This window comes from Culex quinquefasciatus, chromosome 3, assembly GCF_015732765.1.
Source record: "Culex quinquefasciatus strain JHB chromosome 3, VPISU_Cqui_1.0_pri_paternal, whole genome shotgun sequence".
Classification (NCBI taxonomy): domain Eukaryota; kingdom Metazoa; phylum Arthropoda; class Insecta; order Diptera; family Culicidae; genus Culex; species Culex quinquefasciatus.
In genome coordinates, this window is record NC_051863.1 from 29,529,388 (window position 1) to 29,647,684 (window position 118,297).

The 118,297-nt window shown below is 35.9% G+C and overlaps 6 protein-coding genes across 9 annotated transcripts; 2 read left to right on the plus strand and 4 right to left on the minus strand.

The window, feature by feature from the left end:
• Nucleotides 1-489: 489 nt before the first annotated feature.
• LOC6050287 (phospholipase A1) lies at nt 490-1,830 on the minus strand. The gene is made up of 3 exons (XM_038263326.1): nt 1,725-1,830; nt 948-1,670; nt 490-885 (listed from the first exon to the last, which is right to left on the minus strand). Exons 1-3 carry the CDS (start codon nt 1,777-1,779, stop codon nt 584-586), a joined length of 1,080 nt encoding a protein of 359 aa, XP_038119254.1. The 5' UTR covers nt 1,780-1,830; the 3' UTR covers nt 490-583.
• Nucleotides 1,831-9,098: 7,268 nt separating this feature from the next.
• On the plus strand, nt 9,099-94,599 carry LOC6051464 (NADPH-dependent 1-acyldihydroxyacetone phosphate reductase). Of its 4 annotated transcripts, none has more exons than XM_038262682.1 (5): nt 9,099-9,279; nt 9,869-10,125; nt 93,013-93,236; nt 93,298-93,865; nt 93,928-94,599. In XM_038262682.1, the coding sequence occupies exons 3-5, from the start codon at nt 93,057-93,059 to the stop codon at nt 94,167-94,169; spliced, it is 990 nt and encodes a 329-aa protein (XP_038118610.1). In that variant the 5' UTR covers nt 9,099-9,279; nt 9,869-10,125; nt 93,013-93,056; the 3' UTR covers nt 94,170-94,599. The 4 variants fall into 4 exon arrangements, with proteins under 4 accessions (XP_038118610.1, XP_038118609.1, XP_038118612.1 ...); XM_038262681.1 differs by having other exon boundaries at nt 9,099-9,260; XM_038262684.1 differs by having other exon boundaries at nt 9,099-9,246.
• On the minus strand, nt 74,976-76,795 carry LOC119769600 (transcription factor btd-like). Its single transcript, XM_038262685.1, has 3 exons — nt 76,514-76,795; nt 75,943-76,344; nt 74,976-75,746 (listed from the first exon to the last, which is right to left on the minus strand). Exons 1-3 carry the CDS (start codon nt 76,694-76,696, stop codon nt 75,633-75,635), a joined length of 699 nt encoding a protein of 232 aa, XP_038118613.1. The 5' UTR covers nt 76,697-76,795; the 3' UTR covers nt 74,976-75,632.
• A 312-nt stretch (nt 94,600-94,911) lies between the features above and the next one.
• Nucleotides 94,912-95,512, plus strand: LOC6051463 (N-alpha-acetyltransferase 38, NatC auxiliary subunit). Its single transcript, XM_001867866.2, has 2 exons — nt 94,912-95,051; nt 95,119-95,512. The coding sequence occupies exons 1-2, from the start codon at nt 95,001-95,003 to the stop codon at nt 95,401-95,403; spliced, it is 336 nt and encodes a 111-aa protein (XP_001867901.1). The 5' UTR covers nt 94,912-95,000; the 3' UTR covers nt 95,404-95,512.
• Nucleotides 95,425-95,913, minus strand: LOC6051462 (cytochrome c oxidase assembly factor 6 homolog). The gene has a single exon (XM_001867865.2). It carries the CDS (start codon nt 95,779-95,781, stop codon nt 95,515-95,517), a length of 267 nt encoding a protein of 88 aa, XP_001867900.2. The 5' UTR covers nt 95,782-95,913; the 3' UTR covers nt 95,425-95,514.
• A 4,101-nt stretch (nt 95,914-100,014) lies between these two features.
• LOC6048031 lies at nt 100,015-101,386 on the minus strand. Its single transcript, XM_038265889.1, has 2 exons — nt 100,808-101,386; nt 100,015-100,748 (listed from the first exon to the last, which is right to left on the minus strand). Exons 1-2 carry the CDS (start codon nt 101,045-101,047, stop codon nt 100,641-100,643), a joined length of 348 nt encoding a protein of 115 aa, XP_038121817.1. The 5' UTR covers nt 101,048-101,386; the 3' UTR covers nt 100,015-100,640.
• Nucleotides 101,387-118,297: the final 16,911 nt, after the last annotated feature.

Consider the following 118,297-nt stretch of genomic DNA (forward strand, 5'->3'; position numbering starts at 1 on the left):
ACAAATTGCTTTTAAATCATAGTATCCACGTTAAATTATGCAATAACTAAAATTACTTCAAATACAGTGGATTAAATTACATGAAAATAATCAAAATGTTTTTAACATATAGGTAAGAAGCTTAACTTGATAAACCATTTGAGAAAATATATATAATTGGTGATTTTGAACATTATTCAAACATTTTAGTTTTTTTATTTCCAACAAAACTTTTCTTCTTTCAACCCACTTTAATTCTAATTTAATTATGTTTTATTCATCGTGTTACCGAAAACACATCGTCATTTTATTTTTCAACTAACGTTCTGTTCATGTTAAAGAATATTATCATTTTCAACTTATTTTCAAATTATTTTGCATTTGCCAGAACAATTACATCTAAGGAATACATATTTCGGTAAACAATACACTTAATAGCAAAATCCCTATCTAAAAATCATATTTTTTTTCTTGATATTTTGCAAACTATCTGGAAATAGGATGGTTTTATTATTTAAAAAATTCACTGGAAAAATACATTGGAATTGAGATTCCCAATGCTGACCACAGTCAAGTAGATGAAAATAAATTGATGATTTTTTCATCAATACCTTTTTTTCCCCTTCCACACCTTCTTCTTTCCCTTACCCATTCCCTCCCATTTCTTCCGCCTCAAATCCTCAAGCTTTCCCTCCGCGAACGGTGACTCACTTCGCGTCCGAACCGTCAGGATACCACGCGACTGCTGCACGATCGGTTCGCCACCCATCCGAAGCTTGGCCCGTGGACTTCGGCATCCAGCCGGACTGACCTGGCTTAGCGACTGGCACAGCGTTGACCAGAAGCCCACCTTTGAGACGACCGATTCGGCGTAAAGCGCCCAGGCTCGACCGTGCGAGCAGGAAGCTGTTTAGAGAATAAGGTTAGGTTAGTGTTTTGTGTTAGTTATTGATTGCTGTGAGCGTCACCTCCGAAGATCCACCAGTTACAACCGGGTTGACTGACTCCACCGTTGGGATAGAAGTCGGTGTGACCAATGGGATCGAAGATCCCCAGCCATCCACCGTTGGTGTGGATCACCTCAACGTACTCGGCATCGGTATCCGCCAAGCGTTCTGCTGGTCTGTCAAGATCGAATAAGGGTTTTGCCGGGTCTAGCCCAACGATTGTGTTGACCTTTCCACTGGTGATCGCTTTGGCTGCCAGACCGGACAGATGAGCACCCAGACTGTGGCCCACCAGGTAGAGATCCTTTACGTTCAGACCTCCTTTCGCGTGCAGGAAGTCGATGAACTTTGCGAGATCTTTGGATGCTGGAATGATTCGCTTTCTGGCAGTCCAGTAGTCGGTCAGCTGCGTACCACTCTGCCAGTTGAGCGTGATCACGTTGTACTCTTGACGGTGCAGGAGCATCTGACGGGTTTCCAGACAGAAATCCGAGTGTCGACAGTTGCAAAAGCCATGCACGACGATCCTCGTCGGATTGGAGCTGTTGAACTTGGAGGCCTCCAGCAGCTGGACATTTCCGATGGTCAGGATTTCACTCTCCGTTGGATTCTGTCTGGTGTTTAGGTGGAAGGTCACGTTCAGCGGGTCAATCGAGACATCGTTGTGTTCACTGTAATCGGGAGCTTCTTGCACATGCCGCTCCATCAGCGCATGGTAATGGTTGTCACAGCCAAACTGGTAATCTACAACGAATTCAAAATTATTTCTATACCAATTAATTAATCTAATCAACAAACCCTCAGCCTTGACAACACCAAAAACTACAATCAAAGTTACGACCAATTTCAGCATGATAGAAATACGGCTGAGTCGGTTTCGCGCGAAAGATCGACTGAGCGTCCAGTTTGTTAGTCGCAAGCGTTACAAAGAATCGCACACATTTTATTCTTCCTTGCCGGTTGAGCCGAAGAAGGCAAAAGAAAGGTCCCGACTGGCTGAGGGGGATCCCCGTTTTGGCGGGCGAAAAATGAACCGGTTTCGCGGGGAACTTCACGGCACAAGCAGTGGAGCTGAATGAATGAATTCATTCAGATAAGAAAAAAAAAATGGCGGAGTTTGAATCATACTTTTGAGGCAGGGTGGTGATTTAGGGGAGAGCTTGGTGAGAACACTTTTTTCTCATTAGTTTGACTTGTGGGAATTTTTGAAGGAAGTAATGTTTGCTGTCAGTATATGACAAATGTCTTTCAAATACTAAATTGCCGATTGTCCGATTGTCGACAGTTGCAGAGGCCATGCACGATGATCCTCGTTGGATTGCAGCTGTTGACCTTGGAGGCCTCCAGTAGCTGGTGAGGATCCCATAATTGACCAACTACCGCATAAGCATGAAAAGGAGTTGGATGAGTCACTCTGATTCGTATAAAAAATAGAACAGCTGGATCAAGGGACGGGATGATGAGAACATTTTTTTTAACGTTAACTTATGAACAGATTTTGGTCATTCGATTTTTTTGTGTTTTTTTATCCGACTGAAACTTCCCAAGTAACAAAGAGAATGCTTGTTTGTCTTAACAAGTTTTATAAAAGCTTTGAAAATTACTTCTCAGTGTTATGCAAGCATTAAACAAAACATTCTGGATTTATGATACGAATATTTTAACAATATCTTCAAACAATCTTCAAGAGTGTTTTAGAAATATGAAACATAGTTTTATGCCACACCTAGGTTTTTTACTTAAAGTTATCCCAAAGAGGTTAATTTCAAGACAACTTATCTTCCCAAAACTGCATTAAAACTCAATTGAAACTACTTCGCTTTATGAAAGCATATTTCCAGATTGTTTGAATTTGATCTGTCAAATCACTCACATTCGCAAATCATTCGTACAAGATGTCGCTGTCGTTCGGTTTAGTGTCTAAGTGCTAATTCAGAGAATTACGTTTTTTCGTAATCCGAATCACGCGTGGACGTTACGATTTTCACCTTCGGAAAAGTGTACGAGGTCGGGTGCAAGCCGAATTCGTTGGCATGCGTGTCCAGCAATACATTTCACTCCGGCACGTCGTGATCGAGCAGCACGCAAATCGCCACTATGGCCGCCACTCCCGTGGCCACAGTTCAGGTTCGCTGGTCAACTGGTTGAAGATCGTGTCGATCCGGATTTTTTTTTGCAGAAGTCACCGACGCCCGGCTTAGTGGGACCTCTCTTCTATCCGTTTGCCCTGGTACGGAAATTTTTTGGCGTTTCCTCATCAACGTCTCGACGGAAGCAGCGATTCAACATTCGAGGACCAGTCGGATAAAACCTTTTGAGAAGATAATAATCTCGTCCCTCGGATTGGTGGTGTTGTGTTCGTTATCAAAAATAATAAAAAAAAACGCTGTTTTGGCTAAATTATTTTATGATGGATGACAAATTCTTCCATGTAAGAAAAACATGTGTGCTAAACGATGATTTGGCCCACTTACAAAAATAAATAAATTGAATGGAAAAATCTCAATCTTTGTTTTTATTTAGCTAGGGAAAAGAAATTCAGAGATTTATTGTCGGATCTACCTTCTGCGAACCTCTTTTTACACCTTAGCATGCACTACGGTCGCAGTACTACGCCTTTTGCTCTGGATCAAAACCCCTTTAAAGCTTACATCAGCCTTTGACTTCTTACTCAATCTTGAACAAGAGCTTTTCAAGAAACATTACTCTTAAGGAGGCTAGGACAAGAGCTTCTCAAGAAAAAATAGTTTCACAAGAGCTTTAAGTAAGAAATAATAGTTTTAATAAGATCAGCCATATTAACATGAAAAATAATAGCAAAAAATGGTAGCCATGTTGGTATCGGCAAACAAAATTCCTCAAAAAAATTAAAGTCAATGTTTTTTTTAATGATTTACTCCTACGGTCCATATTTTTTCGAGGTATCTCAGAAAATCAATCAGTAAAATTTTCATGGCATGAATTTTACCATTAGATCGGCTGCATTAAGTCGCAGTAATATTAATTTTGTTTGTATAATATAATTATCATTTTAAGCTAAAGTTCTTTTGTCAATTGTGTTTTTTATTCATATAGAATGAATGGAATTTACGAAATAAAATGAAGAACCTGTTTCACTTCGACAAATCTATTTTATCTCCAACAAGAGCTTACAAGTTTAAGAATACTTTATTACAGTCATGAAGAGCTCTTCTAATAGTTAATAAATTAAAGAAGCTTGCAAACAAGTTTTATAACGGTAACTAAGACCATTTACAGAGTGCTGTAAAAATCATCTTTAAAGTTGCTTAGTTTTAGATAACTCCTGATAAAAGCTCTTGATAACCTCCTAAAATGGTCCACTTTGCACTTAACTCAGGTTTAATGCTGATTTATTGTTGTTCTGGAGATAAGTTAGCTTTATGATCATTTTTTGCTAAGATAACTTGAATATCTCTTCAGGAAAGGAACAAAACTTAAATTGTTACTTGGGAATTATTTGGTGCCTTCGGTATGCCCAAAGAAAGACATAAAATGCCGACTTTTCAGAAATTTCCAGGTTGTGCAAAAAATCTTTGACTGAGTTATGATTTTTTAATCATTACTGATTTTTTTCAAAAAAATCAAAATATTGGTCGCAAAATTTTCTCAACTTCATTTTTCGATGTGCACCGTTTTCAAGTTAAAGCCAATTTTAGGTAACTTTTTTGAAAATAGTCGCAGTTTTTTATTTTTTTAAATTAGTGCACAAGTTTGCCCACTTTTGAAAAAAATATTTTTGAAGAGCTGAGAAAATTCTCTATATTTTGCATTTTAGAACTTTGTTGATACGACCCTTAGTTCCCGAGATATTGCTATGCAAAGGTTAAAAAACAGGAAAATTGATGTTTTCAAAGACTCACCCAAACAAAAAATCAGTATTGATTAAAAAAAATCATAACTCGGTCAAAGATTTTTTTCCCATTCTCGAAATTTCTAAAAAAATTGGCATTTCATGTCCTCTCAAACATATAAAAAAATAGTGTTTTCTTGCAAATTCACTTTAAGTAACAAAAAGTTAAATAAAAAATCACCAAAAATTTTTTGCCGTGTATCAGTTTTTTCAGTGTTGTCCGTATCCATACCTACAACTTTGCCGAAGACTCAAAAAATTCCTTCAAAAGATACAGTCATCCCACATTTTCGGAACGGTTTCCAGATTGTCCGATGTTCAAAAAATCATAGCGAATCGATAATTGAACTTAATGATTCGTTTTTACCTTCATTTGAAAGCTTTTCTTGCGATCTTTCGAATGCTGTATCGAACATCTGCAAATTTTAACTTTTATATGAAGTTTTTGAAGAATTACTTTGACCCTTGAAATCCACAAATTCGGAACACTTTTTTCTTGCGAATGTAAACAAACTTTGGATTTCTTCAGGAGTACGTATTTATTACCAAATAATGACTTCACACACTGAAACCAATGAAACTCTAGCTTAGTGATGTTTTATACATGGTTTGATAACTTTTTTCGTGTAATTATCAGTAAAATTCAGGTGTTTCACAATTGTGGGAGGCACAATAACATCCCACAATTATGAAACAGGCCATTTGGAGGCAGTGTTTTCCTGCTCTGGACAAAATAGTCTTGTTCAAAAAGTACTACTTTTCACTAGTAATAGCAAGATAATGTCCAAATAAAGGTTCTAAAAATAGTAAGGTTGACAGAAAAGCTACTTTTGGCATCCTACTGACAAATTATCATAAAAGTGTTCCGAATTTGTGGGTGTTCCGAATAAGTGGGATGACTGTACAGATTTTTGAATTTTCATACATCATTTTTGTATGGAAAGCTGCCAAATTTGTATGGAAAATTATATGGACAAACTAATGATGCAAAATGGCTTCTTTGGGCATACCGAAGGCTTCAACATAGTTTTAGTCGGATTAAAAAAAATACAGAAATTAAAATTCTTTAAAAAAGACCGATTTTGTAGAGAATTGCTCTTATGTCATGGGGTTTTTTTATTGAGCAAATTTTTGATAGTATTGGTTTCAAATTTATGTTATGGCGAAGAACAAAATGCGTATTTGCTTTGTGTAATTTGAACAGTGATGAAGTCTGTAAGTAGTAGTCGAAAAAGTTATCTGCCAAGAAGTTAATAAAAAGGTAAAAAAACAATATTGCAGCCAACAGCTTCTTAAATTTGGAGAGCTGTTTTGGACTCCAAAAGGTGTCATTCCCGGTAAAAGAAACCCCTTAAACCATTGGACCGTATTGACCCATAGTTACCTTAAGAGAAAAAAAAAACACATAAAAAACCTTCCAGCCCACATTTCATGCTCGTCAGCCAGTTTCTTCATTTGTTTATCAATTCGTTTCAGTTTTTATGCTTTCCGGCTTCAAATGTTACCCTAACCGCGTGGTGCGACTTTCTTTGGGTTACTTGACGTCGATCTTCCAGACCCTATGCAGAGCGATCACCATGCTGCACCAAGAGTTGTTGTTCCCGACCGTCACTCCGAGAATTCAGTTTATTTAGTTCAATTCACACCGCGCAGCCGCTCGACTGAAAATGTGGAACAAATCAAACCGCGTAACGGTTTGTTCTGAACTTCTTTGGTCGATTGTGACAAATTTGCACCGATGTGCAAAGTGGTTTTTGCGGAAGATTTGCGGTTTAAAGATTTTTCATCATTTTCGAGATTAACCAAATTAGTTCAAACTGATCATTAAAAAAAAAAACTCGTAGGATGAGTCTCTCCACAAACCAAACCGAAACTGTTACAAGATTCACTCGAAATGGAATGTGCGCAAGCGCTGACCGTTCAGATTGGCTTAGCTTAGCCTACCTGCCGTCTGTCCGCGGTTGCGGTTGTTGATAGACCCGACCATTTAGAGACGTTACTATTAAATACTGTGTGTGGGTTGACGATCTGCGTGCAATGTTGGAGGCGACACAACTGGTTTCAGGGTGGAAATGGGCCAACGTTCTACTAATTGCTGCTGCAGCAGCAGCCCGTGAAGGTAGGTCAAGGAACCGGAAAGTGAATGTTCTGTGGAATTCCTGACGCGGAGATTGGATGGACGGGGGGTAATGAACTGTTGTTTATTAGAGGAACAGGTTTTCACTTGACGATTTCAGGAAAACAGACTTGGACAACATTTCATACAATATGGGTTTTAGGTTGTGTTTTGAAAGTGAATCTTCTGAACTATTTAATTTAGACTTGGAAAATATCTGTTTTTTTGTATTTTTGTATTTTTGTATTTTTGTATTTTTGTATTTTTGTATTTTTGTATTTTTGTATTTTTGTATTTTTGTATTTTTGTATTTTTGTATTTTTGTATTTTTGTATTTTTGTATTTTTTTATTTTTGTATTTTTGTATTTTTGTATTTTTGTATTTTTGTATTTTTGTATTTTTGTATTTTTGTATTTTGTATTTTTGTATTTTGTATTTTTGTATTTTTGTATTTTTGTATTTTTGTATTTTTGTATTTTTGTATTTTTGTATTTTTGTATTTTTGTATTTTTGTATTTTTGTATTTTGTATTTTTGTATTTTTGTATTTTTGTATTTTTGTATTTTTATTTTGTATTTTTGTATTTTTGTATTTTGTATTTTTGTATTTTTATTTTTGTATTTTTGTATTTTGTATTTTTGTATTTTTGTATTTTTGTATTTTTGTATTTTTGTATTTTTGTATTTTTGTATTTTTGTATTTTTGTATTTTTGTATTTTTGTATTTTTGTATTTTTGTATTTTTGTATTTTTGTATTTTTGTATTTTTGTATTTTTGTATTTTGTATTTTTGTATTTTTGTATTTTTGTATTTTTGTATTTTTGTATTTTTGTATTTTTGTATTTTTGTATTTTTGTATTTTTGTATTTTTGTATTTTTGTATTTTTGTATTTTTGTATTTTTGTATTTTTGTATTTTTGTATTTTTGTATTTTTGTATTTTTGTATTTTTGTATTTTTGTATTTTTGTTTTTTTGTGTACCTCTTGATTTCTTTTTGCCTTCCTCACCTCAATGAGGAAAGGCTTTAAAATCACTCGAAAAATGAACTTCTTTATTTGACCTCGTAGACCTACCTTCACGTATACCTATCGACTCAGAATCAAATTCTGAACAAATGTCTGTGCGTGTGTCTGGATGTGAGTCCGTGCACCGAAAAATATGCACTCGATTATCTCCGGACTGGCTGAACCGATTTGGACCGTTTTGGTCTCATTCGATCCGTCTTGGGGTCCTACAAGACCCTAGTTAATATTATGAAGTTTAGAAAAGTACTTCAAAAGTTATGCTAAAAAAACCATTTTAGCTAAACTTCGGAAGATTGTAAAAAGGGTGGTTTTTGTAAGAAAACCGGTCATGCTATATATTATTAGAAAGGAATTTGAAAGACCTTTCCAACGCGTTAAAAAGATTGAAGATCTGACAACCCCATCAAAAGTTATGAGCACTTAAGTGTTATTTATAGACTTTTTTGAAGCCGGATCACAAATATTTTAATGAAAAAGTTGTCCGGATCTATCATGCAACCCATCGTTGGATAGGTAATCAAAAGACCTTTCCAACAAGCCCAAAAGATTGAAGATCTGACTATCCTATCAAAAGTTATAGGTACTTTAGTATTTTTGATACACTTTTTTGTGCCAAATCTCAGATAATTTGATAAAAAAATAAGTGTTATTTATACAATTTTTTGAGGATGTGTAGTGTCTTTACTTTATGAATGTGAGGAAGGCACCAACCACCTAAAGGTGGATTAAGTAACGTTTTTTTTCTAAAGAGGATTTTTTTATGTTGCAATGGTCTCATTCAAGCAAAACAAAAATGCAAATTCCACACTCCACTGCATTTATCGTCCAACCAGCCCCAGTAATCTCCTCAATTAATTCCAAACCACTCTAATCAAGCTCAAAACTACGCCATTCCCGGTCCCGCGTTCTACAAAACCTAGAACGTCCACTTAGTTCCAACAAAGCTTGTCGTCGTCGTCGCTCGCTCATAAAAAATGCATCCAGTCCGCTCCACCTCCAACACCTCCCTCACGATGCGCTCGATCAGGCCACAAAACAGCAAAACTCCGAACGGACGATCGCCTTAACTCCGAAGCACACGAGCCTCTTTTCGCAGTTCCTTTTCCTCCTGTGCTTCACCGAACGTGATCGCGCGAACCAGTTCGGTCGGTCGCGATCGGCGTGCTCGCGTCGTCAGTAGACCTTCAGCGGTCGTCACGATCGGTCGTTTTACGTTTTGCGCGCGTGTGTGTTCGTGTCAAGTTGAGCGGGAAGCCGCGACCTTACTCCGGCTTGGGGACCCCTGGAAAGAGCTGTACGTGTGATCGTGTGTATTTGTGGGTCTGTTGGGGTCTTCCTGGTGGGTCCGTCGGGCGGATTTCAGGTTTTGGACCCCGGTCGGGGTCTCTCGGGCTTTTAAGGGACGACCTTTCTTCGGAGGAAACTGGTTTTGGGCGACCCGAAGTTTGGGGTCTGACTCGTGGAGAGAAAGCATTGGCGACTTTTTTTTTGGGAACCTTCGGCTAATCTCGATGGCGTGTTCACCAAGGTGTTCACTGAGACCTTAGAGGACCCCTAACGCTGCTAAACGAGCTTGGCGTGAAAAAAGTGATGGAATTTGCGCGAAATGATCATGCTGGTTTGCTCGTTTTGATCATGCTTGTTTGCTCGCGTTGAGCGTGCATCAGTGCAGAACGGAAGAGATGGAAAAGTTCGTTTATTTTTCGCACGAGGAAAGTGGAAAAATTCCCGACTCTGTTTTCAGCTTTGATAAAGATGTATTCGTTTCTTTTGAGCAAACGCTTTGAGAAGCGCGTGATTTATGAGGAGTAATAACAACTATTAGCATTTTTTATACTTTATGTAAAGAAAACCTTCCAAGTGTTTGTTACATTTGCTAAAAAGTGCACGTAATCGAGTTTTTATCTATTTTTTTCAAATATTTCTAGTGAAATTAAAAAGCCTTGCGTTGTGTGTGGGCGGTTTTTGGAAATTTCAAGAAGTGCCAGTGTGTGATTATTTTAAATCAAGATAACAGAAGAGCAGTGAGCGGAAAAAGCATTGAGGATTTGAGGGTCCCACCGCAGTCATCAGAGAGAGAGAGAGAGAGAGAGAGAGAGAGAGAGAGAGAGAGAGAGAGAGAGAGAGAGAGGCGAGAGAGCAATATAAACCGACCAAGGATTACGGTGAATTGCTAAGTAAGAAGGTAAGTTTTGGGGGCGAGGGAGCGGTTTTAAGCTATTTTGAAAAGTTATGATTATGGAGGTGTTGATAGGGCTGTATGATAAAGTTGAGGAATTTAACACGGTTGCTAGTTTTTACGACTATGACCAAAACAGTTGGAGAAATTCTTGATTTTGTATGGTATTCTTCACAGATTTTTAATTTCTTTCACCTGTTGAGAGAATAATTTTTTGATATGTTTCGCTTTGAAAATCAAATTGAATGTAAATTGGGCCAAATCGTTTACCCACCAAACATTTCACCATCTTGTCGCACGTGTATTTTGGGTATAATTGAGTTAAGAACGTCATTTTGTTTAGCTCTCGATGCCTCACCTTTTGACCATAACTGATCCTCAAAATTAGATTTCAATCCTGAGATATCCTATTAAACTCGGACAACCTGCGTGCAGTGTTGTCACTTTTCATAACAAAGTAGTTTCAATCTTGTCGCGCCATCTTGACACAACCTGAAAATTGATGTATGTGCGACAACTGACAAAAGGGATTTCAGTTCAGAACGCGTTTGACACACGTACAAGCCCAACTACCGTAAACATTTGTAATTATAACTCGGGACTTTGGCAACCAAATTCAACCAAACTTCAGGACAATGCACAGAATGGTCAACCATACAAAACATGTTAAAATTAAATTGCAAACTATTTTTTTCCAATCTTGCCCCAATAGTATTGTCCTTCTTTTTATTGAGAAAGTAACTTTCAAACTATGCAATTCTATGGCCCCCAAATGGTCTAATGGTTTCCACACCACTGCCCACGAAATCCTTCCCCTTTAGTTCCACTCGAAGATCACAGCTCATAAAACAATTAAAATCTGCATCGATCACCGCGAAGCATCCTCCATAAATTGGCCATTATCGGACCTTTTCATTAGGCAACAGTAGCAGAAGATCTCTTTCACTTCGCTACCAGACCGTATAATCCGCAAATTGGCTCGATTATTTGAGTATTAAAGCCCACTTCGTTCTCCTCAGATGGTTTCGGACGAGATAAGTTTGAGTTTGGGAGAGATCGAAAGTGGAAATTGATCATAGCTGTGAGATGCGATGGGATGCTAAATGATAACGTTTTGATCTGAGAAGTTAGTATCAGTTTAGTTAAAGGAGATAGCTCGTTTGAAACTATCCTACGCATTTTTATTAATTTTTATCTTTTGTTGATATTTACATTTTAAATGTTTGGAATTTTTTTTGGAATAACGTAAACTGGGGTCAATTGGGATACATGGGGCGAATTGGGACAGCCGTTTAAACCATGTTGGAGCACAATATTTTGATTTTTCTGGTTGGTTTCGGTTATAACAGACTCAGACCATGTAAAAAAACCCAAACCACAAATGAATTAATAAAAAAGCATCAAAAAACAACTTCGTATCATATGAAAGGTGCCCAAAGAATGCAAACATATTTCAACATTTTTAAAGTAAATTCAACGATTATCTTTTTATTCACTATCTGAAACCAGTAAGACTTGTTCTGAAAAAAGTTATTTGGTTTGAAAAACATGTTTTCTGAATGATTATTTTTTCATTTCAACTTTATCTGTCAATATTGTTTTTGAACAAACTCTCTCGAATTGGCCACAGAGATACATTTAAAAGCAATTTAAGGGTTGTGGAGCGTGGATTTTACGAATTGTCCAAACAATTTGATTTAAAAAATAATATTTCTCTATAGCAAAAAAGAACAATTTTTTTTTCATTTTGTAAGATTTAAGTTAAGTTAATTTTGTCAAAATTGCCAACAAAAACATTGTAAATTTGTTATACATAAATCGTTCAAATTTGACTCAAGTACACAGTAAAAAAATGTGAAAATTTGGTAGTTGTAATTTTGGTAAGTTGAATATTTCCTCTTTTATGATATAATTTTATCACAATTTAGACTGAAAAAGTGACATTGCAACAGAAAAGAGGTAAAATTACAACGTGTTTAAATCGTTTAAATCGCTGCAATTCAAATAGCTTGCAAGTTCAGTCATACTTTTTCCTCGGTTTTCGTACCACTTTGATTGTTATTTTACTCACAGAGATTTTTTAATGTTTTTTACGTTTTGATTATCTTAAGCAATTCGAAAAAAACGCATGTTGTTATTTAGCGGGGGCTAAGGGACTATCCATAAACCACGTGGACACATTTTTTAAATCTCAAAACTCTTCCCCCCCCCCATTTCCATACGAAACAAATCTTTTTGATATGGAGCGTGGACAATCGCTAACCCTCCCCCCCCCTTCCAAAGTGTTCACGTGGTTTATGAATGGTCCCTTACTAGAATTAAGGATTGATTAATGAATAGAGAAAACTAAAAATTTTGAAGCATTTTTTGATGGATGTAACACATATTTTTATGAAAAAAGTTCGGAAATATCTTCCACAACTTATTTTAATGCAAATTTTCCAAACAAATTCATCCAAATGCAGCCACTTTTCTAAAATTTTCTCTGATATTCTTTTTTTATAAATCAATATTAACTTAAGCCCTCGCCAAATAAAAATATGCGATTTCCGAATTGCTAAACACATTGTTAAAACATAATCAGAACGTGAACAAACATTAACCATAAAGAGTTTTGTTAGTAAAATAACAACCAAAGTGGTACGAAAACCGAGGAAAAAGTATGACCGAACTTGCAAGCTATTTAAATTGCAGCGATTTAAACACGCAAATAACATTGCAAAGGGGTGTAGCTCCAAAACCTCACTGTTTACACGAAATTTGATTTCAGATTCGGATTCAGTGGCCAAAATTACTATAAGAAAGCATACCCTGACCTTTGCGACACATGCTTGCAACATTGTGTAATTAGTAGGCCTTGCTTCTGAATTCTTAGAAATTTTGAAAATTTGCGCTTTTTTTTCTCACTAAAACTCAAATATTTCGGCTCTGGAGTGTTGAAATTGCATTTTCTCAGAAGGAAAAATATTCGCCATGAAATTTCCTACAAATTGCATGTATTGGTTTTACTGGGAAAAATAAGCTACCCCAGCTTAAGGCTTGAGGTCAGGCCGGCGGGACGGTTTTTTCGCTTTTTTTGTTTACCTTAGTGTTGCTCTCCGCGCGAGCGGCGAATGCGACGAAAACTCTATCGTTGCTGTGCCGTGCTGCCAGCAAGTGTGTTTTGCACTAAAGTCAAGACACGAATTCAAAAAAGGTGCTTATTTTTGGTATCAAGAAGCTAATTATTATAATTTGGGGTCGCTGAACTCAAATATGACCTCAAAAATACTCCAAAGTACACAGGGAATGTGTAATCCAAGATGGCGTCCAACATGGCGGTAGTAGAATATTGGAAATTTTCATACAGAAATTTAGCAAGCAATCAGCATCTCAAATTTGACTAATTTGGGGTCGCTAAACTAGAATATGACATAAAAAATACTCCAAGTACACAGGGAATGTGTAATCCAAGATGGCGTCCAACATGGCGGTAGTAGAATATTGGAAATTTTCATACAGAAATTTAGCAAGCAATCAGCATCTCAAATTTGACTAATTTGGGGTCGCTAAACTAGAATATGACATAAAAAATACTCCAAGTACACAGGGAATGTGTAATCCAAGATGGCGTCCAACATGGCGGTAGTAGAATATTGGAAATTTTCATACAGAAATTTAGCAAGCAATCAGCATCTCAAATTTGACTAATTTGGGGTCGCTAAACTAGAATATGACCTCAAAAAAATTCCAAGTACACAGGGAATGTGTAATCCAAGATGGCGTCCAACATGGCGGTAGTAGAATATTGGAAATTTTCATACAGAAATTTAGCAAGCAATCAGCATCTCAAATTTGACTAATTTGGGGTCGCTAAACTAGAATATGACCTCAAAAAAATTCCAAGTACACAGGGAATGTGTAATCCAAGATGGCGTCCAATATGGCGGTAGTAGAATATTGGAAATTTTCATACAGAAATTTAGCAAGCAATCAGCATCTCAAATTTGACTAATTTGGGGTCGCTAAACTAGAATATGACATAAAAAATACTCCAAGTACACAGGGAATGTGTAATCCAAGATGACGTCCAACATGGCGGTAGTAGAATATTGGAAATTTTCATACAGAAATTTAGCAAGCAATCAGCATCTCAAATTTGACTAATTTGGGGTCGCTAAACTAGAATATGACATAAAAAATACTTCAAGTACACAGGGAATGTGTAATCCAAGATGGCGTCCAACATGGCGGTAGTAGAATATTGGAAATTTTCATACAGAAATTTAGCAAGCAATCAGCATCTCAAATTAGACTAATTTGGGGTCGCTAAACTCAAAAATGACCTCAAAAAAACTCCAAAGTGCACAGGGAATGTGTAATCCAAGATGGCGTCCAATATGGCGGTAGTAGAATATTGGAAATTTTCATACAGAAATTTAGCAAGCAATCAGCATCTCAAATTTGACTTATTTGGGGTCGCTAAACTCGAATATGACCTCAAAAATACTCCAAAGTACACAGGGAATGTGAAATCCAAGATGGCGTCCAATATGGCGGTAGTAGAATATTGGAAATTTTCATACAGAAATTTTGCAAGCAATCAGCATCTCAAATTTGACTAATTTGGGGTCGCTAAACTAGAATATGACATAAAAAATACTCCAAGTACACAGGGAATGTGTAATCCAAGATGGCGTCCAACATGGCGGTAGTAGAATATTGGAAATTTTCATACAGAAATTTAGCAAGCAATCAGCATCTCAAATTTGACTAATTTGGGGTCGCTAAACTAGAATATGACATAAAAAATACTCCAAGTACACAGGGAATGTGTAATCCAAGATGGCGTCCAACATGGCGGTAGTAGAATATTGGAAATTTTCATACAGAAATTTAGCAAGCAATCAGCATCTCAAATTAGACTAATTTGGGGTCGCTAAACTCAAAAATGACCTCAAAAAAACTCCAAAGTGCACAGGGAATGTGTAATCCAAGATGGCGTCCAATATGGCGGTAGTAGAATATTGGAAATTTTCATACAGAAATTTAGCAAGCAATCAGCATCTCAAATTTGACTAACTTGGGGTCGCTAAACTCAAATATGACATCAAAAATACTCCAAGTACACAGGGAATGTGTAATCCAAGATGGCGTCCAACATGGCGGTAGTAGAATATTGGAAATTTTCATACAGAAATTTAATAAATTTTTATATTTTAATATTTTAATATTTTTATTGTTTTATATTTTTATATTTTTTATATTTTTATATTTTTATATTTTTATATTTTTATATTTTTATATTTTTATATTTTTATATTTTTATATTTTTATATTTTTATATTTTTATATTTTTATATTTTTATATTTTTATATTTTTATATTTTTATATTTTTATATTTTTATATTTTTATATTTTATATTTTTATATTTTTATATTTTTATATTTTTATATTTTTATATTTTTATATTTTTATATTTTTATATTTTTATATTTTTATATTTTTATATTTTTATATTTTTATATTTTTATATTTTTATATTTTTATATTTTTATATTTTTATATTTTTATATTTTTATATTTTTATATTTTATATTTTTATATTTTTATATTTTTATATTTTTATATTTTTATATTTTTATATTTTTATATTTTTATATTTTTATATTTTATATTTTTATATTTTTATATTTTATATTTTTATATTTTTATATTTTTATATTTTTATATTTTTATATTTTTATATTTTTATATTTTATATTTTTATATTTTATATTTTTATATTTTTATATTTTATATTTTTATATTTTTATATTTTATATTTTTATATTTTTATATTTTTATATTTTTATATTTTTATATTTTCATATTTTTATATTTTATATTTTTATATTTTTATATTTTTATATTTTAATATTTTTATATTTTATATTTTATATTTTTATATTTTTATATTTTTATATTTTTATATTTTTATATTTTTATATTTTTATATTTTTATATTTTTATATTTTTATATTTTTATATTTTTATATTTTTATATTTTTATATTTTTATATTTATATATTTTTATATTTTTATATTTTTATATTTTTATATTTTTATATTTTTATATTTTTATATTTTTATATTTTTATATTTTTATATTTTTATATTTTTATATTTTATATTTTTATATTTTTATATTTTTATATTTTTATATTTTTATATTTTTATATTTTTATATTTTATATTTTTATATTTTTATATTTTTATATTTTTATATTTTTATATTTTTATATTTTTATATTTTATATTTTTATATTTTTATATTTTTATATTTTTATATTTTTATATTTTATATTTTTATATTTTTATATTTTTATATTTTTATATTTTTATATTTTTATATTTTTATATTTTTATATTTTTATATTTTTATATTTTTATATTTTTATATTTTTATATTTTAATATTTTAATATTTTAATATTTTATATTTTTATATTTTTATATTTTTATATTTTTATATTTTTATATTTTTATATTTTTATATTTTTATATTTTATATTTTTATATTTTTATATTTTTATATTTTTATATTTTTATATTTTTATATTTTTATATTTTTATATTTTTATATTTTTATATTTTTATATTTTTATATTTTTATATTTTTATATTTTATATTTTTATATTTTTATATTTTTATATTTTTATATTTTTATATTTTATATTTTTTTATATTTTATATTTTATATTTTTATATTTTTATATTTTTATATTTTTATATTTTTATATTTTTATATTTTTATATTTTTATATTTTTATATTTTTATATTTTTATATTTTTATATTTTTATATTTTTATATTTTTATATTTTTATATTTTTATATTTTTATATTTTTATATTTTTATATTTTTATATTTTTATATTTTTATTTTTTTAGATTTTTATATTTTTATATTTTTATATTTTTATATTTTTATATTTTTATATTTTTATATTTTTATATTTTAATATTTTTATATTTTCATATTTTTATATTTTTATATTTTTATATTTTTAAATTTTATATTTTTATATTTTTATATTTTTGTATTTTTGTATTTTTGTATTTTTGTATTAGGATAATCTCTGAGGAAAAAAAAACTACCGACCTCTACTTTGTTACGACGGTAGACTCATGGACCATAACTTCCGGGACTCCACAGAGGACCCAGATCATCATCACGTATCAGTAGACAAGTCCCTAAACCTCCATGAGGCTATCCGGATATGACGTGAGGTCAAAAACTAACGACCTCTGTCTTGTTACGACGGTAGACCCATGGGCCGTAACTCCCGGGACTCTACAGAGGACCCAGAACATCACCTCGTATCGGTAGACAAGTCCGTGAACCTCCCTGAAGATATCCGGATATGATCTGAGGTCAACAACCACCGATCTCTGCCTTGCCTTACGACAGTAGATCCATGGGCCGTAATTCCCGGGGCTCTACAGAAGACCCAGAACATCACCTCGTATCGGAGACAAGTCCCTGAACCTCCCTGAAGATATCCGGGTATGATCTGAGGTCAAAAACTACCCACCTCTGCCTTGTTACGACGGTAGATCCATGGGCCGTAACTCCCGGGACTCTACAGAAGACCCAGAACATCTTTACGTATCGGTAGACATGTCCCTGAACCTCCCTGAAGATATCCGGATATGATCTGAGGTCAAAAACCACCGACCTCTGCCTTGTTGCGACGGTAGATCCATGGGCCGTAACTCCCGGGACTCTACAGAAGACCCAGAACATCACTACGTATCGGTAGACAAGTCCCTGAACCTCCCTGAAGATATCCGGATATGATCTGAGGTCAAAAACTACCCACCTCTGCCTTGTTACGATGGTAGATCCATGGGCCGTAATTCCCGGGACTCTACAGAAGACCCAGAACATCACCTCGTATCGGTAGACAAGTCCGTGAACCTCCCTGAAGATATCCGGATATGATCTGAGGTCAAAAACCACCGACCTCTGCCTTGTTACGACGGTAGACCCATGGGCCGTAACTCCCGGGACTCTACAGAGGACCCAGAACATCACCACGTATCGGTAGACCGTGAGTCCGTGAACCTCCCTGAAGATATCCGGATATGATCTGAGGTCAAAAACCACCGACCTCTGCCTTGTTGCGACAGTAGATCCATGGGCCGTAATTCCCGGGACTCTACAGAAGACCCAGAACATCACTACGTATCGGTAGACAAGTCCCTGAACCTCCTTGAAGATATCCGGATATGATCTGAGGTCAAAAACTACCCACCTCTGCCTTGTTACGACGGTAGATCCATGGGCCGTAATTTCCGGGACTCTACAGAAGACCCAGAACATCACCTCGTATCGGTAGACAAGTCCGTGAACCTCCCTGAAGATATCCGGATATGATCTGAGGTCAAAAACCACCGACCTCTGCCTTGTTACGACGGTAGACCCATGGGCCGTAACTCCCGGGACTCTACAGAGGACCCAGAACATCACTACGTATCGGTAGACCGTGATTCCGTGAACCTCCCTGAAGATATCCGGATATGATCTGAGGTCAAAAACTACCGACCTCTGCCTTGTTACGACGGTAGACCCATTGGCCGTAACTCCCGGGACTCTACAGAGGACCCAGAACATCACCACGTATCGGTAGACAAGTCCGTGAACCTCCCTGAAGATATCCGGATATGATCTGAGGTCAAAAACCACCGATCTCTGCCTTGCCTTACGACAGTAGATTCATGGGCCGTAATTCCCGGGACTCTACAGAAGACCCAGAACATCACCACGTATCGGTAGACAAGTCCCTGAACCTCCCTGAAGATATCCGGATATGATCTGAGGTCAAAAACTACCCACCTCTGCCTTGTTACGACGGTAGATCCATGGGCCGTAACTCCCGGGACTCTACAGAAGACCCAGAACATCACCTCGTATCGGTAGACAAGTCCGTGAACCTCCCTGAAGATATCCGGATATGATCTGAGGTCAACAACCACCGATCTCTGCCTTGCCTTACGACAGTAGATTCATGGGCCGTAATTCCCGGGACTCTACAGAAGACCCAGAACATCACCACGTATCGGTAGACAAGTCCCTGAACCTCCCTGAAGATATCCGGATATGATCTGAGGTCAAAAACTACCCACCTCTGCCTTGTTACGACGGTAGATCCATGGGCCGTAACTCCCGGGACTCTACAGAAGACCCAGAACATCACCTCGTATCGGTAGACAAGTCCGTGAACCTCCCTGAAGATATCCGGATATGATCTGAGGTCAAAAACCACCGACCTCTGCCTTGTTGCGACGGTAGATCCATGGGCCGTAACTCCCGGGACTCTACAGAAGACCCAGAACATCACCACGTATCGGTAGACATGTCCCTGAACCTCCCTGAAGATATCCGGATATGATCTGAGGTCAAAAACCACCGACCTCTGCCTTGTTACGACGGTAGACCCATGGGCCGTAACTCCCGGGACTATACAGAGGACCCAGAACATCACCTCGTATCGGTAGACAAGTCCGTGAACCTCCCTGAAGATATCCGGATATGATCTGAGGTCAAAAACCACCGACCTCTGCCTTGTTACGACGGTAGACCCATGGGCCGTAACTCCCGGGACTCTACAGAGGACCCAGAACATCACCACGTATCGGTAGACCGTGAGTCCGTGAACCTCCCTGAAGATATCCGGATATGATCTGAGGTCAAAAACCACCGACCTCTGCCTTGTTGCGACGGTAGATCCATGGGCCGTAACTCCCGGGACTCTACAGAAGACCCAGAACATCACTACGTATCGGTAGACATGTCCCTGAACCTCCCTGAAGATATCCGGATATGATCTGAGGTCAAAAACCACCGACCTCTGCCTTGTTGTGACGGTAGATCCATGGGCCGTAACTCCCGGGACTCTACAGAAGACCCAGAACATCACCACGTATCGGTAGACCGTGAGTCCGTGAACCTCCCTGAAGACATAACTGACCACCGACATGCTATTTTGTCGACTTTCCCCAAAAAATAGTTTCACCAAATATTATGTTCAAAATCAAAAATATTGTACTATAAACTTTTACGAAGAAATACAAGAAATTATTCTGGCATCACTGTAACCGGACCCAACAGCAGAAAAGCGGGAGAGAGCGTGAGAGTGCAAAAAAACACGTGGTAATATTTGCTTTCAAATTTTTGTTCGGAAATAGCCAAATATGCAAATATTTGTTAGGCAAACTATGACTTTCTATACACCAAATTGTAGGGAATTGTCTCGACTACAACCTAATAAAATATCATGCCTAAGTTTGTGTTTTATTAGTACAAAATATTCATGCGAATTCGACATACTACCAAAAAATGCCACTAAATAGCCAATATTTTACGTAAAACTCAATGAATCATGTTCAAATTTTACCCAGAGACACTTTGGGATGTTGTCCACATATGTTAAAGACGGTTTTTTGAAAAACATCTTAGAATTCTAGATATAAATATTTTCCCAAAAAATTTGGATTTGCTGCCCGATAGCCTTAAATGAGCAATTCTGAATTTTTTTTTTCGAAAAATGCGATTTTTTTTACATAAACCCGCCTGGAAGAATCCAAAAACTTAAGTTTTGGTCCAATATTGATAGTGCATCTTAATCTATGGACAAAAACCTATCCTTTGAAGATAATACACACCTAATCGAAACAGTTTTTGTATTGATTCCAAGCGATTTTATAAAATTTGTTCAAAAAAGTGACTTTTTCAGAATCGACTAGGGGGTGCGTTAAGCAGTTAAGGTGACCCATTTCAAAATATTTTTTTTTCAAAAAATTAAAAAAAATGCGATGAAATCATATGGGCACTGCCCCTGATCGCATAAATGTCCCATATACATTTTTATCCTTTTTGAGTTATTAATGCAGTTTTGTTCAAAATCGTGTGATCTTTCAGAAAACCACATAACATCCAGTATTTTGTTTTAGAAATCCAGTTTTTTCGTGAAAACTTAACACGTAGCCTTATGTGTGGGACAACTTCCCTTGCGGTTTTCTCAGCTTGCTGTTTTTGTGTACGGGACATTAATGTGAACATGGGCAGTGCATTTATTTAATTACCATTTATTACTTATTTACATAAACTTCAAAATAAACAAAACTGTTGGAAAATAGTTATTTCAATTTATCAACTCAAGCTGATATAAAAAACGTTACTTAATCCACCCTTTGGTAGTTGGTGCCTTCCTCACATTTAGAGGGTAATGCTATCCAAAATTGATACAGAAGGGCGGACCTTTCAGTGTTCTATCAACATGATTCATTATTCATACCATCAAATTGGGTAGTCAGATCTTCATAATTCAGGCCACTTATGTGCTTATAACTTTTGATAGGGTTATCAAATCTTGAATCTTTTGATTACCTATTCAACGACAGGTCGCATTATAGATCCGGACAACGTTTTCATCAAAATATCTGAGATCCGGCCTCCAAAAAGTGTGTAAATAACACTTAAGTGCTAATTACATTGGATAGGGTTGTTCGATCTTCGATGTTTTAGGCTCATTTGAAAGGTCTTTTGATTATCTAACTAACGACGGGTCGTACGATGGACCCGGACAACTTTTTCATCAAAATATTTTAGATCCGTCCTCTGAAATGTGTACAAATGACACTTAAGTGCTCATAACTTTCGATAGGGCTATCAGATCTTCAATGTTTTGAGCTCATTAGAAAGATCTTTGAAATACCTTTCTAAAAATGTATGATCAGACGGGTTTTCTTACAAAAACCACCCTTTTTACAATCTTTCAAACTTTATCCAGAATCGTTTTTTAGCATAACTTTTGAAGTGTTTTCCCGCCCGTGTGGATCAATCGGACCGCGCACTGGACTCACAATCCAGAGGTCGCCGGTTCGAATCCCGCGGCGGGCGCTCTAAAATTCTTTGTGTAAATATGGGTATTCGGCGCCGTCGCTCCGTGCCATACTTTCATACACTTAGGAGCCCAGGGCGGCGAAGTCCTTGTAGATAAAAGGAAGACACTAGTGGTTGGTACTAGCAATGGTGGCCGACAGCTATAAAGTCAACTTCGTTTTTTTTTGAAGTGTTTTACTAAACGTTATGATATTAACTAGGGTCTTATGGGACCCCAAGACATATCGAATGAGACCAAAACGGTCCAAATCGGTTCAGCCAGTCCGGAGATAATCGAGTGCATATTTTTCGGTGCACGGACTCACATCCAGACACACGCACAGACATTTGTTCAGAATTTGATTCTGAGTCGATAGGTATACATGAAGGTGGGTCTACGAGGTCGAATGGAGAAGTTCATTTTTCGAGTGATTTTAAAGCCTTGACTCATTAAGGTAAGGAAGGCAAAAATCGGATTAAAACATTTTTCATGATAGTTAAAGTAAGTAATTAAAAAGGGTTAAATTCACAGGTAAAAATAAAAAAACGCAAAAGCTCTATATAGAAATTCGCGTTAAAAGTTGATTAAGGTATCATAAATTTTTCAACTAGAATTCAATATCTCCCTCTCCTCCTCTCAACTGTTCACGCATGGTTTGCCAATCTTCTTTTCGTTTTCGCGTTTATGCTCTCCTCCAAGCTTTCCTTCCACCTCCTCAGGCGGTGGAATTTTTTGTTGGCGGGGGTGTGGTGGCACCGAGAAATGGCTACTTTTGCTTTCGAAACAATTCGCGCTGCTGCATGCCGGAATTGGATCGGTTCTGGTTTTCTACACACGGCTCTGCCTCACACAGGGGAGTGGTGAGTGAGTGATGATCGGTTTGCAGGCACTCCTCTGCACTAGCTCTGCGAAGACAACTGCAGAAGGGAAAAGTGGAAAATCTGTTCAATCAGCGAAACCGCGTTTTTCTTCTACTTCTTTCAACTGGAAAGAAGAGAAAAATCAGCGAACGTTCATGTAATTTTGCATACTTTTTAGTTGTCTTGCCGCTCTTCTTTGAGGTTATGTGTGGGGCATTTTCCTCGGCAAAACGTTTTGGGTTTCGTTTATGCAAATAAAGCAGATGCAACTCTCTTTGCCGCGGCACAACAGTACACAAAACAACATCAACTTTGGGATTGCGATCACGTCAAAACACAACCAAACAGAAAAAAAGTGGAGCTTCGATTCGATTCGACTGCAATTTGATTACGACGACGAAAGAGCGCCACCAGCCATGGGGCGTGCAAAGTTCGATACACCGCAAATTGTTTCGTCACACACCGGCCAAAGAGAGCATAGAAAAGCTCATCACCCTCTTCCCCCTCCTGGGAGGGGGGCTTGATGTGGGTCAGTTCGATGAATGTGTGAGTGTGGCTGCGGTCAACATGCGGCGATAATGGATGTTTTTCGAAGTAATTGAGATTCGATTTCGGTATTGTTGGTGTTTTTTGTGTGTGTGGAATTGATCAGATCTTTGTTTTGATGATCATGGGGGAGTATTTAATTGCTGATTTTCTTATGCAATATATAATTATTAATAAAGCTTTTAATGATCATCAGTTGTTTTTGTAAATTTTTAGGCATTCGCATTTCTTAAAGAATACACAAATTTCTATAAAATACTTGTAATCAAAGAGCAATATTTTATTTTGAACAAATTCTCAATATTTTTTTATTTAAACCTTTTTAACAAGGTTTCAGAAAATAAGTATGGGAGCAGAATATTTATTAATTGTCTATATTAGTTCAAACGGAATGCTTATGAAATTCACATATTGCTGAAATTATTGAGGCTAAAATCATTCCAGGAGACAACAATTAAATTCAGATTCCATTTTCCGTCTTGTCAACAAAACCAGCTGAAAACAATAAAACCTCACAAAAAATTGTCTCCACCGCGTTGCTTCCTCTCACTCTCGGCAAACTGTCTGGAAACCAGATCAACACTTGGAACAACATCAACCTGACAACAACTTGACAAGTTACGACCTGTATGTGTGCCTTTGTGTGTGTGTGTGTTGCTGCTGACAAGGACGTTCCACATTTTGCTACCGCGTGAACGTCGTCGCCACCGCCCCTCGAACAAGGCACTTAAACGCAAGAATGTTTGTGAACGTATGTAAACGAGACATTTGAAACTTGAAACAACAATTTATGGCAGACATTCCTTTCCGACTGAGTTGATATAAGTAAAAAAAAAAAAACAAAACAAAACGAGTCAAAAAAGTGCTTAGTGATGCAGGTTAAGTAAAAGTACGTGATATAGTTTAGTATTTCAAAATTGTTGTCTAAATTTGTTCAAATTAAGCAAGCGTCAACTCTTCTCAGGATCGTTAATCAACGAATTTGGCAACCCCCTGTTTGGCCATCGTTAATACTGATTGGTAAATTGTAACCGTCCGACCAGAGCTAGCCATCCAACCGGGCAGGTAGTTCCAAAAAAGGAAATCGATTTTTAATTACGCGGCGTCGTCCGTTTTACGGTGAAAACGTCGAACCAAAACACCAGAGCGTACAACCACACTAACTGGCTGGCTGGTACTGGCAGACCGCACGTGGTCTAATTAAGGTGCAACTTACCGCCCTCCTAAGCGTGACTAAGCCGTCCTAGGTTAGGGCTCGGTACTTTTGAATGATTGCTTATTTGACGTTTTGGTCAAATTAATTTTTTTTCATTTTAAGTAGAAATATTATAAATATGTCTTGAGTTGTTTTAAATAGGTCCTATAAACATATCAAACCTTAAAAACAAACAAACAAACTCTAGATTTTTCTAATCAAAAGTATTATTCAGATTGTTGGTAAATAGAATGAAAATGATGACAAATTTTCCCAATTGACAATTTATTTTTTTACTGTCAACTTACAAACAATAATTCAAACACCCGTTTCTTCATAGCGGATCGCTTCGGTGTCTGCGGCAAAGTTGTAAATATTTGACTTCCTGATTATCTAAATTTATTTTTTAAACTAATAGTAAAATTCCCAATTTTTTAAGTTTATCCCCCCCTTAAAAGTCGGTCTGAAAAATCAGGGGGCAAAATTCTTTTTTTTCAAAAACTTCGTTCAAATTTTTTTAATTATTGTGAAATTCCCAGGTACAGCACCGCAGAAAGTTTTTTTTTTTTCTGGCGAAAAAACAAAATTCTTCAATGGGTAATTCTCCGCCAACTCACACAGCAGTTGCCCCGACCCCTATTCGATTTGCGTGAAACTTTGTCCTAAGGGGTAACTTTTGTCCCTGATCACGAATCCGAGGTCCGTTTTTTGATATCTCGTGACGGAGGGGCGGTACGACCCCTTCCATTTTTGAACATGTGAAAAAAGAGGTGTTTTTCAATAATTTGCAGCCTGAAACGGTGATGAGATAGAAATTTGGTGTCAAAGGGACTTTTATGTAAAATTAGACGCTCGATTTGATGGCGTACTCAGAATTCCGAAAAAAAAACGTTTTTTTCATCGAAAAAAAAAACACTAAGAAAGTTTTAAAAATTCTCTAATTTTCCGTTACTCGACTGTAAAATTTTTTGGAGCATGTCATTTTATGGGAAATTTAATGTACTTTTCGAATCTACATTGACCTAGAAGGGTCATTTTTTCATTTAAAATAAAAAATTTCATTTTAAAATTTCGTGTTTTTTCTAACTTTGCAGGGTTATTTTTTAGAGTATAACAATATTCTGCAAAGTTGTAGAAAACAATTACAAAAATTTTAATGTAAAGACATAAGGGGTTTGCTTGTAAACATCACGAGTTATCGCGATTTTACGAAAAAAAAGTTTTGACAGTCGAGTAACGGAAAATGGGAGAATTTTTAAAACTTTTTTAGTGTTTTTTTTTTTTTTTTGATGAAAAATACTATTTTTTCGAAATTCTGAGTACGCCTTCAAATCGGGTGTCTAATTTTACATAAAATTCCTTTTGACACCAAATTTCTATCTCATCACTGTTTCAGGCTGCAAATTATTGAAAAATACCTCTTTTTTCGCATGTTCAAAAATGGAAGGGGTCGTACCGCCCCTCCGTCACGAGATATCAAAAAATGGACCTCGGATTCGTGATCAGGGACAAAAGTAACCCCTTAGGACAAAGTTTCACGCAAATCGAAAAGGGGTCGGGGCAACTTTTGCCGATTTCGTGTGAGTTGGTAGAGAATTACCCCAATACTTTGATACTTTGAAAACTATGATTGTAAAACAAGTGAGCAGGTGTAAAATGAATTTAAAACACTTGTTTCATTCAAATGGTAATAACATGGCTTGTTATTTATTTTTTTATATTTTTTTGACCCCTCCCTCCCCCCTTTACATTGTCCAGGTGGAAAACAAAATTCAAAAAACTTCAAAATTGTTATGGAAATAGAAATCAACGGAAAACACTTTGAATTGCATTTTCCTGAATTAAAAATCGTATTTAGCATGCCAGAGCTCGTTCAAAAATTGTTATGTTTTGTTAAAAATTCCAACGTACAGTTCTGCAAAAAGCTTTTTCCCCCTGCCACAATTTTGTTTTGCTAAATTACATTGAGTTCATATTGTAGGCAATTCCAGCAAAAAACAAGTTATCTCAGAAGAGCTGAAAAAATCATATCTTGTCAAAAAGCAATATGTTGTGACATTTTGTGCTCTTTTTAAACATTAAACTTAAACTTGTTTAATCTATGAAATCAAGCCTTACATTATAAAATGGCTTAAACAATTATCTCGAATTTTAAAATAAAAGGCTTGTTTTAAAATTCTAGATTATTTCTATTAAAAAGACAACTTGACAAAACTTTAATTATTTTACATTAAAATCGTATAGTTAATTTCTTCGAGAGCATCATATAAAATGTGAAGGCGACACTGAAAATATTCGTTTTTCACTAAATTTGAGCTTAAGAAGGATGTATCTCATCAACCACCGTCCGATCGTCAAAGTATCGAAAAAAAATTGTCGGAAATTTTATTAGCTTTTGCTTGTATTATTATCTTTTATTGAATACTTGACAATTTCGAAACAAAAATTTTATTTTTAATTATTACTTTTTAATAAAAGTGCTGTAAAGCCCAACTTTATAGCTCCCATTTGAGTGCTGAAAAGTTGAACAGTTCAGCTATTGTAAAGAAAAATCTTACTTTTAGATTCTCTTATTTTTGGTGAAGAAAAGTAGGCCGTTACGTCATTCGAGAATGACAGGAAAAGTAAGAAGCTCCACAATGAAGTTGCAAAACGTAATTTTCTATTAAAAATTTGAATTTGCTTCTAACAATTTGGCATTTTTTTTTTACATTAACCATTATTTAAAAAAAACCTAGATTATGCATTCTTTTTTACGATTAAAATCATAGTCAAAACACTTTAATAATTGATTCGATATTTTTCGGAAAACACATTTTTTCAAATTGTTCTCTAGAAAATGATCGTCAAAAACATTGATTAAAAAATGAAATATAATAAAAAAATCTAAGTATGCATCAAAGAATGATTTAACAAAATGGGTATATTTTGACAAGGACAATAAATCCCGTTCTAAAGATACAGAATTAAATTGTATAAGCACCTGTCAAATTTGTTTAGAAACTTGTGTTTGATGCCAAATAGACTGCAATGGTCGTAGGGAAGGCTTCCACATTTTTTCCAAAATAAAAAAATTATAAAAATAAAATTTCAAAGAATCCCGGGCAGACGGTAATAACAAAATTCATGCCATTTCAATAACAAATACTGTTAAAATAACAGAAAATGTTATTGAATCTTCTTGGAAAATCCAGTTTTACATAAGAGTTTAATAACAGTTTTTATTATCATAACAAAACTTGTTATTGGTCTGACATTGGTTGAAAGCCAAAACAACTTGGGAATAACATTTTTTGTTATGGAAGAATAACTCCAACTGTTATTGGGATGATCGGATTAGTTGTTAAAATAACAAAAAATAATAACAAAGATTTGTTCGAAGAATAACGCAAAATGTTATTAGTCTGTTATTACAATAACAATCCAATAACAGAAAAATCATAACGGCGAATAACAAATATTGTTATAAATAACATGAAATGTTATTGGCCTAGTATTTTCAAATAACAAAAAATGTTATTCCCACGTTATTTCCGTCTGCTCGGGATACCAAAATATGAGAGAATTTAAAGTACACTTTTGACTTATTTCTATCAATATTGTTTCAAGTAAATTAAACGTAAAATTCGAATTAAAAAAAAGTTGAATTGTTCAAATTTTATATTAAAATCATTATTGTCTACATGCATTTTACGATCAAAGCTTTTAAAAAGATGATTTATCACAATGTTGAGAACGCAAACTCTCGATGACAGTGAGGTGCTAGAACCCACCAAAAAATTATTTAAATAAAATGTAAATGCGTCTTCAAGTTTTAAATTATTTGATTTGTTTGTTTTATTTTGTACGACAATGTTCAAAAATGGCCGTATATTTATAGAGCATTTTATCAACATGAATTTAAAATAATTGTGCTATTTTTTTGCTATGGTTCATAAAGTTGTTTAAAAAGTGCGGAAACCAGCCAAAAATTCAAAAATGACTTAAAATTTACAGTTACAGGTAAAAATGAAAAAAAAAAATACAAAAGAAAAAAAAACAAAACATTCTACTAAACCAAGATTAGTGCAAAGCAACGATGCCATATTATTTTATGCAAGATCTGTATTTTCTCAAAATTAAATGTGTATTTTTTTCTGTATCATGTCAAATTCGAAGCCATAGAAGGTTTTTTAAGACTTTTAACATCAGATTTTAACTTCTTAGGCATTTTAAAACATAATTTAATTACTAAATTGTTGAAGTTGTTGAATAAAATCATTTTAAAAAAATCTGTATATACAGATTTTTGTGATTTTTGGGATCGAAAGATCGGTATAATACAGATTTATCTGTATATCTGGCATGGCTGGTGCAAAGTAAGTAGTTAAACAATGGAGTTGCAAAACGTAATTTTCTATTGAAAATTATTTGATTTTGCATCTCAAAGTGTATTTTCAATTTGGAAAAAAATATGAGCGATTTTTACATAAATCACTTTTTCTTTTTAAAACATCATTCTAATTTCTTTTCAAAAACTAAGTAACTTTTAGGACAATAATTCAAGTTTTTGTGAAATGAAGTCATATAAATCTGCCAGAGGTTTTTTTTCAGGATTAATTATTTTCTGAAAAGTTCTAATCATACCCTGTTACTTTGTCGAAGACACTTGATCTATCAGAAAATACCTTCTGAAAATTCAGCTTTTCGAATATTTCAAAACTGTTTGGAAACTCGTATGAAAAAATTAATGGTGCAAATTTTTGACATAAGGACAAAGTTTCGTTCAAATTAAAAATACAAAATTTAAAATCTCTAAAAACTGGCGATTTCTAGAGAATTACTCTATTACCAAAAATTCGAATTTTTAAATGCATTTTGGTTTTAACCTTTATTTACTCTGGTTAATGCATACGATTTAAGTGAAACGGATGATTAGAAAACTAAATTTTACTAGATACTGTGAGATTTATTTGTGTTTCGTTAGTGTCCCATATTTCTATTCGGCATTCAGCAATGCTTGTTCATAATTTTTTTACTGATTTTTCTCCGTGTAATGCATTTGACACGTAGAAAAAACAGTTTAAAAAATATGAAAAAGCGTTGATAAAATTAGATGCGTTTAAAAAAAAAATAATAATAATTTCATGAATGATTTTTCTCGACTGTGGGAACATATTTTTCTCCGTGTAAAAAAACTAAGTCAAAGCCATATCGTTGAATATAAATTATCATTTTGAAATTCATATCAAATAAAATCAAATAAAATTGTTATCGGGAAAGAACAAATTGTACAATAAAGTAGTTATCTAAAAGAACATCCAAAATTTAAAATACTACATTTCGCACAAAAGACATTCATGCCACCATCACCCCAACCAAAAAGCCGAAAATGGCAAGCGGTTTCGCTTTCGCAGAGTACGTGTTTGTTCGGTTTTGTTTTGTTCACCAAGTACGCCCCACAACCTTATGGTATTGGTAAGGCACCCCCTTTTAGGCTATAGGGTCAGACATTACGGGCCCGGCTCAAAGAGGGTAATAACTGTCTTGCGCTAATAATGCAAAACCTGGGCTTCAATTGCAAGTTTCGCGCCAGCACACGCTCACAGCTCGTAATGTTTGTAAACAGACCGGTGGCGTTGAAGGCTGCGAAGGGTGGTGAGGTGGGGAAATTGGTTCCGAAAAATGATGATGGTGGAGTTAACCAATCAAAACTGAACCTGCAATTTTTCGCAGTGTGACTGGTAAGGGGTCGTGCGGGATTGAAGGTTTGGACTGATTTTTGATGTTTGTCTGTTGGGGTAGGGATTGATTTGGGTTTGAATTCAACAGGTTGTAATGGCAGTTTAGGGTTGTGATATTTAAAATAATATCAATGTCTTGCAGTCAACCGATTTCTTGGTTCGACGACACCGACAAATCGCTGTTGCGTGAGAGGTACATTGTCACAACAGACTTGAATTGCCGCTAAACGGCTGAACGCAATGCCGGAAACGCTTCACAAAGTCACGATGGAACGCGCCCTTTGTATACCACCACCGTAGCCAAACCTTAAGCGTGCCGTCTGTTGGTAAATATTTGTCCAACCAGTAAATGACAGCGTGACTTAGAGGCGTCTGGAATGGTTATCGTCTTCAAAAGATCTTGAATTCAAAAATTTCATTTCTACAATTTTCAAATCAAGAAAATTCACCTCAAAAAGTCTCCACCTTGAGCTATTGACAAAACTGACTGCACTTTCTTCTTGTAAGCTTCGTCAGAGTCAGCGATGCCCAGAACAAGCTCTCCGCGTACTTCTCTCACCGTAGGTACATAAGTGGCCCAGTTTCTCGATGATCAAGCATCAACCGCGAGAGCAATTGCTCACGAAGAAAGCCACCACTTTTCCCCCTAACCAAAGCAGCAGCTCCGACTTAAGCCAGATTAATACCTGCCAAGTTAGTTTCACTTCCATGTAGGCCTCAACCAGCTACAGCGCAACCACCTACAACCCAACTCTTCGGTCAGGAACCAAACCAACAGTTCGAATGCACGCACAGAAATCCAAAGCCCCCCCGAGAAAGCGGAGTTGGTTAGATGTGCACCTGTGCGAAACGGGCGGTGGAAAACCTTTCCTGAAGATCGTAGCGTTGCAGGCACGGAGTTATTAGCAAACCTGAAGGTGGACATTCGTCATTTTTGATGCGAGTTGTATAAATATGAACGAATGGTTTGTAACACACACACACCTTGCTTCGATGGGAATCCGCGTAACGCGCGAAATGAATATTGAACGGGTTTCACTGAATGTTCGCGTGGAATGAAACATTGCAGATCGTAGTGTAACAAGTTGTAAGGTACTAGATAAGCTGAATGTTTTGTTTAATCATGCATTGTGAAAAAATGAAACCAAAACCAATGGTTTTATCGATTGCAGTATTTTTTTTTAAATTTGCCGATTTTTTAATTAACATTTTTTCACAAAACCTCAATTTCCCAAAATACGTATTTTTTTTTATTTTCGAGAGTTTTTGATATGTTTAAGGGGACAAAAACCCGCAACTTTTGAGACAAATAGAAACATGGTCAAAAAATCTGCCGCCGAGTTATGAATTTTTGAAAAAATATTGATTTTTGGGAAAAATCTAAATTTCATGCAAAAACAAATTTGACCATGAGTGACCATTTCTAAAAATGTTTTTTTATGAAAAGTTCAGAAAATTTGCTCAACTGTCTAAGAGACATTGAAGATTGGACCTCTGGTTGCTGAGATACAGTGGCTTAAACAAAAAGAAACACGAAAACACCATTTTCTAATATAGATATCTCAGCATCAAATGGTCCGATTTGCAATGTTAAAAATTTAAACAGTCGTGAAATTTTCCGATCTTTTCAAAAAAAATATTTTGAAATTTTTAAATCATGACTTACATTTTAAAAGGGCCAAACATTTAATATTACGCTCTTTTACAACTTTGCCGAAGACACCAAATCGATAATAAAAATCCTCCAAATGTTACAGATTTTTTAGTTTTCTTATAACAAAAAGCAAAAAAAGATAATTCTAGATGATTTTCAATTAAATTATTCGCTCTACAGCATTGCCTTGGCGTTCTCGATTGCGCGATTCCTACTCGAAACTAGGTGTCCGAAGGCTTGATTGTTGAGGCAATTGGAAACCTCTTTTTACACCTTAGCATCCATCCACCCCGGGATTCGAACTGACGACCTTTGGATTGTTAGTCGAGCTGCCTACCAGACGACTCCTGGAATCGAACCCAAGCCGACTGGGTGAGAGCAATCCACGCTTGCCCCTACACCATGGTCCCGATGATATTAAAGTTTCATTAATTTGTTCGTTAGACCAAAACAAATTTTACCGCAACGTTTTTTCTCCTTCACTTCAATTCAAGAAAATGTTGATTCAAAACAATATTCTATAATTTAAAACTTTGAAGCTTTAATTTAATATTGGAATCGTAAATTTTCTTTTATTCTTTGGTATTGTGTACATTTTTTAATGTGATATTTTTAATGCTTTTTACATAGCAAAAATTAAATTTGCAATCTTAAATGTTGAACTATCAATGGTTTGCTATTTAGCTTGTAGAGCAATTCCGAAAAATCTAAGACTGACTCAAGGTTATAAGTCAAGAGACCATTTCGTTTGCTAACTTGTCGTGCAGCTCACAATGCCTCACCTTTTGACCTTTACAAAGTCCCAAAATTAGATTTCAATCCTGAGATATTCAACGAAATCCGAAAAAACTCCGTGCATTTTTGTCACTTTACAAATGAAAGTAGTTTCAATCTTGCCGTGCTATCTTGTCACTCCCTGAAAATTGACTGCAAGTGCAAGGGATTTCAGGTCAGAACGCGTTTGACGCACGTACAAGTTAGACTACCGTAAACATTTCTAATTATAACTTGGGACTTCGGCAAGCAACTTCAACCAAACTACGGGACAATGCACATAATGGTGAGCCAAACAAAACGTGTTTGTCATTGTTTACATTTAGTGCTTTCTTTTTTGTTCATTCAAGGTCAAACATTAAAAAGCGTTTTTCTCGGAACGTCGAAATGGCGGGTGCGTCAAGATAGCACGACGACGTCGATTTTGTATCACTTGTTCGACGATACAAGTTTTCATGCAATTAAGGCTGTCTATACAAAAATGCATTCATCGTAGATATCTTGAAAAAAGATCTCAACAAATTATTTTTATCTATTTGTTTGATTTTTTTTCAATATTTTTATTAGACGGTCCAATTTCCCGAGGTTACAAATTTCCCGGGTAACGGGAAATTTTCAGCCAATTTCCCGGGAAATCCCGGTAATTCCCGGTAAATTTTAAATTTATTGAAATTTGTTATGATCTTGGTTTTAATCATTATTATGCAATAAAATTGAATAGCACATCAAGATTAATGGTTTAAATAAGTGTGAAGATCAATTAACAGCTTGACTGCATGTAAACAATCATTCAACTACAAGAAAATGTATTTTGGTATTTTTTATGAGAAATTTTAAACATGCCTCTGTGATCAATTTATTGAAATGAGAAAAAAACAAGCAGAAATTATGTTATTCATGACAAATACTGATTCTGCTCTTGAACAAATGGTAAAGCTTTTTAGAGTTGGTTTTACTCCAAACAACCTAATGTTTACACATATTTGAAGCAAGCTTTGAATATATTTTTGCATATTTTGAGAACAAACAATAGAAACTAATTTTTCAATGTTTTTTTTTTTTTGTTTTATTATGCAACATGATTTAAATTATACGATAAATTAACATCATTCCACAAAAAGTCTTCTATTTTTCACATTAAACCCTCTAACACCTGTAATTGCACCAGTGCTCCATAATTCTTTTACTTCAAATTGTAATTTCTTTAGTACTAGGTATTCAACCAATTCAATCAATTCTTTTTGCACAAATTCGATTTTTATCTCATTTGATCATGGTTAACAAAAACGTAAAAAAATCTCAATTTTGATTTGGAGGTAAGGAGTTTATATTGTTTTGATGAAATAACATCAATCTGTTAAAAGCTTACCTAATTGTAATAATTTAATATTCATTAAGCAAGATCTATTCTCAGTTGCTTCAAAAATTAATATTATCAAAAATAATTCTGATATCATAATTTCTGATAATCTGATAAATTATATATAAACCAAACAATACATTTAAATGAACAAAATCATGTTGAGTTTTTTCATTTATTATTTTTTCTGAGAATTTTAAAAATTTAGTTCCAAAAATTTGAGAAAATGTATACTCCCGCTTAAATTTCGGAATTTCCCGGGTAATCTACAAATTTCCCGGGAAACGGGAAATATTTTTTTCGGGAAATCCCGGGAATCCTGAAATCTTTCTTCAATTCTTATTAAAAATTGAACAAACAACTACAGATATACAGCCTCTGCGAAAAATCAAATAGGAAAAAGTATAGCTTTTGAATGTCAACAATTAAGCGTTTTGTGTTCAGTATCAACAACAGTAACAATATCTCAGAAGCTGTTGGACCGTTTTTATTGGCAAAATGTGAAACATTGCTAATATAAACAAAAACATGCAATTTCTTTAAAATAAACATATTCAAGGCGTGTTTTTTGGGCAACCTTAAGGAGAAAAAATAGTCATCGCTACTGTCAAATGTGTCTTATAGGAAATTTTTTCAGCTTTCCAATGCTTCCAAGAGCGAAATGTTTTATCGGAAAATTTCTGAGATATCTAATTTTTAAGTTTTTTGTTCTAAATTCCTTTATTTTTATATGGGATTTATTCAAAAATGAAAATCATAAAACCGTCTTAAAAATATTATTTACTAGAATTGAAAGTTAAATACACAATTTGTGTGTGCAAATATCACGCGTCTGCTCTTAATGAGCTGATACAATCGATTTTTTGCAGGTTTGATATTGTTAAGTTTATTAATGGATTTTTATGAATAAATATGATACTTCTTAAAGCATACATAAACCGGGAACATGGATCCAAAAGATGATTTAAAATCGAAAATGTACTACCAATTACTGTTGCAAGGTTCAAAAGTCATATTCCCATGTGTATGAAATAACGAAAAAAAATTTAATGTTGAAAATGCATTTAAATGTAGGAGTAAAATTTGTGTGTTTTAACTCTGAATGTTGAAAACACTGCCACATACATTTTTTGGTTTAAACAAAAATAAAATATTATTTAACAGAAAAAATCAAACAAAATAAAACAATGAAAAATAAGGGAATTTATAACAAAAAACTTTCAAACTATTTAAAAAAATCAAAGTATTTTTAAAACGTTTTAAAAAGATATGATAAGACTTCTATAATATTGCTGATTCCTTGATCATTTCATACAAAATAAAAATTATAAAAATCATTTCATACTCATGAAAAGTTTTTCTCCTGAAGCTCGCCACAGTAATTTATAGTAACAAAAACAAAAATTATGTTATTATCTTTTAATTATTGCAAAAAATATTATTCATTTCTGAATAAATCTCATATATTCAAGACCTCGTAAGAAATAATTTTAAAAATATTTAGCGATTTGCAACCTTCTCAAAAGTTGTTTCTCGCCTTATTTTGCACATTTTGATGAGTAAATGACACATGAAAAACATCATTTGACAAGTTTCCAGAATAGTTATTATAAAGTTTAAAATAAATAATACAGAAATTTAAAAGAAAAAACTTAAAAAATAGATATCTCAGAAATTTCCCGATGAAACATTTCGCTCTTTAAAGCATTAGAAAGCTGAGAAAATTTCCTATAAGACACATTTGACAGTAATGATGATTTTTTTTTCTTGAAATGTTTGTTCTAGAAAACACGCCGTGCATATATTTTTTATTTCCAAAAATTTGAAATTAAATGAATGATTTTTACTTTTTAAAAGTCTCAGAGAATTACTCTGCCGCAATGTTTCAAACGTCCGATTAATTTTCAAACCATTTTTGTTCCAAAGTTAGCTCATTGATTCGATATGACAGGTACGTAACCTCCATCGATATCTCCCCCAGCGTCAAATGCATCAACGTCACCCAACAACTGCTGCCTTGTCTTTGGTCCATCAATTCCACCGCCAGGAATGCACGTTTTAGGTTTGTCACGCTCGTACTCGCGCAATAATGTGCACTCTAGACGACTGTGGCCGAGCAAAAAAGAGCAATAAGACCTCCCCTCCAAGATGGCCCTTTTGCTGTACAGCTTGATTGCATGCATTATTCAATAGCCGCTGGGTTCGCCAATTAACACTGAAAAAAAGTTTCTAATTTTTTGTTCCAATAAAATCATCTAAAATTCTAGTTCATACATTTTCAAAAAAGTTTTATTTTTATTTGAAATAGTAAGATTATTTTGTCGAAAAAAAACATGCCTTTTTCAGTTCTGTGAACAAGGGCTAGTAAGTTCAGTTCAGAGGGAATTGGACTTTTTTCTTCATCCAATCGACGACACATTGAGCAATGCATGGCAATAGGTTGGCAAACCCAATGAATGGAACTGAATCAACGGACGGACCCCTTTGTGCCCTGTGGAGTTGAACAATTGCAACATCGTGTAGATCTGCGCCTCAGACACCCATTGATAGATCTAATCAGTCGACTCTGTCGATGCAGGTGGTGAAATGGAGTTCTTTCGAAGCACATCAAACATGTCTTCTGTGGGAACAAACAAACCTAACCTTAAAACCCCACACTGCAAGCCTTTAATCGATCTTCGCGTCCACTAATAGCAATACCCTTCGGAAGCTTGCAGCCAACAGAACGTGCGCAATTTTATGCGCTGACCATGGTCGAAATGGCAAAAGTTCACGATTGATCGCAGCCGCAGCAAGATTGTTGAAGTTGACGCGCAGTTGTTAGAGGAGAGGACATCGCGCGAAAAAATGTCGTCAAACGGGTTTTTGTTTTGTTGCCGCTAATAGTGCTACAACAGCTCTGCTGATGAGCCCCCCTCGGCAGACGAAAGAATCTCACACCTGCCGAATGAGATGGAACCTGGTGATTTTGGATGGAGTCAGGTGATTTTGTTAGCAGGTAGGACGATTTTCGGGTTGGGCTGTACAAGCGTCTTAGGTTAAGGCTAAAGGTTTGTTTTCACCTGGTGAAGTTATGACTGTTGTCTATGTTGTTTTTGGAAAGGAAATAAACACTCAAATCCTTAAAGAAGATTTCATCGCCTGTCGAAAACGGAGTAAAAATTTACTCTTGTTTTACTAGCCTCAAAATATAACCTTAGTTAACATCGAAATCAGTAAATCTGTACAAACTTTGTACTTACGAAAGATTGTCCATGGCCCATAGTTTTTTTTAATAGACTATTGCAATTTAAGAAATTTCAAAATAATGCAGAGGTTTTTTTGTGGGGAATATTGGAAAAAATCAAACGAAACAAAAATTTAAATATCATTTTGAAATTTAAAATCAAATTGTCAATCGAAAAAGGCGAAAAAAGAGTTTAATTATTGCGCCGTTTTTGAACTATCTTTGATGGCAAAATTGATAGATTATTAATGCAATTGAAACATATTCAGAAAAGAAACAATCTTGCAAAATGTAAATTTATGTTATTTTTTGTCAATTTTTGGATAATATTGTTAATTTTTTGGTAATTTTTGTGTAAATTTTTGTAAAGTTTTGTAAATTTTTGGTAATTTTTGTGTAAATTTTTGTAAAATTTTGTAAATTTTTGTAATTTTTTGTAAATTTTTGTAAATTTTTGTAAATTTTTGTAAATTTTTGTAAATTTTTGTAAATTTTTGTAAATTTTTGTAAATTTTTGAATTTTTTGTAATTTTGTGTATTTTTTAGTAATATTTTGTAATTTTTTGTATTTTTTGTAATTTTTTTTTAATTTTTGTAAATTTTTGTAAATTTTTGTAAACTTTTGTAAATTTTTGTAAATTTTTGTAAATTTTTGTAAATTTTTGTAAATTTTTGTAAATTTTTGTAAATTTTTGTAAATTTTTGTAAATTTTTGTAATTTTTTGTAATTTTTGTGAATTTTTGTAAATTTTTGTAAATTTTTGTAAATTTTTGTAAATTTTTGTAAATTTTTGTAAATTTTTGTAAATTTTTGTAAATTTTTGTAAATTTTGTAAATTTTTGTAAATTTTTGTAAATTTTTGTAAATTTTTGTAAATTTTGTAATTTTTGTAAATTTTTGTAAATTTTTGTAAATTTTGTAAATTTTGTAAATATTTGTCATTTTTGTCAATTTTGTCAATTTTTGTCAATTTTGTCAATTTTGTCAATTTTTGTCAATTTTGTCAATTTTGTCAATTTTGTCAATTTTGTCAATTTTTGTCAATTTTTGTCAATTTTTGTCAATTTTGTCAATTTTGTCAATTTTGTCAATTTTGTCAATTTTGTCAATTTTTGTCAATTTTTGTCAATTTTTGTCAATTTTTGTCAATTTTTGTCAATTTTTGTCAATTTTTGTCAATTTTTGTCAATTTTTGTCAATTTTTGTAAATTTTTGTCAATTTTTGTCAATTTTTGTCGTTTTGATCGTTTTGGTCGTTTTTGTCGTTTTGTCGTTTTTGTCGTTTTTTTTTGTCGTTTTTGTCGTTTTTGTCGTTTTTGTCGTTTTTGTCGTTTTTGTCGTTTTTGTCTTTTATGTCGTTTTTGTCATTTTTGTCGTTTTTGTCGTTTTTGTCGTTTTTGTCGTTTTTTTGTTGTTTTTGTTGTTTTTGTCGTTTTTGTCGTTTTTGTCGTTTTTGTCGTTTTTGTCGTTTTTGTCGTTTTTGTCGTTTTTGTCGTTTTTGTCGTTTTTGTCTTTTTTGTCGTTTTTGTAATTTTTGTCGTTTTTGTCGTTTTTGTCGTTTTTGTCGTTTTTGTCGTTTTTGTCGTTTTTGTCGTTTTTGTCGTTTTTGTCGTTTTTGTCAATTTTGTCAATTTTGTCGTTTTTGTCGTTTTTGTCGTTTTTGTCGTTTTTGTCGTTTTTGTCGTTTTTGTCGTTTTTGTCGTTTTTGTCTTTTTTGTCGTTTTTGTCGTTTTTGTCGTTTTTGTCGTTTTTGTCGTTTTTGTCGTTTTTGTCGTTTTTGTCGTTTTTGTCAATTTTGTCGTTTTTGTCGTTTTTGTCGTTTTTGTCGTTTTTGTCGTTTTTGTCGTTTTTGTCGTTTTTTCCGTTTTTGTCGTTTTTGTCGTTTTTGTCGTTTTTTTTTCGTTTTTGTCGTTTATGTTGTTTATGTCGTTTATGTCGTTTATGTCGTTTATGTCGTTTTTTTCGTCCTGTGGGACTCTACTGACCCAATTTCGCCTTTTTTACGATTCTCAGTACTGAGCCAAGAAGTCGTCGATCTCCAGGCGTGACACACTTTTCAACGGTTGTTCATTATCCAGGTTGTTTACTCAGTCGCTGACCACAGATTTGACGGTTGCTTCGATGACTTCAACGCGCGTTGGCTTTGAAGGTATTCCGTTCGGGACTTTGGGCATTTGTTTGCTTTTCGAATGTTTGAGCACCTCACGACGGTATGCTAATTTAAGGTAAAGATCCACCTGAAACACCCGTTTGGGCACGTCCCACCCAAGTGACACCGTTTTCGAGCAAAATGACATTTACGGTGGGACGACCACCGACTCCACAAACACTCACGATTTCGACGTTCTCAAAAATGTCTGTGAGCAAGGTGCCGACGCAGAAAACGATCTTTTTTTTTGTTCATTCAACTTTCACAAACAACCCACGACACGAATCGGACGACGGCGAGGTAGGGGGGCTCGTCGGAATGAGTTTCACTAAAGGCTGAAACAGTAATAAAAAAATGGTGAAGGAAAGGAGCTGTTGGCGGCAAAAAGCAAAAAAGTTTGAGGTCTGACGAGGAGGTGTGCTCGGGGTGTCCTTCAGGGGTGAGAAACTTCTGAGTTTGAAGCAAAAAACAGTTCTGTTTTGCTCCACAATTCGCACCTCGAATAAGAGCGACTGTGTGTGTCATTAAAGTGCGATGTATTGAGAAATGGTTAGAGGGACCCCTCGTAGTAGACTGTTAAACCCCTGGAATATGAGCTAATTGTGGACAATTGTTCTTCAAAATTAATGTTTTAAACTAGAACGCTTCAACAATGTTTGATATGTGATTATTGTTTTTTTTTTTTATAATGTGATCTCCGTACATTAATCGACAAATTACCCCAACATGAAAATTGCATGTCATTGAGACAAGACAAGACATGCTAGGTGATCAAGTGTCACGAACTCTTCGGCGTGTATGGATCGTGAGATGGCGATCACTAAACGGATGTTTAAGGGTTGAGATGGCCTTTGTGATACATATCTTGCAATCTTGATCGTTTATTTTTCTGGCAGGTCTCGTGAGTTGAGGTATATCATGTTACAACACATTGTATTGTTATGGCTTAGGCTTTGACTAGTTTTGGCACTCATATTATAAATCTCGAAATTAAAAAAAAATTCTAATAAAACACATTTGTTTGAAAAAAAGTTTTTGCCTAAGAGTTCTTCTATCTAACACAAGTAGCTCGCTAAAATCAAGTATATGTGCCAAGAAATCGTGCACACCTTCACGGTATCAATTAAATGTAAACGATTTTCCATGAATGCAGCTCGTGGCATTTTTATGCGTTTCTTGATGTTGATGTTAGCGTATTTTACGGCTGTGTTGCTTACTTTTGGCAGTGCCAGTGCAGTGGTGCTAACGTTTCACCCCGCAGCTGTCACATGACTTGTTTTTTTCCTACATTTTTAGTAGACACGAACCCGCTGAATACTAATACAGTTATGAAACGTGAAACTCGAGTTACTAAGTAACCTGCTTGAGTGTGTGTTCATGTTTGTTTAAGCGTACACGTCCAAAATAGTAAAACCACAAAGAAGGACGGGCAAATATGAAAATAAAACCAGCTGACCACTGCAAAACAGACATCCATTATGGCACCAGAAATACAAAACCTGCATGCACATAACTAATCAAAACGAGAGAAAATACTATCTTCTGGTTATATGTAACTGACACTGACGAGCAGTGCAGTGGCAACCAGCAAACGTCAGGAAGAGGTAGTTGATGATGATGGTGGAATATGATGGTTATGGACGAAGCTGCTGCTGCATGTGACTTGTGTGACCAATGAGATCATATGGCGTGAATTTTGCCAAGATTAGTGAACCGCGATGGTGGAAAGCTGGGAAATTTGCACTAGGAGTTATGTGTAAAAGGGAAAGTATGAATTTGGTTAAAAATAACTTAATAATGTCCAAACACACATTTGCAAAACAAATTTCAAACGAGAAATACAGTTACAAAAGCTTTTTCGTAATTTTAATCGTAAAGTTAAAAACAAAAAAACAAAAAACAAAAAAACAAAAAACAAAAAACAAAAAACGAAATAGACGAAATAGACGAAATAGACGAAATAGACGAAATAGACGAAATAAACGAAATAGACGAAATAGACGAAATAGATGAAATAGACGAAATAGACGAAATAGACTAAAAAGACGAAAAAGATGAAAAGGAGAAAATGACGTAAACGACGAAATGGTTTTGTCAATTTTTTTTGTCATTTTTGTCATTTTTGTCATTTTTGTCATTTTTGTCATTTTTGTCATTTTTGTCATTTTTGTCATTTTTGTCATTTTTGTCATTTTTGTCATTTTTGTCATTTTTGTCATTTTTGTCATTTTTGTCATTTTTGTCATTTTGTCATTTTTGTCATTTTTGTCATTTTTGTCATTTTTGTCATTTTTGTCATTTTTGTCATTTTTGTCATTTTTGTCATTTTTGTCATTTTTGTCATTTTTGTCATTTTTGTCATTTTTGTCATTTTTGTCATTTTTGTCATTTTTGTCATTTTGTCATTTTTGTCATTTTTGTCATTTTTGTCATTTTTGTCATTTTTGTCATTTTGTCATTTTTGTCATTTTTGTCATTTTGTCATTTTTGTCATTTTTGTCATTTTTGTCATTTTTGTCATTTTTGTCATTTTTGTCATTTTTGTCATTTTTGTCATTTTTGTCATTTTGTCATTTTTGTCATTTTTGTCATTTTTGTCATTTTGTCATTTTTGTCATTTTTGTCATTTTTGTCATTTTTGTCATTTTTGTCATTTTTGTCATTTTTGTCATTTTTGTCATTTTTGTCATTTTTGTCATTTTTGTCATTTTTGTCATTTTTGTTATTTTTGTCATTTTTGTCATTTTAGTCATTTTTGTCATTTTTGTCATTTTTGTCATTTTTGTCATTTTTGTCATTTTGATCATTTTTGTCATTTTTGTCATTTTTGTCATTTTGATCATTTTTGTCATTTTTGTCATTTTTGTCATTTTTGTCATTTTTGTCATTTTTGTCATTTTTGTCATTTTTGTCATTTTTGTCATTTTTGTAATTTTTGTCATTTTTGTAATTTTTGTAATTTTTGTCATTTTTGTCATTTTTGTCATTTTTGTAATTTTTGTCCTTTTTGTCATTTTAGTCATTTTTGTCATTTTTGTCATTTTTGTCATTTTTGTAATTTTTGTCATTTTTGTCATTTTTGTAATTTTTGTCATTTTTGTCATTTTTGTCATTTTTGTCATTTTTGTCATTTTTGTCATTTTTGTCATTTTGATCATTTTTGTCATTTTTGTCATTTTTGTCATTTTGATCATTTTTGTCATTTTTGTCATTTTTGTCATTTTTGTCATTTTTGTCATTTTTGTCATTTTTGTCATTTTTGTCATTTTTGTCATTTTTGTCATTTTTGTAATTTTTGTCATTTTTGTCATTTTTGTAATTTTTGTCGTTTTTGTCATTTTTGTCATTTTTGTAATTTTTGTCCTTTTTGTCATTTTTGTCATTTTTGTCATTTTTGTCATTTTTGTCATTTTTGTCATTTTTGTCACTTTGATCATTTTGATCATTTTGATCATTTTGATCATTTTGATCATTTTGATCATTTTGATCATTTTGATCATTTTGATCATTTTGATCATTTTGATCATTTTGAGCACTTTGAGCATTTTGAGCATTTTGAGAATTTTGAGCATTTTGAGCATTTTGATTTTGAAAAAGACGAAAGACGAGAAACCAAAAACCAAAAAGTACAGAAAAACAAAAATCAACCAATAACTTGATCAAATATGGCGGAATTTCTTGCAAAAAAAGAACATATTTGAGAAGCAAAATTTTTGAACTCTTCGATTAGGTTTTAAACATCCTTCTTCCAGCGTAAATCATCGTGATTCGGTAATCCATTATCCAATAATTCACATAGCTATAAAAACCAACAACACAAAACTCGGATGCAGCACAGTCTTGATATATCAATTTATTGAGCCTCTTGAAACAAATAAAAAAAACATCGCAGGTGCCAACAGCCATTAAACGATACAAAACCTACGGGTAATCATTATAACACCTTCCGAACATCCAGCGAGGAAAGACTATTACGTGTCCGATCCGGTTCATTCCAACCTACAAAAAGCCGCTCAACTCCCGCAACTTCCAAACTCCACTCCACTCTCCTCCACCAAACTCTGTCTGATCAGCTGATGAACTACGCGGCGAAGATGCTGCAACCTCCGCAGATCGTCGTAATGAGCATTTGTTTGCTTGTTTTTTTTTATAGGTTTCTTTCTCCGAATCATCGCCGTTTTGTTTTGGTTATGATACTGCCAAAAAAATCGCGCCGATTTGGTCTGCGTGGAGGGAGACTTGGTCAATCCACAAGCGACGAACCCGCCCAACGAAAGCGATAGCGTTGTAAATTGGCGAATCCATCAATCTGGTACAGGCTGAGGGTGCGAGCTTTTGTTGTTTTGGGTTGAAGCTTGTTTTTTATGTTATGATTTTTTGGGGGAAGCTTGCGAATACCACCATACTCCACGGTTGCTTTCGGCCGTTGATCCCTTGAAGATGTTTTATCTGCTCGTTCGAACAAGTGTGAGTGTGTTTCTTTCATTTTTGAAAAACAAAATTGTGTGAGTTTTTATTGCTTCTGTGAACACTGCCCGATCACCGCAGTTACTGCAAATTAATCAACAAAATCGCGTCGGATTATGCAATCGTCGTCACTCACTCACGAGCCACCTGAAACAGAGGGTATCGAAATGATGAATTGCCCCCCTGATGAACGAAGCTCTGGCTGACTGACCGACACCGGAGGGGCGTGGAACGTTCATTTGTACCAGAAAACAAAAGTGAAAGGTGTGAATTATGGGGGTCTAGAGCGCCCGCGCGAAATGGATCGTTTACTGCGTGTAGGAAATCCGATGCGCGGGGTTTTCGGAGAATGGCTCCGGGGTGGAACAGGTGGAACACATGTTTTGGTGACACTTGAGAAAGGGATTTCCTTGAATTTTGAACGATCGTTTTTTAACTGATTTTGAGTGATTGAAACGTAGTTTTACTTTCACATTTTTGCCAGTGGCGTTGAACTGTCAAAACCATTCCAAAGTAACATTTTGGTTTTTAGCCATTTGGTCTCCCCTTTTCCCTTCTCCTTCTTTTTTTTTTTTTTAAAAAAAAAATGTAGATTTGACTTCCTTCTACGAGGAAAGCTTCTAATGAAAACGCTAAATTGGGAAATAACATGAAAATTTTCTAGATTCGGAATAACACGATTTAAGAAATTTCACATAAATTTTGTCCCAAGATGTCCCAGAATGGACGCAGTAGTTGCATTTAGCAGACCTGTCCTAAAAATTTCACATGAATGATAGATTTATTTTGTCTTAGTTTAGAATTTTTAAAAGATATTTATAGAAATATATTTTGATGGAATACTCATCATATTTTGAATTTAAGAGTACTGTAATAAAGAAATTTTTTTTGAGATTTTCGAATAAATATTGTTTATGAAATAGTAAAGAATCTTTGATTTGGCTCAAATCCTGGAAAAAAAATTCTCTGTATTTTTTGTTTGGCGATTAGGGTGGCTTTAACCGATATTACACCAAAATATTCCTCTAATTGATCGCAGTGGTATCAAGGCTCAACAAACCAAAAAAAAACTGACATGGAGTACATTTTTTGCAAAACTACAAAAAAATTATATCTTACAAAAGGCTTTTCCAATTTCAGCTCAAAACTTTTGCAAAATTAAAAAAAAATATGATGGAAGTAGATTTGTTGAATATGTTTGCAAATAAAGGTAAATTTGTTTTACATGTATATGTATGCGTTCAAACAGAAGAAGATTTCTGTAAAGAAAAACTTGTCGGCTCTGTAAAATATGATTGAGAAGTTGTTTAGCTCTTTGAAAACAAACAAATATATAGATTTTTTAATTTCTTCCATGTGGGGAAAAAAATATTTTCGAATTTGAAATATTCAAAAAAAAAATTGAAATTGCCTAATGAAAAGAATGTTGAATTTTCAGGAAAATCCCGATTTGGGTCAAGTTTAATTTTTTCTCAAAGTTAAAATAAAAAAAATCAAAATTCATTTTTAAATTTAAATCGAACTGATTTTTTTGGGGTAAAATATATGTTGTCATATTCTGATAGATTTCACCGTTTTCGAGTTATACGTAGCCTTCTCAAGTAACATTTTTTTCCAGGAGTTCTACAAGAGCTCTTCAAGATAGCTACAACATAGCAGTTTGGACCGCGGTAGGATAAAATTCTCTTCAAAACTTCTTCAGGAGTTTGGAAGAGTACTTGAAGAGAGTTTTATCCTACCGCGGTCCAAACTGCTATGCTGTAGCTATCTTGAAGAGCTCTTCTAGACCTCCTGGAAAAAATGTTACTTGGGTTATCATGATACACGATACACATCTAAATATTTGTCTGTTTTCACATTTTAGAAGTCATGTTTTTTTAAGGCAATATCTGAAAATATAACTTTTGACATATTTAAAAAATTCTCTACCATTTAAATATTTTAACATTTTAAATCCGAGCTAATAATTAATTACAGTCCAGACTCGATTATCCGAAGGCCTCGGCAAAATTCCACCTATTTTTTTTTTTTATTTTATACGCAATCAACCATTCAAATTAGACTAAAATCGGGTCGCAGAACTCAAATTTGATGTTAAAAGCAAAAAAATTCAAAAATACGGATTTTTTTTGTTTGTGATTTGACTATCCCAAGTCCAATACATACCTTCGGATAATCGAACTTCGGATAATCGAAACTTTGGATAATCGAGTCTGGACTGTATTTGAAATTTTCAAAAAGTTAAGTTTTCAGATTTTTTTATTAAAGCATGAGAAAATTTCACTTGAGTTGCTTACTTCTTCATAAAAAATAGATAATTGGAAGAAAATTAACTAGTTAATGGAAACGCTTACGAAGAATCATTTTCAAGCAAAAAATATATTTTTCTGGACCAAATAAGACCAAACAAAATTGCAAAGAATTTCCAAATTCATAGGATTTTTTTCAGAGATGTATAGACATGTTTCTATAATAATACGAAATTAAACAAAGAAAACAAAATTGCAATATTGTTCTTTAAATAAATGTTACTAAATTTAATACCATGAAATTATCCATTTTCGGTCTTTCATTGAAATGATTAAAATTGATTTTTAAATATACTATAGAAAAATATTTTGATAATATTTGAATTAAGAGTCAATAGGGCAAAATATTAAATGTTTGACCCTTATGCAATATTCCTCTAAATGGTTGCAGTGGTATCAAGGCTCAACAAACAAAAAAACGATATGGAGTGTTAAAAAAATGCCTTTTGTTAGTCCTGCTTCAAAATTAAAAAATAAATATTGTTTTCGAAAAGTTCGGAAAATTTTACGAATGCTTCATCTTTCGTTACAATATTTAATGTCTCTTAGACAATTTTAAAGAATTTGGAAAAATCTGAAATGGTCACGCATAGTCTTTATTTTTAAAAATAAAAATACTGCAAATATTTCAATGAAATAGTGGCTTTATCTTGATAACGAGACACATTATCAAAAAATCTGTTAAGTAATTTTCGATTGCAAATTCAATTTTACTTCAATAAAATTTTGTAGAAAAATATATTTGCATGAAATTCGGATTTTTTTTTCAAAAATCACAATTTTTTAAATATTTATATTTCGTCGGCAACATTTTTGACCACACTTCATCATGACTCAAAAGTTGCGGGTTTTGGTCTCCTAAAACATATCAAAATTTCCGAAAATCAAATCATATTTTTTTCTTGGAATTTTTTTTTTCTGAAATTAAAAAAATGAAAACTAGACCAATTTTTTTACGTGAACTTTTTTTCCTTAACAGTCCTCATCATTATCTACAACTTTGTCCAATGCACCAAATTGATCAGAAAATTCCTTCAAAAGTTACAGATTTTCGAATATTCAATTCCATTTTGCCTTCCTCACTGAGGTAAGGCTATAATCCTGCTCTAAAAATGAACTTCGTATAAAAACGTCGTAAACCCACCTTCATGTGTACATATCTACTCAGAATCAAAAACTGAACAAATGTCTGTGTGTATGTGTGTGTGTATGTGTGTGTGTATGTGTGTGTGTATGTATGTATGTGACCAACAAACTAGCTCATGTTTCTCGGCACTGGCTGAACCGATTTGACCCGAACTTGTTGCATTCGACTTGGTTTAGGGTCCCATAGATCGAGTTTTATACAGATTGAAGTTTCGATAAGTAGTTCAAAAATTATGTATAATAATGTGTTTTCACAAATATTTGGATCTCACTTAACTGTATGTAAACTATGTCCGGGTCCATCATTCGACCCATCATTGGTTAGATTATCAAAAAACCTTTCCATCGAGTCTAAAACATTGAAGATCTGGCAACCCTGTCTCGAGATATGGCCTCTTAAGTGATATTGATATACTTTTTTGAAGCCGGATCTAACTTAAATTGGAAAAGTTAATGTTAACAACAGTCTATCAAAATTTTCAACAAAATTGGCGAAGTTTGATGAAACCTACCTTGAATGCCAAATGTTTCAGATTGACACAATCTCACCAGTGACAATTTAATAAATGAAAAGGAGAAGGCTAGGCGTAATCTAACCAAATGCTCTCTCCAGGATCCCTTCGAAAGATTGGCTGCGCTAGGGGTTGATTAGATTAGATTAGAAGAATTGCACTTTAAATTAAAAAAAAGACTTTTTTCATTCGAAACATCAAAAGTTAAGTCAATCCCCAAAGGCTCACCAAAATCACTTTCGATTCTCCATCCTATAGAGCTCCAACGCAAAGGACGGCGAAGCTTGGACCAAAAATAAAGCTTAATTAAAACGTCACGTAAAAAAGAAACAAGTGTTTAAAAGCACCGGCGCGGAAAGGTCACCCTCTTAGCTCGCCGGACAGGTTCGGCTTTAGATAAAATATCAACTGCCAGCGCAGAACTGATACCAGTTTGGAGATTTGATTTTTGTTTTTACTTTTGGGGAGTTTTGATGAAGATTAATAAAGGACGTCTTAATCTTGGCAGGTTTGCAAAGCAAGTTTGGCAAGCTTTTGGAAAGCTTTATTGAACGAAGTAACGAAGAAATGATATTTCTGATAAAACCAAGAAACAAAGCGATTTGAAGCAAAAATCGCTAATATGCCATCAGGAAGCATCGGAGTTAGTCCCTGAGTGCAAATCCTCATGAAGCCGAACCTTTACGACTGCTGGTTGACTAGCTGGTCATAGTGCAGTTTCATACTCTAGGTTTCGTTACAGGTAGTAGCCAAAAGGAAAATCGCACGCACTCAACCAGCAGTCTCGGGCTGGCACTAATAATGTAATTATTAAATACATAAAGGTCGTATACGAGTGTGGATGTGTGTTTCTTGAACCTTTGAGTGTGTAGATCGATGCCAAAAGATAACCTTACTGTCTTGGACTAATGTAATACCACAGGGCACCACATTGAGGGGTAGTTGGTGAGGTTTGAGGTTAGGACAAGAAGTTATAATAACAATGTACCTGTACCTGATCAATGTTTTAAAATGGCATATCAGCGTAATTCAAGATTTGTATTTATTTTTGTTTTTACATTACTGATAAACACAGATCTCAAAACCATTTTTCAGATATATTTCGATTTAAAAATAGCCATCATCAAGTGAAGCGTGACATTCGGTCCACTCCAGTGATATTTACCCTTCATATTTACACTTGGTTGTCCCATACACCCTTGCATGTGTGAGTTTGCTCAAATAATTGTGAAAGACAGGTTTCATAAGACCGCGTCCACCGAGTTGGTTGTCGTTGATCGGGCCTCTTCTTCGGGCAAGTTTATAACCAGTAGCGCAGTCACTGTCCGCGTGCGGTTTGCTGACGATGCTGATGTTTTGTTTGACCACATGGCGGTGGCGGTGATGTAATTTGAGCACCAATGTGGTCGGTCGGTCAGAGTCGGTGGCGTCGAAGTCGAACAACAACACCACCACCAATAATGAGCCGCTGGGGGTCGAGTTCTCACCGAACCGGCATGCAGGTTAATTTGCAAATATGTTTTGCAAGGGTAGGATTGATTGGAGTTGATTTTGAGTTGTTGTTTAATTAGCTGAATATTGGAAATAACTCTAACGGCTTTAATTTTCATTAATCTCTGGCACCATAAAAATAGACTAAAATGCGTTGACTGCAATGTCAATTCTCTTCTAACCAAATTTGTAAGTTATAATTTGATGGTTTATTTCTGACGAGATTCTGTTAGTTAAAAACTTTTTACCAGGTTAGGGAGGTAACTTTATGAGAAAAAAAAAACAAAGTGTAAATTATAAAAAAAAATGTCAATGAAAACCAGAAGAATAAAAATTAAGTTTAAAAAAAAATAAGATCAAAAAATCTATTTCGAACAATTTGATTGGTCTACTAAAAAAAATATTTTAAAATTTTAGAATCAGAAGCATTCTCGTGAAACGGCAAAAAAACACTTATTTTGAAAATGATTGGCTGGATTTTTTCAATTTCGGAAATAGAAAAGAGCTGAAAATTCACTGAGATGCAGTGAATTGGAAATTGAGGGCTAAATACACCGAGAAAAATGATTTCATCACGACATTATAACTTCAAGTTGTCGTTCTCAGCTACCAGCAACCAGTTCGATCGACAAAGTCAAAGAACAAAAATTAAGAAGTTTTATCAGCTTATTAACAACATTTTTATCGTTTAAGGTGCATATCCTGTTTGAGATCTTTTTAAACGCAAAATACAAATACATTTTAGAAATATCCCCAAATGCCTGAAACTTCAAATGGTAAACTTTATCAACCAATCGACAATTCCGGTTGCACAATTAATTTTGCTTGAAAAAATTATAATTTGTTCTAATCTTTGGTACCAGATATTGCAAAATCTAAATAAAAACTGTAGTTTCAAATATGCCCTTTTAAGTCCCTTGAAACTCATCAGAATACTTCGAAAATAAAAAAAAAACATACGTATACGTGATAAAAGTTAAATAAAAAACTAACTTTATCCACCTATGTGGTTGGTGCCTTCCTCACTTTTTTTCCAAAAATGGGTTTGGACACAAATTTCGTCTAATTTCGTTAAGTTTCGAAATACAAAAAACACACATATTACTCAAGGGCTCATAAGTGGCATCTTAGGTGGTCATAGCTTGAGGCAGGGTTACCTGATCTTCAATGTTTTAGACTCGTTGGTGAGGTCTTTCGATTACCTAACCAACGCTGGGTCGGATGATGGATCCGGACATTGTTTACATACATTTATGAGATCCGGCTACAAAAAAGTACATAAATATCACTAAAGTGGTCAGAACTCGAGACAGGGTTGCCAGATCTTCAATGTTTTAGACTCGTTGGTGAGGTCTTTCGATTACCTAACCCACGATGGGTCGGATGATGGATCCGGACATTGTTTACATACATTTAAGTGAGATCCGGCTACAAAAAAGGTACATAAATACCCAAAGTGGTCAGAACTCGAAACAAGGTTGCCAGATCTTCAATGTTTTAGACTCGTTGGGAAGGTCTTTCGATTACCTAACCAACGATGGGTCGGATGATGGATCCGGACGTTGTTTACATACATTTAAGTGAGATCCGGCTAAAAAAAAAGTACATAAATATCACTAAAGTGGTCAGAACTCGAGACAGGGTTGCCAGATCTTCAATGTTTTAGACTCGTTGGTGAGGTCTTTCGATTACCTAACCCACGATGGGTCGGATGATGGATCCGGACATTGTTTACATACATTTAAGTGAGATCCGGCTACAAAAAAGGTACATAAATACCCAAAGTGGTCAGAACTCGAAACAAGGTTGCCAGATCTTCAATGTTTTAGACTCGTTGGGAAGGTCTTTCGATTACCTAACCAACGATGGGTCGGATGATGGATCCGGACATTGTTTACATACATTTAAGTGAGATCCGGCTACAAAAAAGTACATAAATATCACTAAAGTGGTCAGAACTCGAGACAGGGTTGCCAGATCGTCAATGTTTTAGACTCGTTGGAAAGGTCTTTCGATTACCTAACCAACGATGGGTTGGATGATGGATCCGGACATTGTTTACATACATTTAAGTGAGATCCGGCTACAAAAAAGTACATAAATATCACTAAAGTGGTCAGAACTCGAGACAGGGTTGCCAGATCTTCAATGTTTTAGACTCGTTGGGAAGGTCTTTCGATTACTTAACCAACGATGGGTCGGATGATGGATCCGGACGTTGTTTACATACATTTAAGTGAGATCCGGCTACAAAAAAAGTACATAAATATCACTAAAGTGGTCAGAACTCGAGACAGGGTTGCCAGATCTTCAATGTTTTAGACTCGTTGGAAAGGTCTTTCGATTACCTAACCAACGATGGGTCGGATGATGGATCCGGACATTGTTTACATACATTAAAGTGAGATCCGGCTACAAAAAAGTACATAAATATCACTAAAGTGGTCAGAACTCGAGACTAACCAACGATGGGTCGGATGATGGATCCGGACGTTGTTTACATACATTTAAGTGAGATCCGGCTACAAAAAAGTACATAAATATCACTAAAGTGGTCAGAACTCGAGACAGGGTTGCCAGATCTTCAATGTTTTAGACTCGTTGGAAAGGTCTTTTGATTACCTAACCAACGCTGGGTCGGATGATGGATCCGGACATTGTTTACATACATTTAAGTGAGATCCGGCTACAAAAAAGTACATAAATATCACTAAAGTGGTCAGAACTCGAGACAGGGTTGCCAGATCTTCAATGTTTTAGACTCGTTGGAAAGGTCTTTCGACTACCTAACCAACGATGGGTCGGATGATGGATCCGGACATTGTTTACATACATTTAAGTGAGATCCGGCTACAAAAAAGGTACATAAATACCCAAAGTGGTCAGAACTCGAAACAAGGTTGCCAGATCTTCAATGTTTTAGACTCGTTGGGAAGGTCTTTCGATTACCTAACCAACGATGGGTCGGATGATGGATCCGGACATTGTTTACATACATTTAAGTGAGATCCGGCTACAAAAAAGTACATAAATATCACTAAAGTGGTCAGAACTCGAGACAGGGTTGCCAGATCGTCAATGTTTTAGACTCGTTGGAAAGGTCTTTCGATTACCTAACCAACGATGGGTTGGATGATGGATCCGGACATTGTTTACATACATTTAAGTGAGATCCGGCTACAAAAAAGTACATAAATATCACTAAAGTGGTCAGAACTCGAGACAGGGTTGCCAGATCTTCAATGTTTTAGACTCGTTGGGAAGGTCTTTTGATTACCTAACCAACGCTGGGTCGGATGATGGATCCGGACATTGTTTACATACATTTAAGTGAGATCCGGCTACAAAAAAGTACATAAATATCACTAAAGTGGTCAGAACTCGAGACAGGGTTGCCAGATCTTCAATGTTTTAGACTCGTTGGAAAGGTCTTTCGATTACCTAACCAACGATGGGTCGGATGATGGATCCGGACATTGTTTACATACATTAAAGTGAGATCCGGCTACAAAAAAGTACATAAATATCACTAAAGTGGTCAGAACTCGAGACTAACCAACGATGGGTCGGATGATGGATCCGGACGTTGTTTACATACATTTAAGTGAGATCCGGCTACAAAAAAGTACATAAATATCACTAAAGTGGTCAGAACTCGAGACAGGGTTGCCAGATCTTCAATGTTTTAGACTCGTTGGAAAGGTCTTTTGATTACCTAACCAACGCTGGGTCGGATGATGGATCCGGACATTGTTTACATACATTTAAGTGAGATCCGGCTACAAAAAAGTACATAAATATCACTAAAGTGGTCAGAACTCGAGACAGGGTTGCCAGATCTTCAATGTTTTAGACTCGTTGGAAAGGTCTTTCGACTACCTAACCAACGATGGGTCGGATGATGGATCCGGACATTGTTTACATACATTTAAGTGAGATCCGGCTACAAAAAAGTACATAAATATCACTAAAGTGGTCAGAACTCGAGACAGGGTTGCCAGATCTTCAATGTTTTAGACTCGTTGGGAAGGTCTTTCGATTACCTAACCAACGATGGGTCGGATGATAGATCCGGACATTGTTTACATACATTAAAGTGAGATCCGGCTACAAAAAAGTACATAAATATCACTAAAGTGGTCAGAACTCGAGACAGGGTTGCCAGATCTTCAATGTTTTGGACTCGTTGGAAAGGTCTTTCAATTACCTATTCAACGATGTATATAATGATGATGTTTGGTTCAGTTTACTGCCATTTATTCAACTTCCAAAAATATGCGAAAACACATTTTTATACATAACTTTTGAACTACTTATCGAAACTTCAAACAATTCAATAGCACCGTATGGGACCCTAAACCAAGTCGAATGCAACTGGTTTGGTCAAAATCAGTTCAGCCAGTGCTGAGAAAACTGCGTGACATTATTGGTCACATACACACACACATACACACACACATACACACACACATACACACACACATACACACAGACATTTGTTCAGTTTTCGATTCTGAGTCGATATGTATACATCATGGTGGGTTTTCGAGCTTTAAATAAAAAGTTCAATTTTAGAGCAGGATTATAGCCTTACCTCAGTGAGGAAGGCAAAATGATTAATAACGTGTTCAATTTCTTCATTTTTTCTCCTTAAATCAGGAACTAAAAAATCTTTTGACTAAAATTTCATATTTCTATTGAAAAGCTTTTTAAAATGCATTTTATTACGTCTATCGATGCATTTCAAACCAAATTAAAAAAAAATCTTTCAACCATTTTTGTAGTGTTTTGACCACAGATAACGGTTGATAACTTAAAAGTTCAAATGGTATTTTAAGCATAAATTCTTATGTCATAGGGAATGCAAAGATTCATTCAAATAAAAAATGCAAAGCAAAGTGTATTTGTGAAATCGTAGAGAATTACTACTTATTTTAAATTTTGTGAAAGTATAGAAAACTTATTTTTTGCAATTCCGTCGTGAAACTACTTACTTTTCCTGTCATTCTTGAACGACGAAATAGCCTACTTTTCTGTACCAAAAATAACAGAATAGAATAGCAACACTTTTCAAAATAAATGCTGAAAACTTCTACTTTTCAGCACTCAAATGGGTGCTGAAAAGTTGAACTTTTTAGCACTTGTTTCGAAAAGTAACATTTTTCAACATATTTTTGATTTAAACGATTTATTGACAAAATACATGAAAATTTGACACAAAATTTCACTCAGTGTGTGTTTTTTGGAATTGCAAAAACTTTTGTATGGAACTCGTTGCAAAACTTGATTTTTTCAGCACTCTTCGTATTTATCCAACTCGGTGAACCTCGTTGGATAAATGTACGACTCGTGCTGAAAAAATCCTCTTTTTGCAACTTGTTGCAACGAAACTATTGGCACTACGCCCCCCGGGGCATGGCCTTCCTCTAACGTGGGATTTCTGCTCCAGCGCCTCTGACGAGACAGGAGAAACCGGGACCGACGTTTTACTTCACCATCCGATAGAAGCTCAGTGGATAAGGCGGGAATCGAACCCGCGTCTCATAGCATCATCGGGATCGGCAGCCGAAGCCGCTACCCCTGCGCCACGAGACCCACCAACTTGTTGCATAAACTACTATTTTGCAATTCCACTGTGAAACTGCCAACTTTTCCTGTCCTTCTGGAGAAACGATACGGTCTACTTTTCCCTACTAAAAATAATAGAATAACAGTGCTGAAAAGTTGAACATTTCAACAATAGTATCGAAAAGTAACATTTTTCATTATTTTTTTTAAATTTGAGCGGTGAATTTACTAAACACGTGAATATTTTTCATAAAATTCCATTCTAGAAGCGTTTTTCGGAATTTCAAAAAATGTTGTATGGGATGTGTTTTACACTGTCATTCACTTTTCAAATAACAACAAGTATGCAATAATTTTCGTTATTTCTCACACTGTGTCTTAAATAATGCTGTTACAATTTAAAAGCTAGTATTTAATTGAATTTGGAAGTATATTAAAAATTTCAAAATATATTTAAATTTCTCAACACAATTAAGTAGAAAGAGAAAATAACAAGGAAATGAAAGAGATGCAAAGGATAATGATTGTGAGTTTAGAAAAAGGCACAATACTATTAAAAACAAACATAAAGTAAACATAGTTAAAGTTAATCACAAAAAAAAAACAAAAGAATATGAAATACCTACAAATAAAATTGGAAAACAAAAAACCAAAAAAAAAGTTTCCTAAACAGACCTCTAAAAATATGGAATATAAATAAATTATGAAACAAACATAAAAACATTCGAAATCAAAAATGCAGTTTCTTTTCCTATAATTTCCATAAAAAACTAACTTAATCCACCTATGTGGTTGATGCCTTCCTCACTTTTTTACCAACAATGGGTATTATAAGTGGTTTGGACAATTATTTCAGCTATTTTTTTAGATCCAGAATAATAAGTACACAGATATAACTTAAGTGGTCATAACTCGAGACAGGGTTGCCAGATCTTCAATGTTGTGGACTCGTTTGAAAGGTCTTTCAATTACCTAACCAACGATTGGTTGGATGATGGATCTGGACATCGTTTACATACAATTAATTGAGATCCGGCTTCAAAAAAGTACACAAATATCACTTAAGTGGTCAGAACTCGAGACTGGGTTGCCAGATATTCAATGTTGTGGACTCGTTGGAAAGGTCTTTCAATTACCTAACCAATGATGGGTCGGATGATCGATCCGGACATCGTTAACATACATTTAAGTGAGATCCGGCTTCAAAAAAGTTCACAAATATCACTTAAGTGGTCCTAACTCGAGACAGGGTTGCCGGATCTTCAATGTTGTGGACTCTTTAGAAAGGGGTTTCAATTACCTAACCAACGATTGGTTGGATGATGGATCCGGACATCGTTAACATACATTTAAGTGAGATCCGGCTTCAAAAAATTATATAAATATCACTTAAGTGGTCATAACTCGAGACAGTGTAGCCAGATCTTTGATTTTGTAGACTCGTTGGAAAGGTCTTTCAAATACCTAACCAACGATGTATCGGATGATGGATCCGAACATCGTTTACATACATATAAATTATCAAATCAAAAAATGTAAGATTTGATGAAAACAAAAATTTTAGCAAGAAAAGCATTTTGCTATAATAAACATCAAAAATTTCAAAAATTCAAAGGATTTTAAATCAGTCTGAAGATGTTAAAAATGATTCTAAACGCAGGGGAACGCATTTTAAACTGTTTTCAGCTGATTGCACTTGGATTAACATTAAAAATTTGAAGTTTTTTTTTTGTTTTTAAATAATATTTTTTTTGCCTATGATTTTTCGGGCCAGCTTTGAAGGGAGGGGAGACAAAAACTTTAAGGGGTTACATACATGTAAAAAATCTTAAAAAATCATGTTTCCGAATGTTGATTAAATACTTACAAAAGTTTTGCCATGCGCAACCGTCAAACTTTGTGAGCGTATTTCTCAAAACACCGAGTTGATTTGCGGGTGCCGCGATATCTCGAGATGGACTGAAGCAAATTGGCTGAAATTTGGAATGAGGACTCTCAAAACATATTCCGTGTGCATGACAAAGCCCGATTTTGAAATTGAGGTTTTTAAAAAAATACAAAAAAACTTTTTATTTTTTATATGAAAAACAGAAAAATATTTTTATCTTTTTTTAAAATAAATTTTTATGAGAAAAATTGAAAATTTTGGAAAATCGCAAGAGATACCCCCTGGATCGATTCTTTAGGCAAAAACAAGTAACTGTGCCAATTTAGAGCCAAATCGGTTAAGGCTAAGGGGTCGCTTTTCATCGTTGAAGTTTAGTGGGGAAAATCGCAAAAATGTATGGGGCAAACATCAATTACCTACAACTTTGTAGAAGGGTGCAAGACGATCCGAGTTGATCCTGATGAGTTATTAGCAATGCGGTGAAAAGAAATCGGCTTATATACTTGAAAGTATGCAAGGGGTATATAGAAAGTGTATAAGAAAATATTTTTTTCTAGAAAAATCACAAAAAATCAGAATCAACTCGGATCGTTTTGCACCCTTCGACAAAGTTGTAGGGATTTAAATTTCCTACAAGAATCTCACACTTGGACAATTTTGGGTGAGACCTGCGCCACCTAGCAGAAAATTACTAAAACGATGTTTTTCCCCATACATTTTCGTGATTGTCCCCATATAAACTTCAACGATGAAAAGCGAGTAACATTTTTTTCCAGGAGTTCTACAAGAGCTCTTCAAGATAGCTACAGCATAGCAGTTTGGACCGCGGTAGGATAAAATTCTCTTCAAAACTTCTTCAGGAGTTTTGAAGAGTACTTGAAGAGAATTTTATCCTACCGCGGTCCAAACTGCTATGCTGTAGCTATCTTGAAGAGCTCTTGTAGAACTCCTGTGAAAAAATGTTACTTGGGACCCCTTAGCCTTAACCCATTTGGCTCAAAATTGGCACAGATACTTATTTTTGCATTAGGAATCGAGTCAGAGATGTCGATTTTTTTTTATTGTCACCCTATGGTACATCCAAATGTCTTCATATTTTTTTTGTTAATAGATTAAAATGTATATTTCGATGCCCTGAAAACAAAATTATAACACATATTTAGTGTGTGCTCATACCAACCAGTGACATTTTTGCCAATTTACATGTATGTAATCCCTTAAATAAAATTTGTACCAGGTTAATCGCATCACAAAAAAAATCCTTGTAATATTTTTGATTGTTGGGCTTTAGTTTGACCCCTAAACTACACTAAAGAGATTGAGAATATTTTAATCCAAGATGGCAACCAAAATGGCGGTGATGAAATATTTAAAAATGCACTTTTTGATTTAATTGGCAATAAACCATTCAAATTTGACTAAAATTGGGTCGCAGAACTCGCATAATCCGATTTTCTGAAGCCATATACAAACCTTCGGATAATAGAAACTTTGGAAAATTGAGGCTTTGGATAATCGAGTCTGGACTGTACACAAAAAAAGGTTGAATATTGGAATGTCCAAATTTTGGTAGGTTGTACATTGCCTATTTTTGAGTAAAATTACTCAAAAAATGTGTAAAACTGTGAACCTGATGAATATTCATCAGAAACTGATGAAAATACCAATTCCTGAATTCCTGATGTAATATAACACACTTTTCTGTAATTTGTCACCATTTCCTGATGAATATTACCTTAATTTTTTTTTCTGTGTAGTCATCTGTTGTTTCGGAATTGGCAAAATAGTTTAAGCTGCCATATTTCCTATTTGCCTTTTTCAAATGAGAGTCCAGATTAAGTTTGGCCTGGATCATCATCATCATGGATGATATAATTTTGTTAGGTGCAAATTGAGGTGTTCAATTTTTAACAGACTTTTTTCTTCATTTCAAAGAGTTAAACACAATCAATTAAATAACGATAAACTCACACCGGTCGAAGGCGTGGAACGCATCAAGCTAATTAAATAAGCTTAATTCCAACTATCACGCCAAGTGCCTGCCTCTCTTCATTCATGCACTGTTACCGTGGGGGAATTTTTCCTTCTCTTCAGAGGGTGCAACAAACAAAACTGTACTAGACGTGATTAGTTTAGCGTAGAGCATTCCGCGATGCATTCCGAAAAAGAAGCCCGACCGAGAGGCGTCAATCTGTTTTTCTCCCTCACTAAACTCAATTTTGCGATTTTGAGGCAGCAGTTCCAGGAAGAAACACTTGTCGGTGGTGTGTGAAATTTTAATAGGTTTAGTCTAGATTTTTGATGGGGGCGATTAGGCGATTGGTTATTTGCGTGTTGAACGTTTAGAGTGTGGTTAGATTGTTTAGCCAAGATAACTTTTTATTCAGCAAATAAAAAAAAGAAGCCTCTTTTTGTCTGTGACATTTTCAAAATCCATCACGCTCGTAATTCGAACCTGCTACTGGAATGCGCTTCCAGATCGTTTGCGATAAGTTAGTATTGCTCTTTCACTTTCTTTTACCCTGTCCCACTCCTGCTCGTTTTGTTGACTTGTTGGTTGGTTTAACAACTGTATAGTAGCAGCGAAAAAAAGTGCATTAAATTGCCAATCAAAACCACAAAACCACACATCGTGGAATATACACATTCTCCTCACTATTCTCTCTTGCCGCACAAACATACACACACGTAAACATTGGATTTTGGTTTGCACTTGTTTGTGATTTTGACAGCTACACTGCCGTTCTACGCATAATTGTCCCATGTCAGTTTTGGACGATTTTGACTTTATGACATTTTTAAGTTTAGTTTGATGTGTACTTTAAGAAAAACACATAAAATCTGGTACTTTGTTCGCAAACTCATTAAAAACAACACCAAGTCTGTTTGTCCCATCGTTAAACTTCTACGCATAATTGTCCCACTAAGTATTTTCTTACACGGAATCATTAGTTTTACGAAGCATTATGTCTTGTTTACCTATTATTTAGCAAGAGGATTACTAATAAGAGTGATAAACTGCTAACTGGGGCGATTAGGGACACATAGGGCGAATAGGAACCCACGGGACAATTATACGTAGAAACACAGAAATCGGTTGAAAAATTTCAATCGCGTTTTTCTCAGTTGCACTTTTTTGAACATGGGACAATTATGCGTAGAACGGCAGTACACAATAGAAAAAAAAACTCAAATTTTAAATTATTTTCATCAGTGTATGTCATTTTTTTTTGTTGGTAATCAACAGGAGAAAGACCTCACACTGAAAACATTGAATCATTCGTCGATTTGTGGCCTGCGCCAATGTTTGGTTTGTTTACTATTTTTTCTATTTGTTTGTTCGTTTGGTTAGCCAAAACCCAGCATGAATTGACAGTGCCCCAACCAGGGCGCAAACAGTTTGGTTTTTGAAATGCTTTTTTAAAGACCCTTTGGGGCTTGCCGGTGCCGAAAGGGGGCGCTAGAGAATGTCCATGCTGGGAAAATGAACCAGTTTGTTTGTTGCAGGAAAAAAAAGGTAAAACGTGATATTTGAAGTGGTTTTGATTGAAAGCTGGTTGTGTTGGGGGTTTGGAAATCAGAGCGCATTTGCAGAAATGGAGCTAGGTGTTATGTATTATTGACATAAGCATTTGCCTTTGATTTTTAATTTAACATAATTAATAAAATCACGTGATCAGCAAATTATATTTTTGAACGACTTTAAGATCATAAAACTGAATCTCACAAAACAAATAGGTGAATGTACTTTTTTATATTGAAATTCTAGGTAAAAATGGTGCTATTGCGCTGTAAAATTCTTATTAATTTCATTGTGCTGATTTTATATTTGAATAAGTTTTATTTTAACTATGATTAAATATGAAGATTTTAATTGTTTAGTTTTCAGTCATTGGCCTTTTCTTATGCGAGAAAATGTAAGCTGATTTTAATTAATTTCAACTTAAGTCGTTTTAGTATAACCATACTAAGCATGTTTAAGGCTCGTTTAAAATTATTTAGGTTTTTTGTTAAATTTCCCTCCACAGCACACAAAAGTTCCTCGAATTGAAAATTGCGTTCTTTTACTCCAAACGTACACGGTATTTGAAATATTTTTTTCATGATCAAGCTTAACCTTTTAGAGCACAATTTTTTTTCGAAATTTTTGTTTTTCCCGTGTTTAGGAGGTAATTTTGAACAACTTTTGTTCTACAAAAAACTTGTCATCTCTCATTTCATTTGTAGTATTTTTATTAGCATTTATTTTGTTTAATTAATGTTAGTTTCTGATAGTTTTTGGCTTATCCAACCACATCCTACCAATATTCTTTTGCCTTTTAAGTTTTTTTTTTAAAGTCAGTTTTTCAATTTTTTGCCAGTTTTTCACTTTTTTTTAGTATTGAGTGATACAATTATCACTTAAATTGTAAAAACAAAGTCGAAGAGGCAAGGTTGGGGCAATACAAAAATTAATGCATACTTGTTTTTACATAAAAAATAGGAAACGTTAGTGAAAAACACAACCAAAGTTGACCCCAGAAAAAATGATATTTTAACATTGGCAAAGTCACATTAAACAAGTCAAACTTTCAACCCTAAATTTTTCTTACATTTTGAGAGTTTTTCTTCCCAATTCTTTTCAAAGATTAAAAATTGGTTGGAAACTTGATTTTTGGCGATTTTTTTAGATCGAAGCCTAACCTTATAATACTATTAAAATAGAGCAAGAAACAGGAAATTTTGGAATTTGGAAACATTTTTCTGATCCTGGTTCTGATAATTATTTTACATTATAATTGAATAGAATAGCAACTTTTAAAAAAATTCAAAATAAGAGTGGGGATCAATTTAAAAAATATAAAGATTTTTTTCTAAATTTATAAACTGTTTTTATAAATCCGTTCAAAATATCAAAAATTATCAATAGTATTTTTTGTTAAGAGGTATTATTTTTCTAATCACACTGTTTGGACAGAGAGTAAAATATCAATGCTCCAAAACCATAAAATTGCTTTTAAATAATGTATTCGTGAATAGTTTGAGAGAATTAGATCAAGACATATGATATTGACACATTAAATTTAAATGAAAACAAAAATCATGCAGAAAATATGTTTTTCTTTGCAAATCTTTTTTCCAGAACCAATCTTACTTGTTTAAGCTCATCATTCAGAGATTAGCATTGAATTTACATTAAAACACCACTAAATATTTTCATATATTTGGAGCAAGTATCTGAAACATGTTTGCAGTTTTAGCACCATTTATATAATACGAAGTAGTTTTTTATTGATTTTTTACGATATCATTGGTTAAAAGAATTTTAATAGCATTAAAGATTAGATTTTTTAAATATAATTAGCCTACACCCAACTGGCAGTCGCATGATTGTGATGCATGGCAGCATGAAAGTATATCAGAATCTGCATGAAATCTGTCCTCATGCATTTTTTGCGATATAGGGGTATGACATTTTTGCCCGTTACCGATAATTATCGACATTACCGACGGCTTTTTGGTTGTATTTTACAAAAAAAAACCCTTTACAGAACGAGGATTCAACCACAAACTTCTTGGTTATTGATCCGACACGCTACCACCGTGCCATGGACGCTTGATGAAATGAGAGTGAAAGAGCACCAACATATTCTTCTCTTTCGAGTGTTGCTCGGGGACGGGCCAGGATTATATGTGTTGGTGAGAACTGCAGATCGCAGAAATGTTTACAAGCGGGCAAAAATGATCTACGTTCTTGCTGCAAAAAATGTTATAAAATGTGACATTTTCTGCAGCAAATCCAATGTTGCAGATTTTGAGATATATTTTTCCTTTGGGTGTACCCTTGGTAGCTCTATGGCCCTAAAACTTTCCAACTTAAACATAATTTCTTGAACACATTTTAACAAATTAACCAAATTTATTCAATGAAATCGTAATATTAGTTGCCCAACAAATAAACAAGATTTCCCGGAAAACGGGAAATATTTTTTTTTGGGAGATCCCGAGAATTCTCGGGACGGGAAATTGCAAGAATCTCGATTTTCATCCACCCCTCCTTTTAAGCACCACCTCAAAATTCCACCTTTTTCGTGGAAATTGTAAAACCCTAAATTTTCTAATTTTCAATTTTCAAATCTCGAGTACCACAAATCGTGAAAGGTCCAGAACTAATATTACAAAATATTTGATTTGTGACCACATGTAGATTTAAAAATAAAAAAATAAACCCTTAGTATTTCTACACAAGAACCAATAGTTATCTCAATGTTTTCTTTTTAGTATACGAGATATTGAATTTTGAAATTTGGAGTTTAATATCTACTTAGCACTGCCCTCCACGACCCCTTGGTTAAGTTATTGATTTTAATTTTATCTTCCGTTTTAATTATGTTTTGTGTTCTCATATTCTTAAAGACTTATTACGTTTTATGTTTGAGGCATTTTAAGATTTTCTGTTTTATTTCACATTTTATTTTACAGATTCAAATTATTATTCTTTTAATAAATCATAATTTGAAATTTATAAAAATCAATGCTCAAAGAAAGAAGTCCTTTTTGAATTTATCTCGTAAAATTATATTTCTTTTCATCTTTATAACATAGTCAAAAACCACATTTGCATTTGAATGTTAACCAAAACCATATCAATCCCTGGTTAGTGCTTGCGTAATTATAAATTCTTCGTACGGGGCTCCCATATTTAATGAAGGTCGTGTGGACGACTGCCGAAAATGCTTTCGATATTTTTTAGCAGGTGTTGACTTTTTGATGTTGATGTGTAGTGGAAATACTCATTTATCATTTATTTTTGAATAACTTGAAGATTTTTTTTTAACTCAGATATTTAGATTTTTTTAAAATAATTAACAATTCAAGCTTTTGTTTAACAACTTTATATTTTGGATAATTGCTGCAATTTCAATATCAAACAACATCACAAAAAAAAACAGTCAAAATTTCAACCACCAAAAAGCGAATGAAGGTCTTCTCAGGGACTTGGTATCATATTTCGGTTCAAAAGTACGGTCTGAGTGTTATTGCGTTTCCCAAAAAGGGGTTCGGTGCACAATTAACGAAAGTGCTTGCGGCGGGTTTATTTTGATATGTTTTTTTTTTGCTGCTAGGTTTGTGGTTTTGGTCCGTCACATTTTTGGTCATCTGGTCACCAATTTTATTGCTGGGCCCGGCATACCAAGTGAGTGGATTTTAATTGCGGTTCTCTTTTATGTCGATGAAATCGAAAGTTGGAATTTTAATTTATTCGATGAATGTGTTTTTCTGATTGCTTATTAAATTTTGTTTTTGTTTTTTATTTTCATTTCAGGTTGGTTCCTACATTCCATTCGAGCTGTAAAGCAGTAAGTTGGTCGAGATTCTCAGTTTTGAGTCCATTGAAATTCATTTTTTTAAATAATTTTCCAATAAATCTTAAAAATCTTGATCACAAATCGCAGACAATTTGTGAAAAGTGCTTCTTTTATTTTGCAATAAGAGTAAAAAAAAAACTTTGACTTATATTATCCTTCGGCTACGTTTCGTTTTCAAAATCACAAACAGAAACACTAAATAAAGGTTCAAATAAAAAAAAAGACTTCCAAAAGAGAGCCATCTAACGGAAAAAACCTTTTCAAACAGACAATGCTTGATCTTTCTCTGACCAAAAACCTAAAGTCAACTTGCAAAGTCGCCTCTAAGGTGTGTGGAGAATACCGTTCCTCGTGCCTAAACTTTTGTGTGTTATTCGTGTTCGTATCAAATACCTTCCCTCTCCCCGAAGAGAGCAGAAGTTACAAAATGGTTTTAAATTGTGCGAACAAAAGACTCTTCCGCGAGTGTGCGCCATTTTTTCACGTTGTTGTTACTGGTCTATTCAACTTTTTAACGTGCACGTTCCAACGTTTAGTGTTCGGTTGAATGGGCGAACCCTCGACTGTCATTTCGAAATTATCCTTCAAAAACCAAACAATTTAATGTACATTTGAATTGTTCGAAAAAAGCTGTAATTTTTAAATAAAAATGTTTTTAATATCAAAAGGTCAATATTTTGAGTTTCATTAAACATTGGCAAAATAAATGTATGTTATTCTTGTAATTTTTCTATAACAAAAATAAAACTTGTCAAAAAAAAAAACACAAAAAATTTACTAGTTAAGGGTTAGCCATTTCAAAGACGACTTGGTTCGAAATACCTTCAGGGGGGTTGGCATTCGAGGTGGAGGGTTCGTTTTCGCAGCATCCAGTACGGAGATTCTTCTCACGACGTTGGATGCCGGCGCGCCGGTGTGGTTAAGGTTCGGTGAAGAAAGAGCACGCCAATAAAAAAAAATCAACAATAACACGAAACAATAACAAAACTGTTCTTGAATTTGGTTCCTCAATCCCAAGTCGGGGCCGGCCGGTGGAGAAGAAAAAAAAGGTTTACACGACTCTTCCATTTAATGGGTTATATGAAGAGTTTAAGCGATGATGGGTGTGGTTCGCATGAAGCGTGTTCAAGTTGAAGATCAAGACCGTTTAGAGTAGAGAGGCTGCGAGCGAGGTTTACACAGCAGCGGTTGAGTTGGGGATGAACGGTTTTGATTATGCAAAAAATGGGGATGGGATTGGGAAGAAATACCTTCGTCACGAAGTGGAGCTTAGCTGCAGTTAATTGGGCCTTGAATTAAGGTTAATGTCTTGAGACAAACGTTTCATTTAATATGGTTTGATTGAGTAATAATTTGTTATCACTTGGTTTTAACAGTGTTACAGATCATATTTTTGATCACTTAAATTAGTTATGCTTTTTATTCCAAAAGTAGGTTATGAACAACTTAACTTGGCAAATTGTTTCTAGCAAGGTCAACACTCTCTGAAAAAAAAAACTGAAACGTTTCAAAAATCATTAAATTTTCTTGAAATAATTTATATAGGTGAAACTTAATTTGCAATCGAAACGAAATATTTTAAATTTTTGTTAAAATGTATCGTAGCAGCAATTCGAAATATTTTTTTAAACTTATGAGCAGTTCTCCTCGGAATCGGTCTTTTTTCTTTGATTTTAATTTTTGTATTTTTCAACCCGACTGAAACTTTTTTGGTGCCTTCGCTATGCCCAAAGAAGCCATTTTGCATCATTAGTTTGTCCATATAATTTTCCATGCAAATTTGGCAGCTGTCCATACAAAAACGATATATGAAAATTCAAAATTCTGTATCTTTTGAAAGAATTTTTTGATCGATTTGGTGTCTTCGGTAAAATTGTAGGTATGGATATGGGCTACACTGAAAAAAATGTTACACGGTTAAAAAAATTCACTTTGTGTCACTAAAACTTGATTTTTCATAAAAAAAAATAATTTTTATTTTCTGATATGTTTTAGAGGACTTGATGCCAACTTTTGAGAAATTTCCAGAACGGGCAAAAAATCTTTGACCGAGTTATGATTTTTTGAATCAATACAATTTGCCCACTTTTGAAAAACATATTTTTGAATAGCTTAAAAAATTTTCTATATTTTGCTCTTTTGAACATTGTTGATACGACCCTTTGTTGCTGAGATATTGCCATGCAAAGGTTTTGTAAAATTTTCCGATCTTTTCGAAAACAATATTTTCAAAATTTTCAAATCAAGACTAACAATTCAAAAAAGCGTAATATTGAATGTTTGGCCGTTTTGAAATGTTAGTCTTGATTTGAAAATTTTGAAAATATTGTTTAAGAAAAGATCTGAAAATTTCACAAATGTTTCATATTTTAACATTATAAATCAGACCATTAGCTGCTGAGATATTCACATTAGCAAATGGTTTGTTGTCTGGGTGAGACGTAGAAAACATCAATTTCCCTGTTTTAAACCTTTGCATGGCAATATCTCAACAATAAAGGGTCGTATCAACAAAGTTCAAAACAAAGCAAAACATAGAGAATTTTCTCAGCTTTTCAAAAATATTTTTTCAAAGGTGGGCATGAGCACTAATTTAAAAAAGATAATTAGGGGAGCTGGGGGTAAGACGGCCAGGCGGGGTAAGACGGCCACCCCACTGTTTTAATAAGTATACTAATGAATATTACTAAAATGTTCAGCAATACTGTTCCTCATGCTAAATAATGCATATGGAGTCACCTTTGCCAGAAATATTGTTTGAAATAGTATAAAAATAGCTCAAAATAAACAAATAATTTTTGAACTTAAAACTGGATGTAATTTTCATGAATACTTAGGCATTTTTGTTAAATAACAATATGTTTTTCTGTCTTCAAATATTTTTTCATGTTAAATTGAAGTTTTCCCAAGATTATGTCCCTCGAAAAAGTTCAAAAAATGCGATGAACTGTTTACAAAAAGTGTTTAAAAAATAATTTATTTGGGGGCAAGACGGCCACCCGTAATTTATAGATTTTATTTGATAAAGATAATATTTTTGACGGTTTTTGACTATTAAGACATATTTGTAGATAAAGGAAAATCATTTTCAATAAAACTATCAATTTTGAATCAAAATGATGTTGACTACCGTTTCGACAACATTGAATAGTATGAAATCCAACTCAACAACACAACTCATTGAATAGTATGAAATCCTATCAAACTTTTCCTAACTTTTCGCTAATTTAATATTGTTTACATAATTTTTGATTTACTTATTTCAATCGAAATACACAAACTATTTTTTTTTTTTTGTATCAAATTGTGTTTGTTTTGTAGTAAAAATTCATTGTTTTTCATAAAATGTGGTCGCATTAATATGAAATTCACTGAGCCAAAATATGAAATTTTTTAAACATCATTTTTCTTCACATTTGAAACCTGATTTTTTTCAACCAAAATAGTTATGATGTTCAGAGAAGTCTGTTGAACCAACCATGTAGATGTTTGGGTGGATTTAGCAAAGTTATTAAGTTATTTTATAGCATTGGCCGTCTTACCCCGCGTATTCCATATATAAACGATTTCAATTATTTTTTTAAAATTGCTGAAAAGTATTGAAAATTGGTTTTTAGACTAACCAATTTATGACATTTCTATAATGGACTAGTAGTAGAACAATATGTACATAATTTGAGATCAAAATAATCTGTTGTGTAAATTTTATTAGACTTCTCCCTTAGGGTGGCCGTCTTACCCCCATCTCCCCTACTGTGACTATTTTGAAAAAAGTTACCTAAAAATGGTTATATTTTGAAAACGATGCACTTTATCAAAATTTCACTTCAGTACTTTTCAATTGCAAATTCAATTTTACATCAAATAATGACATTGGAAAAAAATTGCGACCAATATATCGATTTTTTGAAAAAAAAAAAAATGTATTGAAAAGAAATAACTCGGTCAAAGATTGTTTGCCCATTCTGGAAATTTCTGAAAAGTTGGCATTTGATGTCCTCTAAAACATATCAGAAAATAAAAAAAGAGTTATTTTGCAAATCAAGTTTTAGTGCCAAAAAATTAAATGAAAAATCACCAATTTTTTACCATTTATCATTTTTTTTCAGTGTAGTCCATACCTACAAATTTGCCGAAGACACCAAATCGATCAAAAAATTCCTTTAAAAAATACAGGTTTTTGAATTTTCACATTTCATTTTTATATGGACAGCTGCCAAATTTGTATGGAACATTAAATGGACAAAGTAATGATGCAAAATGGCTTATTTGGGCATACTGAAGGCACCAAAAAAGTTTCAGCCAGATTAAAAAACACAACAAACTTGGATGACCGAAATCTCCGAGAATTGCTCTTACATAGTCCGCATTAATCTCTTATATTTTTGCGACAAAATTCTCTAAAGCTTTTTTTTTGGTTTCTGAAAGCAGTCATTCAGCAAATCGAGAAAAGTGTTTTTTTTTTTTCTAAATGTTTCACATTACGCCTTCAATTTTTTTTGTGCGATATCTTGGAAACTTTTATTTAAATGTCAAAAGAAAAATTCCTTGATTCCTTTCATCCTATTGATATAATATTTTGTAGAAGTTTAGAAATGACAAAATAGCCAAAAGTATGATTTTAGACTTTAACATATAGAGCAATTCCAGCCCAAAACAGGAACTTTTTCGGTACTTATGCTTTTGACCCACTCCAGTTTCAATGAAACTTTATAGATTTGCTATCTTTTTCCTTAACCCTTTGAGGCCCAATGGGTTATATATGACCCAAAATCAAATTTCCTAAACTAGCCTTTAATTTTCGTATGGTAGAATAATAAGAATAATTTTCCCATCGCTATCCGAACATTTTTTTCAAAATTCATACTTTATAGCCACTTTTAAGGAAAACCGTTGCAGAAGATATTTATCTTGAATTTTTTTTTTTTTGAAAAAAACCTGAATTAAAAAAACAAAACAAAATCAACTAATATTCATTTCAAGGTAAATGTTTTCGATAAATATTCAGTTTTTCGCAATTTGAGAATATTTCCTACAATTTTCCTTTTCAGACCTTGTGGATCAGAGCTAGAGCGTCCAATTTCCCGGGGTTACAAATTTCCCGGAAAACAGGAAATTTTCTGTCAATTTCCTGGGAAATTTTAAATTGATTGAAAATTGTTATGATCTTGGTTTTAATTAATATTATAAAACAAAATAGTATAGGACATCAACATTAATGGTTTAAATAAGTGTGAAGATCAATTAACAGCTTGACTGCATGTAAAAAATCATTCAACTACAAGAAAATGGATTTTGGTATTTTTTGATGAAAAATTTTAAACTTGCCTCTGTGACCAGTTTATTGAAATGAGAATAAAAAACATGCAGAAATTATGTTTTTCATGACAAATACTGGTTCCAGCTCTTGAACAAACGGTAAAGCTTTTTAGTGTTGGTTTTACCCCAAAAACCCAATGTTTTCAAATATTTAAAGCAAGCTCTGAATATATTTTCGCATTTTTTGAGAACAAACAATAGAAAGGAATTTTTCAATGACTTTTTTTTTGTATTATTATGCAACATGATTTGAATTATACGATAAATTAACATAATTCCACGAAAGTCATCTATTTTTTCACATTTAACCCTCTAACACCTGTAGTTACACCAGTGCTCCGTAATTCTTTTACTTCAAAATGTAATTTGTTTAGTACAAGGTATTCAACTAATTGAATTAATTCTTTTTGCACAAATTGTTTCAATGAAATAACATCAATACAGTCTGTTAAAAGCTTAGGGTAGAGTAGTCATCAATGAGACACGGGGAACAATGATAAAATGGCTCTCACAAGTCGTAGTTTCAACCAATCAGGCTCATATTTGGGGGAAAGGTGTGTCTACTGGATATACGTCTGCCATAATAGTGGCTTTGGTTATGGACGCTCCCTTGACAAGTTATTCATAAATGTTTGATTCTGGGGTGTAAAAGTAAATTATGGACAAAAATATTTTTCGCTCGTAGGCTGCCATTTACACCAAAACTAATATTTCTTCAAATTTCTTTTGACGTTCCATAGGGATTAAGTTGGGCTACAATGTCCTTTCATTAGATTTGGCCAAAATTTAGAATATACCCAGAATCCAGGGCTGTCTCATTGTTCCCCACTCCTTTCAGCCTATGGGTAACAATGAGACACTTTGATTTTTCTTCAATAAACTTTTCAAAATCGATGGAAATCTTTCAAAACATGAATTAAAAGTGATTTTTGGCATATTTATAGAGTTTAAATTTCATTTAACCTAAAATACAAAGTTATTTGGTATTAATATATGGATTTTACAAAATTTAAATACTTTTTAGTATAACTTTTGTTAATAAAAGTTTCATGTTGGCAAAATTGCTCTAAAATGTTCAAGGCAAGTCACTTGCAATGGAAAAATACAAAAACATGATGTTTTGCTAGAAAAATGTTAATTTTCGTAGAGTGTCTCATTGTTCCCCAGCTGTCTCATTGTTCCTGCCAAGTGCGTCTACAATGAGACAGTTGAATAACTCTGGCTGTAGTCGTTAGATCGATCTCATATTTTGGTCAATGTTAGAACACATTAAAAGAAAGATAATGCAACTAAAAGCTCATTAAAAAATGCTGATGAAAAAAATAGAACAATCGTTGAAAGTTGAAAACCAAAAGTGTCTCATTGATGACTACCCTACCCTACCTAATTGTAATAATTACATAACCATCACCGAGTTCTTGAGGGACGGAATTCAAAGTTGCAATCGCATCGAACCAAAAACCCACCTGATCCGTGGAAAAAGATCAACGTTCCGACATGATTCTTTCCCGTTGGGTTGAACACCTTCTCTATGAGCTTCATAATTTTGAGTCTTGATCAGAACCTGAACAAAGGTGGCTCAAAAAGTAGCTTCGTCTATGATCCGCGCAATAGGTATCTACTGCTGAAGAGTTGACCAGTGTGACTGACTGACTGATGTCGACCCGAACTCGTTCGTAAAATTTGCGTATGGATGATAAAACAACACATTGAACAAGCACTCTAGTCTGTGTTTACGAAGTAGGCGATGGAAACAGAAAAGAATACTGACGTGCCCACAAAAAGCACGTGAGCGCAGTTTGTTTGAAAAGTCGGTAACATCATAAAAAGAGTGAAGAACGAGCAATACTATTTGAAATTACAGTTGGTTTGCTTCATTTGTAGGCTGTACACTCAAGCCCCGGTGGTTGGTCACTTTTTTAGTTTGTACCCCGTTGGTTGGTCAAAGTCAAACTAAAAAGTGACAAACTGTCACTTTATACACAGCGCTTACGCACACTATCACAACAATTGTTTGGTAGTGCGTGTGAACTCCGTGTAAAAAGGATGTCAAACTAAAAAGTGACCCCGTTCGTTTGACAACAGTTGGTGTCAAACCATCGGGGTTTGAGTGCACTAGAATATCCAGTGAGTAAGTAAATTTGAAGAATTTCGATTTTTTACTTAACTCTGATTATACTAGGAAGATTTTATTGTACTGTTTTATTTTCTATTTTTCCCAAAAAATTGGGCCCAAGAAATTGGAAATTGAAAATTTTATATTTTGCCCAAAAAATAACGCGTTTTACAACAAAGTTTAACCTAAGTTTTTATTTTTGAACTTTGACTAGCATTTCAAGCATCTTTTGAGGTCCGAAAACTCCAATTTAAAAACTTAAAAAAAAGAACAGTTGAGAAAACTCTATCTACAATTCAACAACGCCAATGTTTCGAAAAATACTCATATTACGGAAAAAATGGCACCAAAATGGTGTCTCATTAACATTTTTTTCATTGAAATTTGAAAATTCGAATGTTTATTAAAATTTAAGTAACTCATTTAGGTACTTTGGTGGATTGGGTCGACCCAGCATGTTTGAATGGTTGAATGCCTTTTTAATTAAGAAATGTTCTTTTTCAATATTTCATCACCGCCATTTTGGCCGCCATCTTGGATTTAACATCACACATCACACAAATCACTCTAGAGTAGGGTCAAACTTAAAAAGCATGAAAATCAAAAAAATAAGACAACGAACAATTGTTTTTTTCGTGATTCGATTATCCGAAGTTAATTTTTTTTCGAGGCCTTCGGATAATCGAGTCAGGACTGTAACAACAAAACCACAAATGATATCTCTTTGCAGGGACGGAATAATCGCAAAAAAATCAATTTCGCTTGCGAACTTTCTTCACCCGCTAAAGAGAGGCAAATCTCGCAAAAGAAAATCGCTCCCAAAATTCTCCAAGAAAATCAATCTGCCTCAAAATATTTATTTCACTTTGTTTACACACATTGCCCATCTACAAAAAGTGTGACATGTGATGTTACACTTGCAAATGTTGTAGTGAAAAAGATGTTCCGGCGAGTAATCAAGATGATGATTTTTTAAGATTCGAAAAAAACGAAATTTCATACTAAAAAAAATAGACCTGACTTTTCTATGTTAAATTGAATTTGCAATCAAAACATTTTTTGATAAAGGGCTCCGTTTTCAAAATAAAGCCGCAAAAAGCTCGATTTTTGCGAAATATTTGCAGTTTTTCGATTTTTAAAATGATGAGTGACCATTTCTAAAAATATAGACTAACATTTTTAAAGGGCGTATGATTGAATGTTTGCCTTTTTAAAATTTTAGTCTTGATTAAAAAAATGTTATAATATTTTTTTCCGAAAAGATAAAAAATATCACGAGTGTTTCATGTTTTAACATTGCAAATCGGACCATTAGTTGTTGATATATCGACATTAGAAAATTGTGGGTTGTTTGGATGAGACTTAGAAAACTGCAATTTTCCTGATTCTTTTTTGTTTAAAAAAACAATATTTTGTTAAAAAACAATATCAAATATTTCGCATAAATCAAGCTTTCGGTGGATATATTTTGAAAACGGAGCCCTTTTTCTTTTTTTTTTTTCAATTTAAAATTCAGTTTTACATGAAAAAATTAAGTCTATGTTTTTATTTTCTATAAAATTTTGACTTTGTCCAAAAATCACAAATTTTTCAAAAATTCATAACTTGGTGGCAGATTTTTTTACCATACTTTTCTATGGCTCAAAAGTTGCGGCTTTTTGTCCCCTAAAACATAGCAAAAAATCTCGAAAATTAAAAAATGGGTAATTGGGTTTTCGTGAAAAAAAGTAATTAAAAAATTATCAAATTATTGTTCCGGGTACCTATTTTTTTCAAAGGTCCTCAACAATCTCTACCACTTTGCCCAAGACACCAAATTGATCAGAAAATTCACTAAAAAATTACAGCTGTTTACGTACCATTTTTGTATGGACAGCTGCCAAAATTATATGGAGACTTGTGTGGAAGAACCAATGACACAAAATTGCTTCTTTGGTTATGAGGTAGATCCCCACAAAGTTTGAGCAAAATTAAAAAAATACACAAAGCAATGCACTTTTGATCATAATTTCTATTTCGCGGGACCATATCTCATCATTTTGTTGGCACTCACAGCCTCACGCAAGATGAGAGCTTTACTGCTAACCGAAAGTCGCTATCAACATCTTTTCTCTTGCGCTAACGTTTTCAAAGCACACAAGATATGAAATTGCTTTCAATTACCGGCATCATTTTCTTTTGAACATTAGTTAGTCACTCACTTGAAAAATAATCCAAAAACATGTAAATAATTAGCAAGCACCATAAAAAAAACAAACACGCCGACTCTTTTGACGTTTGACTTTTGACGACCCATTCCAATCGAAGGCTGAAGAAAACCGAGCGAGAAGCGAAGGCAAATAAAGAACAAAGGGTGACCACCAACACCACCAGCAGTGCCTGTTGGAGTGAGCCAGTGATGCCAGGAAACTTTCTCTATGAATGCTACTTTTCGCGAGTGTTCGCTTAAAATTTCATCAGCTGATAATAGAAAAATGGGCGTGGCCCAATGCAACCTCATCTGATTAGAATACATTTGGGAAATATATTTTTTAAATGCTCGTAAAAGGAATAGAATAACTTTTAGTAAAAGTGAAAATAAACAGAAAAAGTTGCTCCACTCGTTGGTGTACTTGGTCTCAGAACACTCCAGATAATCCAGCATCAATCAAACAACACCGCCTATTATGCTTAAAATGGGTATATTTCGCCTAACTCTATATTGCAATAAGAAAATTAAAACCCATTTGTCATCAAGTATTAAAAACACACCATCAACATATTTTGAAAAATATTAAAATGTTTCGATTTATTGTTTTCGGTTTTTACTTACGCTCCGTACGCGACGCGTAGCTAATTTCGCACAACTTCTATAATACAGATTTAAAAATGATTCTACTGCCGACCTGAAGACACAAAAAGTACATTTAACCTAAAATTCAAGGTACGTAAAATTTCCTGTTTTTCTTCTGCTTTTGATTCCGGAGCCGCGTGGCCGGCAAACAACTTAATAAAACCAACAATTTGTTACTACAAGCTAAAAATAAGTTAAATTAATACACATATTGGCGCTAGCAAAAATAAAAGAGGAAACAAATCGGGTAAATTATTCCTACGCGCGTTTTTTAACCCTACTCATAGTCTGCGATCTTACAAATACACGAACATCGAGGGGGGCTAGGTAAGAAATTGGTTCGATTTCGATACTGGATCCTTTCCGATAAGCTTGCCCAGCCAGCAGAGTTAACAACATTTTGGACTAAAAAGCCGGCGTGTCGGGTCACATTTTCGTATTTTTTTACATGTTTTTTTTCTGTACATTCTGTTGCTCTACTCAAAAGAGTAGAACACGATTTCGTCCTTTGATCGCGGGATGCTCTCTAATGTCGACTCTTTTTTATCAGTTTGTAAAATTTAATGAAATCGTATTCGAGAAGACTGTCAAAAGCTCGACGAAATATCAAATAATAGATGGTCAAAATTTTGGTGACCAACTATCTTTTGGTAGCTCGTCGACGTAAATTATTATGTTTCGTCCACAAAATCAAAAAGTTTAAATGTTTTATTATGAATTTTATTCATTAAACAAGGTCGGTTTTATGGAAGAAATAATAACGGTTTGATTTTTACAAAACGAACGAACTTCTGATAATTTTTATCACCTTTTTTTGTGGCAAAACTTTGGATTTTAGATTTTTTTTTTCTGAAAACCAAAGTTTTTCAAGAACAGTTTAAAAAAAGGGGAAGTACGCTTGCACAAAACTAAAATAGCTGCAACGGACGACTCAACCAGGATGCTGTGTAAAATGCTCTCGCTATCTAAGATATTTTTTTGTTCGAAACCTCGGTGATACTTCCACCTTTTTCCGCTCGTTCCGTTCCTCCTCAACCCCACCCTACAACTGTCCGTACACGGGTAGCCCACAGCCGGCGAACGACGCAAGCTGCTGTAGGGACAGCGTTTCGATGTGCTAGTTCGAGTCGATCGACTGGTCCGCGTCGTCGTTGCCGAGCGTGATCATCATCTTCTCGTCCGAGCTGTCGTTGCTGTCCGAGGACGCGGACGCGGCCGAGTTGGCCACCTCCTGTTGAGAGAGAGAAAGAACGAAGGTGAGTTAAGAACAATGATTTTTTTGTCTTAAAAGGGTGATCAAAACTTAGTAATGAATAGTTCTTAAGAATGACACTAATTTACAACATTACTGTTTTTCGAATTGAAATGAAAACGAAAATTCTAAGAACTACTCAAAAAACTAAACAATAAAAATTCTAAATAACAACCTGCGAGTTGTTGAGCTGTTTGATGCTGTAGAGTGGTGGTGGTGGTGGCGGCGGCTGAGGCTGTTGCAAACCCAGCAAAGAGCCGGACGCAATCCAGACGATTCCGGTGCTCGACCCGTTGGATACGGCGACCGGTTGGACGGTACCGGCGGTGGCCCCGCCAGGACCACCGGCCATCATCAGTCCCATCGCGGAGTTTGGACTTGAAAGCGTCGTAACTGCCATCGCAGCTGGCCGCTGAGGCATGCCCGGTTCCAGCTTGGGCTTGGCAAGCTGCCCCAACGGAACCGGGTCGCTGTCCTCGTCGTCCTCCTCCTCCGGCTTGAGGTCCTCCTCGTCCATGTCCATGTCGTCCTCCTCGCCTTCGTCACTCAGCCCACCCGATTTCATCGAATCGCCCAACTGGATAGTAGCGAGCACAACGCAGGTCAAACAAGGAAGTTTCGATACACGTGCAATAGAACATAAAAAGAAATACAAAAAAAAAGTTCAACTTAAAACATCTACTCTCTACAACTCTAGAAAACAATAAAAAACCCAACAACACCAAACCCCCACACGACAAACCTACCTCGAGCAGGTACCGCACGTGGTCCTTTTTCAGCTTGCTGTGCGTCCGGATGTGCTTGGAGAGGTGGTCGCTGCGCATGAACTTCTTGTTGCACTCCGGACACTGGAAGCGCTTCTCGCCGGTGTGGGTGCGCCGGTGTCGCTGCAGCTCGTCCGACCGGGTGAACCGCTTGCCGCAGTACATCCACGAGCACACGAAGGGCCGTTCACCTGAGGATGGATCGGAGCGCGCGGGGGGATTGCCATGGTCCGGGGGGAAGAGAAATTACAGATCTTCAACTCAATTAAACTTGCCTCATCGTTGTTTTATAGCGTGGTTTGTGCGAAAATCGTCAACGTTTCTGAATGGTTTTCATCAATCTTCAGTTGAAAATGATGTATGAAAAAAGGTGGCGAGAACAAAAGATCTTTCAATTTCATGAAGTTTGATACGTCGGATGATAGGGTTTCTCTCATATTCCGGAAGTGTCCCCAAGGGGCCACCGGTAACCGGTTCCAGAGTAGCCAGGATGGGCCTGCAAACATCGGCATGACCGTGGATTGAAGTATCTTTCAATTTCATGAAGTTTTATATGTCGGATGATAAGGTTTCTCTCATATTCTGGAAGTGTCCCCAAGGGGCCACCGGTAACCGGTTCCAGAATGGTCAGGATGGGTCAGCGAACGGCATGACCGTAGATTGACATATCTTTCAATTTCATTAAGTTTGATATGACGGATGATAGGGTTTCTCTAATATTCCGAAAGTGTCCCCAGGGATCTACCGGTAACAGGTTCCAGAACAACGGCATGACCGTAGATTGACATATCTTTTAATTTCATGAAGTTTGATGTGCAACATGATGGGTTTTCATCAAAAAAGTCAACTTGGCCGTTCATCGGGCACCCGGGAACCGGTGCCCGGTTACCCGGAACTGACCAGTAACACTCCGGAGTGATTCTGTCAATCGTTTGTTGTGTTTTCAATAAGTTTTATGGGTCAATTTCAACTATCTTAAGTGTAATAGTATCGCATACACGAGAAAAACAAGAGAACAAAATTTGGTCAAAAACTGGATTTTTAAAAGTTTGGGATCGAAAAGGACCCCAATGCCTTATGTTTGATTTTGTTTTAATACCGTCGAGTCGCTATAGATCGTTTAAAAATATTACATCTGAAAACTTGAATTTTATTATTTACTTTTTTATCATTTCAATCCCTTTCTAATATTTTAGTATTTGAAAATTTCAGAAGAATAATATTTTAGTGTATTTTTTATATTATTTATGTTGTTTTGTATTAGATTAGATAAGATAAGATTAGATTAGATTAGATAAATTAGAGTATTTTTTATGGTATTTTGTTATTTTAGTAGTTTAATGTTAATAACTTAGAATTTTAAAATTTTAGTTTTTTAAATTATGTTTTTAGTATTTTTATAGTTTTGAACCTAAATCTTCATGTAAATAAATTGTAATTATTATTAAAGAATTTAAGCAACATCTATTCCCAGTTGCTTCAAAAATTAATATTATCAGAAATAATTATGTGTGTGTGTGTGTGTGCAACCATCCAAACGGGACCACGCGGCCGCTTCTTACAAGTTGAGTTGTTTCCATGTATTTTTTAGATCTATATTCTATACATGCAAATAACTCGCATAGGCATTTGGAAGGTGTTAGATCTGCCGAGCTTCGGTGACCCATTTCTACGCTGGCTAGCCGAGCGCGAGGTACTTCAGCTTTATCGACAAGCCCCGCCCTGAAGAACGTTTGCATCAATCGGATTCACCTTACCAATCTAAAGGACGGGGGTTCGAACCCCGACTCGAGCGACTTTGATTTTTCGTTCATGTTCAAAGTTTCAAGATTTATATTTCCTATACTTTCTCGTTGGGAGCAGATGGGAATCGAACCCAGGACCATTCGCTTAGAAAGCGAACACTGTAACCAGTCAGCCACGGCCGCTCCTGCAATATTATCAGAAATAATTCTGATATCATAATTTCAGATAATCTGATTAATTATATATAAACCAAACAATACATTCAATTGAACAAAATCATGTTGAGTTTGTTCATTTATTATTTTTTTAAAATGCTCTATTCAAAAAAAGTTCCAAAAATTTAAGAAAATTTATAATTTCGCTTGAATTTCGAAAATTCCCGGGAAATTTAAATATTTTTTCAATTTTTTTTTCGGGAAACAGGAAATTTCTGGGATTTTTTTCCCAGGACGGGAAATTGGACGCTCTAGACAGACTACAGACAGCTTGAATAATGTGAAAAAAATGTTTTTCTTAGTTTCATCTTATTACTTCTAATTTTTCAATTCGCGATGTGTTATAAATTAAGCTCTTGTTAAAATTATGCAATTTAAAAAAAATCTGAAATTTTAAAATCAAGCTTAACTTTTCAAATGGGCTAGAAGCACTTATTTAAAAAAAATCACTGCAGGCATTGTTAAAATATGAATTAAGAATTTGAAGAAAAATATATTAAATTGTTCGTTCTTCGCTCTACCACAATCAAGTCTTCAGGACTTTAAAGCATGAGCCACATTCCTGTTTAACAAAATTAAGTGTTTAACATACATTTCCAGCCCAAGCATGTACTCGGCGCACTTTTTTAACCAAGTCATTGAGGGCAAAAAGCACCAAGTCCAAGTCGTGCCTCCTCGACATTGGCACGCTTCTGCGCGGGCTTCACCTGACTAAACCGCCAACTTGGAGTTCAAGTTATGTATCGTCGACGACGACCTGCGCGTTGTCGGTTATTATGTGAGCTCTCTTCGTAGTTGCTGTGCTTAGAGGTGTTCAAACGTCTCGTTTGATGATAATGAAATGCTTTGAAATGGCTCATCACAAACCGGATTCTAACATCCATTATATCGATGGAAGTATACTAATAAATTCATAATGTCATTGTCTCATCGCGTATTCATTAGGTATTCATCTCCAGCGTTCTCACCGCTGGCTATGAGATCATTCTGCCAAGAATTTGATCGAAGTTCTCTCGATTTGTTCGCACAATGGAAAAATCTGTAATTGGAAAATCACGAAGTATATTATCGTTGGTTTACAGTGAAGCTTCGCTAATCTGGCAGCTCGAAGCATTCCATATACCTTCGTCAAACCGATAACCACTAATTATCGATAATTGGAAACTGAAACTTGTGGGGCACGCAGGCCTTAAGGCGCAGCACCACTGTGTCTGGAAGGTTCCACACGATAACACATTCCGCCAACCGTCGCCGATTCACTTCCTTTTCTAACCTTGGGACGAATCCGAGCGAGCGTGAAGTTCGAACCATCCAAAATATAATCACTGGGGCGTGCCATCGACGGCAGCAACGCAAAACAGTTTTAACCTTGGCTGACGACTTCGGGCTTAAATTTGTCGTAAAAGTTGCTCGACTAGAACGAAGATCTTTTTTTTTTTGGGGAGTTGAGGAACCTTCACCTTGATCTCGAGCCCCAGGAATGAGCTTCCACAGTTCGCAATCTGAGCAGCGTCAATCAGCCAAGCACGCTGGTTAAGGGGGAACCTTGCAGTAATTGGTAATAATCGTGAAGTGGATATCTCTAGGCTTGGAAGCTAATTTACCACATTCCACAGCACGCAGGGGTAGGTGAGCTGTTAAGCTTTAGGTGTTGTCGAGGAAAAAAAAACTGTTCATAGTTAATGAACTAATGAAAAGATTTGAAGAGACTTCAGCGCTCTAAATATTTGTATTCAATGTGTTAAACTTTTGTTGATTTTTTTCATTCCTAAATGGGTAATTCTCTACCAACTCACACGAAATCGGGAAAAGTTGCCCCGACCCCTCTTCGATTTGCGTGAAACTTTGTCCTAAGGGGTAACTTTTGTCCCTGATCACGAATCCGAGGTCCGTTTTTGATATCTCGTGACGGAGGGGCGGTACGACCCCTTCCATTTTTGAACATGTGAAAAAAGAGGTGTTTTTCAATAATTTGCAGCCTGAAACGGTGATGAGACAGAAATTTGGTGTCAAAGGGACTTTTGTGTAAAATTAGACGCCCGATTTGATGGCGTACTCAGAATTCCGAAAAAACGTATTTTTCATCGAAAAAAACACTAAAAAAGTTTTAAAAATTCTCCCATTTTCCGTTACTCGACTGTAAAAATTTTTGGAACATGTCATTTTATGGGAAATTTAATGTACTTTTCGAATCTACATTGTCCCAGAAGGGTCATTTTTTCATTTAGAACAAAAATTTTCATTTTAAAATTTCGTGTTTTTTTCTAACTTTGCAGGGTTATTTTTTAGAGTGTAACAATGTTCTACAAAGTTGTAGAGCAGACAATTACAAAAATTTTGGTATATAGACATAAGGGGTTTGCTTATAAACATCACGAGTTATCGCGATTTTACGAAAAAAAGTTACTTTTTGCGTTTCTGTTTGTTTCGTCGTCCGTGTCTGTCGCGGGTGACCATGAATGGCCATGATCGATGACGACCAACTTTTTCAAAACTCTTTTTCGTAAAATCGCGATAACTCGTGATGGTTATAAGCAAACCCCTTGTGTCTATATATCAAAATTTTTTGTAATTGTCTGCTCTACAACTTTGTAGAACATTGTTACACTCTAAAAAATAACCCTGCAAAGTTAGAAAAAAACACGAAATTTTAAAATGAAAATTTTTGTTCTAAATGAAAAATGACCCTTCTGGGACAATGTAGATTCGAAAAGTACATTAAATTTCCCATAAAATGACATGTTCCAAAATTTTACAGTCGAGTAACGAAAAATGGGAGAAAAAACTTGTTTAGTGTTTTTCGATGAAAATACGTTTATTCGGAATTCTGAGTACGCCATCAAATCGGCGTCTAATTTTACACAAAATTCCCTTTGACACCAAATCTATCTCATCACCGTTTCAGCTGCAAATTAAAAACACCTCTTTTTCACATGTTCAAAATGAAAAGCGTACCGCCCTCCGTCACGAGATATCAAAAAACGGACCTCGGATTCGTGATCAGGGACAAAAGTTACCCCTTAGGACAAAGTTTCACGCAAATCGAAGAGGGGTCGGGGCAACTGCTGTGTGAGTTGGCGGAGAATTACCCAAATACATTTATTCTAAATTTTAGTTTTATAAACTTTATTTTATTAGGCCGTTGCAAATATATTTTTAAACCTCATTAAAAAAATAAATAAAAATATTCATCTCTAAAAATTAGTATAAATGTCTTATCTTCATATTTTTTCCAAATATAATGCTCTTATTATTATCAATAAAATAAGTTTGATCGGGAATATCGATTTTTAATAATCTTTTGATTTTGACGAAATTTGGTTCTGCCGAAGCCGGTGAGCTCTTCTGTACTAAGCTTGCTGGGATTCCTATCTAGATAGAACAAGAGAGCACACGGACATCGACTGATTATTTTCTATTGATCTATTGAAGAAGGATTATTTTGTTTTATCTAATTACACCGAAATGAAATTCAACTTTTGTCCCAAATAAATTGAAGGTCCGTTTTAGACATCTCGTGACGGAGGGGCAGTACGACCCCTTTCATGTTTGAACATGCTAAAAAAGAGGTGTTTTTCAATAATTTGCAGCCTGAAACGGTGATTTGTTGTTAAAGGAACTTTTATGTAAAATTGGAAGCCCAATCAGCCATCAAGGCTTACTCAAAATTAAAAAAAAAACGTATTTTTCATCAAATTCTAAAAAAAATTTAAAAACTCTGCCATTTTCCGTTTTTCAATTTTTTAGTGTATAATAATGTTAATAATGTTGTGTTGTAAAGCAGACAATAACAAAAAATTTGATGTATAAACATAAGGGGTTAAAACGAAACAACATTTCATTCAAAAAGAGACAACATTACATGGAGTTTATACGGATTTTTTGTATTTATCAGGATTGAGGGATTGAGTGTCAAGGATCTGTGAAGGTCAGAAGGCTGTAGAATACGGCCAAAACAAAAACGAAATACGAAACTCAAAACTTGTGAAAAAATCGGAATTTTTCAATAAATCAAATAAATATCATTCTCCTCCCTTGAATATATGTTTCATGAAATTAGGTGAACAATTTTGTTGAAATGTGTTTTTTTTATTTTATTTTTTTGTAGGTAGATAAAGTTTCTTTAGAATGTTTTGAACTAATGCATGTTTTCAAAAGTCGTTTGAATTTGCTAGTGAGCAATTCTCTCAAATTTCGATCATTCGATTTTTTTGTATTTTTTAATCCGACTGAAACTTTTTTGGTGCCTTCGGTATGCCCAAAGAAGCCATTTTGCATCATTAGTTTGTCCATATAATTTTCCATACAAATTTGGCAGCTGTCCATACAAAAATGATGTATGAAAATTCAAAAATCTGTATCTTTTGAAGGAATTTTTTGATCGATTTGGTGTCTTCGGCAAAGTTGTAGGTATGGATACGGACTACACTGAAAAAAATGATGCACGGTAAAAAAAATCTGGTGATTTTTTATTTAACTTTTTGTCACTAAAACTTGATTTGCAAAAAACACAATTTTTATTTTTTTCTTATTTTTTTATATGTTTTAGAGGACATCAAATGCCAACTCTTCAGAAATTTCCAGGTTGTGCAAAAAATCTTTGAGCGAGTTATACATTTTTGAATCAATACTGATTATTTAAAAAAATCGAAAAATTGGTCGCAAAAATTTGTCAACTTCATTTTTCGATGTAAAATCAAATTTGCAATCAAAAAATATTCTAGTAAAATTTTGATACAGTGCACCGTTTTCATGTTAAATCCATTTTTAGGTGACTTTTTTGAAAATAGTCGCCGTATTTATTTTTTTTAATTTGTGCACATGTTTGCTCACTTTTGACAAAAATATTTTTGAAAAGCTGAGAAAATTCTCTACATTTTCAATTTTTTTAAACCAAGACTAACATTTCAAAAGGGCCAAACACTCAATATTACGCGGTTTTAAAAAGTTAGTCTTGGTTTAAAAATTTTTAAAATATTTTTTTCGAAAAAATCGGAAAATTTTACGAATGTTTCATATTTTAACATTGAAAATTAGACCATTAGTTGCTGAGATATCGACATTAGAAAATGGTGTGTTGTTTGGGTGAGACTTAGAAAACATCAATTTTCCTGTTTTTAAACCTTTTCATGGCAATATCTCAGCAACTAAGCGTCGTATCAACAATGTTAAATAATGCATTTTTTTTTGCATTTTCCAGAGAATTTTTTTAGCTTTTCAAAAATATTTTTTTCAAATGTGGGCAAACATGTGCACTAATTTTAAAAAATGAAAAACTGCGACTATTTTCCAAAAAGTCACCTAAAAATGGATTTAACTTGAAACGGTGCACTATATCAAAATTTCACTAAAGTACTTTTTGATTGCAAATTTGATTTTACATCAAAAAATTAAGTTGAAAATTTTTTGCGACCAATTTTTCGATTTAAAAAAAATCAGTATTGATTCAAAAAATCAAAACTCGCTCAAAGATTTTTTGCACAACCTGGAAAATTCTGAAAAGTTGGCATTTGATGTCCTCTAAAATATATCAAAAAATGAAAAAAAAATTAAAATAAAAAATAAATGCAATGGCTATACTTGACGAAAAAACATAAATACTGCAATGTAAATATGCAATGTATTATTATTACGTTATCAGTCTCATTTTCTTGTGGGACAACACTGTAAATAATGTTTTCGTTGGCCTAATAGTGGTGCTTTCTGGGACTATAAATACACTCTTTAAAACAAACTAAACAATTAATACAATTAATTTCACATTCATCACAAAAACCTTATTTTACGCGAAAGCATTTTTAATTTGATGTTTTTGATAAATTTTGGAAGAACGAACAAAACATGAACAATAGTCCAGCAGAACAAAACATATTTGGCAGTGTCGCCAGTTTTCACACTCATTATTTTCTCATTTTATCCTCAAAAAAGATGAAGTCATGAAACAAATCCATTGCTTCACGTCTTTCATTGATCAGTTGTCAGTTGCGTCTTTCATCGATCAGTTGTCACAAATTCAAAATTTTCATTGAATTATAGTAAATTATAATTAAATAATTAATGAGTTTTTATTTGATGATTAAAAAAACATAAATAAGCGTTATACAATGTATACTTCATATTTTAAGCAGAAAATTGAGTCATCTTTTCCGTTTTATTTCTTGAGGAATGACAAAACCTGAATAAAATTTGCATTGGACTAATTGGGCTGCTTTTGGAAAAAATAGATACACTTTAAAAAACAGTTTTTAATTTCACATTCTTGCACCCAACGGTATTGGCTAAACATCTATTTTTCTATGGGGATATGTTTTAGAGGATTAAAATACTTTACCAATAAACTGGGTCTAGTGTACCTACCTAGATAAAAAAAAACATTTTCGAAAAAATCAAACTTTAGTTTGATGTAGTTTATCAAAATTTCTGTCAAATACTTTTTGAATTCAAATCCGATTTCCCGTCTGATAAAAGTGATTTTTTATACGGGTTCCTCAAAATTTTTTTAAATTTGGGAAGAAATGGCAACTCTGCTAAATAAATAAATTCTGAGTATTTCGGTTTTTATTGAACATTTCAGGATTGAAATCGACTTTTGGGGATCTGTGAAGGTGTGGTGAGGCATCGAGAGCTGCACAAAATGGCGTTCTCACCTCAATTTGGCCGAAAACATTCTAGAATATATTATTCTAGAATATATAGATTATTATTTTTAATTAAAAAGGTGATGCTTCAGGAAACCTTAAACCCCATGCTTGCACATGACTCGTCTTAAAGCGAAACTTTGTGTTGTACGGTGTAATTGAGCTTCGGATAATGAAGTACCTACTGTATTCCTTAATTATGCATCGCACACAATCTCAACCATATTTAATCAAAGCAAATAGTATCGTCCTCCACGGCCAAGGTTACCATTACGATATTCATAACGCGCAACTCGTCTTCGCTCGATAATCAAACAGTGCATCCAATATATCATCACTTAATGGTCACCTTCCGTCCCTGGCGTGTGACTGCCGTCAACTTGATATAGATATAGTCAGAACGAACTCTCAAACAATAACCTCATTTGCGATCAAAGCACGCCGCGACTTTTCAGAAAATGATTTAATTTAGCTCAACGCGCAGTGATGCCAAACGGCATTCTCTGTTCTTCGGCCGTCAGTCTTTCAAGATTTAAGGCTGCCACTAAATCGGTGTCGATTACAACCGCATTTCCGAAATTAAGGTTTTGCATAATTGTCCTAATCTCCTCTTCCTCCAACAGAGTGAATGATTTAACGCAATTATACGACAATTGCTCTCACGATTTGTTTCATGAGTTTATTGCTTTAACCGCTTCAAAGTCGTGCAAAAGGGTGCTAAAACATATTACGAAACATCTTTAATTACGCCCATGCAGGCGTTAATTGCCACTCTCAGTCCGGATTTTGCATAGAGTTTAAATAATAAAGAGCGCGAGCGCAAAATGACAGTTCGCGGCACGGTGGCGACATCTTTGTTTTTTTTTGCGCTTTATTCAATCAAAGCATGGCGGCGAACAAGAGTTGAGTGCACTTTCCGGAGCATTTGAAGCAAGGTGTTTGAGTAAACTCGAACCAATTTACTAGAAAAACATACACTCCGGTGAGTGCGGCGTTGCTCACTTGAGTCAATACTCGTTTGATGGGGAGTTTTCGCGCGCAAAATAAAAACAGCAAAAATGCACCATCAAAACAATGGCTCAATTTTGCGCGGTGTTGAGTACGATTTGTTGTAGGCAGCAACAGATGGGTGTAGACTGTAGATTCATCATTAGTGGACGTTTGCGAGGATGTCATTAAGTAAAGCAGAGGTTTACACCTCGTGGAGCGCCACCATCAAACGATGACGACTTTCACGCGAAACAAATTGCTCATCAAGGGAGATGGACGTTAGGGCATTTTTTGATGAGAGATTTAGTAGATTCCACCTTTCTATTGCGTAATTTGTTTGCGTTAGGAAGGTGAACGTCTTCTAATTTGTCAACTTTAACTTTTGTCGACAAAATGAGGCTAACTTTCAACTGTTAGATTTTCGAAGCTATTTTTTTATTATAGTCTCAAATGAAAGCAAACAAAATTTTAAATTTTGTGTAATTTTTGACGTTTTTGCAAATCATTTATTTTGTGGTGATTGTCATGAATAATAAAAAATCTTTATCTTGAGATGGGACAGGAAAAAAAAATGTTTTATTTCACTTTTTATTACTAAAAGATGAATTGCCAAAAAAGGCAGATCTTAATTTTCATTTTTTTTTCGGGGACTAAAAAAGGCACCTTGTGCGCTAGAGTTCATGGTGGTGCAAAATCTGCTTCCAGAGTAATGAATTTCAGAAAAAAATATTGTATATTGCAAGGTTGTTAATCGATAAAATTATCGTCTGACGATAACGATCGCGGTTATCGTTATCGTTATTTCGATAATTCTATCGGCGATGATCTTATCGCCGATAATGGACAATAGCTCATTTTTTAAATCTTTCTAAAATCAAATCAGCCATATCATGATTTAATTTTCAATGTTTTTGCTAAGATTATATTTTTTGGAAGTGTAGTACGTTTCAATTCGGAGGGTGTAGCTATACCGTTAGGCCTCGAGAGAAAGGCCCCCGTTACGGTGTCGAGAGAAAACCGGAGCTGGGTCTCGGTAGCTTCAAGGTGGCAGCCCCACCCCGAGACTAGGTATCGCAGCCCCAATCCGGCTGCATACCGAAATCAAAACCATTACGAACAATCAAGAAGGAATAAGGATCCGGAACAAACGGCATAGACCTAGGCACGAAAAGGACACCGATTGGAAACTCGGAACATGGAACTGCAGATCGCTACGTTTCGATGGGTATGAGTACGCTCTGTTGAACGAGCTCAAACCCCGCTTCGATGTTGTAGCGCTGCAAGAGATGTGCTGGAAGGGAGCGAAGATGTGGGAGGATGATGCTTTGGACCTCACCATGTACCAGAGCGGCGGAGCCGAAAACAAGCTGGGAACCGGCTTCATAGTGTTGGGCAAGATGCGGAGTCGTGTGATAGATTGGGAGCCGATCGACGACCGGATGTGTAGATTGAGGATTAAAGGCCGTTTCTTCAACTATCACATCTTCAACGTACATTGCCCACACGAGGAATCATCCGATGCCGAGAAGGAAGCGTTCTACGCGAAGCTGGAGCAGAAGTTCGACAGCTGCCCGCAGAGGGACGTCAAGATCGTCATCGGAGATATGAACGCCCGCATAGGAAGGGAGGAGATGTACAAGCCGGTGATCGGGCCGAACAGCCTGCACACCGTCACGAACGACAACGGCCAGCGGTGCATCAACTTCGCAGCCTCCCGCGGTATGGTGGTACGGAGCACATTCTTCCCCCGGAAAGACATCCACAAAGTCACCTGGACATCGCCTAACCAACGAACAAAAACACAAATCGACCACGTCCTCATCGACGGCCGATTCTTCTCGGACATACGGAACATCCGCACGTACCGCGGTGCGGACATCCACTCGGACCACTACCTGGTGGGTGCAAGCATGCACTCAAAACTGTCGACGACGTATCACCGACGACGGAGCCGGCTCCCACCGCCGTTCAACACCGAGCGGCTGCAGGACACGGCTGCGGCTCAGCACTACGTGCAGCAGCTGGAGGCGAGCCTGCCAACGGAGGAGGAACTCGGCGCTGCCTCGCTCAACGATGGATGGAGCAGAATATGCTCGGCCATCGGCAGTGCCGCTGAAGCCGCGCTAGGTAGTACGGTCCGAGTTGGAAAGCAGCGCTGGTTCGACGAGGAGTGCCAGCGGCTACTTGACGAGAAGAAAGCAGCTTATGCGGTGAAGCTGAGAGCTGCAACTGATGAGAACGTGGCCAGATACAAACAAGCGCTGAAACAGCAGAGAACGGTCTTCAAGCTCAAGAAGCGCCAGCTGGAAGATCGCGATCGCGCCGAAATGGAGCAGCTGTTCCGGCAGAACGAGACGCGTAAGTTCTACGAGAAAGTTAACCGGTCCCGCAAAGGCTATGCGCCGCAAGCCAACACTTGTCGGGACGCCGAGGGAAACCTTCTTATGGACAAAGGCGAGGTGTTGAACAGGTGCCAGCAGTTCTTCAACGAGCACCTCAACGGCGATGTAGCGCATGGAGACGGCTTTGAAACCCAACTTGGACGGCCCGCTGCCGACGAACAGTTCCCGGCACCTGATCTGGAGACGGTGAAGAAGGAGATCAGGCAGCTGAAGAACAACAGGGCCGCCGGTAAAGATCGGTTACCCGGTGAGCTCTTCAAATATGGAGGAGAGCAGTTGGCGAGGGCGATCCACTTGGTGATTTCTAAGATCTGGAGGGAGGAGAAACTACCAGCAGAATGGATGGATGGTGTCGTGTGCCCCATCTACAAAAGGGCGATAAGCTGGACTGCGGCAACTACCGCGGTATCACGCTTATCAACGCGGCCTATAAAATCCTCTCCCAGATCCTCTGCCGTCTGCTGACACCGTACGCACGGAGGTTCGTGGGCCCCTATCAAGCGGGGTTTACTGGCGCTCGGGCCACCACGGACCAAATTTTCTCGCTCCGGCAGATCTCGAGAAATGCAAATCAAACGATGTGAAATTTTGTATGCCTTTTCACTATGTTAGAGATTTTTTGGAATGTACTAAAATTTTCACAAAATTTTATTTTGAAAAATTGCAATAAGGGTATCAAACGAATTGAAACTTTGTATGCTTTTTCAATGTATTGAAGCTTTTTTGAAAATAATCAAATTTTCAAAATATTCAATATCGGTATCAAACGAAGTAAAATTTTGCATGCTTCTAGCATGCATCTTAATTGTGTATGTCTCATACAAAATGTTGCGTACCCATATTGCAAATTTAAAAAAAAATAGTATTTTCGGAAAAATACGCGTTTTTGTGAAGATTATAATAATAAATTGAAAAAGCATGCAAAATTTATCTTCCTTCGATACCCATAAGTATTGCAAATATACTAAATTTGAGTCTTTTAAAAAATACGGTATTTTGTGAAAATTGCAGTATTTAAAAAAAACTCTTTAAATGTTAAAAAAACAAATTTCGTTTGATACCCAATTATGAAAATTTGAGTACCTTAAAAAAAACGGTATTTTTGTTATACATATTTTATACGTATTGTTATACATTTTTTGTTCATATTTTTTACTTTGAAACTTACAAGATTTTCTTAGTGCAAGCATTGAAAATTTAACATGATTCAGCTGAATTAAGTCGATTTTAGAAAGATTTTAAAAATAAGTTATCGTTCATTATCGGCGATTAGATTATCGCCGATAGAATTATCGTAATAACGATAACGATAGATTATCGTTATCGTCCCAACGATAACGATAGTACAGTTCAGACTCGATCATCCGAAGCCTCTTTTATTCGAAGATTCGATTATCCGATGGTTTGTATGGGACTTCGGATAATCGAATCACGAACAAAAAAAAATGTTTTTCGTGTTTTGTTTTTTTCCTTTCAATATCAAATTTGAGCTCTGCCACCCCATTTTGGTCAAGTTTGTAAAACAATCTTTTTTTCTTGATTCGATTATCCGAAGAGAGATTTTGCCAAGGCCTTTGGATAATCGAGTCTGGACTGTACTATCATTATCGTTAACGAGTCTCGATAATTTTATCGTAAATAACCTTGTAAATTGCTATAAATTGGTTTAAAAGAACTATGTTCTTGTTTTTTTGCGTTTTTGCAATCATGATCAGATCTTTGAATTATTTTGGAAAATTATGTTTATTACAGAAAATTTAGTTTAACGGTACACATCAACCATAACTTATGCACCCAGATTTCTGTTACAGACATTTTAGTATCTTCAAAACTACGGGAACTATCGACATGATTTCTTATTCATCTCCTAAATTACTGTCTTCAAAGTTATTTACAACAAAGTTTGACTATTTTTACAATCAGATTCTTGCAGGATTGGGTCCGTAAGTTTGACAAATTTGGAATAAGAAGACAAAAACTTCCTTGCTTGCTGTGTACCCTTAAAATATATTTTATTCAGCAATCTTACGAACATAAGCAGTTATTCGTTTGTGAGATGTCTTTTTTTTTGTAAAAAAATACTGTTTTCTATGAGTTTTTGCATATATTCATACATGTGCAGTTCTTTGAATTAAATAAATAGATATCATCATTTTTGAGTTTTTTGCATAAGCAATTTTTCCAAAAACACTGAAAAAAGATCCTTTTCAACATGACAGTCTAAATTTTTTAAAGAGTAATTTTTATGAATTTCTGAGACATTTTGTTTGTTTTGAACATTTGCAAAAAAAATACAAATAAATAAGTTTTTCCTTGTTTTAAATAGCAAAGTTTTAATGCGTTCATCCTGGGAATTCCCGGGAAAAAAATCCCGGTTTTTTTTTCCAAAACTCCAAAACAATTTATAAGCATTAAAATTTTTATTCGACATATATCAACATTAATTTGACTTATTGGGAAAATCGCAAAAATTTTAGTTTACTGATCCTCTTAATGCTTAGGGCTTTAAATATGTTCAATTTAATTTTATATATTTTAAAAAGACTGGGTATTATTTAAAAATATGTATTTATAAAACATGAAATTGCTTAGTCATGTCATATAAAAATACAGCAATTCCATTTGAAAAGAGCCTAAACCGAAAAAAAAAGTTCTCCGATAAAATAATTAGACATCGTGTTGGGTGGTTCGAAAAATGGCAATTTTCGTCATTTTTCGCAAAAACCTCTTTTTTCAAAAAATCATATCTCCGCGCCATTTCATCCGATTTTAGCTGTCTTAGACGCAAAAGAAAGATGATAAGTTTGGCTATTTGGGAAAAATAGTAAGAAGTTTCGAAAATCTAGCTTAACATTTGAAAAAGTCGCATGAAAACTTAAAATGGCGTTTTGACCGTGTCTGGACCAAAGAGCCTATGTCTGAAAATATTTTTATCGGATTCCTCGGAAAATTTCACAAAACATATAAAAATTGGCGATGCCGAACCGTACGTTTCGGAGATATGATTTTTTGAAAATAAAAACTGAGTTTTTCGACGCGCAAAAACGGGAAAATGACGAAATTGGCAAAAAATCAACTTTTTCCACTAAAACTGCGATAACTTTAAAATTTCAGCAATGACCTATAGATGTTATGGTACCAAAAGTTGCGTCTTTCAATTAAAAAAATTTTGATACCCAAACATCTATAGGTCATCGCTGAAATTTTAGGTAGGTCACCCTAATGGCCAAACAAAAAAAAAAATACGGGTCTAATTATATTGGCCAAGGAACCGCCAGTAAAAAATTTGAGCCCGATCGGAGAACTTTTTTTCGGTTTAGGCTCTTTTGAAATGGAATTGCTGAATAAATAGAGGTGTTATTAAAAATAAATAAAGGATTTTAATTTAAATCACATTGAAATCAAAATTCAAGGAACACCAAATTATAATTAAAATGATTATAATTATGAAAACATAGATTTTATGACTGTTTAAAAAAATCCCCAGGATTCGGGAAATCCTCGGGATTAAAAAAATATGTTTTTCTTTTCCCGGAAAATTGAACGCTCTACAAAGTTCTTTAAATTATTTTAATTTGAAAACAATATTCTTTGAGAAAAATGTTTGGGTGTACTCTATTTAACATAACCATAATAAAAAGACTTTGTAGGTTTTGCATTCTTTTAGTTTAAAAGAACATCATGCCAATACAAATGACAATTAAATTAGTATTTTTTATTAGCCAAAAATAAATAAAATGCTAAGCAAAATAATATATATTTGCCCAGAAATTAAATCAAAGGCAAAACTTCGTATAATCGAGTTGAACTGTATTAATTTTCCAAGAGCAAAGGGAGGATTTTAAACATTAAATATGTTTGTAAAGGCCAAAGAAAGTTAATGTACAGACTTGTTAAATTTGATCCTTTTTTATAAATTAATTAGAGTTTTTAATATCTCAATATTTAAAAGGATAAAAATAGCATTGATAATTTAAGTAAAAGAAATTACCTTATACTTACTTTCAGCGATGGAATAATCATCATCATAAGAAAATCATTTGGTGTTCATCAAGAGAAAAAATCCGAAGGGAGCATGCTCTCCTCTCTCGCGCACGAAAGATCGGTATAAGGAATCTAAAAAAATCATCATCTTGATTATTCGGTGGAATATCTTTTTCACTACTACTCTTGCAAGTGTAACATCACACGTCGAAAAATGACCTGTCACATTTTGTAGATGGGCAATGTGTGTAAACGAAGTGAAATAAATATTAAGGTGGTGCTGACAAGGAAATTCACAAAAAAATCATCAGCAGATTGATTTTTTTTTTTCGAATTTCGGGAGTGATTTTCTTTTGCGTGACTCTCCTCCTCTCTCTTTCGCGTTTGATATTTATTCATATTAAAATAGAGAGAAGCTTTAAGTCTTAGAGGAAAATATTTTTCATTAGAGCAAATAGAACTATTTGAACAATCACTGACTCTCTTTCATCTCTTCTCCCCGACAGGTGTTCACCCGGCTGGCCTGCCGCCGTCGTCGTCGTCCGCAACCATGGAGGCCCAGACGGCCCTGGTGCTCACGATCCAGCTGATCGCGCTGTTCTCGATTGCCGGCGCCCTGCTGCTCTACCTGCTGTGCAAGGTCCGCGGCGGCACCCGGAACGATGGCCACGGTCCCGCCCAGATGGGGTCGATCCTGGTGACGTGCGCCGACACCGCACTGGGACTACAGGTTCGGTTTTGGGTTCCTTTTGAGGAGTACTGAAAGAATAACTGTAATTTCTCTTTCGTAGATTTGCACCTTTTTCGCTAGCAAAGGCCACCGGGTGTTTGCCGGCATGAAGGATCCCGTGGAGTCCTTGCCGGCCAAGCTGCTCAAGGGTTGGATGAAGATGCGCGAGAACTCGGACACGCCCGTGCCCGGCTCGGTGGTGCCGCTGCGGATCGACGTGACCCGGGAGGACATCCTGCGGGAGGCCGCGGAAGCGATGGGCATCCACCTGAACGCGGGCGAGCGGGGAATTCTGGCCGTGATCAACACCGCGGGTTCGGTGTACCGCGGCCGGATCGATTCGCAGGACTCGCTGCAGTGGGAGAACATGTTCAAGAACAACGTGATGGGCTGCCTGCGGACGGCCCGGGCCTTCATTGGACTGCTGAGGCCAACCCGGGGCAGGTTGATTCTGCTGGGGTCGGGCAACGAGGACGACGGGCTGACGGTTTTCACGGCCACCCGGAACGCGGTGCAGGGCTGTGCGGACGCCCTGCGCAAGGAGCTGAAGCCGTACGGAGTGAGTGTGGTCACGCTGGACTCGCGCGGAGTTCCGGCCGAGGCGCTGTTCAAGGCACCGATACCGTACAGTGAGTGGAACTATATTGTTTTCAATCGTCCCAAATTCTAACCTTAAATCTCATTTCCCCAGCCATCTCCGACGAGGAAGGCGTCCCCACGCAGTACAGTGCCGACGTGTTGACCAGCTCCGCCCTGGGCGTGATCGAGCGCGCCATGTATGATACCCGGCCGAGCGAGTCGTATTGCCTGTCGGTGCCGAATGCCAAGTTCCAGGTGAAGCTGCCCTGCCGGTCGTCCTTCAAGATCACCGGCAGTGGCAGTGGCAGCAGCACGCCGCCCAAGCAGGAATCGAAACCGATCCAGAACGTCTAGAAGAGAGCTTTTCCGGGCTTGTCCCCCCCTTCAATGCGAACAAAATTTGCGAGAGAGAGATTTCAAAAAGTGCCTTTTTTATTACTATTTTCCAACAAAACCCGTTATTATAATTATGTTTTTGATGATTACAATCGCGGATGGATGCTGCGTGACTTAGTTTTACTGAAATTTAAACACGTGCGAGCATACGAAGTGCAACGGCTTTGTATAAAATATTCATCGTGAAACGATGACTGGAACATATGATTTCCAATTTAGCTGTTGGTGAGTTGTGTGTGGTGCGAATGCTTTTCGTAAGAAAATGAGAACAAATGCTACACAAAATTGCGGCTTCTGTACTGTAAAGTTTTGTTTTTAAGTCTTACCGATTGTCCCTTTATGTGTAAAATAATGAGAGAATAAAAAACGAATTATTACTTCTATTAAAGGGCATGTCTTTTTATTGCGTTGTGGTTAATTATTTTATTAGTCGACTTGTTATTTGGGTAATTCTATACCAACTCACACGAAATCGGGAAAAGTTGCCCCACCCCCTCTTCGATTTGCGTAAAATCCCTAATTCTCGTGACGGAGGGACGGTAAGACCCCTTCGCTACGCCTCTACGGCTGTTTTTTTCTACTGAATGTCCAATTTGCTCTATAGTTCGAACTCCCACCACCGTTGACCGGATGGCGTTTCAGCTTCATCGCTCGACCGCTGCAATGCTAGTGGCGCCGCTATCCATTTTATTTACAAGCTGTCAAAAAATCAAATCATAACATTGCGTTTTGTTTACAAAAGTGAGCCAGATTGTGAAATTCTTCACAGAAAACAATTAAATTGCCAAAATGAGCAGTGACGAAAAGGACACCGACGATGAAACCTGGAACAAGATTCAGGTGAGAGAATTTTCCGATTCAATGGTTCCATTCCGGAATGTAATTTAATTAATTCCTCAATTTACAGGCAAAGCGCGACGAGCACAAGGCAATGGTGGAACAGGAAACCAACCCCAGTCGGAAGAAGCTCCGGTCCTGGCTGAACAACACCTTCCGGGTGAAGATGTCCGACGGGAGGATTCTGATTGGGATGTTCGTTTGCACAGATGCGGACGCGAACGTGATTCTGGGGCTGACCAGCGAGTACACGGAACAGGGCGGAGAGGAGCGGATTCTCGGGTTGGTCATGATTCCAGGGCGGTACATCGTTTCGATCGAAGTCGAGGACAATTCGGTTGCTGCTGCTAGTTAAGACAGACTGGGGGTTGGTTTATGTAGCTTTATTTATTGATGTATTTCCTAATAACTGTACAGGGCGCGCGAAATAAACATGTAAAACAAGTCCTTATTGATCCACAAAACACTACTTTTGTTGCTGCTGCTCGTTCAGCGGTTCGTATCCTTTTGCCATCTTTGCTTTAAACTGCTCGAACGTTCGCTTCCGGTCAAAGTGCTTGACCCACTGGCCGGGGCACCCTTTTTCGTACAGTTTCCGGAGCGCTACGCACTGCTTCGGTTCCGGCTGGCCCGACGTCGAGCTGTGCATGGGCGCGTGCTGCTCCAAACAGGCCCAGTACTCGTCCCGGGCGGTCCAACACGCGGCACGGGTTTCCTTGTCCGGGAAGGTCATCTCTTCGATGGCAGTGGCGGTGAATTTCACTCAAAAATACGGCAAACGAAACTTTTGGGTTTTTCTTATGTCATCAGCGGCGAGTTGAAGGATTTTTGTTTATCACGCGTGTGCGGTGCGAGAAATGTCAGATTTGGGAGGATGGTTCGTGTGCAGTTGAGAAGGTTGGCTTGATGTTGAGATTTAGCCGAGATTTGAACCAATAGATGGTTGCAAAACTGATCGCATGGAGCGCTGCAAGCGAAAAAATAAATTCTTTAATTTATTATTACTATTTATTTTTAATGTTTGTGATTTGCAACAGATCACGGGTTTGTTTTCAAGTGGTCCCGAGTGTCATTTGTAAACAATTCCGTTTTTCGATCGGTTCTCGACCAATTTATGAGTTCAAATTCAAAAATGCTTTGAATTGGATCCTAAAACTAAACTAAAATTTGGGATATTATTTTTGTGGTCTGGTTGAGCGTTTTGGCAGAATGCATTACTATCAGGGTTGCCACAAATACAGATTTATCTGTATTTTACAGATTTTTGAGGTGATGAGGTCATACAGAATCTGTATATAAAGAAATACAGATTTTAAGAAAAACATACAGATATACAGATTTTCCCGATTTTTTATTAAAATTAAATAATTTTAATTCTTTCAATATTTTTTTCAATTGCTGGATGAGCCCAAACATTAAATTTTAGATTTTATATTATTTTTATGCATTAAAAAACAATAAAGAATATTTTGTTTTTTGAAAAATTGTTTAAAAATGTCAATACAGATTCCAAATACAGATTTTCATCCCCCTGATACAGATATACAGATTTTTGACCCTCAAAAATACAGAATCAAATGTGGCAACCCTGATTACTATGAATACAAAGAGACGAGTTGTTCCTTCAAATTCCGCTGCATATTTTTCACAACGATAAAGCTTATTTTTCTGAGTACAATGGCCCTTTGCACGACCGCAAAGGATTAAGAATGAAATTTTAACTCAATTTTTAAAAATTAACTTCGTGATCTTCTACTTGACATGTCCGCAGTTCTTTTCTAAAGGACCATAGTTGATCGATCGAAAAAAATTGTCTTGTCAATTTTTTTTTTTGCGTTCAAATGAAAAAAAAGTAATCAGAAATGGATTTTAATCGTGTTTTTTTACCGATGTACATACAAATAGACAGGTGGCTCTAGGACCCTGCTATACACTTTTTTTTCGTTCCAACCACAGCAGATAAACATTTTCCTAAGATGATTACGGGATCGTAGCGAGAGGTTCGGCCTAGGCGCCGGTTCCAGCGAGACGGCTATCTCGGTGGTCGAGCTGCACGAGATGTTAAATAATGTGGCTGTCCCCTTTGAGCTTCTGCCAGGTTCCGGAGCGGATGACGGTCTCCAGACAGTTGTTGGATCCGCCATTTGCTTCAACAACTCGTCTTTATCAGCTTCGAGACCAGTACGGAGAAAGTGCGGCCATTAATCCCGTTAAGGCCGGGCAGAACCAACACGGCATTCTGCTGAAGAAGGCGAAAGAAGTCCTGGTCCTTCCGAACGCTTCCGCCACACGTCACAAGCACAATACCCGGTGATGCCTTACTAGCCGAATATGTTAGGCCAATACCCCATGGGTGGAGGCTAGGGAGGCAGGAATTTCCTTCATACGTGTTATTTCAGTGTAGTTGTAGTTGTTTACGCAAGCTTGTTCACAAACAAAATTCATAACAAAACTACGTCGGCACTGGAGGTGGAACTCGCCATGGTCAAGTTGCACATCAGCAAGATGAAGTCTGAAGTGTCCGGAAGCTTTTATGAAGTCGATGCGCGAGGCAGAGAACAAGAAACGAACCCTGGAGGAAAACGTGGACGCCCTGCAGGAAGAACTCCAAACTGAAGGCCACCGTGAAGGTCTCCGTTGTAAAGGCAGGGGCTGGAGGCTGCCTTCAAAAGCAGTAGTCGGCACTTCGTGATAAGAATTTGGAGAAATAGGAAGTCATTAACGACACCCGGAAACCAATCAATAAATCAATAAACCACACCTCTTTTCAGCACGTTTTCAGCACGAACCAGAAGCTATTCATTTCCCGCCAGTAGATGAACGCCAACTGCCAAAAATCTGCGCCAGGAGGCCGGCAGGGAAACTGCAGCGACTGACTAAGCTTACAGACGGGCTAGTTGATTTAGGCACTGACCACGTTGGCCGTTTATGGGATAATTACGGCGAATAACGTCATGATTCGAAATCCGGACACTTAGTACCATATTATTTTTGTTATAGCTGGCAAAAAATCATGTAATAAGTTGGAAATGTAGAAATATCATCAGGATTTAGTATAAATAGTCAGTTTTAAGAGAATGCATGCAAAATATGGCTTTTCTAACAATTTTTCATCAGAATTTGAAATTAAAAATGACTTGTTGTGCTTCGAATCCCGGACACTGTTAAAAGCTGATTCGAAATCCGGACACTTTTGCTTCGAATTCCGGACACTCGATTTTGCTTATGTATCGCACAAATTTGGACTGAAATGTTAGTGAATGGCATTCTTTAGGTCTCAAATAAGCTGTTAACATCAAAACAATCGATAGTTTATATAAAAAATGGCTAGAATTTAAGAAAATCAAAAACATAAATTTCTGCTTAGCCTTCCCGGTGTTTCGGACGCCTATGAAATATTTCCGTTGAAATGTTTCGCATTTTTGGTAAACTTATAATTTTATTTTATTTAATTGTTTTGGCATTAACTACAGCGTCCAAACAAACTTTAAATGAAAGTTGATTTTAGAGTTCATCAAATAACACAGTTTTGACATTCATAATGCGAACTTATATCCAAATAATTGATAAAACAAGTTGAAGTGTCCGGGTTTCGAAGCGTCCGGGAATTCGAATCATGACGTTATCACTGAACCGATTGAGTCCCCGTGGAAGACGACGTTACAGCCCGAGCTATCTCCGACGAAAGTCACCCCGGCTTTGGAGCGAGTAGACCAGCTCAACGAGCCACCGTCTGTGGTAGCTCCGACTGTGGATTCTATTTAGAAGGAATACCCGAAACCGGCGATGGGTACATTTCGAAGAATGACTAAATGTATCTCCCCAAGCTTTCCATCTTTCCCGAAGGTGACGAGAACCCGGCCGAGTTTCCCGTGCGGAGATGTTCCTGGGGTCCGTAGAGAATCTCGAAGATGGCGACCTCGTAGTAAAGTGTGCACAGCTGAAGCATGGTCTTGCGCAGGTTCTCATCGGCGCCGCCACCGCAACGAAAAGTAATGGTAGAATGCGCAGGTTGACGTTTCTGGGAGTTTTGAGAGAAAAGCCTGCGGGGAGTTGTATGATTACTTTGCCAACACCATGTCCGTGTACTTGAGGTTGATTGATACATCGACCACTTTAGATCAGTTTCAAACTAGGGTGTGTGTCTTAGATAGTTTTTTTTCTGCTGTAGTTTGCTGTGGTGCACTTTGTTGGGGAGCTTTTCACAACTTGCACGAATGTCTAAAAATCTCAGAAATCCGCAATAAATTTTATCATTTCACACTTTTTCAAAGTGAAAAGTTTGCAGCGGGATGCATGCCTTAGTATTCCATGTTTCGCGGAGAAAAATGGGGGATTATCCTGCTTGCACAGCACACAATTTCTCAACACCCGGTTCCAGTCTGCTAAATTCCGGATTACTCTTTGTTATATTCGATCAAAAACGCATACCAAAACAAAATTAAGTGACAGTTGCAAATGACGTTTAGAAACGTGACAGCCCACACTGATAAAAATTACCATTATTTATTGCCGATTGCAGCGATTTTTAAACAATCGGGCAAGTTGTGGAAAGCTCTATAAAAAAGTGCACACCTCAAACTACAGCAGAAAAAAAACCATCTAAGACACACACTCTAGTTTGAAACTGTTCTGAAGTGGACGAAAGCATAAAAGCTCAGTCGAGACTCGCACCACTATAGACGAGCCAGGAAGTGCCCTCAAGTCCTCCGGATCCAGCGCGGAAACGGAATCGCAATCATACTTTCCGACGCTGCGCAAGAAGGATCAGCGAAGAAAACTTTATTTATTGTATGTGTTTTTACTATTTAAAAAAAATATATACTATTTTGACAATAAATTTTATTTATGCTTGCACAATGAAATAATTCAATTAAATAATGAAGAAAATACTAAATATTTAACACACATGAATTCCAATGGAAATCCATGTGAATCGCACTACAAATTCATTGCATATCCCAGACGGAAAAGGGGGGCGTGTGTCTGGCGTTTGTCTTGGGCATTGCGCCAGATTTCTGGCGGATTTTCCCCCAGATTTTTCCCAGATTTCTGCCAGTAATTCTGGCGAATATGACACAAACCGGTCGGGCGCGGTCAACCGATTGAACCGATTAAATCGGTTATGCGGTTTGACAGATGGATTCGACCAGATTTTCGCCAGATATGACGGACGACCTGCGCCCGATTTCGGGCAAAATATCTGGGGGAAATTCAGGCGCATTTCGAGGACCACTTCTTCTTCTTCTTAGTTTTTATATCGGATTTTTGAAGTTATGTTTACTGTGTTTTTAAATAATGAAACAAAACAACAAATAAAGGGCATTTTATTGACAAAAATATAAAAAAGTACAAATTCTGAAATACACAATATAAAGCTTCGATTTTACACAAGGTCACCAGATGGGCTAGGACCACAAGTTCTTATTGAACAGTGCTCTAGGTCCTAATCACCCGGCGAACCCATCGTCAGCCGGTGATAAATTCGTTTCGCCTCTGCCAAATCTTCTCACCGGTGCCACACGGTGCCAGCGCGTAGTCGCTTGCTCGGTAGGTTCGACAGATTTTGATCCAAATGTGATCCGGGCACGTTCAACAGTCGTGGTACTCGTCGGTTTTTGATCCTGTCGCCGTACGTTTAGTCTTCCGTCTTGCCTTCACTGTGGACGCGTTTTTGTAGAAGTGCTTTTTTGAGCTTATCTGTTAGGAGGGAAAAGCAGGGTTAGTATCGTTTTAAGGGTATTCCAATGTGTTCCGACCTGAAGAAGAGCCCAGCGTGGTCGCTTTTTTGCATGACGGAGGAGGTGGTCGCGAACCGGATGCCGCAGCGGTCGTAGATCCGCTAGACATTGCTGCAGCTGCGGCCGCGGAACTTTCCGCGGCACCGTCGTTTGCTTGGGCGGGACCTTGCGCTTCAGGATGTCCTCCACCTTCAGTTGGCCCAGGCTGCGATATCGTGTGTCGTGGTGGGACGGGGCAACGGCCGAAGTGGCCACCATCGTGGCCCAGGCACCGGACGGGACTGTGAGTGGAACGTCAGAATACTCTGCTCGGCGTTGTACGCAAAAGTGTCCGAAAAGTGGGGGTGCGTCTGGTACAGATGGGACTGCTTGCTGGAACTGGCTTCCGACTGATGATGATGGGCGGCGGCGTGGTGGTGATGGTGATCCGGTTGATTAGTGGGAATCGCTGAATTTTAGATTGCGTTCAGCAGAATGTTTCCGTTGTTTGGCGTGGCGATAGCTCCGGGGATGCTCGTGGGTTGCTGTTGCTTGTTTGTGGCCAACGACTCCAGGTGGATCGTGCTGGCTGACATCTGCTGGTTTGTGTGGTGCAGCGCTGCGGGTCGAGCTAGTCAACAGCCCGAGTTGAGGTTCTTCACGTGAGGACCGGCCGCACCGCCAATAATGAACACTTCCGGTAGCTTCTGCTCAGAATCTCCGAAACCATCACGATGCTGAGATCGTTGGATGCCATCATGCCGGAAATGCGCGAAGAAACTAGCTGGTTCTTGAGCACGTCTCGCAGGAGGAATGCTCCGTAAGCAAAGTACACCTTCCGCAGCAGGACACGTAAGCATTTGTATCGCACCGACGGTCCTGTCGAAGAACTGTACCCCTCGTACAGAACAGAGAACAAGTTCCGGAAGAATTCGTCCGCCAGTTCGCGCTCCTCCATGAGGCACACAATCCGTGCGTCTCGAGTGGCGTTCGGAGGTCGCGTAGATTGACACAACCCGTTCGGACGGCGGCGGCACTTGGCTCACCGGTTTTGCTCGAAAGAGACGCGGCAGTGCGTGATTGTGTTTTCGCTGCATGGTCCACGTCGTTCTGGTGTGCTCGTTGATCCGCTGCATCGAGTGAAATCAATCGTGTAGGTGCGTCCGAGGGTGCTCAATCTGATCTCGTTCTCCGAGTTGAGGTAAGCGGCCTCGATCATGCGGGAGTCAATCGACATACACGGATGCCAAACGCCCCGATGTTCCACTGTCACTGAACGGCGTCTTGGACCTTGGGTTCATTCTAGTAGGGAATCTACCGCAAAATGCCATCCGTTGGCAGGCGTGGCATTAGTCGCCGATCAAGCACGTGATTTCGTACAGTTCCGAAGGACTTCGCGGCACGAGTTCGACGTCGGTCTTGACGGGGTCGGCCGAACCGGTCAACAGGTAGTGTAACGTCGAAGCAATGTCGTTTTTAAGCAGTGTGATGGCCAGATCGGGACAGTGAACCCAGACCGAGAAAGAAATAAAGGGGTTAGTTTTTTGGTGTTCAGGGTGATAATCTCCATTCAGAATATCTAGCTTTTGCTGTGTTGTATTAATAATATACTTACAAATGCATAGCGCTAGCAGTATGCAGCGCACACAGATCGTTTACCTAGTTCGTAATTTGTACTCCATATCCGTCGTCTTGGCGCTGGCGACCGTTGTCAACCCGGAACTGATGGTTTCCTCTTGCAGCTGTTGTGCAAGTTTAAGTCCGCAGTGTGGCCCATGAGTGCTGGCCAATGTGTTCCATGTCGAAGACCTCCACCTCGGACGGGTTGTCCGCTTGCCGGCTCTGCCTTTGGATGGATGTCGTTCAGCTACCAACCGCGGTCCTTGACCTCAAAAAAGTTAGTGTCCGTCGAGATGGTTGCCAAATTTCGTACCGACGAAGCTATACAACCACATAGCTCCAGAGCTCCTTGGTGCATCTTCATCGTAAGGTTGATCCGTGTAGGCTGGCTTCAGGTTCTCAGCTCCACCGTAATATTCGCGTACCGGCACATGTTCGGGTGGAACGTTTCTTGATGTCACATCTCGCCGGGTCGGTCCAGGTCGCGCTGTTATGTTACGAAACCCGCGTTATCTCCATCTCCGTTTGCCTGGAACACGTCAGCTTGGCTCTCTGAAGTCGCGGTGGGGTCAGAGCTGCACGGCTACGGTTCTTGTAGGGGCAATGGAACAGGAGGGTTGGTTTTTGTTGTTGATCGAAGACTCTCTGACGGCCACCAAACCTTGGATATCCGTTAGGCGTTCGATTCTTGTCGAGATAAAGATTCAAATTAGCAAATATGGATGGTTTTTTGTTGTGATTGATTCACTGTAGATATCCGTCCAGAGGACAGTATCAACCAGTCAGGTTAACCGGAACCACAAGTACCGACGACGAGCGGACCACGGATAGCGCATTTTTGGTTCTGTTTGTGCGATCTAACGAGCAATTTCCCGAACTGGAGTCCGTGTTGTTCAAGAACCAGCTGAAACAGGAAAAAGCTAGGTTAGAATTGTTTCAAGGAGACTTCCGGAAGAATGCGAAACGCGTTGTGTAATCGGGAGAAATGCCCTTGTGGGTCATACTAGGTTTGCAGTTCCGGAAGATGCAGTAAACACGGCCCGTTCGACGGCTGGTAGCGGATTGCGGATGCTTCCTTTGTGGCTTGACGGATTCACTTTAAAACAGCGGTAACCTCGGCGGCAACCGATCGTTTGTGGGCAGCGTTAACGGATTGCAAGGCCGCGACTGCATCGAAACTTTGGTAAAAAGCTTTTAACGCTTAATAACTTACTAACAATTTAAATTACTTAATATTTTCCACCAGCAGCAAAAAACGTGACTCCGTACGCGCGATTTCTTTTAAGTGTTTGACAGCTTGTCAAACAGCATGACAAAAGCAAATTCAAGCAGATCGTGTAGTTCGAGCTCGATTCACGCAGTTGACCCGCAAAGCGAAGTTCTGAACCACGATTGATTTTTGTTGTGTCTGTGCTTACCCCAGACATACGCCCGCCTTCGCCCGACACAACAGCTGCGCCAGATGTTCTTCCGTGTGGGATTCATAGACCAAGCATTCAAAAATCATGTGAGATTTCACGTCAAATTAACGTGTTTTTCATTTGGAATGTCAGGGTCGCTCCATCGCAGACTGGATGAGTGTATTTGTGTGTGCCACAAGTATGGCGGCCGTTTTTTTATGGCCAACGCATTTCACAATTATACAATAGAATATACAATTTTTCACATTTTAACACATTTTCAACACATTTTTAAAACATTTTAACCAATCGATCTTGAGCACAATATTTTTTATACATTTCGAATCCCCCCTCCCCTCCCCCCCCCAACCCCTTGCTTCACCAACAGAAATTTCCTTTGTTTGGTGCACGATTTTTTCAGGTATTTTCTTTTATTGAACATTCACAGTTATATTTTTTTCATCCCGAGTTATTTTTCACCGTCCCCATGCTTTTTGTTTCACCAGACATAACACAAAACTCCCACGTGTTTTTTACCTTGGCCGAAATGAACGCGCTACGCGACTATAAAAACCGACGGTTTGAACTGAACTGACTTGCTCTGCCCTGTGCCGCTTAGCCTAAGCCTGCAAAACCGGTTGAGGTTTTGTGAGTGTGTGTGGAAGTGTGAAGAAATTCGCCCCATTCTGGCTTGACTAGCAGAATTCTAGCAGAATTCTGGCAGAGGAGATGTCATTTAAACGTCATTTTAGGAATTTTGCCCAGCTAGAACATTCTAGGAGAATTCTAGCACAATTCTGGCAGGGCTGCTAGAATCATTCTAAGAGAATTCTAGCAGAAACAATCCTGCCAGAAGATCTCGTGTCTGGGATGATTTGATTCAAGTGATCAGAGCTGAAAATGTCAGGGGTCCTGACGCGAAAATCGGCGACGCATACACGATTTTTTCAGATCCATTCACTGAACCGCAAAACCTTGACATAAACAAACCTGACTCAGTCGTGAGTGCCCTAGCTCACTAAGCAGCTGCAATGCGAGGCAGTAGTCGACCAACGCTCATTCGACGTTGCAAGTTTTTACACAAAAAGTTGGTATTTATGCGTGGAAATGTAATTTTGAATATAAGTTATGGTTGTTTTAAGTGTTTTGCCGAATCTAGAACCATTCAATTGTTTAAAAATAGTCAAAATAGTGTTTAAAGAGGATTTTACGAGTCAGTCATTCGACACGAATTGAGTGAGTGTAGCTCATTTTTTCACGTCTCTCGAGTCAGGCGGCAGTGGTTGAACGGACACAGTAGGCTTAAGCTTAGAACAAGATTGTCCGTTCGACGCAGTGGTGAACGCAGAACGCTGTGCCAGTTCGATTTTTCCAACAACTGTCAGTCGAACAATATACAGGGGTTGCTTTGCTCAATGGTCGATGACTGGCAGGCTATGATGACGGGCGCAAAATTTTGCGTTTGCGTCCAGGTCTGACGGACAATCTTGTTCTTACCTTTACAGTCACATGCTAGCAATGAACTGACATTTTGGTTTGCTTCATGTGTACGCTGGGTTGGAAACATTTTGCAGGCCTGCAAGTGATTTGCTCATGAAATTCACATGCTAAGCCGTATGGGGCAGATTCACGTGTAAAACATGTGATATTGCTGTGTGCCTTTCTTTCAGTGTATTATTTGCAAGGGTGGATAATTTGATGCAAAGTGTGCAATACTGGATTTACTCCAAATGCGATACGGATTAAACATGTGCCCAACCCCGTGAATTATAATCAATGAAAACCCATGATACAAAACTTTAAAAAATATGGATTTGAGAATGATTTTTTAAAAATATTTTTAAAATTAATTTTCCTTCAATTATTTTCAAATAATACAAATTAAATAACTCAAGAGAAGCTTCCTCTCGAATCCTAATTTCAATCAAATTGCAAGTTTTTTTTTTCATTTCTGACAAATGCAAATGAAAAGACGAGATTGCATTAATTTCCCCACGCGGTGCATGCCCGAAAGCTATTAATCATTCTTGAATAGTGCCCATCTTTTTTTCTGCACGCGAACTAGTGAAAGAAAAATTGTCAAGATCCGCAACAATTGCGCCAAGTTTTTTCGTCGTTCAAATTCCACTTCTGAAATCCAAGCGACTCAATTGGTTTTGGGACGACACGCGAAATACTCGCTCGCTCGTTTTTTTTTTTGGGCAGAAGGAAAAGTTTCAAATTTAATTGCTTGTATAATTCCGTGTGCCACCAAGTCGCTGATTAGAAGCTATCAATTATGTTCTGTGCTTCTTTCCGGGAGGTTGTCGAGAGCGAGCGAAGCAATAAAACTTAAACTTTTGCGTGGAAATATGTCGGAACAATTGTTTTGCCAATATGGATGAGCTCCAGATGGAAATAAATTTAACTTAAGTTTATAGTTTGTCTTTTGACATTAAATTTTGAAATGAAGCTAAATCATATTGTACTAATTTAATAGTATAAAATGTTCAATATGGAAGTTCTGCCTTCAAATTTGCGATCATAAAATATATTTTTAAATTAGGTAGTTGGTAAAAATATAAGCAACTTTTCCCTACTGATTTATAATCTCATCGAGATAAGCCATTGTTTTCCTGTTGTGAATGGTTAATGTATTGCTCGAAACAAAACCCGATGATAACCTCTCCACAAAAGCACAGTCAATCAAAGCTTTTCAAGCTTATGCCAGCCAGCAGTGTCTGCGTACAGTATCCAAGCATAATTACAGAGCTTTATCAACATGAGCATGAGCAGATTGCCCCTCAAGTACCCCACCACCCTTCGCAACGCCTACTAATTGCATGCTTTGGATGGGTCTGAACTTCACACACAAACTCACACAAACTCAAGCAGACGTGCACGTGCGTGGCACGTGGAAATCCATTGTTGTTAATTAATTTTGATTACCGCCCTGGTGATTTGATTTGTTTGATCTGACACGTCTGCGTGTGTGTGTCTGTGTGTTGGAGAAAAGATGCGAATTTGATAATCTCACCTGCACACTGCTGTGTGAAGTTGTGCGTAGGCCATCAGCACACATGTGCGTACGGGAAAGGAGAACACGTGGGCGGCGTTGAGCGAGAGATATCTAATTCAATTGGTACACGTGGCGAAAGTTCTCGCTCTGTGTTCGGCTGTGATTGCAAATTCTTGCTCATCTGTTAATGCCACACGCACCAATTTGCACCACACGTCATTATTGATGTGCGTAATTAGTGCGGTTCTGTTTGAAAATGTGATCATGTTGGCGCTGGCAGAGGGTTGTGTGGTTCCAGCATGTCATTGATAGATTTTCGTAATGATTTCACGTAATTTTTTAATGGGTTAGATCTATGGAAGATACGCACATTTTAAGTCAATTATTATTTGCAGCCTAACATTGAACAATGAACACACTGTAAAAAAATGTTTAAATTTGGAAGGTGTAATATTGCCTCGATTTAGCAAAAAAAGAGACAATTTACTGAAATAATGGTTAAGTTGAACTTGTTTCGAGGTAAAATTTCACATTTTTTTCTTTTTACTTAACAGATGTATCCATTCCCGGATGAAATATTACCATGATTTTTTTTTAAACTAACATTGTTGTTGTTGTTGTTGTTGTTGATTTTATTGGGGGAACTTTAACCCTATGGGTCATTTGCTCCCGATAAACTAACATTGCGAAAAGTATTTTCCTTGATAACTCATTCCATGAGAACACTAGTTGATCCATCGTAAAATATTGTCTTGGATTCTTTTTTGCATTTAAATAGATCAAATCTCGGGTTAGTTTTCAAAAAGTCGTAAGAACCAAATCCCTCAAGCGGAGAAAAACGATGAACAAGTTTTCGATCTTTATTTTAATTCGTTCTAACATGTAAGTGGGTTTCAAGGTTATATTTTTAGTCAAAATCATTGCTATGATTATAAGCTATAGTAGCCATATCAAGTGAATTAAATTTGTTAACAATTAATGTGTGTTTTAGCCTTGTCACACAAGGTTGATTCGACCTTTTACATGAGCAAATTGTTTCTTACGTCCCTGTACTTGGGACTATTTTTGAGTAAGAATGACAATACGACCATTAGTAAAATTTTTTTTTTTTGCTACTAAAACACATTTGGATCAGAAATTCTTATTTTGAACATCGTTTCAACACCCCCCGCAAAGAGAGCAGTCGATGTTTTGTGTTTTGGAGGAGATTAGGAGAAAACATCGCAGAGGAAAAAGGTTCGACTGACAGATTTTATTCTCTCTCTCTCGCGTTGGCTCATACGCTAGCTGAGAGCGCGAACAAAAGGACGAATTACCACTGATTTGTTTATCTTTTCTTCAGTGGTCCATAGGACCTCGAAGAACTCGGGGTTCCTGGAGTTTTCAGAGGGCGTTTATGCGTGATAAGATGGATGCGGTCATTATCGCTCGGTTCTGAACAGATTCTGTTCCTCTTGATTTTTTCGTTAAAACTCGTGTGTGGATAATAATAAAGCAATTATAACTGAACTTACGTCCTTTTTCTATGAACGTAAGTACATTTTTCAAATTATCAGTACTTACGACCTTGCATCACCAAGGACGTATGTGACTCCTCCGTATGAAATGCACATTCGACCTTTTATATGTGGGCTATATTTTTGTTTAAAATTATTTTTTTGGAAATTCTGCTCGAGCAGATCGTTAGTAGTGCGTTTGAAGTGTGCAACCGTGCCAAAAACGCAATTTTGGAAAACTGGCGCTTACGACGTTTTGAAAACTAACCCGAGAAATCTTCGCTGTGGTGCCAAGGGAGCGTTCTTTTATTACGTAACGCAATTGGGGGAAAGGGGGGAGGAGAGAGGGAGTGTTGAAGGCCGTGTTACGCTCCATACAAAATTTTTAAAATTTGTATTGAAATTTTGTTACGGAGGGGGTCTAAAATCCGATGTTTTGCATTACGTAATAAAAGAACGCTCCCTAACTTGTCACACGTGCTTTTTTGCCAAATTGAGTTACGAACGCCATTTTTGTGCAGCTCACAATGCCTTCCCTTTTGACCGACGCAAATTTCCAAAATTCGATTTCAATCCATAGAAATTCAATAAAAACCGAAAAAACTCCATGCATTGTTTTCACTTTTCAAAGTAGAAAAGAGCAAAAATTGTAATTTTCGACCATTTTCGCAACATATTTTCCCGATTTTATCTCTCTTGGACGCAAATGAAAGGTGTTATGAAATGAATCTAGATTAAATTTTCAAAAGGTCCTATCTGCATAGGAAACCAATGAATCAAAGGTTGTTTTTTAGACCTGTCTAACACGGCGTAGGTAACCCTAATGGTAAAAAACACCTCACCTCAGTGATTGATGCCTTCCTCCTAAAAGCAATTTTAACCCTTTCTGCTTGTATTCAAATGCGCCTGAATACATGCAAACAAAACACTATAAAAGCGTTTCTTACGTTTCTGCCATAAAAAGCCATAACATTAAGAAAGCTTGGGCTATCGAGGCTACATTAGCTTATAACTTTTGATAGCGTTGTCAGATCTTCATTATTTTGGCTCGTTGGAAAGGTTTTTTGATTACCTACACTGAAATAAAAAAAAGTACCAAATTCCTAAATTCTAGGAATTTTGGCTCCTTTCCTTATTTAGTAATTGGTTTTTTTGGATTACTTAATAAGAAAAGGAGGCAAAATTCCTAGAATTTAGGAATTTGATACTTTTTTTATTCCAGTGTACCCAACAATGGGCCTTAGGGACCATCCATAAACCACGTGGACACTTTTTTGGGAATCTCTTACCCCCCCCCCCCCCTCGTGGACAATTGACCATACAAAAAAAAACTTTTTTGTATGGATCGTGGACAATCGCCATACCCCCCCCCCCCCTAAAGTGTCCACGTGGTTTATGGATGGTCCCTTATGAACCCGGCTCCGTGGCTTAATGGTTACGGCTTCTGCCTCACAAGCAGAAGGCTCTGGGATCAAATCCCGGCCGGTACCATTGAAATTTGGAATCAGGAATTTGAACTTTGAATATGAACAAAAAACGAAAATGAATCAGGTGGGATTCGAACTCACACCTCTGGATTGGTGGTCTGGGATGCTAAGCAGTCGGCCATCAGAAGGTTTACACTCTAGTAGTGAATTGATCCGTAGTGTTGAAACATGTTATCTCTTCTTCTCATATTACTAAATGCGCGCTGATCCCTGATTTGCCTGAGGGGATTGGAAGTCTAAATATAGATCGAGTTTCCTTCAGATGCTTGCTTCTATGTTTAGGCGGGGCCGAACAATGCCCAGCGACCTCGGAATTGGACCGCAAGGAGCTCTGTCATTCTGAAATGGGTCGTTGGAAGCAGCGCGAGGGCTATCACCACCTAATACCCGGGACTGAGATAAGTTGTATCAGCATTCGGCATATACAAAGTCTGATACAAACTATACTTTCTCATAATTTCGCTACCGGTTAGCGGGTATTGGATTGGACCACACACACACACCCAACAATGGGCCTTATGATAGATCGGGACAACTTTTCATCCAAATTTTTGAAATCCGGTCACAAAAAAGTGTATAAAGATCCTCAATATTTTGGACGCGTTGGAATGGTCTTTCAAATACTGTTCTAAAATGTATAACATGACGGGTTTCCTTACAAAAACCACCCTTTTCACAATCTTCCGGACTTTAGTCAAAATTGTTTTTAAGCATAATTTCTGAAGTACCTACACGGAGAAAAAAGAGTTCCCAAAATCGTGAACAAGCGTTCATAAAAATGAGAACCTCGAACTAAGTGTTCAAATCCCATGGTACGATTTTGAAAAAACCAGTTGAGTGTTCACCAGCAAGCCTCATCTATGGTTAGAAGTGAGGAAGGCACCAACCACATATTAATTTTTAAAAGTTTAAGTTATTATGAAGGAAAATGTTTTAAACCGCTAAAACCCATTTGACGAAAAATCTATGTCGATCATTAAAAATAGACTTAAAACCCCATTTTAAATGTCTTATTTTGTGAAATTATCAGGTTTTTGAGAGTGGAGAACATGAAAATCCACCCAGAGTCATTAACCTGATAACTACTACCAACTGAATTTAGATGGTGACAAAGTTAAGCTGATAACTTTTAAACTTTTCCATTCTCCTGCTGCATCTGCTAGTTAATTAGTTTTATGAACTCCAAACAGCCAGTCATCTTCACCCAAAATTGACAAAGTTAAACGGCCAGTAAAAAACACGAACGAAATGAAGTGTTATGCCAAAACCGATTAAAATTATGATAATGGGTAAATTCATTCCCTGTTGCTCTTAAAGTGTTGCTTTTGTTCAGGGTGAAAAAATGGAACTCCCAACCGGAAAGTAAACTACAAACCGGGATGAAATTCTCCAGCCCGGAAATGGCTTCACCAAAGCACTTATCGGCATAATGCCCTCCAGCAGCAAGTGCTGAGCAGAACCAAGATAGTGATCTAAACGTGGGAAAAATTGTGTTGTTTCGTTAAACTTTTTTTTTCGCTGTAAAAATGCGCCTTTCCTTCCGTCTTCATTGGTGGGGCGGCTTGAATGGAAGTTCGCTGAATGGAGAGGGCGAAAGTGCACCAATTGATTTGCATAATTGGTAGCATAGTTAAGTTAAGTTGTACTAGTCGGCGCTTAACGAACTTCCACCTGTTGGCAATACGGGAGAGGGGGGGGGGGGGCGGAGGGGTGAGGACCATTTGAAGTTAGGGAATGTTGTGGTACATTTAAACTTTGAAAATATGTGTATTATTTTCCTAATATTAGAGTACCTTATGACATATTATTTTTAGTGATAAAATGTATAAAATTATTCCCCTTCTAAAATATTTCGAAAGGTTGTACAAACTGACAATTTTCATAGGTTTATTTTTTTTAATTGGCCATGTTTGTCCTTACACCTCCTACGGAAGCAACTACATCGAACTTCTCCACCGACATTGTGCTGGATCTGAGCAAAAACAACAAACACAAGAAAAAAGGTAAGCAAATTGAGGGCGAATAGTTACCATTACAAAGTTAAAGTTTAAATCTAATTACGGAGCTTCCGGTCGACAACAAGCCAACAAAGAGGTGGACTTTCCACTCCCACCCTCAGATTTTTGTTTCTCCTCCTCCCAGCGAATTGTTCAATCATGTGGAAATTGGGCGAGCAATCGTTGTTCTGGCGCGTGACATTGACTCATTCAGGGGTGGGTAGTTGTGCTTAATGAACGTGAATGAGTGAACTTTGCATTCTTGGCTGAACTCTCGAACTTTGCAGCGGTAATTGGTTGGAAGTCACGGCTCATTAAAGAGGTTCCATAAATCTGATTAAATTTAACACGAAATATGGCCTTCTTTTATTTTGAAGAGAGTTTTAGCTTATGTTTAATGTTATTTTTTCAGAATTATTTGTACCGTAAACCGGGGTGACATTGATAGGATTTCAATTTGTTTTTAGAATATTTTCCAACAGGTAAGGTTTTTCTGAAGCTTATTATTTTTAAAACGTGTACTGGGGTAGGCCACACAAAGTCCATGCACTTTTATGGAAAAAAAAGTTTTTTCAATAGTGTTTAAAAAAATAGTTACGTTAAAAAATCTTAGTTTAAATTCCGGGGTGACTTTGATAGTAATAGTTTTTCTTGTTAAAATCATATTTTAGATGATCAAACTTTATTTGTACGTTAAATGTACCATCACTAAAGTAGCTGATACAGTTTTTAAGATAAAAAAATCAATGCTTATATTTAGTTAACTAAGTTTATAAGCTTTTAAACAAAATACATATGAATTTGAGGTAAAATTGTTAAAAGGTCGGAATTTTGCCTGAAATTTGTTAAAACTAGTTTTGATTATAAAATTATCGATTCATATGGCATCTTATACTGAAATCGAAGCAAGAATCGATAGTTTTCACATTTTATATGAAGTTTGTTCTACTGAAAATGCCTCTAAATTGGGAGATTTTTTTGAATCATGTTTTCAAAACACATAATATCAATTATTTACAAATTTATTTTACTTTCTCCTGGTAGAAAATTGTCCAAAGAATCCGAAAATGCATTCCATTTTTTGATTCAAAATCAGGTTCGTTGAGAAAATCATGACACTTTGAGAATATTAAAATGATGCTATTTATCGACATTGTCTTAATTATAGTTAACTAACTTTCTAAACTTTTCAAAATTTTATAAAAAGTTCTTTTTGAGATACTTTGAACACTTCTCTACCACGGCCAGTATGATTCTAAACAATTCCGTACGTATTATAATTGTATTTTTCATTTTGCGGAAAAATCGCAAACCTTTAAAAGTCACCCCGGCTATCAAAGTCACCCCGTTTTACGGTACGAACTTTTATCGATTAATAATTTCACTCAAATATTTGCAAATTAGATTATTTCAAAAGCTTTGAAAAATATTTGCAACTGCCTTACATAAATCTAACATGTTTCCATGATAACGTATTTTTTTAAGCATTATACAATTTCACATTTTAATCCAAACCCAATTTAAAATATTCAAGAACTCCAGCTGAGTTAACCCTCTACTGCTCAAGTTTTTTTTCCAAAAAAATATATTTCCCGTGTTCAGGAGGTCATTTTGAGCAACTTTTGTTCTACGAAAAACTTTACTTCTTTTGTTTTATTTTTCTTGTTTCATTTTTAGTATTTTAATTTGCATTTATCTTGTTTAGTTTATGTTTGATTTTGGTAGTATTTGGCCTATTCTACCACCTCCTATCATTACTTTTTGCCTATCTATTTTTTCGTGTTTTTACAGTCACTTTTTTAATTTTTTGCTTGTTTTTAACATTTTCTGCTTTAAAATGGCACGATTATTATTTAAACTATAAAAAAATGCGTAGAAGCATAGTCTGGGACACTACAAAAAAAAACAAACAAACAAACAAATGCCCCAAACACCCTTCAAAGCTTCGTTTCTCAAAAAAATAAATCTAAGCATGCCATAAGAAAGTGAAATTATTGACAACCGGAGGAGAGAAACCTCAGGAGTTCAATGGGCCGTCGAGGCAGAGATCCTTCAAGCAAGCGAAAATATTGAGGAATAAAGAGAATCGTAGTATGTTGATTTAAGGAACTGAAAATTTCATCGGTACACGGAGAAAAAAGAGTTCCCAAAATCGTGAACAAGCGTTCATGAAAATGGGAACCACGAACAAAATGTTCATTTTTTTTATTTTGAAAAACGTACCATGGCATTTAAACACTTTGTTCGTGCTTTCCATTTTCATGAACGCTTGTTCACGATTTTGGGAACTCTTTTTTCTCCGTGTAGATGGAGCAAAAATAAAATCGGAAACATCGACAGCCAGAGAGCCGACTGTTTTTTGGAATGATTTTTTTCAATGATATAAAGTCAAATAGAAACATCGAGATCGATTTTCCATGCGCTTGTTTTTTTTTCGAAATCAATTGCTCGAGGTATCAAATCCAAGGTTGTTAACGATAGAATTACCGAGGTTCAAGATAATTCTATCGGCGATAATGGACGATAACTTATATTTAATATATTTCTAAAATTGATTAAAACCAACAAAATAATGTTGAACTTTAAAGCTTCCCCTCAGAAAATATTTTTTTTGATAATATGGTTAGTTTTAAAGTATACATACTAATAAAATCACAAAATACCGTATTTTTTGAATACTCAAATTTTTATAATTTGCAATATGGGTATCAAACGATTCTAAATTTTGCATACATTTTCACTGTTTCAGAGTATTTTGACTGAAATACTAAAATTTTCATAAATTACCGTATTTTCTCGAAAATACTAAAATTTTTTAATTTGCATTATGGGTATCAACAATCCGAAATTTTGCATGCATTTTCACTGTTTTAAAGTTTTTTGAATGAAATACTAAAATGTTCATAAAATACATTATTTCGCGAAAATACTCAAATTTTTATAATTCGCAATATGGATATCAAACGATTTGAAATACTAAATGTATTTTAACTGTTTTTGAGATTTTTGAATGAAATGCTAAAATTTTCACAAAATACCGTATTTTCTCGAAAATACTCAAATTTCTATGACTCCCAACATGGTTATCAAGCGCTTCCAAATGTTGCATGTATTTTAACTGTTTTAGAGTTTTTTTTAATGCAAAAGCAGGTAAAATTTCATTTTGTTTGATACTCATATTTTGAATTCTAAAAAAATGAATATTTTCGATAAAAACGGTATTTTGTGAAAATTTTAGTTTTTCATTCAAAAAACTCAAGAATAGCTAAAATACATGCAAGATTTCAAATCCTCTGATACCCATTTTGCAAATTCTAAAATTTGAGTATTTTCGAGAAAATACGGTATTTTGTGAAAATTTGAGTATTTCATTCAAAAAACTCTAAAACAGTTAAAATGCATGCAAATTTTTGAATCGTTTGATACCCATATTGCAAATTATAAAATTTGAGTATTTTCAAGAAAATACGGTATTTTATGAACATTTGAGTATTTCATTCAAAAAACTCTGGAACAGTGAAAATGTATGCAAAATTTAGAATCGTTTGATACCCATATTGTGAATTATGAAAATTTGAGTATTTTCGAGAAAATACGGTTTTTTGTGAAAATTTTAGTATTTCATTCAAAAATATCTAAAACAGTTAAAATATTGCAAATTATAAAAAAAGAGTATTTTCGAGAAAATACGGTATTTCGTGAAAATTTTAGTATTTAATTCCAAAAACTTTAAAAAAGTGAAAATGCATGTAAAATTTCGAATGGTTTGATACCCATATTGCAAATTATAAAAATTTGAGTTATCGACGATAATATTATTGATTAACAACCTTGACCAAATCAATCAATAATCCCTTTTTGATCATCGAAAAACGAGAGCAAAACTGGAATTTTTTAGGTAATATTTTCTCGATCCTCTCCGATTTCAATGAAAATTTTCAGACATATTATCTTACGCTTATATAAGCCATTTTTGTGTTCCCTGGCCGAAATAATTAGACCAGTATTTTTTTGCTTGGCCATTAGGGTGACCTACACTGTGTTAGGGTGGTCTGAAAAATTGCCATTTTCGTCTTTTTTCGAAAAATCATAACTCCTCGCCATTTCAACCGATTTCAATTGTCTTATACGCAAATGAAAGGTGATGAGATAAATAGCGAGAAGCTTCAAAAATGTAGCTTAACACATGAAAAGGGCGTATGAAACTTTAAAATGCCGTTTTGACGGTGTCTGGACCAAAGAGCCCATATCTGGAAATCTTTTTATCGGATTCCCCGGACATTTTTACAAAACATACTGAACAATGGGTGGAGTTGCGTCTTTTAATTACGAAAATTTTGGTACCCAAACATATATAGGTCATCGTTGAGATTTTAAAGTTATCGCAGTTTTAGTGAAAAAAGTTGATTTTTGCCAAGTTCGTCATTCTCCGCTTCCATCGCGCGGCGCGTCGAAAAACACGGATTTAATTTTCAAAAAATCATTTTTCGGAATCCTGTTTATGAACTCCTCTCGTTTTTTTAAATGTTATGTAAAAATGTCCGGGGAATCCGATAAAAATATTTCCAGATATAGGCTCTTTGGTCCAGACATCGTCAAAACAGCATTTTAAAGTTTTATTTGACCTTTTCATATGTTAGGCTAGATTGTTGGAACTTCTTATTTTTCTTTGAAAGGCTAACTTATCACCTTTCTTTTGCGTATAAGACAATCAAAATCGGTTAAAATGGCAAGGAGTTATGATTTTTCGAAAAAAGTGGTTTTTGCGAAAATCGACGAAAATGGCATTTTTTAAGATCACCCTAATGGCCAAACAAAAAAATACTGGTCTAATTATTTCGGCCAGGGAACCCCCAGAAATTTTTTTAACCCGATCCGAGCACTTTTGTTTTTTCCATGCTGTTTTCGTGGGGAATCGCTGAATGATTAGTAGGGTGACAATAAAACAAATCGTCAACAGGGATACCTCCTAGCTCGATTCTTCAGGTAAAAATTAGTAACTGTGCCAATTTCGAGCCAAACTGGTTTATGGATCTCCCCTAACGTAATCGCAGCACCTAAGAGGTCCTAATAAAAATAAGTGATGATTAAAAAAGACAGACTACTTACAGACTTTTTGTTTTGATTATACAGACACCGCCTTTGAGGAAAATGGCATCCCTCTACACGGCTTTTTGGTAGCGATCAGACCAGACCATTTGAGGTTATGTAAATTCAGACCAGTTTTTAAACTGCTTGTAATTTTAGAAAGGTAAGTCAGATCTTGAAAATTCCTAATCCACAAGAAAGGTCATTTCAGAAGCTTTCAAAAAATATATAATACGGCAGGTTTTCATGCAAATACCACCCTTTTTTGCAAATTGTGAAATTTATATGCAGCAGTTTTTTAAGTATAACTTTTGATGTGCTTTACTAAAACTTGTAAATTTCAATAGGGACTTATGTGACCTCAAGAATCGAATGAGGCTAATACGGTCAAAATCGGCTCAGCCAGTGACGAGATATTCCAGTGACATTGATACGGTACACATGTCTACATACAGCCAAACACACAGACATTTGCTCAGCTGGTGATTCTGAGTCGATATGTACAAATGAAGGTAGGTCTAGGAGGCCTAACTAAAAAGTTCATTTTTCGAGTAATTTTAAAGCCTTTCCTCAATAAGGTGAGGAAGGCAAAAAGTCAAAACAAGTCATTTCAGCCGCAAAAAATATGTCACGCTTGAGCTTTAACATAGCCTGCCTCGTAATTTATGTTTACAGCTGTAGTGCAGATGTATTAGTGGGGAGCAGTGGGGAGCATTCGAAAATCACGTTACGCATTCTGTCTTTTCAGCACCCAGTTGTTTATCATAAAATTTTCACATAGAATGTCACACTTGGCAATGATCTGACCCATTTAATGACACCAGTGGATATTCTCATGAGAGTTTCAAAAAAATTCAAAAAAAAAAAAATAAAAAAATATTGGCGAGAAGCTATTAAGTTAAAACTACAGATATTCTTATAATTTTCAACATTTACGCAAAAGGAAGCAGCAAAGTAGACAATCGTTTTGCATCAACAGATACCGTAATACGCTCTTTCCTAGACTAAGGAGCGATCAATTTAATCACCCATCGTTAGTCCCAAACTTTACTCCTTGTCTGATGAGTAAGGGCCGTCTTTCACGTCGTAAGATAACTCCTTGAGCCTTCACAACAATCCGGCCGATCATAATCATCATCATTATCTTCAGTACCGTCAGACAGTTTTGAAATTTCGGGATATTGAGGGGGTGGGGAAGAGACCAAGGATAGACTACCCTGAGCCAATTATTGAAAATAGCCTCCAGACAGGCAATTTTTTTTTCAAATGAAGTTTTTCGGAAATTTTACTATAAGCCCGTCATAATTAGCTTGATGAATCACACGTTGCCCTAAACCGCGCCGTTTAATCACGCTGCTGTGAGAGAGAGAACCTTGCCGATCTTATCGGCAAGTCGCCGACTAAACACACACTTTAAGTTCGCGTTTTACGCCTGAAACTGAT

Bases quoted from the DNA above. Each gene is read 5' to 3' on its own strand.
- LOC6050287 (XM_038263326.1), bottom strand. From the start codon at position 1,779: ATGCTGAAATTGGTCGTAACTTTGATTGTAGTTTTTGGTGTTGTCAAG. The intron at 1,671-1,724 runs GTTTGTTGATTA...AATTCGTTGTAG, and splicing joins TGGTGTTGTCAAGGCTGAGG to ATTACCAGTTTGGCTGTGAC. The intron at 886-947 runs GTGACGCTCACA...TTCTCTAAACAG, and splicing joins TAACTGGTGGATCTTCGGAG to CTTCCTGCTCGCACGGTCGA.
- LOC119769600 (XM_038262685.1), bottom strand. From the start codon at position 76,696: ATGTACTGCGGCAAGCGGTTCACCCGGTCGGACGAGCTGCAGCGACAC. The intron at 76,345-76,513 runs GTAGGTTTGTCG...GCTACTATCCAG, and splicing joins ACGTGCGGTACCTGCTCGAG to TTGGGCGATTCGATGAAATC. The intron at 75,747-75,942 runs GTTGTTATTTAG...CTCTCTCAACAG, and splicing joins AACAGCTCAACAACTCGCAG to GAGGTGGCCAACTCGGCCGC.
- LOC6051464 (XM_038262682.1), top strand. From the start codon at position 93,057: ATGGAGGCCCAGACGGCCCTGGTGCTCACGATCCAGCTGATCGCGCTG. The intron at 93,237-93,297 runs GTTCGGTTTTGG...TCTCTTTCGTAG, and splicing joins ACACCGCACTGGGACTACAG to ATTTGCACCTTTTTCGCTAG. The intron at 93,866-93,927 runs GTGAGTGGAACT...TCATTTCCCCAG, and splicing joins CAAGGCACCGATACCGTACA to CCATCTCCGACGAGGAAGGC.
- LOC6051463 (XM_001867866.2), top strand. From the start codon at position 95,001: ATGAGCAGTGACGAAAAGGACACCGACGATGAAACCTGGAACAAGATT. The intron at 95,052-95,118 runs GTGAGAGAATTT...CTCAATTTACAG, and splicing joins AAACCTGGAACAAGATTCAG to GCAAAGCGCGACGAGCACAA.
- LOC6051462 (XM_001867865.2), bottom strand. From the start codon at position 95,781: ATGACCTTCCCGGACAAGGAAACCCGTGCCGCGTGTTGGACCGCCCGG.
- LOC6048031 (XM_038265889.1), bottom strand. From the start codon at position 101,047: ATGGTGGCCACTTCGGCCGTTGCCCCGTCCCACCACGACACACGATAT. The intron at 100,749-100,807 runs GTCGGAACACAT...CCCTCCTAACAG, and splicing joins CACGCTGGGCTCTTCTTCAG to ATAAGCTCAAAAAAGCACTT.